This window comes from Argiope bruennichi, chromosome 2 (genome assembly GCF_947563725.1).
Source record: "Argiope bruennichi chromosome 2, qqArgBrue1.1, whole genome shotgun sequence".
In the NCBI taxonomy this organism is placed as follows: Eukaryota; Metazoa; Arthropoda; class Arachnida; order Araneae; family Araneidae; genus Argiope; species Argiope bruennichi.
The window spans coordinates 138,627,576-138,771,754 of record NC_079152.1 but is presented as its reverse complement, the minus strand read 5'-3'; the positions used below and the strand labels follow the sequence as shown (position 1 = coordinate 138,771,754).

General features: G+C 29.8%; 2 protein-coding genes across 3 annotated transcripts in view; one reads left to right on the top strand and one right to left on the bottom strand.

Moving 5' to 3' along the window:
- LOC129957473 (uncharacterized) overlaps positions 1-7,586 on the top strand; it is a 25,450-nt gene extending 17,864 nt beyond the window's left edge. Inside the window, exon 5 of the mRNA XM_056069798.1 lies at positions 1,454-7,586. Within this exon, the coding sequence (XP_055925773.1) occupies positions 1,454-1,661 (208 nt within the window). The 3' untranslated portion in view covers positions 1,662-7,586. The remainder of the gene's footprint in view (positions 1-1,453) is intronic.
- Positions 7,587-59,909: 52,323 nt separating this feature from the next.
- On the bottom strand, positions 59,910-132,673 carry LOC129961672 (homeobox protein orthopedia-like). Of its 2 annotated transcripts, none has more exons than XM_056075200.1 (5): positions 132,471-132,673; positions 120,591-120,898; positions 66,463-66,750; positions 63,600-63,726; positions 59,910-60,028 (listed from the first exon to the last, which is right to left on the bottom strand). In XM_056075200.1, exons 1-4 carry the CDS (start codon positions 132,508-132,510, stop codon positions 63,631-63,633), a joined length of 732 nt encoding a protein of 243 aa, XP_055931175.1. In that variant the 5' UTR covers positions 132,511-132,673; the 3' UTR covers positions 59,910-60,028; positions 63,600-63,630. The 2 variants fall into 2 exon arrangements, with proteins under 2 accessions (XP_055931175.1, XP_055931176.1); XM_056075201.1 differs by having other exon boundaries at positions 120,591-120,883.
- Positions 132,674-144,179: the final 11,506 nt, after the last annotated feature.

The following is a 144,179-nucleotide window of genomic DNA, read 5'->3' as shown; positions in this document are numbered from 1 at the left end:
ATATCTATAAATTGTTCTGAAAGATTCTATACGAAGATTACACTCTACTGGGATACTATATAACACAAGAAGCTCATATGAGGATTAGTTCTTTCAGTGAAGTATTGGTCGCATTATGATATGGCGATAGCGAGAGCTATTACTATATAACACAAAAAGCTCATATGAGGATTAGTTCTTTCTGTGAAGTATTGGTCGCATTATGATATGGCGATAGCGAGAGCTATTACTATATAACACAAGGAACTTATATGAGGATTAGTTCTTTCTGTGAAGTATTGATCGCATTATGATATGGCGATAGCGAGAGCTATTAATTGTGCTGTGATTTATCTAGCGACTAGTTTTCTGCTTGTGTATTATCAGTATCTATAAACGCTGTTCTGTGTTCATATCTTGTCTGTGTTTTTTCAACATTTACTCAGTTTTTCCTTTTTTTTTCAAATAAAACGTCATTTCTTATTATTTAGCATAGTGAAATCTTTTCGCTGTATATCCACTGGACGATTTTCTTAACATTGTTTACAAGGAATAGAAATTATAAATACAGTACACTTCCGAGTATCCGGTTCGTGATTATTCGGCTTGGTTACTATCCGACCTAGTTTTTCTTTTGTCGCAATTAAATGAAAAAGGCAAGGCTTGCATTGGCAACATTGCCAAGGCATTGGAAGCGGCCATCTGCTTCTATCCTCCTTCATGTCGTGTGGAAAATACAAGTTGTGACAGGAAAAGAGCAGCATTCTGCTCGTTGTTCATTCTTTCGTCAATGTGTAACGGACCTCAAATGTTGCTGCTGTTTCTGATTGCAACTGCACAATACGTACAGGATTAGTAAATTGTTCTTGGGAACGATTTTTAAAGTGTTTTTTAAGTGAAGATTTTAAAATATGTGATAACCGAACAAAAGTTGTCGTGAGTATGGAGGAGAAATTACGCGCTATATAGCGACTAGACTCTGTCGTAACAGCAAAAACGACAACTGCTTCTATGATTCACCGGACCGCGTTTGCATTCAGCTTGGCTTGAAATAAATGGAGGGTTTCGTCCTCAATAAGAAGTAAGAAATTACGTATTATGACATTGAGTTTTGATATAAAAAATTTGTCTTCTGGTATTGGTGGGAAAAGAAAAGAGCTCATAGAATTCCGGCCTATCCGGCTTTTTTGTTATCCGGCCTACTCTTCGGCCACATTAGGCCGGATACTCGGGAATGTACTGTATTCTTTTAGAGAACCTTTAAGTAGCTCTTATAAAAGAATTATAAATCTTAAAGAATATAAAATATCTGTGAATAGTATTTTATTCATAGCTGCAATATCTGCAAATAATGTTCAACAGTAAGTAGAGTATCTTCAAATTACGCCTAATCAGTCAGCACGATTATGTAAATGAGGCTTTATTCATAGAATCAGTAGCCATAAATGACGCTTTTACAAATTTATTCTTCCAGGGACATGCATTCAATGATTTGTGTTGCTGACAAGAGCCGAAAGTACTGCGACGAAGTGGGAAACACCTTGGCGAAGCGTCTCGAATTTGGCGTCAAAGACCAATATGAGGAGGTGTGCAGTGGAAGTACGCGCCTCTTCGACCACTTCTGGGTTCTCACACCTGCGGTTCTTGTGGCACTTTTGCTACGAAACAAGATGAAGCTCTAATCGCACAGATCACATCTATCATGGACATAACCTTGGAAATGTGATTTCCGCCACTTTACTCCTCAACCTTGTTACCCAATATTATAAAATCAGTACAAAAATACAGCTCTAATTAAGAATAACTAAAAGGAAATGGCATAATAATTGCTCCAAATGTTCGATAATATGGTATAAATTTCGAAATGGTTTTCATTCAAATTTATAATATACATTTATAAGTAAATGCAATTTCATTCAAATACAGTAAATTTACTAAAGACACACATCAACATAATCAAAAATATAAATTAATTTTATTTGCACCTTTTCTACCACTTTTTGAGAAAACATTTAAATTCCTTCGCTTTTGTCTAATTGATTGGCATCCATCCTATTCATCTTACAACAATTTCAGTTAATTTCTAAGATTCAAATTCTCTCTTTGCATTGCCACTCATCTTTACATCCATTGAGTTCATTTCACGAATACTGTATGTGTTATTTTATTTTATACAAAAAAAAAAAATGTCTTTAAAATTGGAAACTTTATCGGACGCAAATGTTTGCTTACTATAGCATGTTACTGACGCATCTAAACAAAGTTACTCGATTATCAAATTAATTATTTCATCCATATATCTGTAATGCATTTTTAAAATTCATACCATCTTTTCAAAGAGTGCTAGTGAATTTATGTCGGATCTCTTTCCTCCGCAGAAGTTAAAGAGCCCGCGAGAAGTCTCTGTAATTTATTTAGAATAAAGAGACCCCCAAAACATCATTCCCAGGAAAAATGTACTAACACGATTAAAGGTAACAATAGATAAACATTCTAAAAATTTTACTTTTTTCATTGTATTGAAAAACAAGCTTTCATTTTTCTTTTTCAAGTGTTGTTTCATCATTCAAACAAGCATAAGTTATCTTTAATAGATATGTTATCCCCCCCCTTTCTTGACCTGAAAACTATGTACCCTGGCCAAGACCCCCCAAAAATCAAATTTTTACTTTCAGCATTACTTTCACAAGAGCGTTTTATGTTTCAGTACCATAGCGACCGAAACTAAGATTCGTTCATTCTTTTACTATCTCGTACAAGAAGGAAAAGTTAAAATTTTCAGTTCTGAGATTTTTAAGTCAAACTCTTGAGTCCCCACTTCAAGAGTTTGATAAAAACAACTTTTGAACTAAACGCTGTTATTTATCTGGACTTGCTTCATGTTCGTACAGATGAAATTTTAGAAACATTTTAATGTGCTTGAGTTTTGAAATTTTGTATACCTGCTTGTGCACACTAAATATTAATATAATGTTTTAATATTCTCAGAAGTTCATTATTAATTAATCATTAATTAAATTAAATCTCGCTTTCTCACCACTGATGCCACAATGTTGTGCGTTTAGAAAAATGTATTATTTAAAAGAGGACTTAAACAATTTAAAAAACAAATTTCTGCGATGTAATGCATTATTGAAAAAATATTTTAAAAATTACTTTTAAATTTATTGAAATTACGTCTAACGATCTGAGAACACAATAAATCAGGAAGGTATAAGGCAAAGATAGTCTTTTGAAATTTGTTATGTGAATTTTTCACCAAAATTATAGATCTTTATTACATATTTAGGGTATTTATCTTTTAGAGGTTTATTCTTTCGTTTGAATACCCTCATTCAATTACCAAAATGAAATTTGATGCATGACTTCATTACTAGAAATGCGAATCTATATAAAATGTAAACGATATAAGAAATCCATCAAAAGGTTGTCTGTCTGTTTAGAGTATTGTTATGGAAATCCATCGGTGGGTGTATACCGTTAAAGAAGTCCAAAATGCTGGTTAATGGGAAATGATGCTTTATTCCAAAGAATTCTAGGAACTAGGAGTAACCTAGTAACAGAAACACAGCTAAGATTTATAGAAAGAACAACAAAGACAGTAAATAGAAGATGAACCCCTAAATAGAAAACGATATCAAGCAGTTAAAAACGTCACTCTGCGAAGGCTTTATAGGATTTCTCGTGTGATCTCATCTTTTTACATAATCTCCCAAGAAGGCGCGACATTATATTAAATTTTCCAAAAGGATTTCCAGTTGTCGGTTTCTAATAGACATAGAGCCGTAATTCTTGTATTTTCCAAAACCACTCTGTTGACATAATCGCCAAGGTTGCGAAGACCGAAGATGATTCATCTGACATCCATTCGGCATGGATTAAGAATGCCTGTGAATCTCTCTTTCCAGCGATTATTCAGGGAAACTGTATTGCAGATTCTAACAATATATATGAACGTGATAACTCAACAAACTAGATGGGTGAAGTTTATATCTGTATTTATAGGTCATGAGTTTTACGACCATCTCTTATATATATGTTTTGTCTTTTGACTAAATCCATTAAAAGAAAAATTGTACACTTACTTGTCTTTTAGTCGGTATTTGAATCAAAAACTCAAAACACAACGGGTTAATTTAATAAAATGTAAAGTTTTTTCAGTAAAATGCATATCCTTATTAAATATTTTATCCATTTGGTCAATGGCAAGAATTATTATAAGATAAAATGTTAGATTAATATTACTGGGTTAAACATCAAACTCGTTCTATTGCGCCATGAAGAGCACAAAAAAAAAGCCACATTGCAAATGTTCAATTCAAAGAAATTATGCAATTATTTTGATTTTTGAGTTTAGATACTTGGCCTCCTTAGCTATACATAAAGTAGATTTCAGCCAAAAAAAAAAAAAAAAAAAAAAAAAAAAAAAAAAAATCCTAATTCACATTAATTATGCAATCACACTGAAATTAACAATTTATAATCAGAAAATAAAGCAAAAAGAAAATGTCCATTTTCACATTATGAAAAGTTTTAAGTGATTTTAAATGTGAGAAAATATTTTTCAAAACAAAATGTATCAAATGAAATAAAAACCGCTATTGAGGTTTTGTTGGAGATCAATTTAAAAAAGTATATAATATCAAATTACGGGTAATTGAAGAATCTAATTTAGATGTAACTAGCAGTACCCGCACAGCGTTGCCCGTGGCATAACATCTAAGAGGAAAAATTAGCTTTAGACTTAAGTCTAGCCTCCACACGATATCACAGGGGAATGTCATGCGGGATCAAAAAGATATTTAGAAATCCTCAAAAATAACTACAAAACAATTTTTTATAGCACATATTCAGAAATATTTAGGGCTAAGCTTTGATATATAGTCATTTGGCGCCTTGCGAGATAGGCAATTTTTCGGTGGTACTTTGTTTGGGGTTACATGACCGCCATTTTTATATGCTACTGTATTTCGATCTTTCCTGTTCATTTCCCTTGATTTTTTCCTGCCGCACATACTTCTACTTATTTTCCTTATTTTCGATGAAATTTTTTTTGCATGCATTTCATTTTACTGCATTTATTGACTTTTTTTTCTATACTTCTGTTAATTTGTTGCAGCATTCCTTCGAACCTTTAGATTGGAAACGCTATTGCTGCCGTTCGCGCCACATTCAACCATTTCGCTAAAATTTGACGAGAAACTTTTTGGGTGAAAATGATTGCATATAATGCTGTTCCATATTTAGACTGTTAAAATGATTTCAATTTTCCCTTGTAAACAACACATGCTTTTTGATTCATCTTTCCATTTTAAAGCTGGACTAAGCTTTAATACACAATCATTTTACACCTTGCGAAGTTGGCAATTTTTTGGTGTCACTTTTGCTACCGTTACCGTATTGCTGCCGTTTCGCCGCATCCGGCCATTTCGCTAAAATTTGGCTATGAATTATTTTTTGGCGAAAATGACTGTATATCAAAGCTGTTCTTAAAGCTGAACAATATGAACACTGTTCCTATTGAAACCGAGGCATCATTTCTGTAATCCATACATGTATTGAAATTCAGAGCGGTGCACTCCTTTTTGAACCAAATATCAGGAACGTTTGTTCTTTCACTTCTCCTGTGTTTCAAATTTAAATGTCTTTCTCTGTCAGCAGACAGGCGAGATTCATTCTGTCGCTGAAATTCAATTACAGCGCGATTTAAAGAGAGACGGTTACTTCGCTCAGCAGAAGAACTCTCCTTTGAAGAAAGTGTGGGGTAAAAGTGAATTATAGTGTGCCCCCTGCTGCGCCAACAATGCCAAGTCGCCAATAAAGATGGAGGAAAAAATAAACAAGTATTTCCGCGGAACAGTTATGGTTACCATTTCCCGCCATATAATTAGGACTTTTAACTGATAAGTATATATTTTTTTTCCATACTGCCCGGTGCCTTCTACAGATGCCGAAGGCATCGGGCAGAATTTTTTAACTTAAAAAAACATCCTACGGCTTCGCTAGCAGCGGGAGTGGGAACCTAGTAACTTCGCTAGCACATTGAACATAAGGACTGTGTTTATAACAGAAACAGTACATGACCAAAACTAAAGAAGAAAGGAGAAAGAAGCAATCGGAACAATACAAAAAAGCAATACAAACAAAACAGCATTATTATATATATATATATATATATATATATATATATATATTTAACTCCTCCCCCTTCGAAATACTCCCGACATAATAAATTATGAAGGAACCAACAGTTAGAACACCAAAAGAATTACCAGAACTGCGAAGAATTCCATTGCAGCTGTCTTTTAAAGTGAGAATTCAGACAATTTAAGCACATACTGACGATTAAAAATTGCATAAGAATAAATATTTTCTGTTCGTATTCACATTAAAAAAAAGAAAGAAGAAAATAACTTTTAATTATGAGCTTAACTTTTTTTATTTAATAAACTTTTAATTATAATAAAGAACAAAATTAAAATTTTTAATCTATATTTTTTAATATTTTTAATTTAACATTTTTCATAATATAGTTATAGTTTATGTACAACTTAACCATTGCAAAAAGTAGTAAACAAAACAGCACTAGGGTTGCGAGAAGAGCGTTCCGATGGCTTGCAATATTGGCGACAAATTCGGGGGCACACTATTCTTCATTTTATCCAAGTGTGGATATTCTTTCTCTGATATTCGCTAACCTAACGTTTCTTTCCTCTACATTTTCATTATCACGCAACAAACGAAGCGTTTGGGCATTTAATGTGCTCCGGCCAAAGTTGAATTTCCTTCTTTTGGGGATAATGAGATTTGATTCGCTGTTCAAAATCAGACGTAAATAAAGAAATGTATCGCATATGAATACCACAGCTCTTGCTATTTGCACATGCGAAGTTTGAGATTTCCGCTCACACGCGAATTAGTGCAAAGCACAGATACTACTGCTTTACGCATGCGCGAATCGTAGTAGGAAAATAATTAAAATCGCAATTATAAAACTCCTTTTTTATTTTGATATAACTTCAATCTTCTAAAACCTTTCCTAATAAATGCCCTACAAAATGGTACAAATATCTCCAAAATTAGTTAAGTATTTCTCGAGGTTTTAGAGTTTCCACATACAGACGCTTTCAGAAGACTTCATTTTATACTATGTATAGATGTAATCGATGTATTGAGAAATTAAATTTTGCTATCCTTCTTTAAAAATTTTTGTTGTCCTTTTTGGCACTTTGATTAGCTTGAGAAAGATAGATATTTAAATTCACCCTCCCCCTTCCAAGTAAAAATTAAAAGAGAATTGAGCTATTTTATATCACAGTGAATCTTCTATAGACAAATTTAGAAGTATTGAATTCTATGTAACTCTTCTTTATCTAGACTTTCTTCTCCAAAAGTTATTTTGGAAATGAAATCTGCATTTAAAGATTTTTTTAATGTATGAGACCTGAGAATTTTTCAATTAATGGGCATAGTACGTTAATGAATCCAAATAGAACCTTGCACCCAAAGAATGTCGCATGTTCCTAGGAATTTGCCGTATCATATCTTGCGATATCATGCTTGCTTCGTATGTACACTAACTTATTAAAATGGAATTTTCGGAGTGACTTCATCTGTGTTATTTATTTTATCATTTATTTATTTTTTCAGAATCAATATTTAAATACTGTTTAAATTTTATATTAAATATTTGTTGTTTGATTTGCATTTTTCGAGTGGAAATAATCTTTTTTTCTAAGGGTTTATGTTCTATAAATTAATGAAATAAAACTCTCAAAGGAATAAATATTATCTTTCAGCAAACTATAATGCACCTCGGAGATTTTTCTTAGATAATCATTTAGTTGACGAAGGTATATATTATTCTATTCATTTTTTAAAGACAATTTCGAAAAACTTCCCACATGTGATATGCAGTTCCTCAAATACATCTTATTGCTCGTAATTTATAAATGCTAGATTCAATAAAAATATGCCTTTCCATTTAGGAGCAGGACTTCTTTAAAATGGGCAACTACATTATTCACATAAAGAGCCATCTACATATTTATATTTGCAGAAAATTTTTCAGTTGCAATCTCCAGTTTTCCCTGTTTTAAATTATTCTGAATAATGAGAAAATCTCAGCTATAAATTAATAGAAGACAGTAACAGTTAAAATAATCGTAGATTTACAAGAAAAAATATAGGAACAGTTTCAATATATGCATAAGTAGTAAATAGGTAATTATATTGATATTTACCATTATTTAAATTTTTATTTCCGTCTTTAATATGGTATCTCAGCTCTAAGAAAGATAAATGTGTTTGTGAGTGTTTAAGTTCATCTTTAGGGGCTATGAGACATGATTAAATAAGAATTCGAAAGTGGATTGCAAAGACTGGAAAAATGCGAAATAGGAAGTTCCGCAACTTCTTCTTTAGCACAGAGTTTTGAAGACGAATGACATTCACATTTTTTTATTGCACAGAATCCAAGTTGCATCGAAATTGGTGAAAATTGGGTGACGCTGGTGCGAAGTAGGAGAAAGTTAGAGGGACAAATTGTGTAAATCACGCAAAAGTTTGTGAGATATTCAAATACTTCCAGCATGACAGTGTAAGTGTGTTAAAGGATAACTTCCAAAACACTGTCATTTCAAAATGTGTGTTTTTGCTGCGGGTGAAATTCATTTTCAATATTCATGAATTGTTTGAAGAGCGTAACAGAAGCTCGGAGAGACGTCTTATTATTGATTCAAACACTGTAAGGCAATTAATCGCGCAAGATTTTTTATGTGGATTTTAATAAAGAAACTAAAAAAATAGTGTATTGATCTTTAGGTAAAAAAGATTCAGAGAGAAAAAAACATTTATATTTCAAAAAATTTTCATTTTTAAAGGCATTATATTATTAAAAACTTATTAAAGTAATACTTTTTTTAGCAAAAGCAAAGTTTTATATTTTAAAGCTCTAAGACAAATAAATATGAACCCTGACAAGAAACATACTTCAAAAAATAATCACTGATGAAGATTAGATACTCTTTCTTAGGTTTTAAGAAACAGCTTCAAAACGTTCATTAAGAAGAGAAATATTCACGGAATCAAAAATTTGGTACTTTCTCACTCTTTCTGCGTGCTAAAAAGAGAATGAATGACGCATGGATTTGTTTCGTTGTTATTTTCAAAATAGTGATGCAAATACAAAAGAAAAAAAACATTTATGGTTTTTATATGTCGTTTTTTCATCCATCAGCCACAATGCATGATACAGACACTGGTTCTCCACAAAATGGATTGTATTATGCAAAGGTTCGAATATGGTGCTCAAACTGATGTGGTTTCGAAAACTTCAGAGAATTATTGAAAATTTCTGCTGATTACCACCAACTAACATATGTAATTTAAAATTTTACTACTATTCCAGGATTTCCCAGCTCCCAAAAGTGCATGTTCTGCCTCACGTCAGCCGACAGATTTATTTTAGAAATCTGGCTAAAATTTTAATTCCACAACTCTGTTTATCGTTGTTGATGGAAAGCGCTTCCAACGAGAAGGATAAAGCAACAAGTAAGAACTCCTTCTTTCCGTGTTTCACCAAAGAAATGAGCGTCTCGTGTGTCTTTGTGTATCGATGATGTTCTAACATTTTGCGATTAATTTTTGTCCCAAATATTGCATTATTTTCAAGATAGCAGCAATAATGTACTGAATATCGAACCTAAATAGTCCCTAATCCTCCATTACCAAATTATTTTATAGTCAATTTTTCAAATTTATTTTTGAACATTAGTTAAGTTTTGGTAAAAAATAAACCCAGGAAAAAGAATATTTTAAAATTAATTAAAATAATTTATGTAATAATATGTTATTTTTAGTTGCTATCTACTGCCTTTTATGGGAAATTCGTTCTCCCTGTTCAAATATTGTTAGAAAAAAATAGTCATATTTTGAAGATATCAACCGGATTTAAACTGTACTTTAATGTACCGTCGATAAATAAAGGGTTAAATGGTTTCATCACATTATGTGAAGTCATTTTACTATGCTTAAACACACTACTTTTGTGACAGTAGAAATCATCATTATGAAGTTAATGTGCAGAAACAGGGCTTATGTGGGCATCTTGTACATTCTTTATTTTATTTTAAAGCTATAGCCATCCATAATTTTATTTTCACAAAGTTATGAAATTAGATTTTTAAAAGCTTCTTCCCTTCCAAAATAATGCTTAAATGTCATTCATCATTTGCGACCAAATATCAATGTCGATTATTTGTTTACTTGCAAAGATTTAGCTTTGAAAGCGTGAAAAAACCCCATGACGCAACTATGATGAGAAAAACGATGGCTACTGCTATTCAGAATAAAAGTGTATATACTGTCACTGGAGGTGAAATATGTATGCTAAATTCATGTTTATCATGTTAAAGTCATTCAAATGGAAAACATTTCGATAACTTAAAGACATTTTTCTTAAACTATATATTATATTTGTCATATAATTTCCATTTGGTTTTAGTGCTTTATAGAAGGTGATAATGCTACAAATTATCAACTAGCTAAATAAAAAAGGTTACACTTAAGAAACACGATACTGAAATCGAAGGAGCGCATAGCAGGTTTAATGAATCCTTTTCGATTTTGGTAAAGGAAACATTCATTGGTTCAGAAGTAGTATCGTTGAAGGCTGAAACATTCATATGTGTGTGTTTGTGGCACTTATTAAAAGATCTCATCAGCCCTCCGAAAGTAGTTTTAAATAATCAAATAAAAAATTTATTTTTTTTTATCTCTTAAGGGCCTAAAATTTAGAATTAAATAATTTATAATTTTGAAATTTTTTGTTCTCCATTTAACTAATAAGCAAAATCACAATATAAAAAATTCAATTTCTTAAAAATTTTAAATTTAACTTTTTAAAGTTGAGTCGTTTTAAGTCGCTACGGAATCAAAATATTTTTGCCGATTATCAACATTTAAAAAAAATTAACACAAATATATTAGCTTTAATTTTGATTCAACAATTTAAAAAATATTAATTCAATAAAAAATAAAAAAAATATTTGAATGATAATTTTAAAAAATCTAAAATACTTTTTAAAAAAGTCATATTTTTTAAAGTGAATTTTTTTTTCAAATTTACCAAATCAGTATTCAATTGAAATATTTTAAAGAGATACGTTCCAAATTTCACCCCTTAATCTTTATCGGTTTTTGATTTATAGCAGTCTGAATACAAGAAACTTTGAGAAAGAAAATGCATTATGGAGAAAAACAAATGGCTGTAGATTTGGGTGCTACTGGGATGGCGACAAATTTCAGCTATGAAGCACTACTGCTGATTTCCATAATGTTTTGTTTTTATTGACTTTACTGTTGGGTTACCGACCAAAAATGATCAATCTTGGCTTCAAAAAAATCTCCAAAAAATCAAAGGGCACCCAATTGCAAACTTTTAAGAAACGAATTTATAGTTTTGAAGTCAAAATTAATATTAATTAAATGCGTAAATACCTTTTAAAAGCATTAAATAAGTAAGCTATTTTTTAAAAAATTTTTTTGAATTAATTTCATTTTTGGCATTTCTATCTTTTTTCTATAAAATTTAAATTTCTCCGTCTATTTGAATAACGCTTTTTATTAAAGCTGCCTAAGGAAAAATCGCCGTTTCCTTTCGCTTTCTAAATTAAAAAGAATAAACAATATTATACTAGAAATACATTCAACTTGATTTATTCCATCTTAGGATTGAACTAGAAGTTGCCATTGTTTAAAATTCAAATTTACGTTTATTTTATTCCATTCAATGGGCGAATGAAAGAAACCTTTTTAAATAACAACGTTAGTTTTATTTTATTTACTCCTCTTTTCTTATCACGAATTTCGAGAGAAAAATCAAAATAAGAAGTCTTTTCTCAAATATCTACAAATCACTGTTGCCACTAATCTTACTAGACTTTGCTGTTTCTGAACAGCCATTAGCAAAACGAGATAACTAAAAGCATTTCTTAAATACTTCGTTGCCATTCTAAAAATAAATAAATAAAAATATTAATACATTTTCAATACTTTTCGCTTATGACAAATTTGCTGTTTTCCTAACATGCGTACAAATGATTGGCATGGAGACAGGAAACCGAAACCAAACAAATTTAAAGTTGATACCTTTATACCAAAACTGAAACTTGGTATCAGACTTCCGTGATCCTTTCTACCGAACGATTACGCTCCTTTGCTTTTCATTGACTATTGTACGTAGAGCATGACAACAAATTTCTGAGTGCTAGATTTTCAAAATAACAAACCATAAAAATAATTATAACTCTCGTTCTAATTAAGATAGAAACATAATTAAAGGGTTATTTTAAGCAGAAAGAAACAAAAAAATTTTGTTAAATGAAAAATTACAAAATTTGAAGATTTTTGTATCTCAGAGTCACTTAATAAAATTGCTATATCTATCGTGAAGTCGGACGATAGGAACTTCTTTTAAGAATAATTTTGTTTAGAAGGAATATTGAATAGAGTGGACGACAAATCTAATAGCATTAATAAAACTTGTAAAAAATTCTTGGCTAGGGTTTTTTTACAACAAATGTTACAACAGTTTTATATGCCAGTTACTAAGTCTTATTTAATTCTTCAACAGTGATTTTAAAACTGCTGTTGTATACGATTATCAAAAGCTGAATTCAAACAATTAGTGGCAAATATAATGGAAGGCTTATTTTCGCAATGTTATTCTCACATACAATACTGTTTTAGCGCGAAATTCTTAGTTGCATCTAAAAAATAATATAATACACAAAAATTTATATTATAAGAATAAGAATATATAAAATAAATGAGCGAAAAAATCAAAATAAAAAATATATAAAACATCGAATTTCGATTATCAGTAAAAGAGAATGTACGTGTGTTTGCGCTACAGGACAGATTGTTCAAGACTGAGCTACTAAACTTGACATGGATAACATTGGAAAGTGAGAATGTGCGCCTCAGAGTGATGTTTGAGAAATTTTAAATAATGTTTACACCATCTTTAAAACAACCATATTTAAAATTCAAAGAACTGCTTTTAATTACCGTGCGAATATTTTCTGAATTTTGACAATTTTAAAAAATATTTTGATGCAATTTTCAAAAATCGTCGTATTGAATTTTAGAACTTTTCATAAAAATTTAATCATGCGATTTTTTTCCATTGTTTGGTCAATCAGTTAAAGGCAATTTGCAATTTGGAATCGATTATCTAGGACACTTTAGTTTTTAGTAATATCATGATGTCTTAGGAAATTCAGATTCCATTAGGAAAGTATACAACAAACATATCAGGTGTAAAGTTGCAAAAATGATATGAATGATCAGAATTTGGAACTTAAAAATACTTTTTGAGGAGCATCAAAATTCTGCATAAGGGGTTTAATTCAATGAAAACATCACTTATTCTAAACAAACCAGCAAGATAATACAAGATTTCAACCAGATAATACATTTGTTGGAATCAATCACCGACAAATACAATCATTGTTTCCTTTAGCAATTCTTGTGTCAATCTTACGTAGATTTATCGAATTTTATAATATGAAGTCGTCATTCTTAAATTTTAAAATTCCTTACAAAAATGAAGGATGATCCATATGTGCTGTGAACACTAAATATAACCTTACTTGAATCATAACAATAGACATAATTTTCATCAAATAATATAATAGGGAAAACTATCCAGGTTGAGACATGAGTCTTGTTTAATACGACCCAGTCGTTTCTTCGCTCTCCAGACCTTTCTCTCTTTCAGAATATGCACTTGTCTCTCTGAAGTTGATTTCTTCAGAGACAAATATATTTAAAACTAATCGTCTTTGGCGACTAGCTGACTCACAGTAGATATTGGTTATCTTTAATTTCAGTTTAAGTCGTTTAAATATAACTTTATAACCATGATACCGTGACATTCAAGATGTGCTGCTTTAACTGTCCTACATATGCTCTGCTCATCATGTATATAAGATTTTCTAGTGGAAACATCATGGCGCTATTAAAAATGTAAATGTGGGGTCCATCTACCTTATAAATTTCAAGTGGGTGCGTGACGGATAAAAAAGTGAAATTATCCTTCACGTATATCACACTGATATTAAACAAAATTCTTTGACTTTCAACAGATCAGATCAATCAGAAAATGGATGAATAATGAAAACAGTTTGTACTTCAGAGCAAATATTGTAATCTATTGTTGGAAATCAGGCAAAAATATCTATTTCAAAAATTGCCAAAATTAAGGAAAAATTGGAAAGATTATTAAATTGGCATTATTAAAAGGACATTTATTAAAAATTTGAAACTATGTAAAATTTACTTTTGTACTAAAATATTTTCGGATGATATTTTAGAAAAAAAGCAAAATTTCGCTAATTTTTTAATTAGTTAAAATTTTCCAAAACTTACTCCTAAGTATACATTCTCACCTTCCAAAGTATATATGCGCCAAATTTAGTAGCTATAGGCTAAAAGGTCTGGCCTGTAGAGTACTCACACACACATATTAAGCCGTGCTCCGATTTCTTCAGTTCTTGTCTCATATGAACCCCATGAAGGGTCGACTGCCATTTTCCAACCTCCAATCTCGAAAAAACTTTCAAAAATATTTCTTTACTGTGCATCGTCTTGGCGAAAAAATTACAATAGAATTCCCCAGACAAAATCACTTGAAAACATTTCACATTAAAACTTTTATCCCAAGCATATAAATAATGGTATTCTGGTCCTTTCCATCCTAAAATTTCGAAAAAAAAAAATAACACACACAAAAAAACTTTCGTAAAGCATGAAAAATTGGACCAATTTCGCCAATCTGCAGACATCGTTAGCCATCGTCTGATTTTTTTTTTTTTTCAGAAGAGCAAATTCTTCTATTGTGATAAGATGCAATTCATGAAATTTGAATGACATGATTAATAATGTTAATGCAGTAGCCAAATAGTCTTCGCCGGTAATTTATAAAATAAGCTAAACAAATTACATTTTCTTTCTAAAATATTTCTAAATTTTTTATTTCAGATATTTTTATTTAGTCCACTTAGAATCTGTAAAATTTTTAGAAACATTAAAAAGTAATTTCGGCTGAATGATAGGATGTTGTTAGAATGAATTTATGAATCCATGTATTTATTCTTGTATGATTATATACAGGTTACTAAAATTATCTTCTTTTTCTTGTTGTGATCTCATTTCGAGATAAATTTTTGTTCTGTCGTTTCATTGCCTGCGACAGCAAAGCGTCCCGCATCAAATCCATTATTCATTCAAATAAAAATCAGACTGTGATCTATAGATTTAAAAGAATTTAAAAGCTTTTGTATTTCCCTGAGCTACTGATAATGGCAATACAGTTTTATTAAATATTTACTCTCCAAAAACATATCTCCAACATTGTACTGAATATTTAACGTCATCTGCAGAGTCTGAAATGTCCTCGACATTTCTTTGCTGTGTCTGCATTTTGTTTTCAACAATACACCCGGATCCTCAGCTTATAAATTTGATACAAAGCTTCAAATTTTATCCTAAAGGATAAACATATGAGGTTTAAAAAGCGTAATGAATAAGTAAAGTATTTCTGGGGAAGGGGTTGATTAAACTGTTTCTTTTTGATTCATGAATAAATGACAGTAAAATATACTTCAGACAACTATTTTATAGGGGCATTGCTGTCTAACATGTGACACATGCAAAAGTAACACGTGATTTAAATATTGACGACTTTCCCGCCTGAAGATTTTGATATGCTTTCCTGCAGAATTTATTTCTTTTAGAGAGAAAAGCGTGATACAGATATTAGAATTTCATTCCTACTTTACGATGGTAAATAAATGATTTCACATTTTTTTAGACCAATGATGTAAATAATTCATTGGACGTTATAAAAATAGTATCTGATGTATCTCATAATGTAATGATACGAATCAATTTTCTTTAATTTAATATAATTTTAAAAATCAACATTTAGTGCCAATTAAAATCTTAAAATCAATAATACCTTTCTTTCCACTAAAGGGAGAAACAGAAAATTTATTACTTTTAACACATAGTGTAAAATTGTGATTATGGCAATTCCCGTTGTTAGTTTGTCTTGCTTTTCCCAGCTTTTAATATAAAATATTTTGTTCTTTGACAATAAAGGATGCATTTATGCATTTTACATGTGTTTTGTACATACATATTTTAATTACTTTATGGATGATGTCTTTAAACTTTTACAGCAACTAAATTTCAGCCATTGACTAAATATATCATCAGAATTTAAATATTTATCATCTTTATTCACTACTATTCTGAAATTTGAATATTTTATAATAATAATTTATTAAATGCATTCTTTTATTTATTATCTTCATGTAATTAACAAAATCTAGAAATTATTTTATCATATAAAATTTATCTAATTTATTTTACCTTTTTCGAATTGCAAGAGGAGAAGTCAGTGATGGGTCCTTTTCAATGTAAAATTTCTTTTTTACGACAGGCTCGCTTTACCTGCATCATAGATAGATTCATTTTGTTTTTTAATTATATAAAAAATGAACTGGTTAATTAGTCAGTTTTTAAAAAAAAATGCTAAGAAATATATTTTAATGATTATTGTTAGGGGAGACTTGTGTACTTGGGGACACTTTTTTTGCATTGCACAAATACTGAATAATTTGGTGTGATTAAAATTGTGGAATTGATATGCACACATATTATTACTAATTATTTCCAATTGGTATAGTTATAAAAAAATAAAATAATAAATTCTGTTTAATAGAAGATTTTTAAGAAACTCCACAAATGGTCCTAGGTAAAGATCTTATTGCATCTAGGATCAGTAACTGGTATACCTAGGGCCACTGTATGAAAGTCAAATTTCACTCGGTAATGAATAGAAACTAACATATACATATGAATTTTATAAAAGAACAAATTAGATAATACATTTATTTATCGTATAATAAATATTTAAATTGCAATGTGTAAAAATAAAATTCAATATTATAATTTGTAAAATTGATTCCAAATGTCAGCTGCATATATTTTCCCTTTGTAGTACCTATACATTTTTTTGTACAATTTGAATACAATATTGTTATTATTTGGTTTATAAATAATGTTTTTATCATACAGAAATTTTTTTGAATGTGCAATGATTTTAGATATTCGACATTATGTTGTTCCTTTTTATTATTTATTATTTATGTTAGATAAAAATGTTCAGTTTTTCTGCCTTGTGATCTTCTTAACAAAAATTCTTCTTTTTCAATACAATCACTTTTAAGAGCTCACGTAGAACATGTATTTTCAGTGGAATCAGAAGAATCTATAATGTCTGATAATTCTTCCGATTTTTGAATCTGAAACACAGGCTTTTTTCAGGAGTTTTCTTTATCTTTCAGCCATTCTAATTGATCTTTCTTCAATTTCTTTCTTTTCTGGAGTATCTGTCAGAAATCTACATGTCTTCGGTTTTCGACTGTTTCGACAACCAGGCAGTGACAAGATACTAAATGAGGGCATCGCCTTTGTTTTTAGAGAGTACCGCCCAAACAGTATATCAGTTGGAATCTATGCAATTAATTACCTTCCATTTATAAAACATACCTCAACAAAAAACTGATTATTTCAAAATGACTTAGATAATTAAGACCTTTCCTCTATTTATTATGATAAAACTTCCAAAAAATAACAACATAAAATATATGATTGTTGTTGCACCCATGGCTCTAGGCGCAGCACTAAGTGATTTCATACAAAATGTCTTTTACTGAAGGTCCTAAATAGAAATTGGATTTTTAACATTTCAATTAGTATTTAATGTTACAAATAAAATTATGTACTATAATTCAAAGAAGAAAAAATTTCTTTTATCTTCGTGAAACATTATAAGAGATAAGCTGAAGAATTTTATTTCAGATTACCTAAAAACATTTTTCCTTTACAAACTTATAATCTTTCACCTACAAAATTTTATAGTGGTTAGCAAAATAGCAATGAGTGTTGTCAATCATTCACCTCAGCAATGAATCTTAAAATTAAGTATTATTCAATTAAAGAGAGGAGGCCCTACTTATTATTTTTTTAAATCACAGGGTTAAGATTCATTACCTAGGAGTATTATTTTTTCTTTTGCATTTATAACGTGTACAGCTGCATAGTATTTTGTAATGGAAAGATGTTATAACTAGACATTTTTTAGAAGGAGGGGAGGCAAGAAAATTGATTTGGCTTGAAAACAGTTCAAGTGTTCGACACCTAATTTCTTCTTAGATTTATTGTGCAAATGGTACTGACGCCTTTTACATCTGATGGGATAAAAATTCTTAAGGATAATATAAATCTCAGGCGTCTTCCTCATCGTCTGCTTCCAGTTCTTAAAAACTGATTCCACTTTATATAATCCGAGCTTAAAATGCAATAAAAATCTCTCTAGATATAATAGCTCTTTTAGACGATATCTAAAAAAATTTACCTATTTGTGAAGTTAAAAATTGCAAATATTTTTTTTGTGTGAAATATATACAAACATACTACATGAATTATTTATGAAAAACTTTTAAAGTAATTTTTTGGGCAGTTTCAATTTCGATACGGATTATCCTCGCCATTAATAATAATTATTCAGTATGTTTTAATCGTAGGGTTATTATTATCATATTGCGCATTCAAACCTGTTAGATAAAGTTTCTTAGGTATTCTATTATATTATTAAAAAGGACATTTATTTGTATACTGAATCGATTCGCAATTACTCTCAGCCTGTCATCCTTTATTTAATCATCTTTAATCATACAAAATTTTTGATATGGTATAGACTTAAAGAGTAGTTGTATTTCAATAAATAAAAACAAATGAAATAGAAAGAATTTTTTAGACATGTTTCTGTCATCAAAAATAATCAAAGCATTTCCTGAACGCTGTGTAGAGCATGAAAAGCATCTTCAGTACGTCAACGCATAAATTGCTAATTATTTTCTATTTTATAAACGCAACATCGCCTATATGGAACAGCATTTTTTTCCAAATATAATGAAATTAATTGAATGCTTTTGTATCGATAATAATTAAAATTAATGTTTTCACGAAGTACTCTCAGTCGTTGATAAAATATAGAGGAAACAGAGCTGTTTTAAATGGGAGAAAACATGCGGTATATAATTGTGATTTTTGTAATTCATTTTTTTTTTCAATTAATATTTGTAACTCCCTCTGTAAATATTCCTGCGACAAAAGCTCTTATCAGCTTATAACCATTTGAATTATTTACATATGTTATATTTTGCTCGAGAAGAGAAGAAAAACAGACTTTTTGCGTTAGAGCTCAACTAAGGATTTAAGGAGTCACTTTGCTCGAAATGTGTTATTTGTGAATCACAAGAATGGAATCTTACATTCACAACATTTAAATCAAAGATTTTTTTAAAACTATTGTTTAATTAAAGATAAATTCATTTGATTGATTTTAATGTGTGAAATCAAAATGATTTGCCGTAGTTTATTTGGCTTGAACTCTTACAAACAAACAAAAAACAACAACAAAAAAAAACTATTTCTACTTTGCATAGATAGATATTTGGATTTTAATGAAACGATAGTTATGGAGACACCTGCACAGAAACTAAAGATGCATTTTGAATGACCCCGGCAGAATCCCTTCAGCAGCAATGACATTCCGTCATCTCAATCCCGTAGCATTTTTATGCCTCCAGATAAATTCTTGGAAGGCAAACGATAGTACAGTTACAGCCTCTTTAAAGAACATTAAATCAGTAAATCAAAATATGGTATTTTCTCTTTTTAACTTAAAAAGGAAGGACAAGATACTTTTTTTAAAAAAATCTAAATAAATATTTTTTAAAAATAGGGAAGAGTTTCCAAAAATATTTTAAAGTGTGTTTCTGTTGCAAGTATCTTTTAAAGTCAATTCTGATGTGTGTGTGTGTGTTTTAATTTTCAGTCTTTTTGAGATCCATTCTGATTTTTGATAATTAACAAATTGTTTACTGCCTCTTTCAGACTATAATAATAAAGAAAATTTCGATGCATAGCAAATGTAATAGTTTCACTTCAAAAAAGTGTTATTTTGATTTTGATCTTAGTTTAGTTTAGACTTTATTAAATGAAATAAAATCTCTCTTTTTCTAATTTAATGACTGCGCCCTCTTCAGTAACAATTGCAGCATTCGTCTCTCTTTATTATCACTCTAATGAACAGCAATAACGCACGCTTTGAACTTAAAAATTATTAACTAGCATTTAATGGAAAAATTTAATTTTTAATTCTAAAGTCCATAAGATTTCCAAAATATGACGAGACCAAGCGTTGAAATTGTGCAATAGATCCATGTTATTGAGAAAATACCATGAATAATTGCTTAATACGAAACTGAGATGTAATACCTCAGTTGAATAGAAGCTCAGGAGTGGATATTAAATTCAATGCCAATTCTCGGAATTAAAAAAAAACAATTTCGAATCAAATAATGTTTCTACTTTTTTAATTAATCGTGCGATCCATACTAAATGGCACATAAAAATTCACACAAGACACATAAATTCAATTTCACCCTCGGTATCGCTTTTAAAAGTCTTAATTAGAAATATTCAAATTCCTCGGCTATCTATTTCCCCTGACAATATTCTACAACCCTGGGTCACCGAGGGGTGGTATCGAACACTGACAGAGGACGGAGAGAGAAGAATGAAGAGAGAACGTTAGGAACGCAGAAGGCATCGAATGTTAGGGCGTAAGGATTGCGAACTAATATCTAGCTCATTACACATGTAATACACGTGCCTCCTTTGGAAAGCGACAGCAATCAAAGCACGTCCCCTCACCTCTCCCCAGTTAGTTTTCTGGGGGGTGATCAATATTCTTCCCCTCCCAGATAGACCAATCTCTTTTCCCGTCAGAATTATTTTGTTCTATATATGATGGTGGAAGGCTCTTCATTCTGGAATGGACATTCTTCAGACTTTGTGTCGCTTGGGACTAAAGCTGAAAGTCGTAAATAGGAATTCGAATGGAGGTCTTTTAGGATTGTACAAAGTGTAGGGAGTGGAAACGAGGATTTTAGGATCACTTTTATCATATATTTTAAATAAATATCTCAATGGATAAGATTAAAGAAATTAATTTTCTGTGTAATTTGAAATTGAAAAGTGAAAGCACAAGAGCTGCAGTTTAGTAACTATGCAATTAAATCTCGTTTCCAAAAATTCTTTATTCATAAAATCATTTGCTTTTTTATGTAGTTGTATTTAAAAGCTCTATCCAATCAGTGATGATTCTTGTTCTCTACAGATCTTTCTTCTGAAGTCCTTGGAACTTTTTAATACACTTTAATTCAAATTATAACTATCAAATAATATTCTTATTTATTAATTTTTACACTGTGAACATTCTAAACTTATTCTCATATCGGAAATTTCTTTTCATGTTCTTTTATTTTAATTTGTCTTGTTTCTTATTCGTAAAGGTGGTATTTTTTAATCGTTTTTATATTTACTTCCTGGTATCTAAAATTTCTAAATTTAGAACAATTATATATATATTTTTAAAAATTGCATTATTTATTTTTATTTTCATTGTCAGTGGTTTAAATTAATTGGTGTCATATGAATGGTCTCATTTGTTAGTGAATTTGAGAAAACAGTTATTTTGAAATTCTATAATATTTATAATAATGAATTGTAAATTAATGTCAGAAAAATGGAAAACCATAAATGCAAAAAAATGCACTTCATCGTATTCTAATTGGTATAAGCATATTAATAAGTATACTAAATGCTTTTATTAAATTTATTTTCTTTTCCATTTGATCCCGATACATGAATATGGCTTGTGGAAATAAAAGAAAGTAAAAACGTGGGATAAAAATCAGTGTTCAAAATAATCAGTCTCTAAATATTGTTAAGAGTTTGTAATATTGCTTCCTTATGAGGTAAATCTCTTGGCAAGGAAAGTAATTTCACAAACATAGTAATGGCTACTGTATGAATGCTGAATCAATAACCATTCGCTCTTAGCAGCAAATTTGATTGCCGTTAAACGAATTGGCGACAAAATTGAAGGAGCCAAAATTTTTCTTGGTGATGCTCCATTGAGATCGAGTTCCATTGTTTATTCTGATACTCTTTGCACTGTCAAGGAAAGTATAAGAGGCAGAGAGACAGAGTTGAAGTCAGCCAGTCGAGTCGAAAGAGAGAACTCAGTTGATTTGAGCTCAAGTGAGTAGTTGAGCATAATCTTTCCAGCGAGTTCTCCCTGAGCATTTAGTATTATTGTGGTTGTTTAATAGTGGTTTTATACATGTGAATCTTTGATTTCGACAAGTTTTGTTTTGTGTACACTTCATTTGGGTTTTGTTAACTGTGTTTCGTATTTTCATGCAGAATAAAGTGTCGTTATAATTTACTGAACCTGATTGACTTTTCAGGATACACCCGACGGATAGATTTTCAACCTTAAGACTATGCTGGTGAAATAAGGCGAGATGATTAGTCTAAATGTATTATTGGTATAAAAAAGAATATTATTACACTATTTCTGTCGAGGCCGTATTCAGTATGAAAGAGGGAAATGTAGCTTACTTTAAAAATAATGACAGAAGGAATCATCAAAGATTTTGCTAGCCCCAATTGCAAAAATTCACTTAGTAATAGCAGAAGTATCTTCAAATAAGCTTTGCTGCAGAATGAAAAATATACCAGTGATCATTAATCATGGTGCATTCATTTCTTGTTTTTACAGACTTGGACGATCCAGCGAAACATTTAAATGAATTTTTTCGATCATTATTCCATTTTACATAAGATTTCAATTTTTTTATATTTGTTTGCTCTTGTGTAGATTTCTTTTTTGCTTCTTTCGATTCGTACAGCTAGATTTAAGAGTCTGGGTTACAGCAATACAGTGTTAGAAATGAACCTGCTTTCATTCCGATTACTTTCATATTAGGAGAATGTTGCCATATTTGCACAACTCAAGCATTTTTACTTTTTTGTATGCGTAGTATAAGGTATAGTAATCGTCGAAAAATTCGACTTCGAGAATTTGGGGAATCTCCACGTTTCAGACCTCCCTCAGTTCGAAAAACACGTTTTTGAAAAATGTTCATCCGTCTGTCTGTATGTGACAAAGATAACTGAAAAACGATTTGAGCTAGATGGTTGAAATTTAATACACGGTCTTTACACCAAATTTGCAGATTTCTATCCACCATTGAGTAAAATCCATTCCGAGGAAGTTTGTCTGTCCAGCTGTTCGATTATAAGTTAACACGACAATTAGAAAAATGAACAGAACTAGATTGATAACATTAGGTGCATAGATTTAATATCTATAGCGTAAACATCTGTAACATTTTGAGGCAAATCTAGTTTCCGGTTGACTTTCAGTCGGTTTGTATTTCAGAAAAAAATAAATGCGATAAATAAAAACACAATGCCTTAATTATCTCAAATTTGGTATGAAAATTTATGCTGAGAATGAGAATTTACAATGACTATAAATACAGTTTCAATCGGTTGAGAAAAAAAGCACAAATTCAATTTTTGGATACTATTAACACATGCCGGAGTTTCATCGCCAAAAATCTCGCCAAGAATCTCGCCAAGAATCCCACGATAAATTCAGTAAGAATATTAAATTCAGGTCAAAAGTTGATATTTTGTAACTATTGTAAGCTAGTGCCATGTAAAGCACTCTCTGGCTTGACAAGTTTATTAGAGAGTATGCGAAAAAATTTTCGGGATATCACTCCCCCTGGTTTTAATATGCAGTGCAAGAACTTTAAAGAAAATGTAGTCGTTTTTGGAGTTTATTTATCTTCAAAATACTACTATTAAATTTTTTTAATAAATGCGCATTAAAATAGAAAAATAGCTTATTAAAACTACATCATCATTACAATTACAAAGTTTTCAAAATTGGATTACTACCTTCTTCAAGGACAGTTAAAATCAAAATATTTTTTGATTTTAAATTCACATCAGCACGCAATGTATGAACTCAAGTACCATATTTTATGCATTTATCATTTCTTCTTTTCCTACTACATCCTCATTATGAAACAAAACCAAGTAGCCTTAATTTTTCTTCTTTTTGTGTTACAGTTAGTATCTAATGTCTTTGCTTTGAGTGGTTTTCCATTTTCAATTTACGTGGATTGCTACCTATTCCAACTGCTTTCTGGGACATTCCTGTTGTTTTAGATTATAGTCTCCTTGATTTGCTCAGTCAAATTCAGACATTTACTCGCGGTCCAGTTGGAACAGTTTTTAAGCCACTACAGCACAGCGTTTTTCTAACCTTATCTGCAAACAGTTTAATTATGATAGGTACTAGCGAAGCAAAGGTATCCTCTATGGCTGCAATAGCATATTTTGCTGCTCATTTTAAAACAGCGTATTGATTCGTAGTTTTTTAGTAAAATATTTAATTGATTATGTTTGCATGCTCCGTAATTACTATTATTCAGTCCTTTTATTAAAACTTGATTCCGCATATCATACTAATAACATTGCAATCTAAGTTACCAATTCTAAAGCCAAATATCTAATACAATTAAGGTTATAAAATCGGAATAATCTGGCCAACAGCCCAAATTTCTGGAACCTCTCCAAATTTTCAGAAGTAAATTGCTAAATACTCCTTTGCCTTTTATATGTTTTAATTTTTAATGCTTTATTAAAGTCTTGCAATATTACAGTAGGAAATGAAGGAGGGTTAAGATAAAAGATTCATTTATTTTCAAAATGTTACATATTCAAAATAACTTTACATGTATAAATATGAGAGGTATATGAAAATAATTGCATGCCCACTAAGTTTTCTGCACACTCCACAAGTGTTATATATTCGCCCCTTGGATTGCACATTCAGGGAGAATCCCATCATTTTGTATCGTCATTTAGTCAATGGTCCTCACTTTAACATTGATTCGTTCTCTGCACTCGTCTAATGTTTTTGATGGTAGAGGTAGAGGTACATAAACAAGGAATTTTTCTAAGGAAAATGTTATGAGATGTTTAATCGAGTGTCCCGAGGAAATAAAGCGATGCTGTTCGTCACTAATGCGCCTAATTCAGCAGCGCGAAATCATTCAGGTATCGACGAGTTTGACTCTTCTAGTGAAGCATATACTCTATCCTGCTGATAAACAAAATCCTTGGAATCATTAGCCAGTTGTGGAATCAAACATATCTGAAATATTCCCAGGTAATTTTCACCAGTCGCAATCTTCTTGCAGGGAAAAAAATAAGCACCCAGACATCTTTGTATATAAAACTGGAGGGGGGGGAGGGACATTTATTTTCGTTATCAAAATTTAAAATGGATTTTCAATGTCGTAAAACTACACATAGTTATAATTCACATTCCTGGATAAATGGAACTCTTTGTGACTTTTTCTTTTGGGGACACATTAAGTATCTTATTTATATACATCTATTGCCAAAAACATTAGAAGAGTTCAGAAAGCGTATTGATGCTACAATGATGGCACTGATAGGATGACGCAACAAAATATGTGGACCTAGTTCAATTACCACTCGGGTATGCTTCTTAAAGCGTGAGTAAAGAGCATTTGAAGACTGCGCTGAAAACTTGGGGAATTTGAAGTTGCACATATCATTTGTGTTTCTTCGAGTAATGCTTTTGAATATATTGTTACAAACCTGCAATGTTGCTTTCCAGTACGGTTAGTTTAATCACTGGAAAGACCATTTTATGATCAGTGCTGACCGTTTTACGATGGGTGCCGATCGGGTGCCGCGTCAGTGATTTCAGAGCTTGGCGGCGACTTGGCGACGAATTCAGAGACTTTGGTGGCAAAATAGATATTACTGGAAACGTCCAGAATTTTAGCAATCCAGCCAATTGGAATCGAGATACGCCTTATTGGTCCAGAACCTTCTCTGCCCGCCTCCCGGGAACTATAAAAGGGTCTCAAGCTGCCATGATCAACGAAGTAGGAGTTGTGAAATGAATCGTCGAGAGGATAACGAAGCACCGGCGGAATAGTCCAAGAGTTGTGTGGAGATCAAGCGATTGCTGAACTGAGCTGTGAGCCGAGTCCTGTTGTTTATTGTCGAAGCAGCATCGTGCGTGTGTGGAGTAGCCAGTTGTGTAGTAGTGAGTCGGTAGTTGAATACAGCTAAAGGAAGGAGACAGTGGAGAATTCCAGACGTTTGGAGAAGACGTAGAGTGAAGCTACGTGAAATCCCTCCTTCTGCTGAATTCTGTCTGTCCACTTTATGTGCTGTGGTCGATTACTACTTGTCGGCTACTGTTTACTGCTGTGTTATGTCCTGTGTTAGTTTCGTCTGTGTATTTGTGGTCTTTGTATTAGTGTTTCCGAGTTTAATAAACGTCGTCTCGTTCGTTATTGTGGTCTGCTGATTGTTTTCACAAACTACACCCACTACAAGCAAACCCGGGGAATTTACGAACTTAGTAGAGGAATTGAAAGTTCTGTAACAATATATAATGTTTTGAAAATGAATAAATCTTTTATAGTATTCATATAAATACCATGGAATTCATTATGGATAAAAATTAGAAGCGAATTACAGCTTGATAATATTATTTCTAAGTGATAGATTATTTTATAAAGCAACTTGAGTAATGAAATGTTGTTTTTCCTTCTTCGCTGAGTGTATATTATACAGAATTTCCATAATTGAAAGGCCTTTTTTCAAACTAAACCATAGGTGAAATCGGTAATCCAAAATTTATGAAACTGTGTGGAGGATTCCATAAAGGAATGGGAATTTATTTCAGCGAAAATAATTAACATTACGTTGTCGGCAGAGGGCGATGCACTAAGAAAACTTTTAGGAAATATTTGAAGATGTTTGCTGCCACACAGTTAACTGTTATAAACTGAGAATCATTCACGAAAATTTTGTTTTCCATGAATTAGCTGTTTGCAACCTGAACCTCAATACATGCGATGTTTGGCTACGGAGACATTTGAAACGTCTGTACGTAGTGACAATCCAAAAACTTTACCTGATCTTTGACGCCATTTATTGAACATTTCGACGGTAGAACGTAATACAGCTGAAATGTGGAAAAAGAAGTTTTAGTTATCCAGTATTTGAAGCCTTCCCTTCTTAAAAAATACTGTGAAACGAATCTAACAGAAATTCATAATTTTGCTTTCATTCAAAGTATTTGTGCCTTTAATTTCTAGGATTGGAAAGAAGAAAAGTGAATCATTTCTACATGATATTTTTCTTCTGTGAGAGCTTTTAATCCTTTATTCTGATTTTAAGAAAGCGATTAAAAAGGACGTTTGTCTTATTTAGGTGCCTTACACATTAACATATGATTAACTGTATGAGTTGTATTGGTTTGAAAATAAGCTAAAAAATATTCAGAGAGGTGAATTCTTCAAATGTTTGAGTTTGAATCAGTTGGGTTGACATCCCCTTTTAAAAAGGGCTGTTTCAGGACGGCTGTCGCGATTTCAAACCATGGTGAGATAATGAGGAGGGCATATGAGCTGCCATCCCACTTCTCAAAAACCTGCGGGAGGATGCTTGTCTCTCGGAGGAATCATCTTGGGTCAGTCTCGCATACGTGGAATCGGGTCTCTTGAAAGCGACCTCATAACGACACTGCGGCGATGCTTCTGAAACTTGAAATCAATCAGTTTGCAACATAAATTTTTAAAAAGTGCCCTTTAATATTTGGAAAACATGCTTCCTCCATAGGTTTGTCCTCAACACTTTGAGAATTCTGATTTCAACCAACTTCATATAGTTTTTAAAATTCCTCAATCTTAAAATAAAAGAATTCATTTGCTGTTTTCTATAAGCATATTAATAATAAAAAATGTAAATAAAATATTCGGCAGTTAAGATTCAGTTAAGAGACAAGTAAGTAAAGGAAATCTTGTTCGAATTTTTATTTTTTTAAACTTCCGAGTTTGAAAAAATAAACAAACAAAAAAGGGAAAAATGGAAAGGAAACTAAAAACACGGGAAAAAATCTAAACCCTGAAAAAGCAGAGAACAGCCCATTCTTCTCTTCAAAAGCATTTCATTCAATCAATCATTGCCACTTTAATCTAATTCACGCAGTTCTATGCGAAGAAGCCCGAAAAGAAAGTTTAAACTCTAAGAAGAGAGAAATCTGCTCTCTCCGTTGTGAGCGGCGGAAAATTGAGGAAAATATAATCAAGGGCCCGGGTCCGAAAGTGGATAACAGTGTTGTGACTGTCGAGCGGAGTTGAGAAGTTTAGTGTCTGTGAGGGCAGGACACGTAAGAGATACTTTAAAGCCATTAAAAGTGTAACTTTAAAGAGGGTCGGAAAAAGGATGGGACGAGTTAAAATGCGAACAAAGTGGAAACACTCGAAAGTGCTTTTAAAAGGGGGAGTTAAGGAACAGGGTGAAACGGCCTTCCTCTTCTTTAGTGTCAGATGACCTCAGGAGGGAGGAGGGCGCATCACACTCAGAAGAGAGAGCAAGAACTATTTTTATTCGAACAACACTTTTCCCACTGTTTTGTCTGAAATTGATGAACATGAATTAAGCAGCAGGTTTTCTCTGAATCGAACTGAGAAGAAATTCAGACGTTGCTATCTGCTATACTGAACGACAGACTTGACAGAATAAGATTCTACAGTTATATTTTGATACATACAAAATGCTTCACGGATGAATACACACTTTGAATAATTTTTACATAAGCAATTAATGTTATAAAATAAAACTTGATATTCAAACTTATCAATTACCATCACCAAGTAAATGACCAGTCTGGCCGAAATTTTAATATTTATGGCCGGATGTCACCTATAATCAACGAATGAGGAGTACCATAAAAAGAGAACGCGCTTTACAATTTAAATCCTTAGCGACGTTTAAAATTTTATTTGTTGGCATCATCAATAGTGTGAGAAAATAAAGGGTATTGTTTCAAGCGCATAAAATAACTGAAAATTATTTGCATGTATACTAATTAATTAGAATTTTGAAAATATGATACATGTTACTTACGGATTACGTTAAACTTTTTCATAATGCAGTGTGTGCATGCATTTTTGCAGCAACATCTTATTTCTATAGTATAATTGCTGTTTTGCTAGTGTAATTCATTTGTTGGTTCACTTAGAACAGTTGCAGAAATACTGTTAAAATAATTTGTCTGAGGATAAACCAATATTTCAAAAGTAGTCAGTCAAAAGAAGATTTCTTGCCGAAATGAAAAGAGATACTTGCATCCAGTTTCACCAACCTTAAAATGAGGCAGACACGCTTAATGTTTCCGCATTCTTTTCAGTATTTTACAAAATATTGTGTTCAAATGATAAAATATTTTGGGGGAAAAGTTTTTACTTCTCAATACATTCTTATAATATGGCTCTGATTATATCGTCAGAGTTTAATTCATGTATTTTAGCATTATGCTAAAGCAACAGTAGGGTCAATTTGGGATGTGTCCCGCAATTATGAATTTCTATAATTCTTATCAGATAACAAGGGCAGCGTCTGAGCTGCTTCTTTCACTCCAAACTCCCTTTTTACACTAAGGAAGAGATGTTTGGCCCACAATATCAAATTAATGTCTACCAGGCTCACATACACGGTGGACCATTTTAGCAGAATCGGGTTTTGAACATGGAACACTAGCCCCAAAATCGGCAGCTTACTATTAGGCCACTGCGGTCTTTTTCATTCTTAGTGAGGAAATCTATTATATACAGATGAAAACTTATGTGCGAGTTTTCGCAAAATAAATGGCAAAAAGTAGCTATCCGAAATTTGTACATGACATTCTGTTACGTATTTTTAGCTATTTATATTATTTTCAGCTTTTGAAGTTAGTTAATTCTTAAGATATTGCATTAAATAACGAAAACTCAAGATACACTTTGCCTGTTTTTGGTCATTATTTTTGGAAATATTTATTGCCCAAATATTTTAATTACCATAGAGAGCGATAAATAATTTTTAAAGATATTAATTTCATTGTAATATATTTTTCTTTAATTACTCAAGTTCATTTAGAATCTTTCGAAATTTATTTTAAGCATTCATTAAATCTGAATATTTAAATTCTAGCCTATTTGCTTTCCCATCAAACTGGAAATTTATATATTCTGTTGCTAGGTAAAGGTGAGACTTTAAATTACTTGTCCTTTATTTTTTTTTAATATTATTACGAATCTGTAATGTTGCTTCCTAGCCCCATTAGTTCTATCGTAGGAAAGACCGTTTTACGACCAGCTATATTGGAGGCTGCTGATCGGATGCCGAATCAGTGACCCCCAACTTCTGTTTGTCTGCTTGCGTACAAATTGCTGTTTGTTGCTTGTTTATGTTTGTATACCTGTGGTTGTGTATTTGTTGTTTGTGTATTCATGTCTTCGTGTTAATAAAGTCGCCATTTGTTATGGAGGCCTGCTTACTGTTTCACATCATACACCTACTACAAAAGAGCCTTGAATTTTACGGACATAGTGGTGGAAGTTTCTCAACAATATTTATCTTTTAATTTTAAAATACTTTTGACAACATTTTTTTTTACTGATTTTAACTGTATTCTTAAATTTATTTAATGAAAATAAAAGAATTTATTACTTTAAGAAATCTTCTTAAAAGGTTACTAAATGTGCCGAATCTTGTTTACCTTTCAATTACGATTCCTTTAAAATGACTCGTGATTTTGGTGTTTCTCAAAAAGTATCTTTATTAAAATATAATCTCTATCTCTACTAAAGTGTGTGTGTATGTTTGTGTATATGGATGTATGTGTGTTGGCCCTCAACCGGGCAAAACCATTTGACTTATAGCCACTAACTTTGGCCCATATATATATCTTGGAGGGTAGAAATGTATATCTTAGAGTTTGTTTTTTTAAATTTTAATAAATTAAAAACTAAGCTGAATTTCGGTGCTTTTCCCCAAGATAGCTTACAAAAATATTATTGCGCAAAAATGAATTTTATACAATTTCAAGATTTACAAATTTGTCTTTTTAATGGTACTAACTAAATATTCCCGCAAATTTTTCCTGAATTTTGGCAATTTTTTTAAATATATATGTTTTGCCTAATTTCTGACAAAATAGCATATTATTGTCCTGAAATTCAAAAAGTTTCATAGTTATATGAAATATTTAATCGCATAATCCTTTTCCATTGTTGAAAGGTGGTTTGAGCGTTTTGAAGAACAAATAAATTTTTGTCTTTTCAAAAACTTTACGATATGTGCTTTTGTAAAGTAAGATCAAAAATATCTTCACATAATATAGTCATTCTAAATTAATTTGATTCCTTGAACTGGCATTCCATTTTAGAGTTAGATAATAACACTTCGAAGTCGGAAAATTTTATATTTTGAACAGAAAGGGAACGAAACATTAAATGGTAAAATAATTTCAACCTGCATTGCGCACTATTTCAACAACAAAAAGATCGATAAACAAGTATAGGCAAATTGTACTATAAAGTTATGCAGCGTATAAGACGGGCATTCAGTCTCGAATTCATGATTTAGCCGCTAAATCATAGAGCATAAATTGCTTATGTCTTGAAGTCCTTTATGCGTCGCGGAGATAAATTTTGAGAGAAGTTAATTTCTACAGCGAGCATACTTCTCAAGTTTTGCCACGCTGCGTAATACAATACAATTACGCTGTCCAGCATAATACAATTGTTGAGAAACAGCATTAATCGAATTAAAATGCTAATAATATTTATTAAAGTAATATTCTTTTTATCTAAAAGGATTTTTCTTTACAGTATTTTGCTTTGTTTGTATATTTATCGAAGATAATTTTTTTTCTCGAAACTAGTGGAATCAATTAATACTCACGTGATGTTTATACTATAAAAAAAGAAAAGAAAAATAAGATAGCAAAAATTAGTGTAAAAAACATGCACAAACAGGTTTTTTTTTAGCAGTTAACAAAATGAGCGGTCATTAATTAGTGAAATCTCTTATACAAAGCTTTCATTTGCTTTGATTTTCTCAGTTTTACGTTTATTATTATTATTTTACAATTTTCTTATGACTTTACAAGAGGTTTTACTCAAAAATTTTGTCATCTAGAAATGAGTTTTGAAAAGTTCTACTATTTCTCGCAGCTTCAGCTATATCAATTTTCAGCATAACAAATAGTTATATTTTTCAAAAATGAAGTTCGATTATTTTTAAATTTTTATGGTAAAAGGAAACGATTCTACAATCATATTCATTTCAAATTGTTGAAGAATATGAATTTTACTGCATAGTTACAATCTCATGAATTTTTCTTGTACTGTGTGGCAAGTTATATGTATATTAGGATTTACAAAAAAACTAAGTTTCACCTATTCCATGCCATTTACAACAATTTAAGAAGAATGACGAATGAGTTGGAGAATGCTGCTATTATTTCTGTGAATGGATTCGTGAACAGAGAAAAGTAAAGTAAAAATGAAAGAAAATATATAAAACTACATTTCAATATTATTGAGGAGATTTGGGCTAGGAATAAACTTTGGCATTTCTTTCAAGCTACATATTTGCTGCTTTAATTTTGACGAGAAATATTCAACTAAACAAATTCTGCATGCATTATTGCCATTTTTTTTAAAATAGATTTATTTTAGAAACTATTCGCATTGCATAATTCTAAACAAAATAATATTTTTTCTTCGACAAATAATTGGTTTATGGAAAACTGTATTATTTTTCTAATTTGCTGCTCCTCAAAAGAAAGTCCTAAAAACTAAATGAATGGCTGAACTTTTATCTAAAAACATATCAACTCAACGAAATTACTGATAGAAATTTTTCTCTCTGTTAAGAAAGCAAAATTCTAATAAGAATAAATGAAACTTGTTAGAAACAAAATATCCAAATGCATCAAAAGTCAGAGTAAAATGGAACACATTCTTTAGTTGTAGCTGCATAAGAGGAAAGACGATCATTATTAAAAGGAAATTTTTTTCACTTGTTTTTAATTTCGAGCTCATTAGTCAAGGGAAAAAATGTGGATATTTAATCTTTATTTCTGCTATTGCTAAATTATCAGAAATATGTGTAAAAAGTAATCAAAAGTTATCTATAGCTCAGAATGCGTAGCATGATACTAACATGATCTCAGCTTGATATATTATTGCTATAGGAAGAAGTCTGGAATTTTATTCACTTCTTAGAAAATGATTTTTTTAGAATTCTTTAAATTGCTTTTGTTACTGTATGAGTTATTCTATACATCTGGAATTTAATTATGATGCAGATAATTCTGCTTGTTCTTTAATCAATTAAAACTTTTGTCATGTTTTTCTTAAGAGATCAAATTATCTTTTATAAATCAAAATACTTACTTAATTATTTTTTATCAATACCTATGTGTTTTCAACAAATTCAATGGCACCTTTTGTAGAGATACATTAATTTCTTACAACCGTTCTGCACTTTTTTGTCGCCAACTTATCACAGAATATTATAACTGCATTAGTTTTTACATTAAAAACTACAATAAAATGAAATGACGTCTTTGTTTGATTTTCATTCATTATAATTTTTATTTGTTTACGAATTACCTTCGTCTATTTTCATCAAAGAAAAGCAAAGTTTGAATTTATTCAAAGGATAATGAAATCTTGTTTATCTGACTATAAATGTTTGAAAAATCGCAGTAGTTGACTTCATTACTTATAAAACCTTTTCCCAGTGCATTGGAAATTATAATAATAATAATAAAAACTTAATTTGAACAAAATTACATTATTTGCATTGACTGCGTAGAAATGATCAGCATCGCAATATTTTTTAATAAAATGAGGTACTTTTTTTCTTTCTCTCTGAATGAAATGGATGGAAATAGCAGTATTATATTAATATTACTTAATCGTGCGATTTCGCATCACTTCTGACGTCTTAGGTTGTTAGATGTGATGCCCGTTAACCCTCTTGGAGAACTTCATTACAGTGGCCGCTAGCCTTTAAGTGGGTAATGCGTTCGATTCTTGGCAGCGCTGTGTAATTCCTTTTCTTCTGTGCAGCATGATTAATCCTTTCGAGAGTATGAATTTCGAACAATTTTGTCAGTTATTTTTTGTGAAATTTGATATTTATTTATTTTTGCATCTTTTTCGAACCTATTACTACTAGACAATTTTAAAATAACTCATTTTCTAACTTCCGATATCTCATACATACATGTTCCAAATAAAATGAATAAGGAGTTTTTAGAGCAAATTTTTATTAGTATTATAAAAAATACATTTTTAAAAATTTAAGCATTTTCTGATAGTGAAATTTTGCATTATAAACCTTCACTATAAATATTATGAAATTTTGCAAGCAATATTTGTTCGAATTCTTTAAGAGATGTTTTGAACTAAAATAGAATAAATTAAATTAATCAATTAACTAGCAATAAAACTGCACATTTTTGTCGTGAATGCAAACGTGTACAAGATTTAAAAATTCAAGCATATTAGGAAGAGGGAGCATATTACGATTGAAAAATTGCATATTTATAAATATAAGAAACTCAATAAAAATGATTTGAGACCTGTAAATTTACACCGATAGAGCAAATTTCAAATAAAACAGAATATAAATTACTTACAATAATGAATGTACCCATAAGTAGAGTATTTGTAAATAATGTTATCAAAATTAAAGATAAAATTCATGACAGCCCGATTACTTATTTTCAACTTATAAATAATATTCTATGCGCTGACACTATTAATTTCAGTCAATCTCTTTCGATTCTATGTAATCAGCCAAGTTAAAAAAAGCTCGGTATTTCCAAATTGTCCATGCACTGACCGATACCAAAGCTGCTGCAGTTCAACAACAGCAAGTGTCCGTCTTAACAAATAATGTTCCATCCGCAGATTCATCCTTACCCTTATTAGAAATAGATATAGAAGCTTGTTGAAACAGAAGTGAAATATTTCCAATAATTGTTAACCTTCTAGTGGGTGTGGCCTCTGCAATAACGTGAAAGGGCGCGCATATTTCCTAGATATGCGATTATAAAATATGAAATTTTAAGAGGTTAATTATCAAAATTGGATTGTAATTGAATAGACCTGACGCAAATGTTTTTTTTTTCATTTTGTACTTTATAAAAGTTTTTTCACTTCTTCAGAACCTAGTTCTGTTTTTCTTTTCAACACTTTTAGTTTTAATTTCATTTTGTAAAAAAAAGGAAGATGCTAATCGCGCAAGTATTTTTTCCTAAGAGCGCTTGCGAGCTTTCGTAGATGAAATAGTCATTTCATTTCATCATTCATTTCATTTCCAAAATTTCATACATTTCGTTTTTTACTTTTAATGGGATTATTAATTACTTCGTTGACGAATCACATATACGTTTGGTATCCTTATCCACTTCATCATCATTTTATTTTAAACTGGAAGATATAGAATATTCTTAAATTTTTAGAACGAAAAAGATTAAGACTATTAGAATAATGTCTTGGTATCAGCTACTCATAAATATTATCATTGTCCTTTTGCAGGTAATATTCAGTTGGAAAAAAAAATCGTTCACAACAAAAAGGAATTCCATCTTTGTTTTCCGAAATCCCGTAAATCTACCAAATAGTGACTTCATATGAATCTTCAACAATTAATCTCTCTTTATCTTAGCCGGAACGTTTAGAAACTTGGTTCAGTGCTTGAGGGAAAAAAAGAAAGGAGACTCGAGATCCGTTCGTGGAGCAAGCGCTCCACTTTCCTGTTAAATAAATTCCGACAGGGATTGATTTTTTTTTTCATTCTCTGGCTACTTGACTGTGGATGTGATGCATTAAGCCCCTGGCGGCTTCTCTGAAAGCATTTCTATTTCCCCCCTTTTTCATATGATTCCATCAATAGACGGCCATAAACGGCGCCTGACAGGGAGACGCCATCCTCGGCAGATTGAAAAGCCATCTATTCCTTTTGTTTTTCTTGGGAGAGGCTCATATTTTAGGGGGCGATCGAGTCCCGGGCTCCTTTCCCTCGGGTAATTATTGGAGGCTCTAAATTGACCGCCGAAATGCGATGGCAAGACCTCCAGCAATCACCGCCTCTGCTTTAGAAGACGCACCAAATTGGGTCCGGTCGAGGGTTCGGGGGCCGTATACATGCCTTGCCCCTTGCCTTATCCTCTACAGCACGTCGACCGCAGGGAAGTTCAGTTGGTTTTTCGTATAGTTAATTCCTGTGTCTCCCTTAGAATGTGTTGCAATTCGGCTGATTGCAGTAAATTCAATAACAGAATACAAACTTAATTGATTTTTCAGACAATTAATTCAAAAGATACTTTCTATCTTTTTTCTTGCTTCAGGAAATACGGTAATTGTAACATTGTCTATCTTTTTTAAAGGCAAAAAAAAAAAAAAGAAAAAAAGAAAAAAAAAAGCTGTGAATTTCTGATAATTTTGATACGCCTGCCCTTATTGTGACATTTTATTTTCAGTTTTCCTTATAAATAGAATGTTAAAATTAATTTGGCTGTAACAACTATTGACTACAACGTTAATAAATCTATTATTAAATTTAAGATTTGCCGAAATGAAATATTAATTTTCAGACTAAAAAGTTTGCAAAAAAAAATTACTTTATGACATGGTTTTAATTACTCTAAGCTTGTGGTTTTGATAACACTATTTAGCAATCTAAGATAAACCAATCAAATTAATATTAGTCTTAAAAGCAGCACGAAAATTGTAATGAGGAATTTTGATCTGAACTCAAAGGTTCTATTAAAAGCTTTCGGCAACCATCAAAGAAATCAGACCTTAAAAGTCGCTGCTCTGGTTAAACGAAAATTTCTATTATTGCTAGCGGACGCGATGATTAGCGAGTCATTGGACAAAAAGAAATTAAACTAAAGTGTGCTATATAATGCTACCAAACCAGAATATAAATATAAATGAATTTTAATAGAAATTATCATATAGGCATTGAAGCAATTAATTAAGTAGATATAGAAGTTGTTACAAATTTTTCACGCAATAATTGTTTAGGATTGTAACTGTGTTTATCTATTTCTCAGAGAATTAGTTCTAGTATTTGTGAGGGAAAAAATGAATCCATTCTCTTTGCCCACTACACTTTTTTAGATAAATCCAGCAACGCCTTTTTATCATAAGTGATACTTAAGAAAATTTCATTTTCCATTATTATGTTTATAAACTATTAATATGGTTTCTAAAGTAATCACCTCAACTCAAAATATGCGTATGTGTCGTGGCAATAAAGAAAAGCAGGTTGAGAGGAAGTAGTCAATTATGCATAAAACTGACGCAGATATAAAGTCAATGCGTTTTACGTGAAAATGTTAAATGCTGGCTAAAAAAAATTCAGCCAAATCAGAATGTATAAAGAAAAAAAAAGTAGGGAATTAAAAGTATCAATCTTGCAGTGATAAGTTAGACTCTGTCCAATCGGTGGTGCTATTTACGTGGTTCCATATTAAACAGTTAATTACAGAAAGATGTGAATTTAGATTCCATTCTGAACTTGAATACACAGTAGCACAGCACGAAGCAAACGAATAATTACGTGAAAACAAAATGTGAGGGAAAACAACAACTGAGATTACTAATAGAATTTTTTTTTTCTTTTTTACAGTAAATACCTCGATGGAATCTCAAATTACTAAAATATTAACTTAATAAAAGAATGCACCTCCGATATTTCAAACAAATAAACTCTTTGTAGGAATATTATTTCAACATTTCCTTCCACCTCTGCCGCTTCTTTTCGTAACGACTGTAAAGAATCATATCCATGAAATCTTTGAGATAGATCTTTTTTAAAACTTTGATCTTTTGTTTACGCTTCAGAGACAAAGCTGCTTAAACTAATAATCCATTGTTTTTTTACAAAGTATGCAGAACAGAGATCTTATTTGGTGCGGAAATCTATTCGGTTTGTTTATGAACAAAAAATGATTTGAACATATACAAAATCACTGTTCATATCTAAAGTGAGAATAAAATTTTAATCATTTCTAAAAATAGGAAATCTGAACATTGAGATATTCTCTGGATTTATTTCGTTGCTGAGCAAAACTTTGGAAGGTTGTTTACCGAGTTCAAGTGTCGACATCATTTGCACTCGTTCAGAATCAAATGGTGCATACATATTAATGCTTTTGTAGCATGAAAAAGAATATGATATGAGAAACTGTACATAATATTTCAGATTCTTTTTTTAAATTTTGCTTTTCTTTTTTTTTTTAAATACTGAAATGCAGTGTTAAAACGGGCCCGAATATATAACATAATCATAATGTTTATCATAAACACTTTTTTTTCTCTTTATAGATGAATTTTTTTTAAAAAAAAAATTCTTAAATTATGTTACTCTTTTCAATGAATTTATATCGACAAAAATATTTTCGTTTTGCTGGAGAAAAAATAATGCGAGGGAAAGTAAAAGATTCAAACTGGACGCACTTCTTTGAGAAGGAGAAGAGATGAATAAATCAATTGAATTCTCAGATTTCCGTCCTGTTTTAAGGCTGCACTGTGAAAATAGATCTCGTAATTTGTATTTTAGGTTAATATGAAGATTTTACCTACTAGTTGATCATGTTTTTATTCCTCATTGTCTTGATTTTGGAAAAGTGCAGTTTTAGAATTTTTACGCAATATTTTGAAAAAAAAAATATCCCTCTCTAATCTCAAAATTATGCTTCGGAATGAATTCTTTACTGATAATTCCATTCTTTTAAATTTATTCTGTATTCAGCGCATGAAAACATTGCATGCTTCTTAAAATTGCCATTCGCAGTGGCTACACAGAAGAAAATTTTAAATACCCTTCAAAATAATCGCCTTAGTTGTTTCACACACAGATTATATCCTCTTATTTCTGTACAATTATATGCTTAGAGATCGAGAATTTCTGCGTAGTGCAATGTGCTCGACTTTCATACAAGAAGAAGAGGTCTTGATCTAACGCACAGAGGTACATACGCTGATCCCTGGGACATCCGTGGGAGCTCCTGTTTTATGGCTGCGGGCCCCTCGGTCTTCGAGCTTAGCATCGACGGCCGAAGGATTTGTGGGACTCCATTACTGACCAAAGGGGGAGTTGAGAGAAGGCGATTTTGTGACTGCCGCTTTGTGGCCTCCCGAACAGCCCTCACCCTCCTCCCTCTCGTGTGTGACGGAATTTTATTTTAAGCCATTGAACGATGTAGAGCTGATGGATGGTAGTTGAATTTGATGCCATTTCCTTCGTCTTAGGTCTTCAGAAAATCGATCACAGGCTTTCGTCTTAACTCTGGATAATTCTATTATTAAAAAGCAGTGTGATTTGATTTGTTATTTGAATACTGTTTGAGTGATGTTGTTATGTGAAAAATACTTGAAATCCCATACTTTGAGATTTCTTTATCCACATTTCTTACTGAGATTCTTTAATTAATTTGAAATTTTTATTTGGGCTAAATTTTGTTTAGTAATGCAAATAAACTTGAACTTTTTTTTTTTGTTCAAAATACGTTTGTTAAAATTTTTACATACAAGTTTTTACAAATCTCAAAACAGCTGCTTTCAAAATTTCTGTAACTCCAGTTTTATTCTGTGTATTCCTATTTTAAGGCCGTGAAGAAGCTCTGAATTAAGTTTTAAAAATGGAAAAAAAGAAGGAAGCTTCGACCTATACATTTTCTTGTAGAATCTTAAATGTAACTATTGTAGTGCATATATTGTAGTTCACTCAGAATGAAATGCAAGAAATTTGAATGATTATAACAATTTAATGAATATCTTTAGTGCATTCACACGGAAAAGACCTTCAGTTCGCCTATAAATAAACATGATACCACACATTAATCTTTTCTCCCTTTTCTCGAATTCAAAGTATATAAAGAGAAAATATTAAATTGGTAAATTGCTCAATTTTGAATTTTTGAAGCACAGGGTGGTTATAATTAAAGTGACCATACTCAAATTTATGAAAAAAATCTTTTAGCATGACGTATTTAATTGAAACAAAAATGAATACATTATTTAGACCATGGGGGAAAGAAATCTAAAATAAAAATTCATAACTCTAATTTTGAACACCAAATGAAAAAAGGGCTTAAAAGGAACAAAAGCAAATTTCTGAAATACAGAACTTTATTTAATTATATTATCTGTTCAATGTGCATTCCATCTGCGTCCATCGCATGTTCAAAGCGTGCTTTTTTAGCATGTTCAATAGCTGTGAGAAATATTTCTTGAGAAATTGCAGCATTATTCTTGCTTTCAATTCAAATATAGTCCTTATGCTTTCCTCACAGGAATTCCCGCACCCAGAAATCCTCGGGTTTCAGATTTGGAGAACGAAGAGGCCAGGTATTCGGAAGCTACCCGATGTTCTCCAAAGTGAATCCGAGACAGTTCCTCCGTTTGTCTGGCAATATCGGAAGTTGCATGAAACTCAATCGTTTTTCTCTAAAGGCAGGGTGAACGATGTTTTTATGGCACTGATCATTAGCAATAATTTCTGGTTCCTAATTTGCATAACGGTCTTTCTGCATTGCATGAAAAGTATTATCGAGTGAGTAACAATAACAATTGCCGTTTTCTTTTCCCTATGGTCCATATAACGCATAATATAATGAAGTATGCCAAACAGAAAATGTTCTACATAGATCACTTTAATTATGACCACTCAGATCTTGAGACTTCAGAACTCTTCCTTTCTGCCTCTCCTAAAATTTTGAAGTAGAATTCTGCTTGTATTCTATGGGTATAAAGCAATAATTTAAATCCTTATTAATAAAGGTGAGGTATGAAGAAAAATAATAGAAAAAATTCATTTAAATTTAAATTAATTAATTAATTTCAGTATTATAATTACAGTTTCTTTATATAGATAATCTTTTAAGGTCAAACATCTTGTAGTAGTGTATAAAATATAGTGGTGTAAACCTCTTATAAAATTGTGTTTGTGGTTGCTTGAAATACTGATTTCTCCATAATTTCCCTTACCAATGAAGATGAAAAGATGATACACGTAAGTGAATTATTGCCTCGTCTTGACGAAGAACATTTGCATTGAAAGACACCAATATTTACAATTACTTAGATATTACGGTTTAAAAAGTAATTTCCAGCTGATCATTTCGACTGCTTTTTAACTTATGCATGCGACAACTCCTGCAAAGACTGTCAGTAGTTGCATTTTTCTTCTAATCCCCTTCATCCCCAACGCTTATGAAATTAGAGAAAAAAATGAAATCTTCTACTTCCCTTAATCTACGAACAAGCCGAATGATTGTCCAGTAAATGATTGCCATATTAATAAACTAGCTGCCTTTGATCACTAGCTTGTTCGTCAAGATCATTAACTTTTTTGACTGTTAAAAGAAATGCATTTTTTTAATTCACCTTTTTATTTGATCTGATTGAAAAACACGAATAGTTAGTTGAATCAGTTTACTTCAAATTAAGAAGTGTATATTTAAGAAATAGAATTGGAGGCGAAACTCTACTTTTGGAATGAATGAATGTTAAAAATAGGCGATTGAAGGTTTTGATGGATGAGTTTGAATTTCATCCTATCATTTAAAAACATCGTTACATATATTGAAAAAATTAAATTTAAAATATTAAAATTAAGAGGAAAATTAACTGGAAATGAAATTGATATCTTTAAATATATATATATATATATATATATATATATATATATATATATATATATATATATATATATATATATATATATATATATATATATATATATATATATATATATATATATATATATATATATATATATATATATATATATATATATATATATATATATATATATATATATATATATATATATATATATATATATATATATATATATATTAGTCTTATACAAAAACCGTTTTTGTAAGATAATTATTTTGGAAGACCTGGACATCAATTTTCACAGGCAAGGCATATCCTGTTTGCACACGATTAAACCTACTTTTGCTCTTGATTAAACTCACTGTTTGAAAGTTATTTCTTAATTTTTTTTTTTGAAACTTTTTTCCTCTGTTTGAATGGAATTTTCTGCGATACAACGAATCTTCTCCATATATATTATTACAGCTCCATTAATTAGCTAAGTGAAAGGGTGAATTTAATGTAGCTGTGAAAGCGTTCAACAAAGTAGTTCTGGAAATGAAACTCTTACATTTCATTGCTAAGTAATAAGAGCAATTTCTGTGCCACGTACCTTAACGTTACACGTAAAGAGATACATGAATCTTCTTCCTGTAGGAAATAAGCCTAAATTTGCACCATTCTTACGAAATGCTTTATACCGAACTTATTTCAATTTCTAATATTTGGAAAATCGAGCTTCGCTCGGCAGTTTTATTTATTATTATTATTTTTGTAAATTCGCTTTTTTTCGTAGAAAATGTTTAGATACGAATCACATACTGATTGCATATGAATATTTTTGAACCTTACCCACATATGAACTGGTCATTTAAATAAAACAATCACGAATCTACTTAGTTTAACATGTTATTCGAAACAATATGCTATATGACAGTATTTATTTTACAATTTATCTGTCATTACTTATATTTTTATCATGTGAGAACAAGATGTTGTTTTTGTTAGGGGTTTTTGAAGCTCAAAATCTAGTAGGCAATGAATAGTGAAGCTTGAAATCGCGTAGACAGCAAATAAAGCATAAATGGCAATTTTCTTCATCATCTTATAATCGCATATATTTTTTACCTGCTTTTACCAGTATTGCATTATTATTATGTATGCTTCTTTGAAAGCAGACACATTTTTAAAAGGTTGACCTGTTTTTACGAGTATTGCTTTATTATTACATAAGCTTCTTTGACAACAGATGCATTTTTAGAAGGCTGACGTAGACGAGCTCCAAAACTTTGTTTGCCAGCTAGAAAAATTGAAAATGAAAGTTTTAAAAAATTATATATATATATATATATATATATATATATATATATATATATAGGGGTAGAGACCGGTAGAGAAGTCTCGTAATTGTTTCAAACCGGTTTAAATTGGTTGATGACTTAAATTAATTAAGACAAAAAATGACCTTAAAATAATAATGTTCTCACTTGAAATTTGCGATCGTAGATTTCATTTTTTTTTTGTTGTTATTGGAATGTCATGAAAATTATACTTTTTTTCTATTATTGGGCAACGTCATTATGATTTTCATGTTCTTATTTCACTTTATCAGTCTTGGTAGAATCTATCAAGAAAATCCATTAGGTGTTAAGTAATATATCGATATGTAGAGAGATTATACGAGCTATTGTTTCAATTTTTATCAGTATATTTCAATACATTTTACTTGCTGTTAAATGCCCTCACAAAATATTAGTAAAAGGTGCCATGTCATAACACTATTCATATGAGAAATAAGGAAAAGAAGTTAAATAATAAAGAAAATAATGAGCAATTAGATAACAAGAACAATTATGTTCATATATAAATTTATATGTGCGTAATAAATGACTGCTCTCAATTCAAACAGACAGAAAATGTAATGGTTATGTGGCAAAGAGAGTATAGTTCTCGGGCACCAGTCTTAGGGTGATCCAAAGGGACAAAACGTTAGTGTGTATATGTTACAGTTTGAAGAAAAATGCAATGAAAGAGCGGGGAAAAAAATACCATTCCCCGAGCTAAGTTTATTCTTGCAAAGTTACTGATGGTGACTAGGGGTGAAAAGTCATATTATAGCACTGAGTACCTACCACTTACCTCCATTATGCCACTGCAGACAGGTTCATGCATATGTTACCGACAAAGTATGAAATCCTGCATTCTATAAATGCCTAGGCATTGTATATAATGCCTAAAACCAGCCGGCAATGAATGAAACGATTCATATTTCTCACATTTATATACAAATGAGCATTCTAAAGAATGCCAAACGAGAAACCTGAATGAATAGTATGAAATACATTTCCGATTCGTTTTGAATATCGCGAAATATTTGAAATTTCCCACTGCTTCTTAGGGAACTACTATATGAATTCCTATTCCTGACGTCAACAAGGGGCCAGGTGATTCGCGCAATATATTGGCAGTTGTAAGGAATGTGACAGAGGATGGTTTCTACTGAGTTGGAACTTCTAAAGTAATTTTAAAACAAGTATATCCTAGACCACAATTCACTTTATGCCCTAAGAATTTGCTTAGAATGGAAGATATTCCTGACCACGAAATTCCTTTCCGGTCAGTTGCAATTGCTCAGACCAGTGGAAGCGGCCAAGGATATATCAAATGCATGTGTGAAAGAAAGTGCCCAAAAATGAAATGTCTTTCCATGAAAAACATAATAAAATGTAACTCAAAATGTCATATATATATATATATTCAGGTGTTTCTTCAGGAAAGACACCTATATGCACCAACTTAAAAAGAAAAATATTACATATAAATACATAAAAAAATTAAACAAAAAGCATGACTCGAACTGAGGACCCTCAACACACGCGTCATTAGTGTTGTTCTTTCCACTACATTGCACTGCCCACACTTCGAAGTGGTCGTTGATATACATATTCTAATAGTTAGTTATAAATTTTCCTTTTGTTGTGTGAAATCGAGTTTTCTCAGGAAAGACACCGATATAGATAAACTTAAAAAACAAAACCTTGTCTAAATATAAAATTTGGTCCAAATTGTTAGAGCCGTTTCAAAGATACACGAAAGATAAAATTTCCATTTATTACAAAACCGGAGGTATAATTTACGTACAAAGAATAAGTATTAAGAAACACTTCACTCTGCATGGTAACACAAGAGCAGAAGAGACCAACATTTTTCACTTCAGTGGGTTTACAATGAAATTTTAATCGGAATTTCTCTGGTACGTGTAGACTTAGGGAAGGGACATTCAGATATTTTTTTTAAAAATGTTGCAAGCATCAAGGATTTTTATCCCGTTACTTGGAGCTTGAGAATCTGCTGAATTCAGCAGTTTTACAGAGCTAGTATTGAATTATTATTATTATTAATAATAATAATAATAAAGGAATTGGATCAGAAAATAAGAGGGCATTTTAAAATGAAGTTAATATGTGTTAAAATAAGATAAAAATTAGAAAATTAAGATTTAAATTCGATTAAAAGATATTATCGTTTAATCGAATTGCTCGTTTAATATCGTTAAAAATTGCTCATTTAAAGATAAATACGAGTCAGAGGTCAATATTTTCAGAATTTATACGAATTTATTCTGCGGTTGTTGGAATTTCCCAATTTTGTTGCGTTTTAAAATTAAAAAAAAAATTGTAACAAAATTATGCATATTTTTAATAAATTGCGCTAATTTGGGTGTATGTTAGCACTAAGCTCATTAAAAATATTTAAATACTTTTGTTATTCAATTATTATTGATGTATTAAATTGTCTAACATATATTTAATTGAATATGCATGGCTATAGTTGTAATTAAAAATATTTAATGATTTAATATAACACATTTTGAAGTCTACTGAAAGTTTTTTCTGAAAATATCAAATTTAAAAAAATGAAAATCTTCAGCAAAATTCTGCGTAATCCACAAATTTAATATAATTCCAAAATTTTATTGCATTTGAAAAATTACTAATCAAAAATAATATAGATGCTATCGCTATTATATTTAATAATTTCGTTAACTTTTCCTTTATTAAAAACTTACTCCTTTAATTCTGCAGGTGGACTGGAGATTTGTCGTCACTTAATAAATAAAATAAAAATTTATATGTCCAAATCTTCAATTATTTTTTTGGCGGGAGAGGAATAAATCAATGCATGAAGAATTTTTATAATTTTTTTTTCTTTTTGTTATTCACGTTTTTCTTTTCTTCACAAAAAAATTTATTTCGAAGAATATGCATGATTCTTTACTGAAGTCCTTATTCGCGAAATAAAATTGATTGGAAAGGATTAAATATTTGATTAATAGAATTATTGATACAATAAATTATCGTTTTTATGTTTTTTACATATTTTTGACGATGCAACATACTTATAGCCTTTGATTTTTATTTAAAGTATTCGACCGATTTCAAAACAAGGGAGTGATTTTCTGTTTGGTATTTACTAATATTTCAAGTTAACCTAACATTTTTTATATAATTTTTAAAAAATGTTTCAAGCAAATGTAAATTATTAGAAATGAAAACATGAAATCATTTTTAATGTAATAATAAACTAGTAAAAATCTTTTTGCGATATATTTCTTCTTTCTCTTATTTTCTCTAAGTTCCGAAAAATGTCTAAGCAAATAAATTTAAAATTGTTTCAAAAGTTTCAGGAAAACAGAAATACTTTGCTGCTATGCATTACAAATTATCCGAAAGGGGAGGTTGAGAAAGGAATTCTGAATTCCATTTGCTGAGAATCAAATACAAATTTCATCTCTCCAATTTTCAGATAAACGTCAACTACCATTATTACAAATTCCTCCTCCTTCGAAACAGCAGTAATAATGAAAATTTTATAGCGAGAAAGAGGAGGGAAAAACAGACTGGATAATTCTACTCTTATTGAATTCTTCTCTTCATTTGAATCAGAAGAGAGAGAGAGAGAGAAAAAAATTTTTGACCAGGTTTCGCAAGCTTATAACAACCAGAAGTTATTTAATATTAGATTTCCAGCCCTCACCTCAAAAGCGCAAGAAGTCAAAAATAAGAAAAATTCATTTTAAAATGCTTCCACTCCTGAAATGCACACAGTATACGAAAGATTTTTTTTTCCCCTCGTAAATATCTCCTACCCGTTTTAATCTTCGAAGACACTTTCTCTTCTAGCAAATGGCGACCATTCTCCGCTGCGCATAATGGCGGGTTGCTAGGCAACCAGTAGGAGTGGCCTTCAAGCAATCTCCTGCATAATGAACTATCGTCTTCTCATTCAAAATGGCGGGTGCCGAGAAATACGGAAGCATTCTTTTATTGACTGAAAAGATCGAGTTATTTGCCGTACGCGACATCCTTCGTGTAATTTTACTTTATATTTTTGTTTCTTGTTTATTTTTCGTGCACGCCATCGTTATGAAGCTGCCGTCGTCGTTCAGAGATATTTTTGAAAATAAATTTAATAAAGAGGCAGTATATAGAACGTAAACTAATGAAAGTGGCGTTTCATTAAATATAAGTATTTTGGATCTCGTTTATTATCTTTAAGACTTCTAATTTTTCCATTTAAAGTGTGAGGAAAAGGGAGAAAATGTTGCAAGTTGATTATTTACTCTACCACGTCCACAAGAAAAGTTTCGGTGAAATGTATAGCATTGGCGTTGTCTTTTCTTTCTTTTATTGCATTAGGTATATGCGAATTGAGTTTAAAGATTTTTTCCACAATCAGTTTTTTTTTTCGATTTGCTTGAGTAACTCCTACAATATTTTTTTAATTCTCTTAAATATAAAGAAAAAAATGATTAAAGCATTTATCTGAATCACCTGCATTCCTATTCCATAAGCAGTTTACAAAACTCATCATTTTTTAATAGAAAGTATTTTTATATTTCTATCAACTTTCAATACATTTTTAACATCAATATAATATAGAAATCATATGACAAAAGTGATTACAGTTTGCATTTTAAATAAATTTAACAAGTCGACAATAATTGAAGGTTATTCTTGAGAATAAAGCGATTGTATTTAAACAAATAGTAATAATAATAATTATTATTACTATTATTATTAAATAGGAAACTTAAACTGAAGAAGTCGTTAGCGCTTTTTATTTTTTTCACGGATTTTCCGGATATAGTCCAATTTTTCGCCTTTGTCAACCTTTCTTTGTTCAAACTTTAGCGAAAGCATGACGGCAAATCGAGAAAGCGAGGAGAAATAATGAAACAGGGCGCGCGAGAGAGAGCTTCGATCTTATATAGTTTTAGAAGGAATGTGGAAACCTCAGCGTTTTGATTCCGTGGGGAAATTAAAAGGCAGCGCACCGTCGAAGTTGAAGTTACAATGAATACGGAGTTCAAGAGATTTGGAAAGTATTTGAGCTTAGCTAGCCGGAAATTATTACCGACGATTTATTAGTCTGAAATTGATTGTATGTATATATATATATATATATATATCCTTAAATTCTTCGTAATATATTTTTGCTTATTTAGGAATAAAAAAATTTTATTTGCTTTTTTGTGTCTTTGCTTTTTATGTCATTAGTCTCAAGAAAATGTTAATGAATCGTGATAAAATTTTTGATATTTGTCTTAATAATGTATGTTGAAACTGAGAATCATGTCCAGTATTTTATACTGCTTTTCAAGGTCATTGTATATTATTATAGAATTTGTAGCATAGGATGTATTTGTTCTTTGCTAAATACATCCATAGGAAGACTGAAATAAATTCATAGAAATAATTTTCTATATTTTGATTGTGTTAACCATAAATATAGAAAAAACGATTTTTCTCAGAGGTATTTGAAACAAACCTTTATGACATGAAAAAAATTATGAAAAAAAAAAAATGTTAAAAAAAAAAGAAAGAAAAAAAAAGAAATTGTGAGAAAGAATTTTTAAAAAATCCATTTCCTACTGTTAAATAAAGTTTTAAAAATCTGTACATCTTAAAATATACAAAAACTTCGTGAGGGGGAGAGGATGCAAGCGACAGATATCATGTCTACAAGCAAATGTAAGGTTTAATATTCTTCTATAGCTGATAGCCTTTGCAATTCGACGACTTATTTTAAACAAGAAAAAAAATTGTAATATGTAGTGCATTATTCCAATGTTTTCTTAAAGATATTTTCCGTTAAAAAAGATTATTTCTCCGAGATTTCTTAAACAATGAATCTTATTAAAATCGCTCATTTTTTAAATCAGAGTTTTTAAAATTAATCGTTAAGTTTTTATATTTCGAAACTACAGCGGAAATAAATCGTTTTAGAACATCGAAATGGGAATTTTCTCCCCCTCCTCGTTTGTAGTCATTACATATATTCATTCTTCCCAATCGGTAGTTACAAAGTTTTCAGTTGCTATTGCGCTGATTATGAGAGGAGTTTCTTTATGTTTTTAATACGGGAAAGTTCTGTGAATTAAAGTAAATTGAACGTGCATTTACTCCATGATTAAACTAACTGGAGTTTTTTGAAAGTTTTACAATTTTTTTGAGGGGCATGAAAGTTGATTAGAGGAGGTGGAAATTTTGTGTCTTGAATATCGGTCCTTCTCTGATCACTTGAACTCTAAAACGTTCGTAGTTAGAATAAATGGAGGGTGAATTTTGCAGGCTTTGTCGGTTTCTCTTAATTCGAAATGATCGTATGAGATGAGAAATAGATCGATAATTTATTTGATTGCATAATCAGGTTTTGGATGTTCAGGAAAAAAATGCCTTTTTATTAATTAATTAAATATTTAATTAATCTTAGAGCAGTGTTCATAATTACGTGATATTCCCAATTACCTCAGAGATTAGGGGACAAATAATATGATTTCTGATCACATTAAAGAACCTACTTGAAGAGAATATATTTGAAGAGATAAGAAATCATTGCTCATTACTCATCATTGGTCATGGAGTTATTTGTAATCACTTTCAATATTGTGGCAGAAGTCATTAAATGAACCATTATAAAGACAAAAACGATTGAACAGATTACACTTCTACAGATTACATGTTAAAGCCAAAACTTAAATAGTTTTTATTGTACACAAATCAAAACAAGAATTACTAGAAGCATTATCCTGACTAATAAAACCGAAGAATGTGTGTTTTGATATAGACATACTTTGGAAGATGGAAATGTGCGACTCAAATGAATTTTTTTGTGAAATTTAATGAAGAAAAACTAAGCAAAAGTTTGAATTTTCCAAATTCCGAAAATATTATACATAAAATGATTTCTACATCATCTTCAGATTCAAAAAATTATCTTTTCAATGATATCAATTTATTTATCCAGAATTTTAGCAATGGTTTTAAAAATATTTTTTGTATAATTTTTAACAATAGTTGGAAATTATGCGAAGCTTAGCTATAGCCATGAAGCTTAAAGCGTTTTTATTTTTTTTTCACTATACGTTTTATAGCGTTATTCTCTTTCATTATCTAAAACTAAAAAGGAAGATTTTGAAAATTATCTACGCAGTTTACATGAAATTAAAAGACAGTATAAAAATTAAAATACATTACACAGGCACTAAGTTTTTAAGGACATTATAATGGATTTAATTCCATTAGGAAGTTTGACGCATTCAATCAGAGGAACAAGTGCACAATTACAAAAATTACATGATTTTAATATCTGTTATAACTTGATGCTTAAAAATATTTTATTGAAAGAATAATGAGGATTAAGATATCTAGAAGCATCTTCAAATTTAAAAGAATCGATGAGCCGGATAATTATTTATTTAATAGCATTAAGGTGCCTTGAAACTTGGCTCTATTAGGGGGTTCATATGCACGATGAGATGAACAAGTGTAAGACTATTAACATGATATAGTCCTAATGATTATAAATTCTGATGTTTAAAAATATTTTATATTATTTTTTTTATTTATTATTTATTTGAAAACTTCGAGTGTTGCTGACCTCATAAAATGTTCTTGTAGTTTATGAACACTAATTTGATTTTTTTTTAAAAATAATGTGAAATCTGTATTAGTAATCTCAAAAATACAAAGAAGGTATTTTTAGCACTTAACCAGTCAAGTGCGTTTTCTACATCATTCCAAATCTTCATTTTGGTAATGTATAATTTCGATGTGTAATTTTTAAATAAAAATGAAATATTATTCGTTTTTTTTTTTTAATGATTTTTCGGAAAAGTTCTCTATGAAAACATTTGTATTGCGATCGACGTGTTTATGTGTCATCATTTGCACTTTAAATAAAATTGAACATTTAAAAAAAGTGAACATTTTTAATAAGCTTTGATTGCTATTTATAGAAATCCAACTGCTTCATTTAAACCAAACAGAGGGTTTATTTATATTCAAATACTTGATGACCGTTTTTTTAAAAGACTTCTTCTATACATCAAAGAGCTTAAAAATTTGAAAATAAGATATTTGAGAAAAAATGTCAGTTAAGATTTCATTGCTCATAAAAATTCAATCGAAATAATGATTAATAAATTCAACTGAGCTGTTGTTTATGATTGAAATGAATTCTAAAACACAAGCTATTACTAAATTATAAATGTAGCTTTAATTTGAATTTTTGATAGTGATTAAGAACATTTTTCAGATTTTTTAAAAAGAATTTTAAATATAATCGTGTTAAAGTTTACTTTTTGTTGCGTGGAAATTTCAGAACAAATGAAATTATTTTAGGTCTTGTTTGTGAAAGGTGTTAGTCACATGTTTTATAACAAAGCTGATTAAATATTGCAGCTAAAAGTTTTAAAACCTTTCTTCTTGTTAAAAAAATTGACTTCAAAAAACCGTCGTAATATAATACCATTAAATGTGTTTTTGTCCATCTCACACGAGTTTTGATTTATCTTTATTACCTCAGAACCAATGCCTTAACCCTTTCTCGGGTCGTGGGAAGTATGCTTCCCACCAAATTTATCAATCTTTGTATGAATTTATGTAAGTTGGCATAAGTTCTGACAAATTTTTTTTAGTAAAACAGAAACTTAGATGCTTCAGTTCTTTATCTCACACAAAATGATGTGTCTTGATTTGTTACTTAATTATTAATTAACCAAAGTAATTACTTAATCAAATTAAATTTATCTAATAAGCAAATTGAATTCTTTTTCTTATTCTAATTTCACGCCTAAAAATATTTTAACATAAAATGACTAGAAAAAAATGGCCCTTTAAAGGGTTAAAATCAGAATAGAAGGCGTAATTCAGGCTTCAATAAAAATGGGTGATTCCGTTTCGCATGAAGTGTATGGAAGAATATTCTTTATTCTATTGACTGAGACACTGGTGAAGTTGAATATGATTATTCGAGAGAATGTGCTAGTCGCCCCCTTTTTTGTGAATGAAAATTATTGGTGAGGGATTCATCTAAAAACTATGCGCATACGTTTTGCTGAAAAGTCCTCTCAACAGACTCTAAAAATTTATCTGATGGTTATAAAAGCAAATTCATTGCAAGTAAATTTAAAACACACACAAAAACAGCAAACCACATTTCATCTTAAAACACATAACTGTAATGGCATTGCACTAAACCGAGCATTTAAAGGGTGGATTCAAAGATAAATTGATAAACACTGCCTCTAGATAATTTGAGACTAAATAAGACTTCCTAACTACACTTTTGGGGAGTTACTTGATTCTAATCATATATTCCCCATGCATCCTTGCACAAATGCATTGATAGGCTACTTTATAACCTCAAGGACAATAATTTTAATTCTAAAATGTTATTTAATATTACAGAATTATAAAAAAAAATTCAATGTGAAAAAAGTTCTTTTTAGAAATAAAGTTAGATTCTCCAACCGTGTCCAAGGCTTCTTTCCGAAGAAGTTCCTTTGAGCTTTTGAAGAAATCTATAAGAAACGAAACCTTATTTGAAATTTAAAGGTGCATTTTAAGCTACAAATCATATAAAGATATACGTTATCTGTAAAATTTCTTAGTTTCTAAACATTTGCTTCTGAAATTTTTTTTTCTGAATACAAAGTTCGAAAACAGAGCGAGAAAATGAGCCTCTCATTAATAATGAAAAACTAAATTATTTTTACTTGTAGAATTTTAATTAAATGCTTCTTTATGTAGAACTGCAATAAGATGACGTTTTCAAAAGGCTTACAATGCTTAATATTGATTCAGCATGACAGTTTTTGCAACTAACGATCCTAAATTTCGTGCATACCACTTCATCAGAAATCGCTATGTTCAAAAAGAAGAAAAATTTTCAGGTGACTGTACCTTGTGAGGAAACAAAAGGAAGAAGAAGGGATTCATTAAAAGATAACAGGGTTTTTCATGCATTGTGTGTTCATGTGAATTTGGAGAGTAAAAAAAACCCAGTTTTTCCTTTTAATTTTATTTAAGAATTTGGTTACAAATTTGAAAACAAGTTTTCTTAATGACTATTAATAAGTATGCAGTTTACAGTACTTATTATTACTTAAAAGATGAATTGCATTGTTTTGAGAATAAATAAGCTACAAAATTTCCTTTTTTTAATGAATTTTTCTTTTTCTTTCCCAATACATTAAAAATTCTTTTTAATGTTCAAAATAGTCCAAAATTCGGCACTCTTCCACTCATTTCTTGTGAGAAAAGGAATGTTTTATTGCTATTCAAAGCAATATGGCGTAATAAATGAAATTATACTGCTATTTCATAAGACTTTTTTTCTCGATATCTTTTATTTAATTTATTATTGTCAACGCGTCTTAATTTTGCGATTTTTTTACCATCTCTCAGAATTTTTGCATTTTTTTTGTCGAATAATTGGGTTTGTAACTATAATATTTCATGGGTAATATATAATTTTATAGTCGAATAGTACTTGGAATTTTTGAGTACTCTTAAAATGTGTTTATTAAAAATTTTATTAAAATTTTGCGTTTTCATTCATTTTTTTCTTTCTAATTCCTTGTACACGAAAATGAAGTACAGAAATCATAGAGAAAAAAAAAATCGAAGATACTATTTTGTCAATTTTTCAGCTTATTAACTCCTTGAATCAGAAAAACATACCTTTGGAATGACTCCTGTCTGTCTGTGAAAATGATAAATCAAAAATGTTGGAGTTAAGCAGAGGAAGTTCGATATATGATCTTTACACCAAATTTGCAGGTTTCTATCAACGTTTGAGTGAAATTTTTTCAAAGGGTTATTTGTGCTTGTCTCTCTGAGAGCAGGTGAACACAATAACGGAAAAATATAGGAAACTAGACGAATAAAATTTGAGGTATGCTTTTCGAATATAAAGGGTAATCCATACGAAATTTCGAGTCACATCCGTCAGCGGGTTGACAGGTCTGCCGATCTGCGCATTTGCACGCACAAAAGCACGAGAAGGCTACGGCTTAGATCTTGCTACTGAAAGTGGAGATCAGTGACAAAATTTGGTTTTAATTGGTTTGGAAAAAATGTTCAAAATGTATCTTTGGTTTTCTTCACCACAATATGAAGCACTAAACAACGCACATGTTTGGGATTCTGAAAAAAAAAATTCTTGGTTTTTACTGCCTTGTTCTAGGTACATAATTTTTATGGTGGTGGTGGGGTGGAGATAATATTTTTATAAAAAAGTACGCGAGAAAAATTCGCTTCCACTCCGCCCTATTTTTTCCAAATAAATGTAGTTTACATTCAGGCTAATACGGATTCAAGTAAAGATACTAATTCTAATAAAGAAAATATATAAGAAAGGTTTCAATGAAATTCATGAATTGCTCGAGCGCTTTAGTACATTTAGTATAAAGTTATGCAAGAGCTTAAAATAATTTCAATTTAAGGTTTTTAACACTACAGGATTGAAGGTATTCTTTCATATCTTACATGCACAACATAATTTTAAAATATATTTTTATACTCAAATATGTGATATAACATTTTGAGTTCGAAAATAATTTATTAGAGCGGGTATTATAATATTTTGCAAACATTTATGTTGCGGAATACTTAACTGATACTATCAAAATTGATATTAATTGATATTATTGATATTATAAAAAAATATAATTATAGATTATTTTGTTGGAATAGATCACTTTTTATATGGAATGAAATTTTGTTTCTTTATGTCAATTCATGAAATTCGAAATTTAATGTATAATGAATGTGCTAATTCATATCTTACGAATTTTTTTTTTTTGTATTGTAAAACTAAACATTCAATGCTTTTTTTTTTGAAAAAAGCTTTTCCTTTTTTTATTAGCAAGAAAATCTTGTCATAGATTAATATTTACAAAATAATTTAAATCCTTCTCCCTGTGAATATTTAATGGCGTCCTGCGTGTTCACACAACTGACTACAACTGAGTAGAAAACACTTTATTTCGTACAATACAATAACGTGCATTGGTCGATAATATCGATGACATCCAATTTAGCATGAGAAAAATATTTTGTTTAGAACATATCAAATGGTTTCAACTCTAGTTTCAACATCAACAATTACCCAAATAAAAGGACAGGTTTAAGGCAACAATGTACAAAATTAAAATGTCATAATACAATATTAGAAAACAAAGTAAAAAAATTAAATTTATATAGTAAAAAGAATTTACAAAGGAAAGGTTTTCTTCGGTATTTTTTTTCTCACTTAAATTAACATGTTACTAAACTGTGATAGTGTTAGAGTGTAATCTTTAACTCCAAAAACTTTTAACCAGTGTAGATTTTTGAACTGATTCAAGAAACAACATATAAGCTGTGAATGAAAAGATGTACTTGGATTTTTCGACAAGAAGTCATATGATTATAACCTCACATAACCCTTTATTCACGGGTGAATTTAAATGGGAACTTATGCACTACATTCGGGTAAACTAAGACCAGGTAAAGAATTCAAATCAAATTTCTGATCTTAAATAAAATTATGGAATCATCTTAAAAACACAGAATTAAAATACGTATCTTTAGAAAATTATATTGTTAATATTAAAGTGAAGGTTACAATTTTATATCTTAAAATTTATATCTGTTTATGTTTTACAACTCCTACAAACGAATGAATTTTACAGACCATTACACACAAACTTATTTATGTATAGGTCTAAATTAGCTCTTTGAATTGTTAGGAAGTTTTTTTGTTTTAGATTTTAAGAACAGTAATCTTTGAAAATATTGCAATTTTTTGCAAAAAGTGGAATAAAGCTACGATTAAAACGGAAGGAAATGTAATAAGATTCAAGTAATTTTTTTTAAATTACATTTTCTTATTTCACCTCTAACTTATATTGATTTTTTTAAAAATAATTATTAAAAGGAGTAAGAAAAAAAAATTCTTTGTTTATGGGAACACATCATGAAATCAAAGTTTACAGGGCATTTTTTATTGCTTAGAAATAAGTTAAGTCAAAATTATAAAATTATGCTATAACAAAACGAAGATTTCAGGGAGAAAAAGAAAAGGAGAAAGAATTAATACTTATTTCTTTGTATTTTATTTTAATAATGAAAAACGCTAGCAAGAAAAACAATAAAGAAATTTAGTAACTTTACTTTTTTCCCACCTTTGCTAAAAGAGTATTTTTCAATGAATATTCATGATTTTTTTCCCTCAATGTTTCTGAAATTTTAATTATATCTATTGTGCAAGATTTACGCCAATAGTTGAGAATGATATTTATATGAATATGGCGTATTGAATTCAATTTGGGCTAATCATTCTGTTGTTGTTGTTATTGTTCCTTATGGCACTTGCCACGGATAAGCCCGCTGTTCGAAGACAGCCGATTTAAGCCTAAGGGGGAGCGCCTCTTGTTTTTATTGCAGAGCCAACTAGGGCCAAGAGTACGACTTGACAACTCAAGCATCACTCATTCGCTTGCACAACCCCTTTTTACAGGAGGGCTCATTCACACATCTCAGATAGAACACGGAAGAATAACCATGCCCAAACCGGGACGCCCAGATTACGGGGAAGACGCGCTACCCCTATGCCAGGACGCCGGCAATCATTCTGTTAATAAAGATTGTTTCATGATAAAAATGCGTCCTTGTATAATCATTTTTGCAATTATGTCTTCGTTTAAGAGCTTGCTTCAATCTCATGCGTAAAATATGACAAAATAAATAGTGTTTGTGTTCATTGGTTCCTGCCGTAATAAAAATAACTTTAAACTACAGCCTTAAAATAATTGGTTTTATTAAATCTCACATTCATTATAAATGTGAAGGGAGAAACCGAGATCCTTCAGATACACATCATATATTCACAAATATGTGAACAAAAACAATGAATTTAGATATTGACACTCAAAATAATTGCGAATAATATTATATTTTACTGCTAGCTCATAATCTGTGAGGAATTAAGGCAGAAGTATTTACGTTTTATATTTATGTAAAAGATGTTTTTCGGATGAAAGTTGAAATTATTAATCTTCTACTAAAATTAAAAAAAAAAAGAAAAAAAAAAAGATTCTTATATTATAAAACATGGAAAATCTAATTTTTTCTATTACACATTTCCAAATATTTATTTAAACATTTTTGCTTTTTTATTAAATTCATTCAAAATTGTCAACATCTTCGAAATAAAAATAAAAATTTCTATTTAATTATGAGAAGAAAAAGTGTTGGATTGACTAAGCAATTTTAAACAAATACGTGACTATTGTATGACTTACGAGCACATAGCAGTCATTCTCATACATTTAAAAATTGTTTATTTGAAGCTATTGTTTGTCATATTGTTTTATGACAATTTTAGTTAAATATATTACACTCAATAAAGAACTCTTTACAGAAGATGCTTTGTAAGGCTGTGAATTATTAACGAAAATTGCTTCTTTTGTAAATATAGAATATACTTTATTTAATTGGTTTTCAAAGAGAAATGTAGGTAATTGTAATAAGTAGGAAATTATAAATAAATTATCATTTGTAATTATTTATGTGATAATTTTTTATTGTATGTTTACTTGTTTAAGAATGCAAAATAAAATATATAGTATTATTATAAAGATCTGATTGAATGAATAATTCTAAAGAAAAAAATGTGTGAATTAAAAAATGAAAAAACAAACAAACAAACAAAAACCAGACTAGATGACAATATCAACAAATATAAAGATAAAGAAAATTAAGTGTAAAGACTTCAGATTAGAGTAGAAAATATAAAAATAAATTCATGTGTTTTCCGTATTGTATATCTTCCTAAAATCATCAAAAACAATTCCATTTTTAAAATTTATAAAGTGGCCACAAAATTTAAATGTCCTGGTTTAAGTTAGACTTATTTACTTCGAAATATTTCATACGTCAGCAGATATGATATGATATGAAATAAGAGACAATTATGAATAACAAAAGTAATAAAAACAACAATTTTCATCAACAGAATTCGTAAAAATATTACAACAAAATATAAAATGAAAGTAATTATACTAAAAGAACTTTAAAACAATACATTTGATATTTAAAATAGCCCTTCGAAAAAACAAAAGATAACTATCGAACTTTTCAATGATAAGTAATAGTAACTTTATGATAATTTGGGGCTCGGTCATCATTTAGAATTTTACAAACTTTATAATGACAACTCATTTATTTATTAAACAATTTTATATCAATACAAATATTGCACTGTTAAATGCACAAAACTAATTTGTAAACAATATTACCAAATAATACTGAAAAGGAAAAGGTGTATTACAAATGAAGCAATATCTATTGAATTGCCCGTCACATAACAAGAAACGTTTCCTTTCCATTCTGAAAAAAAAAAAAAAAATCTATTTCCCTGTTTCAAAAAAACAGATCAGCTCTCTTCTTGTGTCGTAATGAATCGAAGGATGAAAATATAAAATCAGAATTATACACACATTAATTTAAAATCTCTTCAACAGCTTTCTGTCCGGTCAGTTCTGTACACGTAAAGCTGTCATCTGTCTGTGTTTGCGATTATCTATGTACAAGGGTTCCGCCTCCGCTGCGTTGGAAACAGTCACTTATGAATGAACGAATGTGAGAGAGAAGAGAGTGCAGAGGCAAGCGACGAGACGGAGCGGGGTTCCCATCGGTACGCTGGGTGATCTCATTTCTTTAGTAGTACATGTAAAATATATTTTCATCGGCATCTTGCATTGGGTAAAAAAATGCGTTTCATACCGAAATTTTTTGTATACGAAATTTTTTGTAAGAACTTTGTGCATGTGGATAAACATAAATTTCAAGTAATGCTGAAAAATGTATCGGCATTCTCTTTTTTAGCACTTTCAGAAAACTTATTTTGACCGATAAGCCATTTGCTCACCAGTACGAACTTGTGACTTATGAAGCCAGTTTAGATAATTATTAAATTAAAATGAATTTTCTAATTATCTCGTGCAATTAAATCAACTAGTAAGAATCATTCCGGATGTTTTTAATTAAATAAAGGATTACACAGAACTTAAAGATAAATCAATGTCATCGAAAATCATATTTCGTTTTGATTAAATTAATTTTCGTAGGTTTTTTTGTACAATTGTTAATTTGAGTAATTTTTTTTGTATAATTTTTTCCTAGTGATTAATAAATGAAAAAATAAATATTCTTATAAATACTTTTTATAGTTAGAGAATGAATCATTTACATTATATATTAAAGAAATAAATAATTTCAGTAAAAAAAGCACCTTAAAAACTATTTTAATCTATCATATTTTTTTTAAAAATAAATTCTAAAGAATTATCAGATATCAAGAAGTGACTTTTATCTCTTTTGTAATAAAAATGGATTATTCATTGGATTGAGGCTGTAGGTTTCCAGTTTTTTTAAACGTTTCATTTAATCTGTCCGGATAGATTTTTAAAATCTTCTTAACAATAAACATTCATGATTTCATAATTAAATCTCTTTTCATGCTTAAAATTTTAATTTTTCTAATAACTATTGTAGTATTTAGTCTGGAAATCTTTCCTAATGCAACTGGAAATAATAATCTCTAATTATATTAAAAAAATTTAAAAAATTCTTAACTTCTGTTTTTGAGAAACTTTTTTGTTATCATTTTTACAATCTAAATCTTAGTAAACAAAAAAAGAAATCATAACTTGTAGTTTAGAATCTTTTCCTGTTTCGACTGCAAAAGGGAAATAAAACAACAAACAAAAGAAAAGCAGGTACCGAAATGGAAACCCCGTCGCGAATCAGACAACTGCTTCTCTTGCTTCACCTGAAGACCGACATGGATGCGGTGTGTTCTAGCGCTTTGCGCCTCAGCGAGGCGATGCTGGTGCCGCGCCACACGTCGTTCGTCTCTGCCGGTCCGACGGCGCAGGCGAGTGGCTGCGGCGGCGACGAGGACCCGGAGGATCCGCCGGGCGGGGTGGCCGAGACGGGTGCGAGTCCCGCCGGAGGAACGGAGTTGAGGCTCCCGTACGGCGACTGGTACATAGAGGAGCAGGCGCTCGTCGTTATGGAGGGTAATGAGTTGGTGGGGACCAGCTGAGACGACACCTGCACAGCCATATACTTGAAATGAATGAACGGGGAATTAGAATCTCTCAGCAAATCGAAGCTCTGAGTGCCAGACACGAGGCAATTCCCCTCAGGTGGGAGGGCAAAAATTAAAAAAAAAACCACTTGATTAATTTAATTTGTCTTAAGGGAAGCATATTGGATGGCATACGAAATTTGCAAAGATTGGGGAAAAAGAAAGAATATGTATAAAAACAAGTAGAAGGGGAAAATTTCATTAGAAAATTTATCGGCAATTTCACTTTTGTCGCATAACAATCGTTCTTATTTAAGCTGAAGCTCCCGATATTTTTATATTCAAATGAATTAAGAAATTTGATACTGAACCGGCTAACCCTTGCAAATTTTTCAAATTTCCATGAATCTGTAGGTATCACCAATAAAGTTACACATTTTGTGAATTTTAATTCTTATACTGAAATGAATGTTCAAATAATTCCCAGCCTTTCGGGAAAAGAATGAACCTTGAAAGGACGATAAGAGTAAAGGGTTAAAGTATATGCTATTAAATATTTATTTAAATTACTTTTTTTTCTTCTCCTTGGAAACGCATCTTATCGGATGCTTTGATTTGCAAAAAATGTTTCGCTGCTATAACGCACCATCTCTGGAAACTACAAATGTCGTTTAAGAAATCGTTGTTACATTTACATTTATTAATTAGGGTACACAAAAAGATGGGGGATCTGGCTCCTCCCATCGATGACGGGACGTACTTCCTTCTGGGAGGGTTATATCGTGGCTGGTGTTGGCCCTTAGGACTCAACCACAGTTCCCGCCAGTGTTGCTGTTGTGGCGGTCCGGTCATTCAGTTTTCGTTATCCACGTGTGTGCCTTCGGAGGATCGGAGAGTCAGTGATATGACTTACACCTATCAATTCACGAAAGTCTTGACTGAAATCTTATATTAAAGAGGTTTTACGAAAGTAACTTTTTCAACTATTAATGAATAACAGGGCTCGTCTTTCATACCTTTAGAAAAGATTTTCCATAAAATGTCTGCACATTAAGAATTTTAATTCTTTGCTCCTAGCTGTTTGAGATCATTGTTGTTGCCTCTCACTTTTACCATCATCGTCTGTTCTTATACCAAGTAAATGACTTAGAATTGGTTTAACCGTGCATTAAGGTGCAGCATAGTTCATTTAAGGATAGCCTAAGAAGAGCGGTGCGATTGCCCCACAATACCACCAGTCTGTGAAAACTAAACGGTCAGCATGTGCTTATCGTATCTTCCCGTACACATAGATCATTGAATTCTGAGCGTGTACATATAATTTTGTCAATTAATTATTGCTTATGTAACTTTATATATATTAAGTATTAAAGGATTGGATTTTTCAAATTATTATTATATCTAAATTATTACAAAGCATCGTTGACTGTTATTATCTGTCGCCTGATGAGGCAGACTATATTTTATTTCCTTTGCAATTCTCAATGACGCCACATTTGTTTTATGACGTTTCAGTGTTAGTAGATTTAACGCTTATTGGATTGAAATCTGCCATCAGAAAGCCGATAACTTCTCAATGAACAGATAAATAAATAAAAATATCAGAAATTATACTGTTCTTCTGGAAAGAAATGTTGTAGTAATTTCGTTCTTCTTGTAAAGAAATCAATTTGGGGTATTTAAATTTTAATTGAATAAGATTATTATTCGTAAGGAATAATATCATTTCTTTGCGCTTAATGTTCAATTTCCTTTAGGAAACACGATAAAGAAGTCATTAGAATGATATTGAGAGTTCAATGAATTTTTTTATGCATCATTACTTTTTATAGAATTCTTTTGAATTTTTTCATTACTTTGATATAATCCATTCGCCCAATATTGGTAATCTGTTCTAGCTTGCAAGAAAAAAAGGGTGCACGCGCACATGCAACATGATTCATATTCATTTCTTATTTTTTTCAGAATTAGCTTCAGACTAAGGTTAATTTAATTTCCTTGTGCTTCTTGATCACTTAATAGGCCTCAATAGGAAACAAATTACTGATAACCACCTGAGAGAAACTGCTCAAATTCATCTGGCATTCAAAGCGTCTTATTGATTTGGAAAAAACAAAACAAACTGTAATTCATAAAATGCACTTTATAATAACGAATCATGATGAAAAACGTTTCTCGCTTAAAGAATACATATATAAATTGAACATAATTAAAGTGATGCTGTACTTCATAAATAAATAACACTAAACTAGTCTAAACTACGAATCCTTGAACAGAACTTTGTTAGTTGAAATTGATTTTTAATTATTATTAATAAGTTTCGCAGAACATTTACAGAGTGAATGCGTGCAGGGTTCATGAGTTCAATACTGGCTCAGTTACACTAAAAGATATTTTTATGAAAAGAATTAAATTTATTTTTATATAATTCAGTTAAGTTATAGAGTCTGCAATCACTACAACCAAGATTTAATAATATGATCATTCACTGTTTTTGCAAGTACTCTGTAAAAGTAAAAAAAAAAAAAAAAAAAAAAAAAAAAAAAAACTTTTCTTTTATGTTAGCAATTTAAACTTCGATATAAATAAATTTAATAATAAATTGACTAATAACTACAAAGAGCAGCTTTTTCTTAAACTGCCGATGTTCTCACCATGCATTTAATTTTAGCTGCTCACATCTCTATATTTTTGAGTTACATTTAGGTGAAAAATAAATCAAACTGTGAGATAATTTCCCTTTACGAAACACTGCATTAAATTTGTAGTAAAAAACTATGAAAGTAAGTCTTTGCTTGATGAACAAGATTTAGGAGAGCACGCTACAGCTAAATGCTTTCAAAGAGTTTTTACTTTTAAAATCAATAAGAAAATATATGGATTTTCTTGCCTAAAATTAATATCGAATTAGTATGATTTTACATTTCGATTCCTGAAGTTTTTTTTTGGTGTTAATTAAACTCTTGAAACTCTTTAAAAGCGGAGAATATGAATAAGAAAATTTTAAAACACAAAACCATTATTAGATTTGCATTCTAAAATTTTACGTGATACATTTTAGTGCTCAAAGATGATTTCAATTAGTGGGAGATGCCATTTAATAAACAATGACTTATAACAAAATTAAGACTTAATGATAAGTAAATACAAGTTACAAGACGTATTATAAGAGTATTCGTTTTTGTTATTAGATTTTCCGATAGTTGAGTTAACTTTACTTTGATTTAATTTTCAACTTTACTTTGATAACAATATTTTAAAGAATTAAAAATTTTTCTTCTAATTAAATCTAAGATTAAAGGAAAATCAATTATATTGCGACGCTATTTACGTGTATCCATATAAAATAAATAAAAAAGCATTTTTTGTGAAAATACAATATGAACCCCGCCGAATCAGTTTTTATACGAGGGCTCATTCTTCTCTTAGACACAGTCCCGTTGTGTCAGGTGACGGAGTGCCACCGATTCAGTATCACAATCAAGAAGAATCTTTTTTTAGTGTCAACAGTAAGAACAGGTGAAACGAGAAAGAGTATTTTTACATGGAAAGCAATGACAGAGTAGAGAAAGGGTGGCCCGAGCAGGCCGAAGTGAAGAGGGAATGTACCTTCTGGCATAAGTTCCTGGCTTTCTTCTGTTTAGAAACTCCCGTCCTGCCATCGATCGGTCCACATACCCGCTGTAGTGCCATTCCCACCGCCGAAATGGTTGTAGTTGGATAGGTAATTGGGAGTCTGCAACGATATAGACACAAGTCCAGACATTACGCAACATATATGCAGCCTTCGGGCACAAGCATATAGAGAAATATACATAACAGGCCTTAACAACTACTAAAGAAAACCCTTCCTGGTGGGAGGGAAAACACACAACAGGAGGCTTCGGTGAAAGGAAATCGTTTCAGTTTTTAGCTTTAGAAATTGAACGTTTTGAATCAGTGGTCGTGAAATAAATCCACTCCAGTTGTCCTAATGCAGTGTTTCGCAAAGTTCATTAATAGGCGAATTGGTGTAGAGTTTTACCGAGAGATATTTTAGTATGCAAGTATTAAGTTTTCCATCAATTGTTTTAAGAATACGTCTGGGAAGAAATTTGAATTATATACTTAATTAAAGAATTTTATAGATACCGATTCTTATGGTAAACAATTAAAAAAATAGTTTTTCGCATACTAATATTCTTTACAAATAATCGTTCTCTCGTATTTAGTTCTTCTGTTTCTCAGTCAAGAAAAATAAAATTCTAATAGTAAAAGCAATAAAGTTTCTTTGGAAAGGAAAAAAATCATTCGTTTATAAATTAATTGTTCATAAAAATCACCCTAATTTTTAATACTATGTTAAGTATTAACTTATATGATACCGATCCGTTTTGTCATTTATCTATAAAGCTCTATATAGATAATCATTCATTAAATGCGTAAATGAATGGCAATTTTAATTTTATTAGAAAGATTTTTTTTTGTTGTACTTAAAAATAATGCTTTTATAATTCCAGCATATTTTTTTTTTTTTTTTTACATTTAGCTATAAAGCTCCATATAGATAATCATTCATTAAACGCGTAAATGAATGTCAACATTAATTTTATTAGAAAGATTCTTTTATTGTACTTAAAAATAATTCTTTTATAATTCCAGTATATTTTTTTTACTATTTGACGCATAAGTATTTAAAGCAAACTCATTTATTTAATAAGAATTTTAGAAAGATAAATTAAATGCACAACCGTTGGTAAGTAATATAAATTACCAGATTATATAAAAACAAAATTTCGAATACTTTATAATGAAATTAATGTATCGTATCATGAAATCAAATCAAGCATTATTCATAACTCAGTTTTTTTTTGTGTACATCACATGACCTCTTTAAATTGATTTGTAAAAAATTTCATTCATAGCATACAATATAAGAGATGCAGAAAGGAGAAATCCAGCCAACAGCACTTTCATAAATAATAACAGAAATAGTAATAAAAATTTGAAAATCAATATTGTTTCCAATTTGAAACAAATCAAAAACTTCTTATAAAACCAAAAAATTTCTTTCAAAAATGAATCTTTATAAAATGCATTTGTAAAGACCTTGATATTTAAAAAGAGGACATTTCAGTCACAGACATAAAGACTCTTCTTTAACAATATCTATTGTAAACAAGCAGTGCTCCTTCAGCATTAAGACTGTTTCATTCACTTGAAAATTCTAAGAGAATCTGATTTCTGTGCATCATTTTTTTAGCAAAAGGGAAATTTACGTATGAATTACTTGACCACAAGGAAAATCTTCGTGCCCGCCGATTTGCCAAGGCGAGTTTTCTCTTCAAAAAGTATTTGTCTCAATGAACTCAAAAGGATGAATTTATGAATTTCTACTTCATTTCATGTACTTAATTGGAGTTGAAGAGTAAAGCTTCGTGCTTAAGAAACGAACTATAATAGTCTCGATCGGTATGTCAGCACGCAGTCTCTTATCTTTGGAGTTTCATTTGCTGTATAAGTTTACTCGCAAGAAAGTCTTCATTTTGACTATAGAAACTTTGTATTTTTAACTGCAAAAGCCTGAGAGCAAAGTCTTTACTTGAAAGACTTTACGGAGAAAGAAATACCTATTAAATTACCTATTAAAATGATCATCATAATAGGAATTAATAACATAGGAATAAAAACGTAACGGGAATTAGATGATTCATGCTATTGACGGATTCAGAGAAAATTTAGATATTGCAGCAATAATACATGTTTTTTTCTTTATGTAATTCTGCTCCAATTAAGTATTCGAAATGCTTCGATAAAACGAATATATGATCTCTTCGTATAAGGATGAAATCCATCTACAGAAACAATGCTGAGCTGTACTAAAAAAATATCGAATATTCATTTAAAGCTTGTGTACCGGAGAGAAGAGTTGGATCATAAGTAATCAAATGATCACCTCAAAATGACGTTGAATAACAGTAAGCAGACTCTTCAGTAAAAAGTTTTAATTAAAAATTTCCCACAAAAAACTGCTTTACAAAGTTCTTTTAAAATGTCAAGGGATTTTTTAAAAAAAGAAATATCTTCAGTTGAAATAGTAAAAGAGATTATTACAAAGAAGCTTGATGTTCAAATTACACCGGTTCACTGAAAAAATAATATTGAAGCATAACCAAATAGGAAGTATCTAAAATTCAACCGACAGGAAATCGAAAATTTTTTTGGATTCGTTATATCCATAATTTACTGGTTCATTAGGTAAATAAAAGATAAAACAAAGGACTTATAAAATATTTTTACATGAAAATCTAATTTCCTCGAGAAGAGAAAACTGCAAATCTAAAGTAGCAGCAAAATACTAAATATCCTTTAAAATAACGTCAAAATAGGGGAGAAAAAACTATCAAGTATTCATTGCTGCATGACAAAAGAGAGAGAAAATATTTTATTAAAAGAATCGCCCCCTTTTGTCGGAAAGGGGTGTGCGTAATACCTGATTCATGCCTCCCATGGCTGCCGCGGCCGCTGCTGCGCTGTGCTGTGACAGGGACTGTGCGAGTGCAGGTTGCCTCGACAAGGAAGGTCCCAGGGGAAGACCCGGTGATCCCATCTGGGACATGGGCCACCGCGTGTCGGCCGTGGTCGCGAAGGAACAGAATCCCTCGCCCATGGATCCGAAAGGTGGCAGGGAGTGAGAGGGGAGGAGGGCGCCTGGATTGCGGAAAACGTTGGTCGTTTTCTTGCGTTTTTTCCACTTCGCACGACGATTTTGGAACCAAACCTGTAAAGAAAGCAGTAACATTTATAAATAAGTGTACGTCTAAATGTTCGGAAACATCCGTTTAAACAAGAGATTGGTTGTCATGTATCCCCTCGGAAGTGAATGATTTCCATTTTAGGTTGTTCAGCTATAATTTATTGTATTCATGATTTAATGATGTTGCTATATTTTGTGCTTATAAGTCAGCTTTCATTAAAAGAAAAATTATTATTAATAACCGATTTTTATAGATTTAAACTGCATTTAAACGCTTGTAAAGTAGTTGAAGTGCATTTAATGAACCTCAATTTGCTGATAAGAGTCAGTTACTTTAAATAAAAATAAAGGTGAATGTGTGTGGGATTGGAACTTTAACTGTTAGACCACTTGATATAGAACTACAAACTTGGCAATATATACTTTAGAGGATGGAATGTGTGCCCTATAATGATTTTTTAATTAACTAAAAATTGAGAGAAATTTTGACATTTTTTTGCTAAAAAATACGAAAATATTATACAAATATGAGTTTTACATCATCTTAAAATTCAAGAAATTGTCTTTCCAAGGATACAAATTTTTAGCATATAAATTAAGTTTCTTTTTTTTATTCTATTGTTTAAAAAAATATTTTAAGCATATTTCCAGTGATTTCTTTCATAGAAAGTAAAAATAAAATTTTTAATGCACAAGCACGTTACCATTGACGGGAAAAATTAGTTTTTATCAACTTGAGTCATCATGTTGATGAAAGCTCAGATTAAAAGTTTAAGTTAACTCTTACTGGAAAATAAAACTAGAAAAGTATCATTTTCAATAGATGCCTGTAAGAAATAAAATAAACAGTAAACATGACATTTTCTGAAAAGATGAGCACAACCGAAAAGTTTCTGTAAATTTTAAAAATATTTGTATTATTTATTCAGTCATTCTGTGATATGTAAGGTAAAAATAATTTATATATATATATATATATATATAAGATGTCCTCACTTTTCAGATCCCAAAACTTAATTTTGTAAACAGTTATTATTATAGTACATACGAAAAATGATCTAAATGAAGTAGAGAATACAATTTTATGCAGTTGGAATCAATAAATGTTCTTTGAATTTTAAATTTTTTTACAGACCCTCAGTCCTATGAGTCATATTTAGTAAAATATTTCTGAGACGCTAACATTTTAAATAAGTGTGTTAAAATTCAGCTTTTAACACACTCATTAAAAACTGAATGAATCATGAAAATATGAATTTAGATCATTCCATCGACAGTCTCAAAGAAGTGATAAGTCAATTATCACCTGAAGTGTCCCCAATGCTGAGTAGCCCAAAATCATGATATTGCTGATCGTCTTAAAATAGTGATATTGAAAATTTCATAACTCGGCCAGATTTGATCGCAGAAGATAAAAGCGTTTTTTTTTTTTTTTTTTTTTTTTTTTTAAATTTAAAAGTTGGTGTGTCAAGAACATTTTACTAAATATCATTCCTTATAGCCAAAAGACTGTTTAAAAGGCAGACAGTATAAATTTTTTTATAAGTACATTTATTGACAGAAACAAAAATAAATATTATCATTTACATCATTTAAATCCTTTTGAAAATAAGGATTGAATTTTATGATAAGTCGGACATTTTTATTGGATAACGTTTTGAGATATTGCATAAATTATAAGCTTTAAACCGGCTACTCCGACCCTCTTGAAGGCACACGGAAAAATCTGAATGACCGGACCACCGCAACGGCAACACTAGTGAGAAACTGCGGTTGAGTCCTAGGGGCCCTCACCGGCTACGGTACAACCCTTCCCGTCATTGATGGGAGGAGCCGACCCCCAGCTTTTTCTGTACTCACTCACCAATCACCATGCCTGAAGCTTCTCATATTCAATTACGAGATGCCCCCCCCTCCAGTGGGAGGCATAAATTATAAAAGTTTTTTGTAGTACACATAGGACTTCAATGCTGAATGATACTGTTTTCCCTTACCCAGATTTTTTAAAACCCATGTTTCAGCAAAATTGTTTTTGTACTAATAAAAGTTCAATTCTTCCTCTTTAAATTTTAGGGGAAGTGACAAAAAATTAGAGTGATATATACTACAATGGGCAGAGTGGATTAAGACTTCTATAACAGAGTAAATTAAATGTGACTATCGGAATTTGAGGTTTCAAAATATTTTGCTGACAAGCAATTAAGATACCAAGGTACAGAAATTTCTAATCGAAAATGTTAGAGAGCATCACTCCTGGCGAGCTAGGTGGTCGCCAAGTTGGCTGGTCAATAATAAGGATAGTGTTTGCTTTGACTAGATTAACCTGTTGAAAACCTATTAACCTATTTGGAGTGGTTGATATTTACTTGTTGAAAATAAAACACAAATGAAATATATTTAATTTGTAAAATAATATTATATGCATGGAATTTTTTTTATTCTCGTTGAACTATAACATCTAAAATGTATTTACATAAAAGAGCATGCGTTTTATTCCATTAACGAGTAACAGAATTTGGTGCTCTGAAATGTATTTATTGATAATCGTGCTAATTTTGTTTCAGTACATAATTTTTAGATTTTAACTTAATTTATGATATCTAGGCTTAATTAACTATACAATGAAATTTGGGAAATGTTTCGGATATATCAATTAATGATATCTAGGCTTCTTACAAAATTTCAGTAGAAACTCTTTCATTCTTGTAACTGTCATGCATCTTTATTTAGAACATTTTGAATATGGCGGGATGTATTGCTCGCCAAACCTCCATACTCGCTGAAAAGTCTATGGAATCTCTATCTCCATAATTCTTTAATCGGATATATTCGTATTCATACTCACATAAGCCTTCACCATGTTTACTAGATTTCTATACGTTGGTTAAACCAGTCAAAGTCAGCCCTTGAAAGGTAATTTACTTTTTATACAGTAATGCAAATACGCATGGATCCAGTGAGTACTATGAGGCAATGTATGAGCTTTCAGCTTTCTCTGGCACACATAAGCGTTTATATTAAGCATTCGAAATGATAGGAGAATAAAGAAAAATACAATCGCATTAGTTTTATCAACTCCACTATAACTTCTATGTTCCATATTTATTTTTTTGTAAAATCATTTCACAGTCCTTTATCAATTTCGATGCCGCTATAGGAAAGAGAGAGAAAAAAACATATTTTAGGCACTGTAATATTATAAAATACTCCCAAAAAGGCTTGATATCGCTTTCAAAGTGCCAAAATTCGCTTTCAGTTGTAATAAAAGATGTCTGAAATATTTACAACTTAATTTATTCTTTCCGATGCCTTCGCATATTTAAAAATAATATCATATATGAAAACATTCATTAATACTGAAAAAGATATTTAAATAAATGCCTGCTTTTGATTATACTAAAAAAAAAATAGTAAATGTTGTAGCTATTTCCCCAGAATTATATATTATGTTAATTGCAACAAACAAATAAAAAAAAACATGGCTTCGATTTGATAAGTTAAATATGCTTAAATATGCACGACTTAATAGATTTGAAATAAACTTTAAATATATATTTGGAATAAACAATCCTATCTGTTTGCTAACAATTTTTGTCCTAACATTACTTTTATTTCAAAAACCAAAGTAGTGCCTCAAATATTATCTCATGAAAAACTGATCATTTCCTACTTATCGATTGCACAGATTTCCCAAGCTTCATTTATCAGCAGGTATTCACCTGAATTTCTGAAAGAAATTTTCAATTTGCACTTATATTTTCTTTCAGCAATATTTGAGTAGACTTTGACTTTTGTGCAAAATTTCTTATTCCTGATCATCTTAATTTATATGCATTATCTAGATGTGAAAGTAGTAGGATATTTATATTAGATATTATAATAACTGCATCAATAAACAGATCAAAATTGCGCCATTAAGCAATATATATATATATATATATATATATATATATCCATCAAAAGTATATTTCTGAAAATTAATATTTTAGGGAAATAATAAATGAAATAGTTTCATTAGGAATCAAAATTAATAAAAAATTAATTATCTATTTTATTTTACAATTTTTTCTCATGGATTAAAAACATTTTGATCTGTTATTTTACTTTGAGCGAATTTCTAGAATTTAATAAAAACAAATCTGAAGTAAAAAAAAAATTAATTGAAAATGCTGCTTCATTTTTTTTCTTTCAATTATTCAAGAATTTAAAAGACATTCCTATTAACTGCTGCATAGTATCTTATGAAAATCTAGTTTTTCTATTTTATTATTTATATTAACATTTCTTCATAAAAAAAAGTGAATTTGTTCTAGAATATTCTTAAAAACAAAATCTCGACTGAAAGAAAATTCAGACGTACTAAAAACACGGCGAATGAATCGTCTTTCTCGAAGACAGATGAATTAACTATTCCTAAAATAAAAATATTGAAATCCCTTGGATATATCTTCTCCTGAAATATTTTTGCTGCGAGATGCAAAAGTAACACTAATGTATAATTGACTGGAATTTCATGCGAGATCTGAAACGCAGCGAAATCCCCTTGACACACAAATAAGAATTCTTCAGTTCTATGATCATAAAAATTTCGCAGAAATTCTGTGCATTTTCGCCTTTTTCTATCGCATTAGACTGTGTATTTCCGACGCAAAAGTTTAATTGACAAATATGGTAACATGAATAAGCTTTTTTTTTTTATTTTATATCTCTGAAGCTTTTTCGAATCAACAATGTTTCATTTATCTATCTACAATGGAAAAATCTCCCTTTTTTCCACATTTCTTCTTTCCATTTTCGTGTTTGATTCGAGACTCAAAAAATTAAAGAACGTTGATGCAGCACGTACTGATGTAGCAGAATTTTTCATTCTTAGCTCCCTTTTTTTGATAACGGGTTTTTATTAGTAAGAAGGATTTGTCGGATACATCATATTTTCGACATTTTCTTTTTCTGCTTAAGAAATGTCGAAATTAATTTTATGTTGTTTTTCCTTCTCAGACGTATATTTTGCGACAAAAATATTAATTTCAGTTTTTTTAATTATAAATATTAAATAGTTTTATTCAAGAATTTGTGTCGTATTTCACTTTCAATGTTTTATTTTGAATTATGCATGTTTCTTAGCAGGAGAGGGTTGAAAGCTTTTTCAACTGAAAGGCAACCTGCTGGAATGCTCTAAAAAGGAACAGAATTTCTGTTTTTAAAAATTTAATATTTATGTGTGGAATTACACTAACTGGAACATTTTTTTTTCAATTTTGGGAGCGGCATCCGAAATAGATAGAAATTTATTTTATTGTGTTACTTTTCTTTCAGAGGTCTATTTTCTTACATATAAACTTATTTTAATACCTCGAATCTGTGCAATAATGTACAGAATCAGATTTCATCCATGTTTGAAAGGGAAGTTCCAATTTTCGGAAAGTGATATTACTGAAAATTTATTGAATTCTTATTGATATCACAATTTATATTAGAACCGATTTTACGTTGTTTGCAGTACTTCAGTCAGTTGCAAAAACTTGTTTAGCTACAAAATATATTTTATCATATGCGATTATTTAAAAATAATTTGAAACTTTTCATTTCTTCGAATAAATTACAAAAAAAAAGTATTTTGCTTATATTTTAAAATTTTCTTCTATATGAAATATCGAGGAAGAAATGGAATCATCTACCTCCAGATTTTGACGTATCTCCTCGTTTCAGATCGCCTTTTTTTTTTTTTTTTTTTTGAAAAACACATGTTTTAGCATTACTTACATTTATGAATATGATAATTCAAAAACGTTTTCAACTAGATTTTCGAAATTTGGAATAGGGACTTGCGACCCAATGTGTATATTTCTACCTCATTTTGACGGACTTTCTATACAGAAAAAGTTTTGCCTGTCTTGTTGTTTGAGTACACAATACACATTCAATTGATAACTACGCATCGTAGAGAGCTAGAGTTATAAAAATTGATATACAGGTTTAGCATCTAAAATATCGACAGTTTTTAAATTCTGAACACAATCTGTCAAAGGGCTGTGTGTAGTCGTAATGAGTGATAAACGCAATAATTTAAATCCATTGTAGGTCGGTATGTGATTTTGCGATGACAGCAGTAGTTTTGTGTCAAATTTTGTTTTCAATGGGTTGAAAAAAACAAACATTCAACACATTAAAAATTCTAGACACTGAAAATTGATTTCTGCCGGAAGTCCCTTATTCGCCAATTCTACTCAAAGTATTCGCAGCCTTCACCAAGGTTCACAGTTTTATGTGGGAGAGGGGGCGGCGGGGTAGAAGACCTTTACTGGAGAATATGCGAGGAAGTTTCGGGAAAATCCCTCCCTCCTGTTTTCAATTACTTTCTTCAATCTTGTCATTAAGAAACGAAATGATACTTTAATTTTTGTATTAGAGCTGAGATAAATGAGCTTCGATTTTTATTGGACAAAACATCAGCGAAATGATATATTGTAGAGGATTCTCGGAAAGGAAGCTACTTTTGAAAAGGATTTAATGCGCTTCCCTTGCTTTTTCCACGATTGGATTCGAATCAGAGGACTGTAATCTTTAGTTACTGAAAATGTTTGATAATGAAAAACGAACAGGGTAAGCAATATATGAATGGAAATCTCATACAAATGTGTGATGATGTAAGAATTGGAAATGTATAAAAATGCGTAAATGATGCTATCCGTGAAAATTGCATACTGAAGTAAAAAAGACATTATATAGAAGCTATAATACAAATAGAATGTGTAAAGAAATGTAATCGTGTTCTCAGATGAAAAGAGCAATACCAAACTAAAGACATAAATTATATTATTTAACGATTCTGAGACTATAGTTTTATGTCGTTATTAAAAGAAGTAGAGTTTCATTTAAATTGTTTTAGTAAATTCTGGCTCTCAATGAAATAGTGTTATTCAATAAGTCGCATTTATAAAGATTTTTATTATTGTATTGCATGCGTGCGTAATATTATAACGTAACGTATATATGATAATCGTATAATGTCATACATATATATATATATATATATATATATATATATATATATATATATATATATATATATATATATATATATATATAACATATATATGTAACATAATATAATATTGCATATATGTGCATTTTGATTTGATTCATAACATTTTGCTGTTGAATATTGTCCTTGAAACAAACGGTTGAGCAATAAATCAATTATTTAAGGCAGAAGCAAATAATGATTGTGCCTATTTTATCTGTTTTGAAGACTGTAATAAAACGTGCATTTTCCATCAGTTTGCACAATACAAGACGAAGTTGAATATTATTATAGAGAGAGAGATATTTCAGTTATTTAACACGCAATAAATGTTTCTTTCCTTTAACATTTTTAAGTACATCAGTTACGGAGAAATGCGAATATAAGATATTACAAAGCGGCTACATCTTTATTATTATTTTTCAGCCCTCAGGCTTCTCTACTCTTTGAATTGAAGAGTCTCGTTGTTAATGCTGTTTTCGCGATGCTTTTTGAAATTATTAAAAAGGGGTTTCAAGAAAACGAGATGCTGCTGAAATGGGAGGAGTTTTGAAGTCTGTAATCGCCTTTTTAATGTTAATTTAAATGAAGTTCTAATACCTTGAATTTAAAATAATAAGGGAAAGATATATATATATATATATATATATAATAGTCATGCAACCCTAAATACTGGTCTGGTTTCGTCAATTTTTATTTCATCTGAAAGTTTATGATAATTAAATAAGTTACTAAGAATCGCATGACATCCACCAGACCCCATTCTTAACAGAAATTCGAAAAAGGCTATTTCAAGGTGGATTGTTTATGGGAAAAATCACTATAGAGTCTCTCGAGCACTGTTTTTATTTCATCCGAAAATCTTGGTGTTTAAATACGTGATCGCTGGTCATCTGTTTTCCTCCCCAGCCTTTCATTTTCTTAAGATCTCGCAAAATAAAATCCTCGATCATTGGACTCATTTCACCAATAAACTTCGCCACTTCGCTTGCATAGAGAACTATGCAGAATGTTTTATTTTCATTTTGCAAGAATAGTTTAAAATAATACTTTCACTTAGTATGATTAGATGCAATTCAACAAAGTTGTTTGACCTGTCTAAATGAATGCTATTGACACTATGGTAGAACAGCTGGCCCTGAAGGGGGCTGCTTAAGAATCAAAATATTTTAATAAAACTTTATAGGAAATGCTTTTCAAATGTAAATTGAAAAAGTAATTATTTTTATGCGTCCCTTTAATTTTTTTGTAATTTTCCTCATTTTATTATTTAACTTAACATCGTCAGTTCAGTCCCAGTATGAACCTGTTTTAAGCTTATTAAATTCTTTGACTTGGACTCTTCTACGAATAATTTGAATTCCGTTTCAAATACATTATCAAGCATTTCATTTCTTATGCCTCTTTTTAATTTATTGATACATAACTTTTATTCTTTTCGATATTTAATTCTTAAATCTATTTGTACAATATGCAGTGCCATTTGCAAATGGCGCTGAAATTACGGAAATTAAATTACACTACTATCCTAAAATTGAATTGTATTTATACAGCGCTTCCAATGCTAGCGTATCAAAAATAACTGAAAAGACGATTGCTTATTTTCAGGTTTTAAAATCTCTCAAACAACCGGTATGCCAGGTGTTCGAATACGACGAATAAATTTCTTCTCTTTATCTCAAATAAGCACATTTAAATACACATCTCCCTCTCAGTGTATGCTTTCCCACATTGCCTCCATTAACGAGAAATTTTATATTCCGAAATCGAAAATTCCTTTTCAGCGAGAAGAGACGTATGAATAATAAAATAACTTACCTGATTTCCTCTGTTCTGTGAGAGAGATTTTTTTTTTCACCCCACCTCTGCCACACACATATCGTCCCCCCCCCCTTTTCTTCCGCGGTAATGCTTCAATCGTGATATAGACAGAGAAATGAATATAAAAAGGTAATAAAAGAGCTGCAAACTGTGAGAAGGAGCGGAGATAGGGACCGAGGAGGAAAGAGAGAGAGAGAGGAAAAAAAAAAAGATTATTAACGGGCAGATTATGGTCATTTGGTTGTTGTTATTCATCCGGGGATCGCTTTGCTTTTATGCCTTTTCATAGCAGAAGGGGGAGGGGGATCGAATGTGTGTATATCGACTCTCACAAACGGCAGCAAAAAGATCGCGTAGTGCGCTGGAGAGGGTGATGGGGGTGGAAGAGGCTTTTGGAAACGGGAGTGAGAGGAGAAGGGGGGGGGTGAGAGAAAATCCCCCTCGAGACGCCCGCCGCAGTTTATAAATTACCCACGATGTTGGTTGACAGTGGCTGGCGATTTTCTCGTCTGCCAAGTATACCCACGAGGATCGTTAGCACCGAGCAATCTGGCGATGCGCGCGCATCCGACACCGAAGTCGCATTTGATATTAATGTGGTTTTGCTGTCCCCATTAAAAAGTAATCCGTCCCCGGCGCGACAGCGAACCTCCCCCCCCCCCCACTCTGCATCCCTCCGTACCTTCTTTCTGTTCCATGCTCACCCTCCCTACTTATGCGTAGCATCCTTATTCCCCCACCCCCTACCTTTTTACTCCTGATCTCTCTCTCTCTTACAGAATGTAAGTTTTCGCGGCTGTGATAATGCATTCGCGCGTCGCTGGGGACATGCACGACGCATACGCGGGTGTACGCAGGCATGGCGAAGAGAACATACACGCGCTGCTGCCTGGCATCCTTTTAACTTTTCAGAGTTTGTTTTAGCTAAAGCGCGAAGTAAAAGGAAATTCGGGTTGATGGGGGTGTGGGGCTGAGGGTGGGAGTGGATAATATTTCTTATCGTCGGCGGGAGCTCTTTCGTAATTAACGGCCGCTTCAAAAAGCCGTCAACTGCCAAACGCTGCATAAATGCATCCCGCGCTCGCTCTCCCCTCCCCCTGATGAAGCGGCTTCTTTCCTTGTATCAGAAGAAAAAGAATGCTGCTGGCGAGGAGAGGGGCGGCGGGGATAAAAATTCCATCATCGCTTTTCCTCCTGACCACTTATTTCGGTCGCTCAGAGCTTTTGGAAGAATTCGATTATCCATCATGTGGCCCCGAAACCCTTGAAGAAAGTCGGCTAGCAGCATGGAGATGAGACGTCGTCCTCCTAATTGAATATGACAAGCACCGTTTCGCGGTGAAACACTTTTAATTTCCTTCTCTACTTTCACATCGATCTCGGCTAAAAGCATCAGGATTCGCGCTGATTACGTCTTATTTACCTTTTCAAATAAATCACACTTCTCGATAGCCCCGGCCTGATCGCCGAGTCAGAGATAATCACTCCGGTTCTGGAATTTTTTTCTTTCTTTTTATGTTTAGGCATTTTTGATTTTCTCTTGGCTTAAGCGATCCTGACCTGATCATTGATTATTCAGATAGGAGAGAAGGCTATAATGCGCCTGTCTTCCCATATTAAACAAAGCAATAAAGAATGTCATGTATTTTATTTATTCATTTCTTTTGAACACCGCCGGTGCCAGGTGATTAAAATCACCCGAGTTCATGTTAAGTTTTCTAAAATTGCTTTAAATAGACCGACATTTAAGTGACAGCTAAGACGGTGTGATTAGGCACTTATTCGAGAATTGGAAAAAGTTCGCATTCTGGTATTAAATAATGGAAATGGATGCAAATACTTGCGTGCGCCATCGTGTTAGATCAAAAGCCTTTTCTTTTTCCTTTATATCGGTTGTTGATAATAATAACTGAAAGGAAAAGTGGTCCAGTCGTTGATGACTCAGCATAGCCTATATTTCACCAATTAACTTTCTTTGTTCATTTATTTCTCTCCGTTAATTACTGTCTAATCTTAATATATCATATAATTTTAGTCTGATTTTTTTTATTATTCGAATTAAATATCACATCTTAATAATAAAATTTTTAAATGGTGCAATAAACATTTCAATAAATCAGATTAGTTTTATCAATTTTATCTATAGTAGCCGGTATTGCACGGCATCATTCCGATTGCTCTATTCTCCGGTATTTTCAAAAAGGAAGTAAAGGGGCAGTAAGACACTGTAAGCAGATTTCAGGTGAGCTGCATAAAGTTAGCAAAAGAATTTTCAATTATAATGTGTATTTAATAAATATATAAATATACTATATTTTTTTCTCTAATGTGATATATTTTACAATATTTTGGTTTATAAATTTAGCTTTCGTCATTAAAATATGTTTTTTTAAACGTATTTTAACTTCTACTGATTATTAACGTTGTTTTTTAACTTCTACTGATCTGCAGTTTTCGTAACTTAGAAGTTGTCTGGTATGAGATCGTTTTCTGGTGCTTGAAAAATTATTGAGTACTAATGGAAGAATGGAAGAAATACTGTATTCTATAAGGGGAGAAAACTCTATCATAACTCGTCAGCTACAATCACTAAATAAAAAAAAATAAATGAGGTTTTTATTTCTTATGAAAGCTCATAATTTTCATAGACATCTTATAAATAAAAATAATATATAACATTATATAATTTTAATACTGAACAATAAAATTTGCAGATATCATCCAACCGGAATAATCAGATAGATTTTAGTAATTATTTTCTCAATTCATTTCGCTATTTTGAAAGCATATCTAAACATTCATAAAACTTTATCATTATTACAGAGATAGATAGGAGTCGAAGATAGACATCTCGCGAGAATTCATATTAAACAAACATTTTTGAGATCAGTACAAGGCTACCATGGAAATTCTGTGGAGGTTTTTCTACACATTTCTAATAAAATATTTATTTTGAAGAATATTTTGATAATTTATAATGAAATAGTGTTTTGAGGATTTCTCTCAAATGATATAAACTGTGGAAAGGGGAAGCAGATAATTCATCACACATTTTGAAACCAGTCCAGTGGCTGAGGCAGCAAAATTCGGTCACGAAATCTGAGCATAGAGAATATACAGTGAAGCATTTCCTCTATTTCTGCCGAAAATGAAGTGTGGTGCAGAGTTGGCGACCCTCGATTACATAAATAAGAGTCACAATCACGAGCTTCAATGAGAAATAAAAAATTTTCAAATGTGCCCAATGGTTGGGCCTGGAGATTCCTATCTCAAGAGCCTTTCCCATAGAGAATACGTTATGAAATTGTGTTTTTTACATCTCTGTCAAAAAAGAGAGAGTGGAAGAAGAGAGGAAACCATCGATGACATACCTAAAAATCATGATGGTGCATAAGAAATAAAAACTGACAAAATCAGATGAGGGGTTGTGATTGGTTCATTAGTTTTCCTTATCATTACTTTCTGGAATACGAAGTATTGAAAAAGTATTATAAATGCCAAAAAATTTGAACTCGAGGTTTCAACGATTCTTCACGTTTTTAACAGGCCCTTTCCCCCTGAGTTAAAAAAACAAATTTTTGTCTGATATTTGTATCTATTTGTCGTATATCTGTGGCAAAAATAACTCAAAAATGCTTCGAAATTAGACAGATAAAATTTGGTTACGGCCTTTACACCAAATTTGTAGATTTTTATGAAATGTTGAGCAAAATCCGTTCAGAGGAAATCTGTCTTTCCGCCTATCCAATTATATATATCTTTACACAAAAACTACAAAACGAAGAGAGTTAGATAGATAAAATTCGGTTCACGGATTTAATATCTATAGTGTCGACACCTATCAAAGTTTCAACCAAATCCAAAGAGTCGCTGATCATTTGTCTGTTTGTGTGTACAGAAACATGTAAACACTATAATTAAAACCCCCATGACAAACTGATGTGGTACCATGTGACTACAATTGTAGTTTTGTGTCAAATTTTTGTTTCAATCATTTGGGAAGAACGCATATAAAACCCAAATTCAACTTTCGCATACTTTTAACAGCATGCTAGAGATTAAACGCCAAGAAAAAAAAATCTTCAAGGATCATCACATGATAGATTCAGTCGAAATGCTAAATTCACGCTAAAAGTTAATATTTCATTGCTATTGCAGGCGAATACTATGCAAGGCGTTCTCTAGGATAACATATTTATTAGAGAGTAAGCGAGAAAGTTTTGGGAAGACCACTTCCGCTGGTTTTAAATATATTGATACCAGTTTTTACAATATTTAATATATTTATCATCATATAAATTTATTCTCAAAGCACCGCTCATAAGGTGGGATTCTACGTAAAAGAGAATATCTTTATGGTCATGTTCATCTATAACATAAAATGTAACTGAAGTTATTAAGCATTTCTATAAGAATTATTTTAGAGGGAGAAAAACTTTTATAGAACGTCTTAAATTTAATAAACAAAGTGAACTCAATATCAGTCTTTGAGAAAATACTTTTGTTAAATTGTGGACAGAAACCGGCTATGACAAGTGTACATTTATAATGATTTATTATGTACATTATTTCAACTAACTATAAACAAAATATCGTAATGAAAGTCAAAAACAAATATTTTAAGAAATACTTAAACTCATATTGAATTCAAATTCTGTCATTCGCCAAATATATACACATTAAATACAGGAATAATGATCAACAGATGCATCCATGGGCAAACGAAGAAATATAATGTGCCATTATAATAAAAATATTTTCATATCACATAGAATATTAGAAAAACTTTGGATACACATAATTTTATATAAGCACGTCTTTTACATAAAAATGTCAAAATAATTTTAATTGAACAAATTATAAATTGATTCTCATTATTTTTTAAGTCATGTTGGCTTTGAAGAATATTGCAAAATAACAGAAATCACCCACCCTCATCGAATTATTTCTTTGGCATCGTAAGTTCAGAAATAAAATCAATTCGTGAAAATTTGTAAATAGTTTGAATAAATTCGCCAAAATTTCAGCATTGTGTAACTTTCAGCACAGGTAATGTTTCGATTTTAACTACTTTTTTTGAGGTACCTGTACACCAATATCTATGTAATAGACAATTTGTGCAGCCAAATGTTTTTGATAACATACTATCTAACGTTTTCAGAGAGTAGAGTGTATTATGCCTATCGTTCATGGCTAGGAGTTTTCACGAGAATCCCCAAAGGCGAATGGGCTGTTCATCAAATACATTTTTTTAAAAAAAGAAGATAGAATATGTATGGCCGCAAAAGGATGGATTATAAAAATAAATCAATTTATTTAACATTTTATCTAACCATTTTTAACTAAAAACTAAAGTTTTTTTTTTCAAAGTCATATACCATAGCTCTATTATATGACGAATCTTGTGAGAGCATTCCTTTTTAACTACGAAATATTGTCTAAGATTTAGAGGAGGGATCATGACCTCTCCTGGCATCCATTTCTGGCAATAATATTTTTCTTCAATATTGACTTACGAGTCTGATAGATTTTAATACTTAGTCACAGTTGGTCTTTCATTCCTAGTCGGGTTGATCGAAATCATAATTGCAGTAAGTTATGTAGCATCCATCAGCAACGCTTTTGAACAAAGTGTTTGATGAATTTTATGCAGTCTTTATTTTCAAACATAATATGGCTGTGTCGATAAAGTCGTTGACATTACTGGTGCAGTTTCATTTGCATTCATTTTCTCTGTTTGAATTGTTTAAATTTAAGACATCGAAACAGAAACAACAAAAAAGAAGAGAAAAGAAACCTAACGCATTCATACCTCATTCATCGCTGTAGCTTTGCAATACTTAACACCTGATTGTAGTGTGTAGACTGGATAATGTCCTTTTCAGAAAATTATTATCATTATTTTGGCTTGATACTTTTTAAATTAATCGATGGCCAATATTAAATATTTTTCAAATGTTGTCTCATGAAGTTTGCCAAACCAGACAATTTCCTCCGCCACCCTGAAAAGCTAACAGCTAAAAATGGTTGGTGATTTAAGAATTCCGGAAATCATTTTTTAACTGAAATTTTGAAGAAAAAAATGTGTTTTAATGTAAATGCAAAGATGGAATTTGCTGAAGTTCTAATCAACGATTTGTTATTCATTGCCGAAAACTTAATATGAGTCGAGAAAAAGAGATTTTGATGAAAGAAATAGTATAAAGAATAATAATATAGATTAATCAAAGTAGGTTTCGATGTTAAAGGTACTATTAAATTTTAGATCATGAAAAGGTAGAGTTTCAGCTACAAATTTAAATAAAAAAAATTAGTCTTCTTTTCTCCTGTAATAAATAAGTAACAGATATATACATATATTGGATAATAAAATAATTCTTATTTTTATTTGCATTATTAAATATATATATATATATATATATATATATATATATATATATATATATATATATATATATATATATATATATATATATATATATATTAAAAAATAATGTATAAAATTAAATATTAAATACATAAAGTGAAAAATGAATTTTTCATTAACTGTAGATAAAATACGAATAAAAGACGTTAGAAAGAGCAACAGTTAATAAGTTATGACATATTTTTATGCAACAGTGAAAAATAATGAACGGGTCATTATTAAACATTTGAGTTAAAATCAGTGTTATCGAGAATTCTCTCTTTTAAAGACATGAAGAGAAATGAAAGCATAAAACTACACTGAATACATGAAATTTCAATTAGATGGAGTTTATACAGTTAGAAATAAATTTCAAACAAGACGTAGAATATTTGCGTGTTTAAACCGTTTGAAAGATTTCATTTGATGTATATTTGGTTTATGAATGTATTAGAATAATGTTCCTTTTTATCCTTGTGCTTAAAATCGGTTTCTTTTCTTTTATTTTTTTCATTTGAAATACAAATATGTTAATAGCTGTAAATAAGTTTAAGATACCCGTGAAAAATAATGTAAAGAACCAGCTTTGATTTAAAATTTGAAATAAATGAACTAATAAAAAACACGATAGTTTAATAAAAAAATTAATAACTAATTTTTTCATTTCAAGTAAAATACATCGTAACTTAATTTTTATTTGTTAATCTTTTTTTATTAGTCATATTAATTAAAAATTATGATCCTGTAAGAAATATTACACACTGCTAAACAATTCAATGTCCTACTCTCATGCCAAAATTGAGTATTTATCGCTTGTTCAAACTAACTTTCAGTTTTTGTCTGAGTAATTCAAAGGTAGCGTGGAATTTGAAAAATTTATTTTAGAACTATTAATGCTGAGTCTTAAAAATATATGAAAAATTATCAAAGAAAAATTAGCAATTATGCGTTTAATTTCTTATCATTATCAAATTTCGTTAAAAAAACAAAACAAAAAATCCGTTTGTAGAGTAAAATAACAAAGCAGTAAAATTTATGGAGCTATAAAATACAAAAGATAGAACGGATTTCTTTCAAAAATTCATTCTTTTGAAGAAATCTTTATTCTTTTGATAAAATCTGCACCAACTCGTGATGAGTATCTTTTCACAATAGTAAGACAATTGACCGATTAAAAAAAACATAAAATCAGTTCTGCTGATATATTCTTTTAAAAATTATCTTCTTAAAAAATTATTTATCATAATAAATAAAATTTTCATCAAAGGATATATGAAAAATTTTAAATTTTTGCCCAAAAAATAATTACATCAATTAAATTTAATTGTAATATTCTAAATTTTAAGGATATTTTATTGTTTGTAGAGCACGAAAATATTAATATCTAGAAGAAGCGAATAAATTTTTTTGATTATTAAAATACTTTAATTTTTCGAAATACGGTAACAGCTACCAAAACGAATGCGTAATTGGGTATTGGTAATAAAAATATCAGGTTTACATCAAATTAAAAAAAAAATAACAGAAATCACATACACAATCTTTTCATTTAATAATTTGTATAGTTGAAAATATCATAGTCATGAAATTTCGAGGCATTTTGCAAGAAACTTGAATCCAATTAGGAACACTTATAATTTGAAGTATATGCGTAATTATTCAGTTACTTAGGATTCGAACGATGAAGTCTGTAGGAGCGCTACTTATGTGACGAAAAAAAAAAGCGATAATATGTATTTAAGTACTTGTTCGGAAAACACTAATATTTGAAAAAACTATTTTATTACAAGATTTGTTAGAAATAGATATTAATTTATCTTTGCAATAAAAGATAGACAATTGAGATCCAATATCTTCTACATTGAAATAATTATCACATTTATTACAACTAAGAATAGAAGGACGTGGTGGCCTGGTGGTACGGTTTCAGGTTCGAGACCCAATTCCACCGAAGAAACGTCGTGTAAACCGCCCTGGAGCACATTAAATTCGTCGGAGTCAAACGTCCCCCCGCTTGTGTGGTGTGGAAGCTTGGAGAGGATGGGGAGGAGAAAACTCAGATCTTGGTCTCGTCATCTGACCGCGATTCAAAATTACGAGATCCGTCCCAAAAAATCCCTAATGTTGCTTTAAAACGTCACGTTAATGCAACTAAACTAGAAAGAAGAGTAACTCTAATATGAAGGACTTTATACCAATAAAAAGTATATGTACATCGATTACAGTCTTCTTTGAGGAAAGAAATTCTTAAAAATCAGTATTCTTTTTCCTTAAATTATTACTTTTTTTTCTTAACTTTTCTCTTAAAGATACTTCAAAACCCAGATTTCATCTTTCAGTGGATATCAGAGGTATTCTTTGAAAGATCTGATATTTAGGTTTCGCACCTTTTGCAAGTTTCAAACGCATACTTAATATTCATTTTGGATATTCACAAGCATACAAGTTCTATTTATATCTAATATTATTTACGGAAGCTTGTTTCTGAAAAATTTACTATTATTTTAATTTTGAAATGTAATATTTTGCCACATTAAAAAATTAGGTTTTCTAAATATTTTGTAATTATTACATAACCCCCTTTGACAATGGGCAGATTTTGTCAGAATTACTTTTTGCAAAAGATTTTAATTGAATCTTTTATGCGAAGATTGTTTTTAATAAGAACATGATCAAAGTATTTTTCGCCTTAAATTTATATAAGTTTTGAATTTATATCAAAATTTTATTAAAAGCTTACTTTTAAAAGAAACCTACTCTATAGCAAAAAATAAGGCAAGTATTCGTACCCTGGTTTTAAACTTAGGATAAGAAATTTGTAATAGCAATGAAAAAGATTTTAATTCTATAAAATCGAAGAAATATTTTTTAAAAAATTAATTAGAGAAATAAGGCAGGACATTTGATATTTTTATTAAGATAATGTTTTAAATTTTAAGAAAATATAAAGCATTTGTATAGTTTTTTCGTACTATAATATTTTCGAAAGTTATAAGAAAAAAGTCAAAATTTCAATTATTTTTTAGTTCATAAAACTCTATTTAGAATTTGAAAACTATGCGTCGGAGTTGCAATTTCTAACCACTCAAAGTGATATTGTGATATTTGATAGCTTGAAGATCAACGATTTTCCTGCAGGCCATCAACGCACGAATAGCTCAGCTGTGGCTTTTATTTTATTAGAGGTTATTTTTTAGTCTCTGACGATTCTTCTTTTACTAATACTTTTAAGAATGATATTTATTTGTTTTTGGTATATTAATGCAATTATTATTTAAGGCATTTTAAGAGTTTTATTTAAGCTGCACATCATTATTTTCCCTTTATATGTGTCTCATATTATGCGAAGAAAAATTTCTCTTATACAAATAAGTTTTAGTAATTTCCAATTTCCATAATTTTGAACAACTAAATTCCTTTACCATAAATATGAAAGGATTTTTTTTATTCTTTCAAGGTTTTTCCAACTGTAGAAAATTAATTTTTTAATTACTTAGATAACATGAAATTTATATACTTTGCTTCAGTTTATTTGTTTAAAGATGCCAGACTGGATTGCTGAAATTGAAACATTCGCGTCAATAAATAAATTAATCGAATAAAACGGTTTTAAAAAATAGCAATTATAAGTTGTTGTTTTTTTAAAAATCTCTTTTCATAATTTTAATTGCCCCAATTTACTGACCATAACTAAAAGCACGACATCTTGTCCAGCTTGCTTGGAATTTATTTGCTCATTATTTATCAATCCAACTTTATTTACCATTCTTTGCATTTCTAGAATTTGATTTTCAACTGATCTCAAATTTCAGATCCATAATTTTAAATGAATGAATTCGATGATTATTTGATAATTTCTCAAGATGTATTTATTCATAATGAATTTAAATGGACGAAACCATCAAATTTTAAGAATAACAAAACGCTTCCATTTCAAAATACGTCAACCAGAATAAGAATCTTTCGATCTTAATAAAACAGCAAAAATTAAGAAACGCGGGAAAAATATATTGAGGTATTGAAGCCAAACACTTGCCAAGAAATTTTTTATATAATAAACTCTTCACAGCTGAATATAAATTTTAAATTATCACTTTAAAGGTAATTTTAAATATTACTTTGACGAAATTAATTAGTCTCTAACTGCACATGCATGTATGTTATTCATTCAAATTAATATGTTTACTGTATAAAAACATTAGCACGTTTGTTATCCAAGGTTTGAAATTAAACTCATGCAATCCTCGCATAACTTGAAAAAGTTTAACATTCACCGAAATCGAATGATATATATTCAAACAATGTAAAACAAAAACTTTCCCATGCTTCAATTGACGGCTGAAGGGAAACTGTAAAAAAAGTTTCGAAGCATTAAGAAATGTTTTTTTTATTATCTTTACTATGGTTTTCTTGCTTTATTTAGGGAAAAAAATTTAGAGAGGAAAATATATTTTTTCGTTTGATTATTTTTAATGATTTTTTTCCCTTCTTATCATTTTTATATATAGAATTCATTGTCATTAAAGAAATAGGTAAATTATGGAAACATTATAGATTCAAATAATTTTTACGGCTTTTATAAATCAGAAAATCGTTTTTCCAATGATGAGATTTAGTTGTGCAATTATTCTTTAAATATTAAAAACTTTTAAACATTTAAGGCGTTATATAGATTAAAGTATTTTTTATTTATAATTCACAACAATATTTTGCATTTAATGTAATTAAAGTCTAACAGTTTTTATTAATACTATAAATATTTAATTATATTGTATACATATTTAATTATACATTGCTTTATCTTTAATTATACGTATTTATCCCGTTAATAAATGCTTATTATTGGAGGTTCTGCAACTCTTCCCCCTATTTTTGAAATTTCTTAATAAATTTTTAAGAAATCTTTTAAGAGATTAATTACATAAGAGCACACATAAATTATGTTAAAACATAGTATTTGCCCTTTTTCAATTTTTATCAACCAGGAAACATGCTTCTGGATTTGCTTTGATATTGAAAATTAAATCTTAAGGGAGTAAGATAAGAGACCCAGCATCTAAAATGGTGCCCGTTATTTATTAAAAACTCATGCAGTATTTCGATTTAATTAAATAAAATTCGATCAATATTTTTAGAGAATCCCTGATAAAAACAAACATAAGCGTGTGTTCGCGTGCTCTTTTTATCAGAAAGAACAAAAGTAATCGGTTGTTCAAAAAATTACATTGTTTTTTCACTTTGAAATTTTACTCTCTGAATGACTCTAAGGGAGTTTAAAAAGTTGATTTTTGTTTTGTCTAAAAAGCGAAACTTCTTTCAAACACTTACGAAATTATGAAAAATACCTGGTACAGAGACATTATTCGAATAGTTTTAGGAATATAGTTAATTAATTTAACTAATTTTACTAACTGATATAGGTCTTCTGCACTTTCAATTCGATATTTAAATGTTAGAGGAGATCGTAGACTAATAATTCAGCAAGAATGAACAGAGTTAACGCAAGGTTCCTAAAATCATAAGAATTAAATGCCTGTCACTCTCAGGAGTTTCAAATGTTTTAATCATGGAATTTTGAAAAAGAACATGGTTAACTATTAATAAAAGCGAATGCGTGTGTGCATCCGTTTAACTTAGAGCTATTAAATTCGAACCAAACATACTTTGAAAGTGGCAATGTGGGTCCAAAAGCAATTTTTTTTTTTGAAATTTTATTTAGAAGTGTAGTAAATTGAAAATTACGCAACAGTTTTGTATTTTTTGAAAATAGCATTCATAAATATCATCGCATAAAAATAATTTTCATGTCACTTAAAATTAAATTTTTTTTCCATTTATTTATTTGTAATCAAATTGTAACATTTAAAAAAAAATATTTGTAAGCATTATTTGTTACATTGCCTTTCATTCTTATGTTGAAATTTATAATGTTTTAATTATTTCTACAAATATTTAATTGTGTTTTTCGTCCCTTGCTATAGTGTAAAAAATGAAAATTAGGCTTATTTTTTACATATTTTTTGAAAATGACGTTATGAATTCTGATTTTTTAATTTTATTTCATCTAACTTTTCATAGAATCTATTAACAAGGCCCTGCTATGCCGAAAGATTACAACGGCTCTTCTTTCGTTCACTTCTCAGCACGCTTCAATTCAACTAACATGCCCTTAAACATCCTCATACAATACAAGTAAAAACGCTATACCATTTTTATGTTTGAACTAAATGCATCTTTTATATTAGAAATTAGAAAATGAAATTATCTTCGCTAGACATCATATGTTAGAGAAAATCGACAGTTACGTTTGTATGCAAATGTGTCATACGATTTGACTTATTAGGAAGGCTCATTTACGTATAAAAACATAAAAGACAAATGAAGAAACTTAAATGACTATTGTACCTTTATGTTAAAAAATGCTTTTGAAGAAGGAATTATGAATATCAAGTCGTTCATAAGAGATTTTATGAAGAGACACACAACCGATATTTATGGAAAGCTATTTTGTCACCCGAGGTCATTAATTATTAATGAAAGCTAGCCGCTTTTTCTAGCAAATACTCTGATTATCAATATCGTCTGGTATTAAATAAAATCATAAAATCAGACAAAAAATCCTCTATTTTCTAATGACTGTTCTTAGGAAGGACAGTAAAGTACTTTCTTGTAGCATGTATTGAAAGTACTTCTTTATAGGATAATTATCTTTGAAAACGAAAAATGTAGTATTATTATGATGACGAATCTTGATGTGCATCAAAAACAAAATATTATCAAACAATTTTACAGCCTTTATTTTAAAAAAAAATTTTATAATTTTTTTTCTTTAATTAATGATTGCATTAACCATATAAAACAAAAATGGGGTAAAAAAACCGATACTTTCAATAGTGGGCTAAATATAATATTATTTAATAGTTTCATTTTCGGATAAATAGGAAATATTTCAATTTATTTCAAAATCCAGGGATTTATAATTACGTATTTTATGATGGTATTTTCATTTCAATCGTATTTCTTACTTATTTCAGATGAGGGTGTAAAGGATTCGTCTGATGATGAAGGATGGATTATTTTATTTTGCTTTATTTGTTTTTATTATTTTACTCAATCTTTTCTAATGCAAGAATTATGAATATTAGTTTGAATAGTTTCGATAAACGAAAATTTGTTCACGATGAAATTCTGTTAAATAATCAATCGTATTAATTAAATGTAGAATTCAAAGAAATTCTGGAATAATTCAAATTTTATATTAGGTATGCGTACAATAATAAAAAAGTTTATTTCGGAAACAATTTAAAATTGCTTTACTTAGCTTACTTATAGCTTATCGAAAAAAACTGTCGGTTTCCAAAGCTTATTTTTGGCAGAAAATGACCGTTTTCCCATTTCACAGATATCGTAAAACATTTGAAGATCCAAACAAACGGACACTCGCGCGGAAATGCCTTCTATCCTCCCCCCCTCCCCCGCCCCCTGGAACTCGCCTCACCTTAAAATAAATAGTCGGTCAGAATCGACCAGAATCGTATGTTCCTTTTCACCCGAACACTACAGGAACACGAGGGAAAGCTTTCTCTTTTAGGACAAAAGACTATGCGATTCTTGGCACACATTCTCCGCCCCCCTCCCACAAAACGAATCGATAGGAATCTCTATCACTTCTTCCTTTTTATCTTTCTCTTCTTCTTCGGCACCAGCATTTGGCATTTCATCTCTTTTCTCCACCCCTTAGCAATCCCTACACACACCCTTCCAAGATCGAAATCGATCTCTTTAAGATACTGGATAGGTGTTCCCTGCCTCGCCATTTCTTTTCTTCTCTCGGTTCCTTTTGTCTTCGGCTCCCACCAGGATCCGTGTGCGAATTCCAGTCTGCCGATCGATTTAGACTGTGCTGTTATTGCGCTCTGATGGCGGGGGAGGGAGGGGGCAGAAGAGGCGACATTTGCTGCTGGAGCGCTTTCTTGATGGGCTTTGCTTGAGGATTTTCTGATCGTTCAGGGCCAGGAGGGGAGGAGACGGCTTTGCTTTCGCGCGTTTTCCTCTTTCGCAAAATGATTTAGCGACAATGTTGCTCCTCACTTCCTTTAGACTTTCCAACGAATTCGAAATGAGCCTCCGAGTAAACAGCCAGCAAAAGGGAGTTAAGAGGGGATCTATTACACCCGGTGTCGCGGATGAGTCGGGATTTTGGAAAGGCTGAGAAATCAAATTTGATTATCTTTCTGTTAAGATTTTGTTGTTTTAGGATTTTGATATGATTTTCAATATTAGAATTATTGGTTAATTCTCGGATCATTAAATCTATGAACTTAGTAAATGAGCTTATGTCATTGTCTGGTTAATCATAGTTTCATTTCATTATATTTGTTAATGAAGCTTATGGTATTAGGAGAAGAAAGATCTTTTAAGAAATCACTTTGGAAGCAGAGTAATATTTCGTGAATCAAGAAAATATATTTACTGGTGAATCATCTGTTTACTCTTTTAAATAAATTTCAAATACCTCATCTGATACTAAATCAGAAAAATTAATATTAAATGTTGTTTGATGCAAATACAACTTTATAATAAAAGTAGAATGCAGCAATTTAGCATTCATTAATGTGAGTTTCTTAAGACTTTCTTATTTGCTTGCATTCTTTTTCTTTGCAACTGCACACTATCTTTCAATCATAATCTTTTTTAAACTTTTCAGACCTACTTCTTATTTCTAACTTAAATTGGGCAGGGGGGGGGGGAAGATTTTTCCATAAAATTCAAGTTAAAGGATTCATCTAAGATTTAAGCATTCTTTTAATAGTTTTAAAGTAGAATTATTAAAAAAATAGCACAAAATATCAGATAAAGACTGAAAATGTCATTCATATGTCGAATACTTCGCAATGTATGAATCTGTTGAAGAAATTAAACTTTATTTTCTTCAATAAACATCTGAGTATATTTTAGGATTACAAAATGTATGAAAATAACAATAATAAACGTTGCATTGACATTAAGCAAAAAATATGAAGAAAAATTATATGTCGAATTTTTTATATATTTGGCATTATATCTCTAATTTTACATACTGCGATATATATTAGAAGGCTATAATTCAAGCACTTTTTAAAATTTAAATTTGAGCATGAATGGTGATTCTAAATCAATAGAATTCCAAAAGTAAAATCTGAACTGCTTGTTGTTTTCTACATACAAAAAGCCTTAAATAGTAAAAATGCAATTAAAGAGCTTTATAAACATCTGATATGGTTTTCAATTCAATTTTTAAGCTTAACGTTACCGACAGAAAAGTAAAAATCAAATGACAAATAATAATATTGTCACAAAGGGCTATTTTTCATATGAAATATAAAATTTTACTTTAGTGAAAATGTTTTATCCTTACTGAATATTAAAAATATTGATTTCATTATGAAAAGCCAGCCTACAGAATTTTAGCATTTGGAACCTTTGAATTTCAGTAGATGGTATTCCATTATTATAAAATATTATTTAAGCTTTTTTTATTCTAAATAATGCATAATGGTATTATGATTTGACGCTTGCTAAGTAAAGTATGATATCTGAAGTAAAACAAAAAGTACATTAGTATCTCGCCTGATACTAATCTTCATAAGCAATGTAGGTAACTGTCTGAAACTAAAACACTTTGATGGAAATTATTCTGATGTGCTTTAATTAATCATTAAAAATTGATGCGCAAATGGCAAAAGTAAAATATCTATTCATGTCAAATTAATCTAAACTAAGAATTATGAAACTAATATTTCATGCCTTGATAATATTTTTTTTAAAAATGAAAGCGGTCGAAATGCTTTTTCTCTATTTTAAGCTACTGTAACTCTACTGAACTCTATTATGCTTAGAAAACAAAAAAATCAAAATTGAAGACACAAAATTAAATAATTACAATCAAATTCTAATAATTTGCCACTGTCTGTACCGGAACGTTCATGAGAAATAGAGTAAGAATGATATTTTAATTTTCGTTATAAAATAGTTTCCAGTTTTCTGCTAAATATTCAGAAAACAAGGAAGCATCTGTTATAAGAAATAGCAGAAATAAGATTTATACTTTAAAAAATATTCTAATTTTTAATTAAATAAAAATTTCTGGAAACAGTTGGATACAAATCTTGAAATAAATACATTTCGTTACATTCTGTTTTTTAAAGTCATTGATTAATGTATTTTTAAGCTAACAAGTGGAGGGCACGAGTTTCAAAATTCAGTTCGGGATGGGATTTAGTATAATGGTAATATACATTTAGAATTTTCACTCACAAAAATATTAAAGCGCAATGGCCAGTCAATTTCGAGAAAATGGACCTCAAACTTTCTATATAGCTTATATACTAACAATGTGCCGATGCTGGCGACGCTTGAATAGTATAGTAGTTAAGACACTGGCATAGCAAACAGAAGATTCGCGTTCAATCCTAGGCTAGCATTTTGCGCTTTCTTTTCTAATTTATTTGAAATTAATTTAACAATTTACAAACTGTTTTAATTAATCTGTTTTCCATTTTTTATGCAAATTCTTGGATTATAATTTCATTTTTACAAGAAAAATAATTATAAGTATGGATGCAAATTTTGAAATATTCAGAATTACTTAAAATAAATTAACATTTTAAAGATGGTTTAAATTAATATGGCACAAATTTTTATATGCATTGTCTGTAATTAAAATATTAAATGAATTTTCTCTTAATACCTGAATTAAAATTTCTTGAAAAAATTTAAGATATGATAACGTTTTTCTTTTAAAAAATGTATTTAAATAAAATTACAGACAGTTTTAATTAATGTTTAACTCTTTTCTTATCAATCAAAAATGAATGTTTTAAAAATAAATCTCCCTCAAAAATGAATATTCATTCACTTAATACTTGAATTATAATTTTATTTTTAAGAAGGAAAAAGTAATTGCAAAGATAACTTAAATGATGATAAATGAATGTTAATTAAATTACATATTGACATCATAAAGATAATTCATTAATTTTTTTTATTACATATAAGAGACAGAATGGTAATTATCGTAAAAACATTTCAAACAAGATAGATACATTTTGACATCTTGCAAAATTCATAAATAATGATTATCCACAGGAATCAATAAAAATGAGAGGCAAGAATCCTAAATCGAAGTATACAGTGTGACAAATGTTGTTCGTATACGCCAGATTTTCAGTTTCGATAAGGCTTGATATCGACCAACTGATTGTTATGAATCCAAGGATACTGATTCAACTGTTCTTCTTCCAATGCTGGAATCGTTTTGTTTTCGAAACAGTCGAATTATCAAACACTTTTAATTGGAAAGAATTATTTTCAATCTGTTTACATCGGTTTTATTTAAACATTGGTTAGAAACGACTGACTCTACTTAACCGCGAAGATAGGCAATTTTACTCATAATATGAAACTATCCAGCAAAAGGAGCAAAATCTTCTATAATTCAATTCGGTAGAAAACTGACTCTAAGAACTTATAAAAAGAGTCATTTTGTTAGCATATAACCGGAATTTGGACGTAAACAATTGCTTCGTTTTTGTATTTGTTCTCAAAGCTAAGTGGTAAAATAATTCACGCTACCGAAAATATTACAAATTCATTTCAATTAGAACAAAGTTTATCAATAAAATTATTTTAATTCATATCATAATATATATTTTTATTTAAGAACTAATGAACAAGTTTTGTTTTGCTAGTTTTGATTGCCTTAAGTTTTTCAATTGATTTTAAGCATATTAATTATAATTGATTGGAAAATTCAGTGACTTTAAGTAATAAATTGTTGATATTTCACAGAATAATATACTCATGTTGAATTATGTGTTTGTAAAAATAAATACTTTCATTAACAGAATCGCCAATTTATATTGCAGCTAAGATAATTTTAAGAAAGTAAATGCTAACTGAATCTGCATTCAGCAAGAAAATAGATATAAAAAAAGACTATGATCTCGTTTATAGAAATACAATGAAATTTCAGAGGACTTAATGACATTAAATTTATCTCAGTGGTAGCAAATTATTATAAATATAAATATTAATTATGGCAAATATAATTACATAATTGCTGATCAACAGGGAAAATTTAATTAATAAAATAACAAGTTTGATCGCTTTTTTTTAATCTTTCGTCAGAAATTTATTATTTGTTACAATTTAACTTCTAATTATGCAACAAGTGTCTATAAGAAATTGCAGTTTCTGTTAATCTTTTAAAACATTTTTTTTTCAAATTATTGCACACTGTAATGTACTTAGGATTGATATGGATTTTTGAGGAGAAATATTTTAGATTAAATAGATGAAATCAACTTAATAGACAACAACAGTTTTGTTAAATAAGTTGCTAATATTTTTCTTTCTCATTTTTAAAAATGAAATACGTTACTCGTAAAAATGGTATTTGCTGTAACTTATATACTTAAGTGTCCAAGTTCGTAAAGGAATGAGTCCCAAATATAATCAAATGAAAAGTATGAAAGAAGGGTTGCACTTTGGAATAAATAATTGTTAAATTTGGATCCCTCATGCGTTTGAAGATCAACGAAAAAACATAAAAAAATTGCAGATTAAATTCAAGTCCCATTTAACAACACCCATAGAACAATAAAAAATGTACAGTATGTCCGCTTATTTAGGAGAGCAAAATATTTGCAAGTATATGGCCTACGGTAAACAAAACAATTTTTAACGAATAATCTTTTAAAAAATTGCAGAATACAATTAAGAATATAAATAACATAGAAAATAATTCTGAATTTACTTTCTTAATGTTGATTTGCTTTTAATTATCCAAAGTTAATTATTGATGTTAAATCACATTATTCTATGTGAATTCTTCGTGAAGATCGAATGCGCCGTCACAGGAGTTCTTGCGAAAGTAGTGGCATTTTTGCTATTTCTGATGCAATTAAGAGATCGCTGCTTTAATCAGAGAGGGCAAAATAGATTACAGTGACCATTCAGAAAATTGATTAATCTGGCTTCATACTTCCCATGACCTATGAACAGGTTCATGCTACTACTTTTGTAGTAGCAAAAAGAGCTGGTGTAAATAAGTATTTTAGTAATCAACAGATGATGAAATTGACGTGAATGATTTCGTGTTTAACAAATTGGCTGTTGCTAATTATAATAATAAAATTTTTATTACTTGGTGGCTACCAAATAATGTATTAATACTACATGTTAGCCTCATCTTTTAACCACTTGATTCATGAGGAATATTAGTTGTGTTTAATTTCAATTCAATATCTTATCCATAGCTTGTTGCACAAGTTTCTCTCAGTAAAAATTTTTAATCAATTAAGCATGAAAGGCGTTAAATTTGTGTGTTTTTAATAGCCCTACACATCAGTTCCTTGTTCCCATTACTTTCCTGAACCAAGTGCTTGACGGTATAGAGTGATTAAAAACGTAACTGTTCGGTTAACGTGCAATGTTTTTTCTAATTGCATGTTGTCTTTCTTACTATAATTACACTTTCTTTATGTTTATTCACATTTCACATGCAAACTGCTTGGAAAATAAGCTGACTTTTTCTCCCTTAGTTTTCAACAACGGTAATTACGTGATTATTATTTGATGGAACAATCCAAACAGTTTGAATTTCATCGCAAGAATGAAAAATTAGATGATTGTATAAAAAATGTTTCAAAAACTTTCTTTGTAAATGTTTCAAAAACTGTAACTAAACATGTACTATTAAATGCTAATTACTTAAATTTCAGATTATGTCTAAATCATTTTTGTATAACGTTAATTTTGGAAATTATCGAGGAAAACGTCAAAATCTGCCTGAGTATTAATTAATTAAAATTAAAATTAAAAAAAATCACACCGATGCGCATATTTCAACCCTTCAAAGTATATTTGTTTAAAAGTTGGTAGCTTTAGGTTAGATTATCTTACCTATAGAAAGCCAAAGCATGCATTTACATAATTTTCTTTATTGCTAGCAGATGTTACATTAAATATAATAACATTTTGTATAATTCAATCATATTTATTACGCCGGAGGTCACATTTGCTATTCAGGTTTTAAAATAGATCACACTAAGTTTAAGACACAGTTCTCAATGACCTGTCGTCGATGTGTTAAAAACAATAAATTTAATTTTTCATTTTCCGAAGAAAAATCCAATGAGTTCCTTGTAGAGTATAAGTGGTCATCTGAAGGAATACATTATGCACAACATCTTTAAAATCATTAATTTAAACATTGGACTCTCTTCTTTGGAAACATAAAAGTTACAGCAGAAAATAACTTGCGTGATAAAAAGAATCCTGCTTTTTTTTTTTTTACTTTATTTAAATCAACAATATCAAAGAAAATGCATAACGCATGCTTTTTTTTAATGTTTTTCTAAAAGATGAAATACAATCTTCAGAATCAAATACAATCTTCCTCCCTTTTACTTTATTCTCATCGAAACGTGGCAGAGCAGTCACCAGAAAAAGAAAAAAAAAAAAAAAAAAAAAATGCAGCGGATAAACAGTACTGAGAGTAGCTGGTGCAACTGAACCGTGACCAAGTCCCGGCACATGTCTTACATAAATATTAACACGCTCGTCCCTTTTTTCAGGGCTGTGCGTGATCCATGGTAGGTAGGAGATGATATTCGGGGCTTTCCCGCAGGGGGATCAGAATCGGAGGGGTGGACGCGGGATTGTGACACCTCATTAGACGCCTTGAAAGCGCTGACAAATGGATGTGATTAGGCGAGATGCAGACCGTGGTTTACCTCCGCCACTGACTTGCGATTACTTAATGCAGCCTACACGCACCTTGCCTATCTGCATGCCGCCCCACATTAGACAAAGGGACCGTCCACAATTCGTGAGCGCAGCGCAATTAGCCCTCGAATGCGCATCTATTTTTTCTAAAACAAAGTTTTTCAAGTAAGCGCAAATGGTAATTAATTCGTACATATGCGATAGCAATTATGTATCTCCATAGGTAATTTTATGCATATATACTTATATAGTTAACTTACTTATTATGTATATATAAAGGGATGCGTTTTTAGGCCCCATGCACTATTATTAAATTTATGGAAAGAGTTAAATTTCCCCGGAATATAAATCCCCAATGTAACGAATTAAAGTTGAACTGAAATTGTTCGGACTGAAAATAGTTCAAAACAAATATCATGAAAGGAATGGGATGGAAAATATTTGAAGCAACTTTCAACGACAGCTTGTTGTTTTATAAGCGGCTGTTAGAAAAGAACATTTAATACATTATATTGAGTGAATTCACCAACTAAGATGTTATTCATTAAACGTGAATTATAACTATGCTTGTTTTTTGATGTAAAGGATGCTTGTAAAGGAGAGTTAGATCTACGGAAAAAAATGAATATAAAGGGAATAATAGTAATATTTTTAATTCTTTTAAAGGAGGAAACACTTTTGCTTTGTTTTACCCCCATTTAATGGCTAGAAACAAAATTTTAAATTATAAGTTCAAATGCATTAATATATTTAGTTAAAAGATAAAAATATATTTCGACAAAACTCCTTTTTATGGTAGGAAGTGGACTAAAAAAAAAGCAAAAGAATATTTTGGAGTCTCAAAGACACAATTATATTAATCCTCTTTTGATAATATAAATTTGAAATTATTTGCCTATCAATTTACAGAGAAGTTGAATGAAGACTATTAAAAGAAAATGATACAAATTTTTTTCAAAAAAAAAATTATTTGCTCACAATTCAAAATTTCTAAACGCAATCAAACCCTTCATTTCTAATCTTCTATTGGTGAAAATTTTAATTTTTTTTCTTACGTCAGAAAATTTCCGATTCGTTGACAAACCAAAATGTGTAAACCGCACTCCTTTATAGAAGTTCCTTAAATTTTTTGAAATACGCTTATTGTAACATGTATGTCTTTATTTGACTTAAACAAGTAGAATAATCGAATATTTATAGTCATGAACATTTCGTATGGGCTATTTTAAAAGTAGTAGCATCATGTATAATTTGAATATATTTGTGGAAATTTTAAATAATGTTATTAATTATTTTTCTTCCAAAATGCGATAATTTTAACACTATGCGCAATTTTAATGCAATGATTTTAAGTTGTTGATAAAACTGAGATGGCAGCTTTTTACAAGTTGGAAAAATTACAGAAAATGCAAACTGTAATAAGGTTCTCGCCGAAGTGATTTCTTCAAATGCCGAATTTCATACACGTATCATCAAGTTACGCTTAATGAGAAGAAGCATCGAAGATAGAAAAAAAATTATTGGACTAATTATTAGAGCACTACTTTCCAAATTTCCAATATACAAATGCAACAGTTTATAATTAGAATAAATCATCACTAAATTGGCAGAACTTTGAATATCACAGCAGAACGCCAGTATGATAACGCATTCCATTGAAGTGGAATGGATACAGCGATTAATAAATTATCCCTATAACGAGTGTCACTTATAACTGAAGAGAGCGTCTGATGCAGGTGGAACTTAATACTTTCTTCAGTGATATCACGATGTATTTCTAAGTGTATCATGAAACATTCTATGAAAGCATCATTAAATAATTGTGAAAATTTGAACGTTATCCTGTATTATTGGTGATAAAATTTTGGCGAAATTCCTTGAAGTTTTTCAGTACAAAACTATTGATTTATACAATATTTTAACTAAGGTAAATGTAAGAATTTGCATCCAATAGAATTTTATGGAGATGTTTATTTTAGTTATATTAAAAAATTTCAGTTACTCTTTGTTGACACTAAAATATTTGTAAATCGTTATTACAAAAATTATTGCACAAAATAGTTTTGAAGAATTGCTTAAAAATCGTTATCTAAAACTGAAAAAAAAAATTTTTTTTAGAAAATAAAATAATTTACTATACTATGCACTGAAAGGTTTTCAGCAAGTTATAATCTCTTTTAGATGTAGCTGGTGTTAAAAGTAAGAGAAAGGGAAGGCGCGGGATGAACACTCTGAATAATTCAATGTATTTAATTTTTTTAAATACTTCCATACACTGCTACAACCAAGATCCACTTCTCAAAATTCAATTCCATTCAAATAATAAATATTAAAAAAACTCTCTTAATGAAATGATTGTTTATCGCTTTGCAAGATATAATCGTAATTATATTATAATAAATGCATTCTAAAGATTTGAACTCTTGGGAGAAGAAATGAAGCGCCTTCACTTCGTATGACATGCAGTGAGATGCGGTAAAGTGACGTCATTTGAGAAAAAGGCTTCAAACTAAAGTGCGTGTGCATCGACGGCCAACCGGAAAATCGGCCTTGCATGGCAAAAGAAGGATTTAGAATCCTATTTATGAAATACTTTGAATGGCGAAAGCAAAACTTTTAGAAAATGATAAAACAGTTGCCAAAGCCCAAACGTGGAAAAAAACTACTCTAAAATGGCAAATTGGGCAACTCCAAATTTATTTGTAGTTGGAAATGAAATATTTAAACGAGCAATAGTAGATAAAAAGAACTTTCGAAATGCAGTCATCAATTGCATATACGCACAGAAAAAAAAATGCGAAGTGAATTATATCTGTTATTGAAAAAAAAAAACCCAATCTTTACATTATAAAACATTCGAATGAAGAGACTATATTGTATGCACATTAACATTTTAGGGTTGTATAAACATTTTTATAGCCTTCATGTCAATGACTTACCAGTGAGAACTTCTGTGTCATATAGAGATAATTTACAAACTTTTGCTAAGTTTAGATTGCTGATGACGAAAAAGTTGAGAGTTGAGCTAAATTCATAACATTCTCAGATATAAGGGAAATATTTTTGTAATCACTTGCTTGGTATCTCAGAAGTTATCTCAAAATTTTACGTTATCTACGCATTTTGGATTATCATGAAGAATAAAAAAATGTTTTGTTTCAATTATAAATTTAATCAATAAGTTTTCCTACAGATCTAATTTTACCCTCAATAAAAATTAAGATTATTTAAGATTTATCATTTAAATTAAATAGAAAGAGAAATTAACCAGATCTTTATAAGCAAAATGGTAATCATTTTTAAAGAAGTTTGTATTCCAGTGGCTTTACAAATAGCTCAATCTTCTATAAAATTATAAATAAAAAAATCAAAGTAAAGTTTAAGAGGGTAGAATACCTCATTTGATTTGTGAATTTCATCTAACTGTAACTCCTTCCCAAAAAAAACCAGATTTATTCTGATTTGTTCAATCAACATTATAACAAGTGGAAAAATGTAAGACAATTTTCATAAGATAATCTAAAAAAAAAAAAAAATCACATCTCTCATAAATTTAATAGCGATAAAATGAAAAAAAAAATATGAACATTTCAAATTGCACAGAATCCATATTGACTTTCTTTTGCTTATTTGTTTACATTTTACTTGTTGCATGATAAATTATTTTCCTAAATTTTTTAAAGAAAATGTGTCGAGTGGGTTAGAATCCGAATCCCTAGTGAAAATTTCTATGAAAAAATAGTCATAAAAATAGGAAATTTCAAACTATAAACTTGATCCATTCACCTTTGAGTTTTTAAAAAATTAATTACATAGCAATGATAGAGAGCATACAAAAATGCGTTTTAAAACAGGAGCAAATAGCCATTAAAGAAAACAGGAGAAAATATCATTGCTTTATAAAGCTATTAAAATTAGCCAAAACAAGTACTAAAATAAAATTTGTACTAATGTAAAACTTGTTTTTTATTTCAGAAGGCTACAAACATGTCTTTTGTGGAATAATATACTCCGAAATTATTGAGAAGACATTTTGTTTAATTTTTAATTAAAATCAAATTAAATGTTGGAAACTCTTTTTTTAGTGAGTATCTATAACCCAAGAAGTGACTACTTACCATTTTCGGTAGTTCCAGTTTCAAATACGATCCCTGCAGAGTATTTTCAATCTCTTTACCCCACGTGCGTGCTGATTTATACAATGTACAAATAATATGCCAAACTGTAAACATTATCTTGTTAAAATGTTCTTAATTTTATTTTGCCACCTGCCATCATTATTTTATTTCCCCTATTTCAGTAAAAATGCATAAAAAATTAAAACTGAAATCAAATGAAAAATCAAATATTATTTAAAATTATATACTTTATTGCCATTTTGCAACATGTTATTATTACAATCAAAGTCTGCTCTATGAACAGTGGGCCTAATTGGAAACAATTTCAGAAAGTCCTGTCTTCCGGGTTTTCACTTAAGTCTGTTTGTATGTGAAGTAAAGTTAATAAAATTTCTTTTAAAAACTCTCTTTTAAAAAGGCCTAACAGTAAACCTATTTTTTTATTTTAATCATAAAATTTCAAATCATCAAAACTGCTACAAGGAGAAAATTAATTTTCTCGATATTAAAAAAAAAGTCGAAATTTAAATTAACACTAATTATGATCATTATTATACTCACAACTTTCAAATAAAAAGGTTTGTCTTATTTTTGTTCTATTATTTTAAAAAATAGCATTTTAATTGTAAACATTGACTGAAGTTATTTAAATCTGCCTACATTTTTTTTAAACTTTTGTGAATCGATCAAAATGAATCATGATTTTTTTCTAGCCAATTATTAATACATCAAAACAAATGTAAGATTTAGAAAAGTAGTGAAGATTGGTTTATTTCAAGCTGATGAGGCCACTATAAAATTGGAGTTAATACAAGAATATGAGTAAAGAAAAACTGTATATAAAAACAAATACCGAAGGAGAAAACAAATTTTGAATTAAAATTGCAAAATTGGAAAGATTTATTCTTAATATTTAACAGTTTGAATAAATAATATATAATAAATAAATAAACAGGACCGAATTTTATTCTTATAACTTTAAGCTTGTATAATTCTTGTATATATAAAAAATTATTTTGTGTGTCTAACTCTAATAACGGCTCTAACTATTTGGATCAAATTTTATACTTAGATAAGGTTTCGGTTTTTAAGTTTATCTATGTAAATGTCCTTCTTGAAAAAAAATTGCGATTTCTCACAAAAATACATTTTTTGATAACTAACTATTACAGCTTTTTCTGTCTGCTCTCATGCTGACAATGTCATGGAACGTAAATTTTTGTTGCACCTGTATTGTTGTCATAGGATGATAACCTACTAGTAGCTTAAAATATTGTGAGAAAGCTCTATATGACATTATCCGAATACGAATACGTTCGGTTCACAACAAATAGCAACAATGCAATTATTGTGTTGACCAATGAACTTGTCATACAAGTAACATTACCTTTTCTAAATATTTTCTCCTAAAAAACATAATTTTACAAAAAAAAAAAAAAAAAAAAAAAAAAAGTGTCGAGCGAAGCTTGGATTTCCAGGTTTTAGGTTTCCAGGTTTTCCATTGTAATAATAATAATTTAATCCATGTATTTCAAAGCAACCTTAACATAGAAATCCTTAAATAATGCATAGCATTCTTTTTCAGTGCTATTCTATTTCATGGATTGAAAAAAATGAATTCTTCTGTTTTCCGCTCTCTTTATCAATTGGTAAGCAATTGGGAGATTTTTTCAATCAGAAATTTAGGAACTTCTGTGAAGCAAAGGCAAATGCTCTTTTTCTGCCTTAAATTTATTACTATCTTCGTACTTCCAATCTTTTTTTCACAAATGTTGCAACCGAAGTTATCGTGAAAACAGAAATAGGATTCTAGCTGTTCAATTTTTCAGCATAAGAATAGAAATGTTTTTATATAGTTTTATCAGCGGTTGAGTTTCAATATTTTTGAATATAGCTGTCAAGATTTTGATAGAAGGAAGCTGATATTTTACTTAAGAGAAAGAACGTTCCGAAAAGGGAGAAGTACATACCTTTTTCTAGCAATAAACATACAAAAGAACACATAAACATAAAAGAAAATGAAAAGATGATACAGAAGAATGCTAAAATTCTTGTTTAATCTTTTTTGTTTAAACTAAACAAAAAAGAATTTGAATTTTTGAAAAAGTTTTGAATTTTAATTGTATCTTTTCTAAATATCTAATGTTTATGAAAATAGACAAAGCTTATTCTTAAAAAAGAAAAAAAAAGAATAAAGTCTCAAAAAAATTTTCTAGATGTTAAATGGTGTTCATATCACATGCAAATGTTTTTGACTGCTCTTCACATTCTTGAGACAATTTTAATAGTTTGATTACTACCATGAAAATACTTTACCTATTTTAAGAGGCTAAAACTTCAAAATTATTTTAGCAAAGCAAAGATGTTTCAATGTTTAAGTCTAATTAGCTGAACATTTTTGTTTATCTTGTCAATTTCTGAAACAAATAAACAAACGAACAAAATGGTAACTTAAAATACCTATAGTAAAACTTGAGAGCAAGAAAGCAACTCATGCATACAAATAGAACAGACGAAAGTGTGAAATGCCCAAATCTTAAGTGTTATTCCTCTGACTGTATTAACTGCTGCATGCTGTGTAATAAATGCATTGACTGTAATAACTGCATAATTAAAATAAAATGCTTACTTTTAACAACCTTATAAACTTCACATAGAGTTAATAGTTCCTCCTCCAATGTGTAAGGAATAAACAACTTTCATTTTTATATGAAATTAATTTTTAAACTTTTCATTTACAAATTTTTTTGGAATTTATATTATGATGAAATTTATATTTTCTTCGAATTTTATATAAGAAAAGAATTACATAAAAAATTAAATTCCTTAAATGCATTTAATGAACTTAATTCAAGATGAATTTAAATAATCATATATCTTTTCTGCTATGGAAAACAATTTTAGTATAATTCATGAATGTTATAAAAAAATATCATAAATAAATGGATGTCCAACATCCACATTGACAATTCACATTTTTTTTTATTATTACTGCTTAATTTTTCTATTGAATTATTGAATTTTTTTTATTCTGAGAATGTAAATAAAATATAATGTTAATGATTTTTAAAATCTCATGAAGTGAATAATAAAGATTTATACTAGTTGAGAGTAGGTAATCATCTTTCTGAATTAAAGGCACAATTACATTCGTATGTTTACACATTTCCTATAAGTTTCAGAACGAAGCTGTCTCTAAAAATCCAGACCAATATTGCTAAAAGCTTGAGAGTTGAAAACTGTCAGTTTTCTTTTGTGGCTGTCGGGCAAGAAAGGAAAATATTTATTTTAAACAGGATGTTCCCTTGATGGGGGGTGGGAAGGTAGAATGTTAGTACCTCGCCTTTCTCCCCACATTGAAACCTTTATAGCTCACCACCTTTATAGCTCAATCTGCTGTTCCTATTATTTTCATTCATTGTTTTATAACAGCAGGAAAAATTCATCAGGACTTTCACGTCTAAAAATTCCGGTCTGTAAAAAAGTATTGAAAAACATGAAAAAAAAAAAAAAAAAAAAAAAAGAACAATGTTGGAAATTAAAACAATACTTTATTTCAATATGAAAAATTTTCTTTACATTGTTTGTTGTTTTTTCTACACTCTTTGCCATGGATCCTTATTGGAAACAACAGGCTCAATTTGCTAAAGGTCAGACTTGATTTCAAATGTCAAAACATAATAAAATGAAAGCGCTTTAAACTGTTGCTGGGCTAGTAAATAAAGAATTTAAAAGCTGTCTAGCTAATGTAAGGGATTCATAGACTTCTCCTTAGCATTGACAAACATAAAAGTAAAGCAGTTATAAGTTTCATTAAGAAGTACGAGCAGGAATTTTTTTTTGCCTGCTCTAGAAAAGAGTTTCAGATAATTATTTGCTCATAATTTTTGTTTGCATTATAATATTATGTTGTGCTACAAGTTCAATATGTCTGTATTGCTGTTTTTGAGCAGCACCACAGAGGAGAAAGAATCAGAATGATACAAATATACTTTGTTTTATTATTTATAAATGTTAATTGAAAAAAAAACCCTATCCCTTTTGCTTACTTTGAAACGAGACTGGAGGAGTTGCTTAAACTATGGAGTCTCTCATCGGAGGTATACTGTTTGGGCAGTGAAATGTCAGAAATGTTTAGTCCGTTTGGAAAAAAGTTTGGGGCTCCATTGGTACGGCGCAAATCAAGGCTGTTTAAAGTGGAATATAAAACATGTGAATGGAGATTATTCATTAAAACTCAGTCAAAAAGTATTCATTCGATGCTTTTCTAGGAAATGTAGTATCAGTATACAAATCGTTCATTATGTTTATTGTAATGAAAAATATCAAAATATTGATTCGGAATTTGGAAAAGAAAGTTACTGTCATCTATCATTTAAAGGTATTGTGTATTTTGTCTAGACAATACAGGATTTATATTACAATACATGAATCGGAAATACAATTAATCACTGAACAAAACGAGAAAGTCTAGAAAAGATGCGCTGATATCAGATTCGAAGAAAAGTCACGAAAAGCATGAAAGAAATAATAATTTTCGTGAATCATATTAATTATGAGCTATTTTGAAAATTTAAAATACTTTAAAATGTATTCGCCTTTAGCATTTAAAAAATGCAAAACTTAAAATATCTTTGAAAATACATTCTTTCATTTCAGAATGTGAACTGCTGTACTTACAGGCACTAATGAAAAATACTTTTAAAATAAAATTTTTGGATTCCGTTGAAAAAGAGAGAGAGAGAGAAATTTTTTTAAAGACATAATAATAATTTTCCAAATTTTATTTTCTTTATAAATAATGAAATTTCCACTCTCTTTTTCTTATTTTTATAGAATGAAATGAATCTGCAACTGGATACTAGATAAGCACGAATTTATCATTTAAAAATAAAAAATATAAATACATGAAAACATTATTTTTAATTTAATAATTCTTTATTTCTTAATATTTTCGGAATAAAACTACTCTAACTCTTGAATTTTTAATCGAAAAAATTTATGGGTTTTTAACCAGTCAATTTGATTTAAAAGTTTTCACTTATCAACTATAAAAGAAACATCAAAAGCAAGAAAGATAAAACAATGTTAGTTGTTTTTATGACTCAAACTGAAAAGTTATATGGGTTCCTTTTTTAAAATTAATTTGCCGTTAATTAACCTTTATTATTACATATTAATAGATAAAATTAATCATGCTATCCATAAGTATAAATGAATGAATATTATGCACTTTACGACAACAGCAACAAAAAACGTGTCTGTTAAAGTAGCAAAATTATTTAAATTTAATCATGATGCTTTTGTAATAAAATGCAGAATTTCTTAGCAAAAAAAAATTTTTTTTTGTTTGCACAAACATGTGGAATAATTTATCATTTGCGAGGAAGCGATTAAACGAATGCAGCTAGTAAAGAAGAGAAAAAAAATATTTGGAAGAAGTTTAAGAGAAAAATATTACAATTTTTGCTGCATTTTTTTTTTGTTGAGATTTTCGAATTTTCTCGTTAAATTTAGTGGATAGATCTGGAATGCAAAGTGTTCCTCAAGATGACTTGTATTTATTAAGGAATGCCTTACCTTCTGAGAATTTTTTGGGAAGCTCTTGTTTTCCTTTTTCGGCAATTTCTCTTTAACAAATTTGTATTTGTAAATAAAATTGCCGAAATATAAAAGAAGGTATTCTGTTTGATAAATTTCTTCAGAAAACGAAACAACTTCATAAAAAAATGTGTGGCTAAAAGCGAAGTACTAGTGATCATGTGATGCATTATATGTGATATATTTAATGACAGTCTTCTGTCTCTTCCCATGGTCGCCCAATACTAAATACAAAAGCATGGCATTTTCTCGGCAAAACTTTCATCCCGAAATTCCCATTCTCGCCCTCTTCCTCCCCCCCCCACCTCGAGAAGGAATAAGAAGTCAGGAATTGATTAAAAAGAGAAGAGAACTGTAACCAACCGAAGCGCTTTCACAATCTTCTCGAAATTATTCCACCACTGGGAAAGAAGCGGGAATAAAAGAACTTTTTCTGTTACTAAAACTTCTCTTCCACAGTCGAGGGATTGGAAGAAAAATGAGTTTTGCAGCGTTTTTTTCCCCCCTCCTTCTTGGCTGCTTCCTTTTTCTCTCTCTTCTACAAATACAAAAATAAAAGAAATAAAAAAATCCTCTTCTTTCTCCTTCCTTCCTTTTTTCTTTCCTTCCATCAAGTTTGTTTTCTTACTTCGGTTCCACTTTTATTTTATTTGTTATTATACACTTTTTCCCACCTTTTATTGAGGACGTTAATTTTTCTTCATTAAGGCTCTAAATCCCCAGTCGATAATGCAGCGTGCGTGCCAGGAGAGAAAGACGAAATGATTTTTCGTCGCATCTCGCCGAAATTGAAGATTCAAAAAACGAAGGAGACGCTCCTTCGCACTTCGGCCAGAGATTGTTAATGAGTTCCGAAGCGAAAAAGATGCTTTGTCTTGCAAACAAAATGCCGAGGTGCTGGTACAAGTTTTTAATGCAACGCAAACTAATGCAAAGCAGACAGTCATTAAATTTACTAGATACAAGTCAGTGCAAAAGTGTTTTAACTATTTTTGGCGCAAAAATCTATTTTGAAAATAGCCCAGAGCCTTTTTCTTTTATTTTGCTTCTTACTTTTTAAAAATTAAAGTTTATTTAACACAACGTAATGTTTTAAAACTTGTTAAAAATCTAAATCAATCGAATATATTTAAACTTTTTTAAGAGAAAAAAAAATGACACGCATATTTTTTTTCTTCTACAGTCTTATGAAGTGAAATAATTACACAAATATAGAACTTTTAAATTCTTCCAAACTCAAGGCTGTCGCCATATAAATACCAATCTTCATTCCATAATTGCCTAAATATTAACTTTTCCTTAAAAATATGCTTGTGAACTGTTAAAAGCCTTTCAAAATGTTCCAAGCATGCACTTGTTTGCATTTAAATCGTTTTATAAAATACTTTTTGACTAATAAAGATAAAAAGTTGCAAGAATGGTCATCAAGATCGTACAAATTTTTTAAAATACAGTGACAACTTATCTGAATAATTTAAGATAGTTACAAATAAACTGATCATGTATACGACAGTACGTTTTTTTTAGATTTATATAAAAGATTTTTTCAAATACTTAATTTATATACATAAAAAGATTCACCAAATGAATCTGAGGGTCGATAAATGTATTATATTGTTATTAAAAAGAATATATGATATAATAATATCATAAATTATATTATCATATCGTTTATCATATTACTGATAAAAAATAAGATATGGATTTTTATTCAATACACTTTGCTGACATTCCTTCTAAATTGTCGGACTTAGTGCCTTTAGGATATTGCGAAGAGCAATGGATAATTTTATTCCTAGAGCCATTAACGTGTTGAAAGCTTTGGAAGAGGAATGGAAACAGCTAACTCGATATATTTGACCAAATTTCTTATAATCAAGGGCATTAAGACGTACAGCGATAATTGAAAGTAAGAGCAATCGGATAGAATATTCAAAATTAAAAATTTTATGTAAAATTTCAATTTGTTATATGTCGTATTTTTTAAAAAGCATGCGAACATTCTTGGAGTCCAATAAAGAGTAAGTTTCAATTGGTGTCAAATATCGCTTTCATGTTCGTTTATTTAAGAAACGGATTTTCATAAAAGGAGAAAGATGCGATTTTTCGATTTTTCACAATATGAATCTGAAAGTATTTTTTAATTATGAAAACCATTTTAACAGTTTTCTAAAATAAAATAATAATATAAATATCTACTAATATGGGATTGAAATTTTCTACATGCTCTGATTATTTTGATTTTCGAAGAAAAGTAAGTCAATGCGTAACCGAAGAGTACAATTATCAGTTATACATTTCAAACATTAAACATCTGATAACTAAATATACATCCCATAAAAGCTACATTTCAGATATCTTTGTCGAATTAGAAAAGAAAGAGATATCGTAATGTCACATTTAAAAAGTATCCATGAGTTAACTTATGCCATTCTTAAAAGAACTCTTCAGTTGGTTTAAAATTTATCTGCTAATCTTAATTAAAAACTGACTGCAAATAAGTAAATAATCAGAATGTATTTTATATTCAGTGATGCCGCCAAGCAATTCTCCCCAAGGAAAAAAAGTTAAAACAAAGAAAAAAATTCTATCCTTTTTTAATAATTCAGAAATATTTTAAGTGAAATTAAACCTATTTAAATAGTATTTAAGCGACAAAGAGATTTAACCAATAACATTAATATATTTTAAATATCAAACGTAAGATACAAATAATTAATCGATATAAATTTGATAATAATAAAAATTTATTCATCATTCCGAGTATATCTTTTTGTATTTAATGTTGAAAATCTATTGTAATTGACTAATGAATGAGAATGATAAAAAGATACAATCAATATTACGGTGAATAATTTACTAACAAACATCCATATTTTTTAAAGTTTGAAATATAAAATTTTCAATTGCATGTTTTCCTCTGTTTTAAACATTATATCTTTTACAATGTTTTGTTTTATTTTTTAATAATAATTATCAAAAGAAGCAAGACTTTTCTCTGTCGTCTTGCACTTACTGAGAAATGGTAAAAAATTAATGGAGGTGCAAAAAATATTTAAAAAAAAACGAAATATAAATTAAAAGCCCTAACATCTGGAAAATTTTAGAATTCGTTTCTTGTAATTTATATTGTAAATACTTATATAAAAATATACTGTGAAACGATACATTAATGATGCAACTTTAAAATGCAAACTGTTCATAATTTATTAGTAGCTTCATTATTTTGCATTTTTTTCCCGTTTTAATTTCTGATTTTGAGCGAAATTATAAGCATGATTTTGTTTAAACTTTCGATTGCAATTTTTTTAAGCATCTCAGTTACTTTCATTTTTATTAAGTAACATAAAATTGAAAGGATATTTAAAATTTTCTACCGATTAACATTAATGATGTTCATTACACTATCTTTGATCTTCAACAAAAATAAGAAACAAATTTTGAAAGCGACAATCTTTCAATCAATTATATGACGGTTTCTTTGCAATTTCACGCATTTCAGTGCAAATGGAGAGGCATTGGTAAGTAATAAGTTTTCTATATGAAACGAGTTGAAATGAATAGGAATAAAACATGCTTTTAATGTATTTATTACGAAAAATAAACGGAAAATAAAATTTTCAATATATATATATGCTATTATTGATAATAACAGGTAAAAGAAATATTCGAGAGTGAGGTTTGTCAAACCCCTCCCTTTTTTTTAGAAAATTCTACTAGAAATTTTTTAGACACATTATTGTAGGTATTCCTTTGACAAAAAGTTTTAGAAATCAGAAAAGAAATGAATGTAAGGTGAGTGCAGTTGGATCAAGTGTACAGAATAATTTGTTTTCAAGATTGAAATGAGGGCTTCAATGTCGTTAATCTGCAAGAACATCAAATCAGTTATCGAAAACCAATGTCTAATTTATTGGTAGATTCTGTAGTGTGCATCTGTATTAATGATATATTTTATTATTTGGATGTCCAAACCTTTCTTATTATATATAAAACATATCATGATTGATCTTCTTCCACCATGGATTTGGACTCCTACTGATTTTGGTAATCTTTCCCATGTAAACTTGTCAAAAGCCTCGTGGGGATTGTTGCTCCATTAGAACAACAAAATTTATATTTGACACATATATATTACTGGTGAATATATGTATTTGGAATTTTTTTTATATATATTAGCATTGCTTTGCCTATCGATTACCAGTGTATAGAAGTTTAAGAACAAAAACAAAAATCATTTTGTTTTGTTTCCTGATTCCAACATTTTGAAATAAAACAGTATAAGCGGCGTCATAAAAATTATTCTTTAATTATTAAAAATGTTCATCGAGTGGTGGAATAAATAGTGAAGAATTAAAAAAAAAGTACTGTTTTTCTTGTTAGATTTAAGGGAAAATAATTTTTTAACACATTTCTTTAAATTTATTCGAACAATTTTAAATAAAGGAAAGTTTATAAATTTCTTGTAATAAAATATTTTTGTTTGAATCTGTTTAGCAAACTGATAAGTGTTGCAATTCCATACAGTAAGACAAAGTGTGTCTTTATTTAGATGCAAAATATTATAAAGCAAACAAAGCCTTCTGAATATTTTTGAGAAACTGTGCAAAGGTCTGTGATTTGACAAATAGACTGTTCTTCTAATTCTGCTCTTTTAATATTCATCCTTGCAATAAGATTGACAGTTAAAGCAATCTGTCCAATTTTCGATACATCGTGCCTCTTCCAGAAATTTCTGAACATCCGTACGTTTGCTTTCCGACAGAATTGGACAATTTATTGGACAAAATTGGACAGCGATGTCTTTTATCATAAAATTTCGTTTCAGTCTTATACCATTTCTTCATTTAGTACATGCTATTATGATAAAGATATATTATTTTTATCACAATTTTCCCCTTTAATGGCTATAAAATGGGAAATGGGACTATTATCATACAGTGCCCGAAAAAATTATAAGGGCACACGAAAAATCGCCAAATCTAGAAGCCTTGTTTACAGAATCGTATGCAAATTTTTGCAGCAAAAATAGAAGTAAGACTAAATTATTTTATGTGTAAAGTAATTAAAATTTTCAATTTTAAATCTGCTAAAATTTAAATTTTGATTTTTAAACCTAAATGAAAACGGAAAAAAGTATAAGGACATTGCTTTTTCTCCAGTAATTATTTAAAAATTTGCATGTTTGAAAGCATAAAATGACAATTCCGAGTTAAAAGATTCATTTGCGAAAAGAATTTCCCACTCGGCGACTTTCAGTGTGAATTTTTAAACGATGCCCAATGAACTCAACTTTCTGACTCTGAAAAAGGAAAAATTGTTGCTTTTCGAGAATTTGGATTAAGTGGATGGGAAATTTCAAAAAGAATCAAGAGATCTAAAACGGTGGTTTATAATTTTCTAAAAAATCCTGGGATGTATGGTATGAAAAAGCGAACTGGGAGACCAGAAATTCTCACCCATCGACAAAAAAGAATGATTGTAAGAAGAGCTTGCGAGAAAAGAGAAACCGCAAATGAAGTTAGACAAAATTTGAGTTTACCATGCTCAACAAGGACTGTTCAAAATGTTTTGAGTAAACATCCTCAAGTTTCTTATGGGAAATTAGTGTCAGGCCCCCCTCTTACAAATCATCATAAGAAAAGAAGAGTTTACTTTGCCAAAAAATACATTTCTCTTGGTCAAAAGTGGGCTGATGTAATTTTTTCGGACGAAAAAAAAGTTCAATTTTGATGCCCTGATGGTTTTCGTTATTTTTGGTATGATCTGCGAAAGACCAAGGAAGTGTTTTCCAGGCGTCAATATGGTGGTGGCTCGGTTATGGTATGGGGCGCTTTTGCGGCAAATGGAACCACTCCAATTGTATTTATCAACCGTAAAATGAATTCGGACAGGTATGTTGATATGTTAGGAGAAAGTTTGTTACCTGAAGCGCCACTAATTACTTCAGGGGACTATATTTTTCAGCAGGATAATGCTTCGATACACGTTTCTACGAGTGCAAAACTCTGGTTTGAAGTTAATTCTGTAAATTTACTTGATTGGCCGGCGAGAAGTCCCGATCTTAATCCAATCGAAAACTTATGGAGGCTTCTAGCCCGAGAAGTTTATAAAAACGGCGCACAGTATCAATGTACACAACATCTTGTGGTCGCTATCAAAGACGCTTGGGAAAAAATATCTGTGGACATTTTAAAAGATCTTTCAGGATCTATGACCTCTCGGCTTATTCAAGTGATTAAAAAAAAAGGTAGTTTTCTTGATTATTGAAACATTTTTTAAGTATTTTGCAACATGCCCTTATAATTTTTTCCGCATTTCCTTTAATGTTAAATTTTGTAAAATCAATATTTTGAAGCTAAATTATGTTTTTTATGTGGTATAAGTGTTATCACAAAATTATGCAGCAGAAGTAAGAAATATAAAAAGTTCATTTAGGTAAAAAGGAAATAAAGCATATTTACATGTTGTCCTTATACTTCTTTCGCGTACTGTATACTGTACTCTTTTACCGTATATAATAGGAGCTTCAATTAGTTACTCAAATGAAAACTCTCAGAATTTTTCTGTCTTGTAAGCCTCAACATTTTGTTTAGTATTATTTCTTGTATTTCCTTCCTTTCGAAAAGTAATTTAGATAAGTATTCTTAAATGTATGTTATTATAATGAAGAACTCAATAATAAGTATACAAACACGCTAAAGATGAAGAAGTAAAAAAACCACTGTTTCCAAACATTATGCGTTTATTATATCTCAAAACAACTAACGAACAAACTTAAATTTGTTGAAATTCTCTGACATTAATACTTTTTGCAATATATGCATACATACATACATGTATATATATACATTTGCGTAAAAAATGAAATAAAATTATATTAAAATAAGCAATTTGTGCTTGTGTGTGTGTGTGTGTGTTGGCCCTCCACAGGAAAGACCGTTCGATCTACAGCTACCAAATTTGGTATATGCATAGCTTGGAGGTCAGGAATGTGCACCTGGGGTCCCTGTATTGAATTTTTAATTAGAATTTTAATTATTAATCAAAAACTAACTTTCCCGCCAAAAAATATTTTCTTTTCTCCACCGCCAAATGAGTAAGGCTTCAGTTTTTTCCCCACGCTAAAGAGGTTAGGCTTAACCTCTTTTCGGACGATTATTTCAAACGATTCTGTTTATTTTCTTGGTGTTTGGCGCTTATGAAATTAAACATTGTTAATTAATCGATCTTTCAGATTCATTCTGAAGTACTTTTGAATTAAAATAAAACAGAACAAAGGAAATTAAAAATTTCTAATCTGCGTAGCGTTACCCCAACTGGCGTAGAAAATTCACGCATTTGCGTTACCATAATTGGCGTTGAAAATTCACGCATGCGCATTGTGCTCTGATTGTTGACAACTCTATTTTAAACGGATACGGACTTGGTTTTAACGGCTTAACATGTTTTCGACCGATTATTTCAAACGATTCTTTTTATTTTCTTAGTGTTTGATGCATTTAAAACTAAACATTGTTAATTAATCTATCTGTTCATGATGAATCTGAGAAAATTTTGTTGAAAACTTCTTGAGATATTACATAAATTAAGAAAGATATTCTTTAGTGCCCATAAGGTTTAAATACTCAGCGACTCTGTTTTCAGTACTCATATTTTTTTTAAAAAGCTTCGTTTCAGTAAAAAATGTTTTTATATTAATTGCAGATTAATCATTTCCACTTTAATTTAAAGCATAAATTCTACGGGAGCTAACAGAAAATTAGCGATACATATTACGTTATGGTTACGTTACGTTTATATTATGAGTGAATGGTATGACTATCAAAATTTGAAGCTTTAAAATATTTTGATGAAAATACGAGTTACATAAAATACTTAATTATTAAAATTTTAACGAGCATTAAGATGGGTGAACAGGCTGGTTGCCAAAGGCGGCTAGTATATAATAAGAGTTAAATTCTTTGCAAGATATATGAATGTACATTAGGACGAATTCGAACGACTTTTTATTTCTCCTGAATTTTCGCTTTATACAATGCTGAAATTTTGCTTAAAATTCAGACTTGTTTCGATTAATTGAATGCCAAAAGTAAATTTATTGAATTTAATTATCATTGCTGAATTTTTTTTTTGTGAGTTAAATATATCTTTGTGACTCATTTACAATGACTTGCGCCCTTGGAGCAAATAAAATTTTGGGTCGAAACTAATTCATTTCAGGGAGGGAATTCACCTTATTCAATGGTATTAACATAAAATAATAATTAAAAAAATATTTTAAAAAACTGGGCACATGTTACACCGTTTTAATGTAAATTAGACTGTTTATTTAAAAAGTTAATTCTACAGTTGTCGTATAACACATTTTATTAAAATCGTTAGTTCATTTATTTAAAGTACTAATTTGAAAATTATTTATAATTTTTAATCTTTGTAATTCTAATAAGTAAAACAATTCAGTATTTGTTTATTCACCAACTAATGTCATGCTTATTTTTATTTTTTATGTTTACTTTTTGTGACAACTGATTATTAAAATTGAATCTTAATCGCCCTTTTTAGTTCAAATGTTCTTTTAATGTATTCATTTTTGAAATAATTAATATTTTAATACAAATTTCTGGATAAAATAATTTTTTATTATGGTTCACCAACTTAGAATTTAACCAAATTTCAATGTAATCTAGCTTTTATTGCTAACATAAAGTTTTATGCCTTTATTATTTAAAAGAAATAAAAGTATTCAATTATTTTACAAAAATCATCGTAAATAAAAATTATATAAAACAAATATTAACAATTGTATAAAATTATTTTAAACAAAAATTATTATTATCAATACATGAAACAAATAACATTTTTGCTGTCATTTTCAGAATTTATTATCAAAATTGTGCAGATATCTATTAATATGATCAAACAGAGTACAGTTGTAAGTAAGCATCAGCTTAATTTTTCTTTAATTTAAACTGCCTGCTTATTTAAACAAAGATAGAGACAAAAGAAATAATACATTTTTGAACAAACCTTATTTACCCTTCCTTCTTGTACATCACTTTAGTACGAGGCTCATGCGATTAAATTGATCTTAATAAAAATATCAGAATATTGGATATGAAAATATCGAAATAAAAAGTATTTATATGATTAATTTGTTAAAATTACGTCATCGACTTTCAAGAACATCAAATAAGAAGGAAGAGAGAGTGAAAGAGAAAGAGAATTCCAGATGCATCGATAATGTTTTAAGAAAACGTATCTTTTAAATAGAAGCAATCAGTAAAATATTGAATATTGAAAAGTCATGCGTTCGATCCTCTTCGCCAAGTTTAAAAATTATCGTGTAAAGTCGCATGGTTGGAACAATAATAGCGAAAACTTCTTACTAAGAGATCTCGTGAAATCCCTTCCCTTTCAATGGCGCTGTTTGATTTAATTGTTTCAGTAGTACTATTTTTATATTTTTCTATTATATAATTATTTTTCAGTTCTGATGTAGCATTTTCCCTACTGAAAATAGATTTGCTTTATCAACAAATTCATTGAGTTGTGTCTTCTTTTTGAAGTAGGTATATTTTTTTAAAGATCGATAGTGAAAAAAACTGTAAAATTTATTACTGAATTTTAAATAGCTTATTTTTTCTTCTTTTTGAATTTGCAATTTTTGTAACATTTCATGATATATTCGTTCTCTGAGTGTACTTGTATTACAGCATCGTTGTAGCATTTAAAATCTGAAGTTCACTGATTGAAGAAACCTCGTCATCAAAGAATTTTCAATATTCATTAACTACATTTGCTAGGCTTAAATCGTTCCATTAGTGCATTGTCACGAGCAACGATACAAGCTTATAGCAAAATCAATAAGATCCATGCTCACTTCAGATAGAGACCGCCATTGCAAATTCTCGAGGAAACTGCGCCGGCTATTTCGAACTTGTGCATTCATCGCAAATAAGATACCATCGAAGAGAAAAACAGTTTTGTAGAATAATGAGTAATTATTTAGAGTAGATGACAATTCGATCACTAAGCAACTAAGATGAAAAATTAAACTGAGCCGAAATCAAATACTAAATAATTTCGATAATCTTACAAGAGTATAGAAAATTTTCTCCCAGACTTTATATTTAACATAAGAATGATACTTACAATCTGTGGTTAAAGAGGATTTAGCCCATTTGTTATGCCAGAAACGATGTCAAATACCATTGAATTGTTTGAATTGAAGTGGTTTCAAGTGAGACCCATCATATGCTCCTCTTTTATTTAATTTTAGAATCCATCAAGCGTTTTGAAAAAGGAAAACAGATTTGATGCCAGAGTGCAGCATAAGACAATGCGCAATTAAAAGGCATATACGGTTTCGTCATTTGGAATGGGGTGAGAAATGCTTCTTTTATTTTGTCGCCTTATCTCGAAATATTCTCAGTTCACATGGCACAGTTACTTTCGAATATACGCATGAATATACTTTATCTTTCATTCATGTAATTATTTACTGAAAATCACAAAAGGAACTTGAAAATATCATAACCAAATTAATTTCAACTTTTAGAAACATTAAATGTGACCATTAAAAAAATTATAAAAAGCAGAATATTTTCCTTCTGTTTACGCCATGCCACAAAAGAACCTCAGGACTAACCGAAAAGTGTTTCATAATGCTGCATTCGCCCAACACGCCCAGCTCAAATGGAGCCTGAACCCACCCTGTCAGCGCTACCCTACTCGTTTCCGGAATAAATTTCATTAAACCCCCACCTGTCAAAGCCCTAAGTTTATTAGCTAACAAAGTGTTCATCGCGGGTCCATCGAACATTAAGGATTTAAATCACCGCTTCCATGGCAACATCAAACACCCCCATCTATGGATCGGGGGGAGAGGTTTCACTGGGGATAGGTATTCATTACTCTCTCAGCCTCGGTCTCCTCGGTGTCCGAAGTCTCCAGTTTTGTGACGAGTCGGTTGTTCCCTAATGGGCAGTCCGTGTTCCTCCTCCGTATCCTGTCATCTGCGTTACGAACTGCAGAAAAGAATTCCTGGAGGACATTCTGTCCTTTTGGTGGAACCCCGATCTCCTCTTCGGACAGGGAAACGGACTTCCTTCTTTGAACATTATTATTTTTGTTAGCTCCCTTCACCGATTCAAATACTTTTTTTTTTCAAATAAAAGCACAATAGAAGGCGGGAAAGAGAGAAAAGCGGTGCCTTAACAACTTTTTGACTCACACTCCCAACGTTACAAAGTTTACTAATGGAGAACGCATGTTTTTACGGTTTTTAAGGGACTCTTAGGTGGTTAGGGGATAATAAACGAGTTGTGTTTAGTTGTTTTCGAGTAGTGGAAAGAGGTGGAAGGTTTGGCCTCGGTGAATGGATAAAGATACATCTTTGTCTGTGTATGTATGTGTTTCTTTTTATGATTTGTTTCGCAAATTAGATGATAAAAAAAAAAGAGGAAAAGTACGGTTTGAGAGAAATCACGAACACTGTTTTATTTTGGATAAGTCTATTATTCATTCAATATTTCATTTAGTGAGAAACACTGTTTCATTATTTATCCATTCATTATTAAATCGCTTTTCGTTAAACCAATATGTGAATTAAATTTCTTTTGTCATTTCACTGCAAACTGTTAAAATAATTCATAACGATGCAATGTTATTCAAAATAAATCGAAATAATTTACCTCATCAAAAATCGAATAACAGAAAGACTAAAATGCAATCAATACAATCATGAGTGATGAATTCAAGTAAAATTTACTATAACGGTTACCACACTTCTGACTGCACTCAGCTGCACCTTTGACATAATATTGAAAGATTATTACAGTTTCATTAAGGTTATGAGATGCGATTGTCATTTATTTCATTCCCTTAATATTTAAGCACTTTTAAAATCCATTTTGATAATTTACTTTTTAAAAATTAACTTTCATTTTCAGTTAATTGTAAAAGTGTGCATTTAAACGAAAAAAGAACTGTTGTTTAACTCTTTGCACACCGAAATGTAATAAGAAACATAATTATATCTAAGCGAGTGTAAAAATCACTTTTAGTGTTTAGGAAGCTCAAAGATGATTAGACTTCTTGAAATTTCTGAAAATTAATGTCAGAGGTTTTGATATTATTCGGTTTTTATAATAATTATTATTTATTAAGAATGTGAGAAAAATGCATCTTTAGTGAACGGCGAGTCAGACTCTGCACAGGAGTGGAAAGGGTTAAGACCTTCCATTATTCATCATATAATTTGCGAGAGCCTCCCCCACCCCCACCTCGGAAAATCCTCCAGTTAATGGATAAACTATAGAATTTAAAATGAATTCTCTTCTTCTTTCCATCCATTTTCTCATTGCAAATTCTTCTTTTACGAATATTTTGTTGACGAAAATAAGATTTTTTATTTTTTGTTAATAAAAAATTGGTTTAACAAGAACGTATCGAAAGTACAAATAATTTAATGTAAAAGAATTGACGAGATTATATGACTTTTTATTAGTTATATTTCATGACACGGCTTTTTTCGAAGTTTATTCAAAGGTAAATTCAATACCTTCCATGTATAGGCAATAGATTAGCTGTTGACATTACACATTCTTTAACTTTTTATTTACTTCTTCATACGAATGTTTTCAGTTTTATTTCTAAAAATTATATTAAATAATAGGACATACTCTGAATAATCTTTAGTACAAAATACTAAATGATCGATCAAATGCACTGCTTAACTATTTGAAAACAGAATTAAATAAAAAGAATTCCATTTTTACAGAAACATTATTTTACAGAATTTATTTTACTTTCCGACAGAAAGCTTCCTTTCTGCTGATCAACGAAGCTCTAGATGAAGCATATTATATTAAATTGAACATTATTCAGGAGAATCAAAATCGTAGCTAAGTGTAAACGTTAGTAAGGAATGTATTCCAGTTTCGATTTGATGAAATCTTTTATATGAAATTCTAATTAAAGAAAGTAATATTTTTCTAATCAGATGCTTAGTATGATTATTAAAAATAAGGTATTTTTATATAAATTTAGGTTTTCTTGAGAAGGTGGTACTTTTTATTTAGAAAGATATATTAAGTACATTCCTGATATTGATAAAAATATTCGATGAATATAAGTCATTGATGGCCTCTTAAATAAGCCACAGATACATATCATTATGTAAGGTTAGGAAGTCTCTAAATTTAAAATCTGTTTTAGGCAGTTTATGTTTTAAATAAAATTTACATTTTTACCGGTTTTTAATCGTTAGTCTCTTTATTATTTCTTCCTGTCATCATAAATCGAGTAAATTTTTTAATCACTGAAGCTTTCAATAATATAATGAACATACAAGCTAGAGTACTAACTGTAGAATTTTTTTATTTTAATTATTTTCTACTTATTAATAATATCTATCTTTTGTCAAGGCTTCTATCAGGTGGTATCAGTGAAATGGAAGTAAGATTCAATTTATTTAAGTAGTAGATGATTCCGAAAACATCGCAACAAGATGTGGTCGTTGAGTGCAAAAATCCTTTAATACATCAGGAAATGAGGTTACAAAATTCCTTCTTTAAAAATATACAAGCCAAATTAAATAAAAACTGTCTAAAAAAGTAACAATTAAAAAAATCGTTTCCCTAAGGAATCATAATTTGAAAATATTTTATATTTTTTTTTCAATGATAGCTGCAGAATCATTCATTTAATAGAAAATAAGAAACGATTTTCTTACAATCTTTTCTGATGCATTTCTCACCAATGCAGCTCAATAAAAGCCTGAAATAATCATTATCTTTCATTGTAGAAAATTAAAGATAAAAAAAAATGACAAAGCAATAACACGCTTTGGATCAAATTGCTTATTACTACTGCATACACAAGTTCATTTGTTTAAGAATTTCTTCAACAGAAAATTTCTTTCTTTAACATTCTAACAATCAAGGACAAGAAAACCCTACTGATCAATTGGACAAATAATTTTGATTTTAAACCATGTTCCGGATCATTTGAATCTGAAGTGCTAATTTCACGACATATTGAAGAACATGGTCCCTCCCCCTTTTTTTCAATAGAGTATCTAAAAAAGAAAAGAAAATACGAAGAGAGAGAAATATCTTACTTGCACCCTGGATTCTGTGAGTCCTATGCGCATGGCCAGCTCTTCCCTCATAAAAATGTCTGGATAGTGCGTTTTGGAGAAGCTCCTCTCGAGCTCCTGGAGCTGTGCGGGCGTGAATCTCGTCCGGTGCCTCTTCTGTTTGACGGGTTTGTCGTTGCTGGTCCCCTCGTTGGGCCCGGGCCCATGGACCGGGGGGTTCGTGGACCCGTGCAGCCCGTCCAGGACCTGCAGCGTCCCGCTCCCCGCCTCGCCCCCGCCGTTGCTTTTGATCAGGCCGGAATCGTCTTTCGAGCCTAGGAAAGAGAAGGCTGAAATTGATTATAGACGTTTGTCGAAGTCCAACCAAAGCAGAAACAGCCAGCATCTGAGACTGCTCAAAGAAAAAAAAACACAATTTGTGCAGAACTTCACTTCTGTGAGATATCAGTCGGGTTACCTATTTCCTCAGAGTTAATCAACGGCAGGCACCATTTGTTTTCAGTACTTTAATTATGCTTGTTCATGTGTCTTCTTTTATTAACAAAAATGTACCATCCTATTAAGTTATTTAAATTATTTTAAATTAAAGAAGTCTCATGACTACATTTTACATGAAAACATAAATAAATATTTCATTTGCTTGGAAAACCTCTGTCAAATTCAAATTCGAAATTTTAACAGAAATTATTGTTTACGAATTTCACAGTATAAAGACATTCATGAATTATTTTTCAAGTTCTTATTAGAAGACCTTTTAGAAAAACAGAAACCTATATTTTTCTTAGATTTCCTCCACTCTTCGAAATAATACCGTTTTTTTATTTGAGTTACATGATACTTAGGAGGAGGATGTTTGATGATACTTAGGAGGAGGAGGAATTTATCAAACGTTGATACCAATTTACCTTGTGAGAGATGTTAATAGTTATAATTATTGATTTGGAAAGTTAAAACTAATGATGCGAATTATATATTAGTTGAGCAAACCCCTTGGGCTTCCCGAATGTATTTTTATTATGCAGCGATTTTAGGATAATAACGCTGATTTTCGCTTTCCAGTTGTCTGGACACCCACGAGCTGCCTTTCTCAATTTTCTATTACTGACTACTTTAGTTATGTTTCTAAATCTTTGGAAAGATAGCTGTACATGTTTGCTCAAGAAAGAAGAAACAGTTTTTTTTGTGGTTAAGATGATATTAAAAAATTAATTAGCATTTGTTTATTATGTAAGCATTTTTGAAAAATGTTATCTTAAAAAATTTTACAAAACCAGATTATTTTTTAAGTAATCAAGTGCTAAAATTAATTAAAGACTATTTAAAGGAATTGATTATAATCAAATTAGTTGATTAGAGTCAAAAAGTGCTCTAATGAAGATGAAAACATTATGCATAGTATATTTTTGATATATAAGAAGAATATTGCTTTTTTATTTGTTATTGGGTTCTGATTGGGATATATGTTTCATGATGATGTTTCAATTAAGGCTAGTCATCAAATTTCTTAATATTATATATTTTCAAAATTATTTCTCAATTTTCCACAATATGATAAATAAATTTAATTCCTAAATAAGCGTCTCTTAAATTCATACAGGCTTGTGATTATCTAAAATATATGTTGAAATCAAATTTTTTTATTAAGTTTTAAAGACAAGGTTAATTATTTACTTTTCTTCATTAATCCCTGCGTTAATAAGCTCTTTTAACTTTCTTCAATTTTTTTTCCTACCCTTTTAACGGTATATTGAAGTAAAAAGGTTCAAATAGACAAATAAATAACTCCATAAATCTATCCGAATGTTAAAAAAGAAACCCACTGTAAATTGCAAGGGATTTAAAGACATGAATCACACTTACACATAAATTCATTGTATGTTTCAAAACACAATAGACTCTTTCTTATCTCTGATTTAAAAATTATTTTGTTATCTATGAAGCACACAATAATACAATATTGCCACATGAAACGAGACACGGCTTTTAGAATCGTGTTGGATTTTAGATCTCCTGATTCGAAAAATATATCATTTGTGCAATTTTGTCAGTCAACGTATATGTGAGCGATTATTGGTTCCTATTTTATTCCAAATTAATTAAATTTTGAGACATTATTTTCCATTCATATTTGCAAATATAGCAGTTTGAATGTCAATCTATCAAATAAATTACAAAGTTTTATAAATTGTTTTCAATTTTGAAAATGAAATACTTTTTAAATGTCGAGACTATTACATTTTTAATGAACTTTTATTAGAAAATTGATAAAGTATTTGGAATAAAATAGCAGTAGATTTTCAATCCAATGCATTTTTATAACTACCAAATATTACATAAGAAATGCAAATTTCATATCCTTATAATAGAATTTTTTATTAAGATAGCAATTTTTAAGCAAATCTGAAACTTAAAAAGACATCTTGAAATAAAATTGTCAGCAATTCACTTAATTTAATTCAAAACCTGAAAAAAGTAGTAAGAAAAGAATTAGTTATTAAATACGATTTATTTAAGAATCCTTATGAAGCTAAAATTAAATGAAGATCAGATTAATGAAAAGTCTATTCCAAAAAGAATTTGACTAATTCATGGTTAGTTTGTACACATCATACATGCCATTCTAATTTAAATTTAAAATCCACTCAGCTTTTTTTTCTTTTTCAGTCACATCCTAAGTAAGCTCACAGTTTGACATTGTATGACACTAGAAACTATGTTCCTCAAATGCTTTGACATCTCGTAAACAGAAAATACCCATCTCCTAATAAATCCTCGTTATTATTCATTATTGATTCATACGGATAATAATTGTCAATAAGAATATTTGATACTTAACAATAAGTTTTAAATTTTGCCGAAACCATTTTCATACCGTTTATACAGTACGGAATAACAATTTTACAGCCGTTCAGCCATTTGGAGTTCTCTAGCATACTTAATTTTAAAAGAGAAAAAAAAATTGTTGAAAAACGAACATTTTTTAGAATTTACCAATTTGTTAATATTATTAAATTTGTCGATTGTTATTAAATTCATAAACTGTTATCATTTCAGTAAAAAATGCGCCTGTTATGTAAATGAAGCATAAATAATGACGAGAGAGAAAAATAACATCAAAGAATGATTGTAAATCAGTAAATTCCTATTTGTTATTCAATTTTACTTAATGATATTATCATTTAATTGCAGAATGAAATAGCTCAAAAATAAAGTTTAAAAATAGGAAATATTTGTTAATTATAAATAATGTCGATAGTTGTTTTATTAATTTGTAATCAGTTAATTTAAAGCTGTTAATTTATTAAACCTTCTGCAAAATGCTTGTTTTATGACATTTTAAAAATAATTATTCAGAACACAAATAAAGAAAGCTGAAGAATGTAAAATGTGTCATTTTTTTATTTATATCTGGAGGGAAAGAAATTTATCTTTTAAGAGAAAACATTCCAAAATTCATGATTTTCATTGAAGAAACTAGATTTTTTAATAAAATTAGAAGCTTAAAAATTTTTTAAAATATTTTCAAGTTATTTTATTCATTTTTATACAGAAAGAAAACTTTTAGACAAAAACCAAAGCAATCCAAATGATTTTAAATGATTTAAAAAATTGTAATCACAAAGAACTTTAACTAAGAAAATTTCTAAAAACTAAAGAAATTTAAAAACAGTAAACAAAATTACATCTTATTAAATTTCTATAAAAAATTAATAATGCTTAATATTATATATATTTCACGCTTTTTATTTTATTTTTAAGATCTTCCTGATTTTTTCAAAATTTAAATTCGAAGAGCTGTCTTTCTTCTTCCGCCTTAAAAATGGATCAACACAATTCATGCAATGGATGCATCCCACCTATTTCAATGCTGGAAAAATAAACTACAGCATAGCTGTCTTTACTATATTATCTCAAACGTTTACTCAAAACATGCCAGCCGTGAAAAGTATTCGAGTTTTTGTTATATTATAGGAAAATGCAAAAATATACAAATATTTTTTCCCTTAATATATATGTTTTTACTAAAAAATTAAAAAGAGATTTCACATAATATTCCTTAATGTTTGAATGATAGGCAATCTATGAATTCAAGAATTGCATTCTATGCCTCATGTTTTTCTGCAGTGTGCAGTTCAATATATCATAAAAACTGTCTCATATTTCCAATCAAAGTGCCAAATTTTTTAAAAATTTAAACTTTAAGTCGCTCATAAAATGCATTCGGCTTATTTGAAATATTAAATAACTGAATTTGAAGTTTATTTGTTGGATAAGATCATTAAAGCAAAAAATAAATTATTTTCTGTCTTTGGGCATCACGTGTTTAGAACATACTTTAATTTTGTGTTTTTCATATTTCCAACTGAATTTCATTAATAAAGTATTTTTCAAAGGCTCATTTTTTAAAAACTTTTTATGTGATGGTTGATATTCAACGAATAAAATGTCCTGGAAAAATCAATAAAATAGTTAAAAATGCATTTTTTTTCTTTCTAATTCTCTGAGATGCAAAATAAACTGTAATTATAAGTCGTAATTTCATATATCTGCAATATCTTTTAAATTTCTTCCTCTAAATTTAAATTGCCTATCTTCGGTAAATTTTATTATTTACAAATTATGTTTCAATGATGCTGTTGGAATATTATGTAGACTCTTCTGCTTGGGCTATTTAGACCTCTCCACTTTTTCTTTTTTATGCCTACTCTTTTTTTTTTTCCTTTGGCTGTTTTTAGCTTCTAGTACACAAAATTATGAAGAAAAAAAATTAAATAGCTAGTCCTTTAACAGCTATTTAAATTCTATATTTTTAAATTTTATTTATGAGCTTTTACCGGTGTAACGCCACTTTTGGCACACACCTAATCATCATCAGAATACATCAGAATATCGGCAATATGATATGCAATGAAAAGCATCATAGATAATTTTTTTAATTCAAACCATCTTATTTGAAGAATTACTGATTTGACTGTGCAGTGAAAAAAAATCTTCATACATACTAGGTATAAGCATTACGAAGTTAATGCTTACAAAAAAATTTAGTTCATATATTTTATACTATTTTGCATTTTTAATTTAACAAATCTTTCAAAATATTTCCATTACTTACAGTCATATTAAGAGAAGGAGTCATATTAATCTATTAAATAATTTAACACTGTTGACATTTTTCATAATAGAAAAATATGTAATAAATATTATAGATGTGATAAATATGTAATAAATATTATTGGACGACTTTGAAGAGGAGAACTGAATTAAAAATTAACATGGTGGATTTTTCTAATATAAGAATTAAAGAATTTTTTTTTCTTTAACAATAACACCGAAATATGGAAAAGTCTTTTTTTCTTCATGTTTTTCGCCAAATTAATTTTTTTAGTTTTTTCGCCAAGTTGAGACTGAATTAAATAAAAATTATGTTTTGAAATTTGGATTTTAAAAGAGCCCATAATTTATTTATTTCTCTTTGAGCTATTTGATAAAATTTCAAATTTTGATTTATAGTATGAAATGGATATCTGAAACATAGCTATGCTTATACAAGATTAAAAAAAGGCGAATAAAAATAACAAAAAATGATGCATTTAACATATAATATTTTGATTTATGAGACTAGAAACGAGGCACACAATTAAAAGTTATTACTTCGATAGGTTCGTGAAATTAGATGAAATTTTGAAAGAAATAACTATTTAAATAATCATTTGCATCTTTTCTGAGGATTATTTTACAATGATTTTTTTCATTTCTTGAAACGAAATTTTTGAAATGATGGTTCCTAGTAGTAATAATTACAATAATATAATAATTATTAAATTGTCATTAATACTAAGAAACAAAGCTACATGGCGAAAAAGAAACAGGAATAGTAATAAAGAACCCCTCCGATATAAACTGAAAATAAACTGCGAAGTAGAAAATTTGATGAAATTATGGAGTAAAATGTATACAATTTGTAAATCAGAAATATTTCAGTAATTATTTCAGTCGTTTTCGCCTATTTATTTTGATTATCAAATTTTACTTATTCGGAATTTTTTAGCATCTCATCTAGTAAAGCTTATACTCATTTTAGCGTCGCCGAACTGCGATTTAACCTTTTTCTTTTATTAATACTATTATTCCGTTCAGGTTTTATTGTTTAGTTGTCATTATTTTGAATTTTTTTAGCGTCATTAGTTTTGCAATCATTGGGTAATAATTATTTTTTCTTTATTTAATCTTAACTGTTTTAACAATTTGAAACCTAACATTGCACTTTTCTAAATTATAGTCTATTCATTTGAATTTGATATTTTATGTAATGCATACATCAGAAATTAGTTTGTTAAATTTGACTAAATCTAAAATTTATAAAAAATAATAAATAAATAAGCATGAATAAAAGAATCTGATCCATTGTTATTCATTAGATTGATTAGGAATAGATCAGATTAGGAATAATTATAAATCTATGAATAAGACTTGTGAAGATTTTGTTTTGAAATCATACTACTAAATAGCATTAAAAGTGGTAATTACTTTTACTGAGTAATCTTCACAATAAGATTTCTAAGTTTAAACTGCATAAGAAGAAAAAAACTATTAATCAAAAAGATATAAAAATGTCTTCTTCACATTTTAGAGACACGTACTATTCGGTCAAGTACAAAAAGTACCACGAGAAGTTTTATTTGAAATTTAAAAAATTTAGTATGTTAATTTTAAATTGCTTTGTGTTTAATATCTTGCAATTTCAACAATCGGTCCGAATGCTATAACGTTCTATAATAAAGATACTTTCTGTTCTGATTTTTCGATAAATTCTCCAAAAAATTAAAATAAACAAACAAAAGAAGAAACTAAGGTTTCAGATTGATTAGAATATTTCAGAGTGATGAAACTATAAAGAAATTTGCATGGATTCATTCCTTATTAAGACAAAAAGAAATTTTTGAAGCACATGCTCGACCGATTTTAAAAGTTAATTGCAAACATAGCGTACAGCTTTATTGCGTTTTTGAAGGCATGCACATAGTTGTTTGCTGAAGAACTGATATTGATACTTGTTCTTTTTTTTTAAATCTAGAAATTTTCTTTTCTTTTACCTGTTTGTTTTCAAAAATCAAGAATTTCAGTGCAGGTGATTTTTATTCTGTGCTTTACTTAAGTCATTGTATTTTATAGCGAGAAAACAGGCTGCATTTATTTAATCAAGGCTATGAAGAAAAAAACCGCTCATCTCCCCGATGCATCTGCGATAACTTTTGTTTTCAAATTACTTCGAAACGTTTGTTAAGGTGAAGAATAATTTAAATGATATTCTAACTTTTAACTTAAAAGAATAAGCATTAAAAAAATTTAAACTACTTCAATTTCCCTAGAAAAGGGAGTATTGTAAAGAGACTGTTTAGATGTGATACACACATCAGAAGAAACAGTTGAAGATAGATCATAACTATCCCTTAAATCCATTTAATTGCATCCAAAACTCTGACGCTTTAAACGCAGAGAAAATCCGTCATCTAAAATAGCAACTATATGTATATGATCAATGGAATCCTAAAGCCAATCTTAGTCATTCTGTTTCTTTACTCTCTCATAACTTTCGAGATTTTTATTACTTTAAGGATATCAAAATTTTAGATACCTTTTTAAAGATTTCTTTATTTTATCATTAAAAAAAGGGAGTAAATCTACGTATTTCATGTTCCTTCCCTTTGAAATGGGTGGCAAAAAATTTTAAATTTAAAAAAGTGACAAACATTGTCATTGCCTTTAATTTTTTCTGCCGACATATTCTCTAAATAGTGAGTAAACCAACCAATTTAACATAGTATCATAATTTTTAAAGATATTGATAAAAGGTTCATAAGGCAAAAATGAGGACATTCAAATGAAAATGCATAATTTTTAACAAAAGATCACTGAAATGTTTACTTCATGAAAAATAAACCTTTATTATAAAAGCATGATCACATATTAAAAAAAATACTAATAAATGATTGATTTCTACTTTTCATAGAATATTTTTCCTGAAAATATTAAAAATGTTACCATTTTATGAATGAATGAAAAATGATACATCCCCAATTTGATAAATTAAAAACAAAACAAAAATTTGAGAATAAGATGCTTATTATTAATAAGGTTTCAACAGCAACAAATTACATTAAAGGAAATTATTATAATTAATAAAATAAAACAAAATACTTTGAAAAATCAAATCATTGCATCGCAATAAGAATCTGGTTTGTAAAGTTCACATAGAAAGAGTTTCCTTGAGATTTAAATCGAATTTTCTGAATTGGTTCATTTCTTAAGTTTTACCCTTATTGTTTTTGTATATTCTAATGATGATTAAGTTTTAAAAACTTAGTCTAACGTCCTTAGAATTCAAATGTATTATAAAAAGAAATTTTTTTACAGAATTTATAAGGTAAATTTATAAAATTTTATTTATATATATATATATATTATTATGTTAAATATTGATTTTAACGAATGAAAAAATGTATAAAAAATTCTAGTGAAGAATTAGAATCGGTGGATTATTATCAATTTGTTGCTCATTTAAGCATTTCTCGAAGCCGATCCATTGTGGTATTGTATTTATTTGTATTGATATAACATTTTTGAACTGGAATAAACAGTGGCTGCGAAGTTACTTTTTCACCATATTTTAATCTGAAATGTAAAGGGCATTTTCTATTTCGGAATATACATTTTTTATATTATTATTTTTGTCTCACAAATGGGTAAACATCAAGCGAAGATGCAATAGTTGCAGAGTATTTGCTTTCATTGATTAATTTGATGTATTTTTCATTCGATTTATACATTAGCTTTATATCAGAAACAATTTTACACATAATGTACTAATAAAAATATTTACAAGACTAATAGAAAAACACACACGCAAAGTAGGCATGAATTCAAACTGCTTCGAAAGGCATGAATGCAAAGATTTGCACCTCTCTTTAAGGACATTACTGATTATTTTCTTAATTTCACCAGTAAAATAATTTATGTCATTTATCCATATTTATAAAACTATGAATGTGTTGGTTAAAAGCCTAAATGACTTGAAATAAAGAGTAGAATAACTACATTTTTATTAAATTACACTCCTTATGATTCGAAAAGACACAAAACATTATGATAATTTTTTTTCCTAAGTCATAACATATGGTAACATCTTAATTACAATCACAAGAAAAAACAAGAACTTTTCTTTGTCCCCCTATTAGATTTAGTTAACAATTAAGTGATGTTTGATGGATACACTTTTATGCATGAAAATCGTTTCAAATATAATGAGCGAGACGAAAGGTATTCCAGTATCATCTCTTAATTTTGTTAGAAAAAATTTGTCATTCCTTCAATTTTATACACAGACAGTCGTTTTTTTTTTTTTTTTTAATTCAATTTCAGTAAAAGGAAAGCAGAACTACAAAATTAGGTATTTTTCGAAAATCTATTTCAGTAAATTTTGATTAAAAATTTATTCTTGCAGATCTGATAGGATTATTTTCGTTGTTAGAGTAATAGTTACTCGATTTATCAGATCTTACGTTTCTACAATTATGTTTTTACAAATAGTTACTACCAACAAATATTTGAACATTCAAATAAATTATCAAAAAAAAAAAAAAAAAAGATTTCACTCTTCATTTGCGAAAAATTTATTTTCTTAATAAAATTAATTAAAATTATTTTCTTTATAAGATTGAAATCGAATGAAATAAGAGTGATTTTTCCTTTTTTACTTCGGTATTTCCATAATACAATTACTTATTAAATGTAACGAGAATCTTATATAAAAAAGTTTTGTTATTCAACTCATTTTTTTACAATTCATTACCAGTTCTAAAAAGTAAACAATAGGGAAGAATAAAAAGTATCTTTGACATTTTAATAATTTTACTCGTTTTCTTGATTGCAGATATTTTTCTTTTTACCTTTCTTTTGTATTCAAAATAAAAGACAATTTATGACATTTTTGAATTATCTTTACATTGATATTAACTTTCAAATTACATGAAGAATGCTTTGTGTGATATTAATCATTTATCATTATTTGTTATAACATAAAATCAAATTAAAATAGCTTAATAAGTTGTTTTAAAATAAAGTTATTAGCAGGCAATGAAATAATAAAAATGATATCTTGAATTTATATTTTTTAATTATGCATGTACATATTATCTAATTGACTTTTACTATATTCAAAACACAATGCAACTTAAGCAACTAAATTTCAAACTTTTTAAATAAATTTCCATGAAGTTCATGATAAATAAATCTGTGAGATTTACTATAAACTAAACTAAACGAATATATTCTAAAGGAAATCACTCTGTAATACATTGAGAATTTCAAATTAATTATATTATAAGAAGATAAAACCAAATGTTTTCCATTATTATTTCTAAATCAATGTCATTTTTTTTTCAAAAGAAAAAAACAGGTTTTTCTCATTAAAATGGAATTTTCTGGTGCATTTATCATCGTTGCATTGAAGGAAGTAAAGAGTTTCTGATTGGAATGAAAATAAGTAATCATCTTTAAAAGGTTAGACATGGTTAATTTTTATTAGAAATGATTAATTATTATTTTTTATACAAAAAAAGAATTGAATATATAAACAAGAATTCCTTTGAGTAAATGAAAAAAAGTTAGTACAAATAATGTAATAATACTTTTAAATCGATTATAGTGAGTTAAATTACATGAATTAATAATTTTTTAATTTTAAATTAGTGTGTTTATCCCTAAAATGATGAAAACAGATTAAAATCATTTTTTAAATAGATGATCAGAACAATAATGTTTTGGTGGAATAATATAATATCTTTGTTTTCTAATCTTTAAAATGAGCTGCGATTGATTTTTCTTTTACTTTCTAATACAAACAACGAACCAAAAGAGGTTTTTATCTAAAAAATTATCATTAAATATGATATAAAAGATAATTAAGAGTTATTTATATAAATTAACAGTTTTAAATGAAAAGCAATTAAAATTTATATACATACATATATATATGACTATCTATGCATCAATTAAATATTACTCTCTAAAAAGTAGTCATATTTATAGCAAAAAAGTGCTTTACATGTATATTTAAGTGGTTGGTTTTTAATTTCCTGGAAACTTCTATTGACAGGATAATAGTGTGCCATTTAATTCAAGAGTCAATGGAGAGAAATGCCGAAGAAAAGGAAGCCAGCCATCATACCTTCTATGGTAGGATATATTTCTGATACTTAATTTATAATACAAGTATTATATGATCGATCATTTCAGCTTTTCTTGCGATTTCTAATATAATGAATCTAATATTGTGTTGAACAAAATATTTCAATGAAACATTGAGGATCTCTTAAAATGGATTCTTCGGCAATATGAAATGTTTTGATCCCTGCTTCGTGTTCGGCATTATCTTCGATGGATCAGTGGGAAGTGATGATAAAGACATTACCTTTTGTCGCTCGAAATTAATGGATGGGGGTCGTGCTGGACTGGCAGATTTTTCCGACGAGTGCGGCAGAGGAAAGAAAAAGAAGAGGCCGCGCGAGCAGAAGGAGCGGGCAGTGCTGAAGTCCGAGTGGCACAGCGGCGGGCGTGTGTCAGAGGTGTTGTTTATTTGGTGCAAAGAAAAGAGCAGCGCGTGCCAGAACGAAAGAGAGCAACTGCGCAGTGCCCGCCGTGGCAAATTGCGTTCAGGGGAAGAGAGCGAGAGAATAGGCTCGGAGGCAAACTAGTTAATCCCGTTTCACAAATTTAATCAAGGAGCAAACCTATCAAATCAGAAGGGGCTAATGAAAGGGCGAAATAACTCAATTAATTGTGTTCCGCCGCCAATGAGGAGTGAGGGAGGGGTAGGCGAGGGGAGTGAGGAGCGGTGCTTACCTAAGGGAGCCGTGCCTCCACCGTGGAGGTTGTTCAACATCCTGACGGCAGGGTCTTCGGGATTGTTGCCGCCACTGTAGAAGTAGGCGAACGGGACTGGACTTCGGTGGGCCACTCTGTCTCCTCGCGTCTCTCTAATCGGCCGAACGAACCTTCTCCTACTCTATCCTGGTTCTATCAATTCCCCCTTCCAATTTCGAACGGGAGAATGGCGAATGGGGCCCCCCGTTTAAAACGTTCCAATATACTGCGTTGAGAACGTTCTCCTTTTGTTCTAGGGCGTACGGCGGGCCGCTCCGACCAATCAGAGCGCGTCGCGGGCGCTTGTCAACTATTGTCACTGTGTGCCGCTCGTTTCGTTCTCTCCGTCTTCGATCGCACCGCCTCCGCCCCCTTTAAATCTTTCTCCCACCCCCCTCACTTTTACAATGCCTTTTCGCTCGCTCCCGTCTTGTTGTGTGGGGAGAAGTATGCGTGGATAAATGGATACGCCTTCGACCGAACGTGATTTGGAGATCTTTGCCTTACTTTTTTTATGATTGGTGGGGTGGAGGGAAGACTATCGCTGCCTCCTTCTTAAGCTTATCCCCCCCCCCACCTCTCCCGGAAATGGCACGATTTGGATCTCGGTTGTCTTTCAAAACAATTCTCTCACTCTCTTTTGTCTTCACGCTTAAGAGTTAGAAGATGATTAGTTAATTAAAGAATTTAGATGCTGATGTGTTTTTGTTAGTACTCTTATTACTTTTTTTTTTTATTGTTATTCTGAAAGAAGCCGATATATTCTAATGTTTATTCAACATCTTTCAATACATTCAGCATTTATCTCTATATGCAAGCAACTTTCGAAATATTTCTAACCTCAGATATTTTTTCGCAACTCGACATTGTGTTTTCAAAGTGGTTCCTTTGAAGTTCCTCAGAAGGTTGTGAAACTTTTAAATAATACATCAAGATTGCTAGAAAATGAAAACTGTTGCGGACAAACTGTCAAGGACAAATGCAAAATTTATAAACAAGGAAACCAATTACGGTTGGTTTCTATATTTGGCTTCGATGCTGGATTTCGACAACTGTCTTTCAGAAATTCTTATAAAATTGTTTTTCATTTCTTAAACTAAGCATTAGATTAAATTCTTTAAGCATTAAATCAAAGAATTATTCTATTTGAGTACTTAATTTCCTGACCATTACTCTGAATTTTGAGTTTCAATAAGTTCGTTTTTTTTATTCTGAAAAATATATATTTAGACGCAATAAATTTTAATAATTTCTTAGATAAAAATATAATGATAGAGAAACATGTTATCTTCAAAAGAAATAAATTATACTTAATAAAATAAATAATGAATTAAAAAAATTTTAAAAACTGAAATATAAGAATTTTTGGTAATAACAAAACAATACTGAAAATGAATTCATTAACATATTTCTTTAAAAAATAATGCTCAAATAATTCTTTTTTAACAGATTATTTAACATCTGAATCCCTTATTCTTTAAAATGAAATTTTGTACAGATGCGAAATTTTTTTAACGGAGGATATTTTTTTAAAAAGTTGTATATAAATAATGCATAAAGAAGGTCGACTATTAATAATTCACTTTTAATATTTTTAATATCATTAATCTCCCTAAATAACTAATTGAGTTAAGCAATTCGAACATTGAATTCAAATGATTAGATAAATAATTTGACTAATATATAATAATCTAATTATTAATTATTATATTAATTAATGAATATATATATATATATATATACACAGAACGAAGAAAGCCAGGGATGTATATCTATAGTAAAGTGACTATCCAGAATTTATCGAGACAGGTTACAGTGTCTCTTCCAGCGAAATAAGGGAGTTACAAAAAATAAGTCAAAAATTAGAGGGGATCGACCCTATAATAAAGTAACATACATATTAAAAATACAAGAAAAAGCTTCTTGGAGTTTGTTATCTGTAAAATTGCAGAGATATTTGCGATTAAAATTATGAACTTTCTATGGCTTGAAAAAGAGTTTGTCCTAAAATTGAAAAATATATTCTCTAGTATTATCACACATTCTTTTTCAAAATTATGCAACGACGAAGTGAAATTAAAGAAACAAAGAAAGTAAACAAAAAGTGATAAGTCAACCAATTGATTCTCTGACCAGTCACGAAGGCACACGGATTTAAACCATAAGGCTGAATGACCGGATCGCCGCAACAGCAACACTGGCGGGAACTGTGGTTGAGTCCTAGGGGCCATCATCGGCCATGGTACAACCCTCCCCGAAGGAAGTACTTCCCGTCATCGATGGGAGGAGTCAGATCCCCCTCCTATTTGTGTACCCTCAAGGGTGGCGAGATCCAACCACCATGGCGGAAGCATCTCATCCTCATTTCGATGTGCCCAATCTCTTTTATTATTTAATTAATTCTTTTATTTTAATTATTTTAAGATCGAAATTGAACTATTTTGCTTTTTGTAAATTTCTTCTTAGAATTAAAAATAATTAGTTCTTGGAAATTTAAATTAAAATTTCACCGAAAATTAAAAAATGAAATATTTGCCTTTTTTTTAATAAATGAAACATTATCTTTTCGCAAATACAAAATTCCTCAAAATCATATACAAAAAATTTAATTTTGTTCATTTCTGCCAGTAAATTTAAAAACAATACTCCTTAAATTATATAAGAATTACACACCTGAACAATAAATTTTGTTTCTTTAAACAGAGAACTTTTACTATTATATTATCAATGAATAAAAAGTAATAGCCTGAACTTAATATTAGACTCCGCTGGATATTAGATTTCCGCTGGAATAAAGACAACTATTCTTAAAAAATTGTCATTAAATACAATGATACTTCTTAATGGATTTCTATAATTTTTTTATTGCAACTACATGCATTATCTATCTATCTATCTATATCTATCTATCTATCTATCTATCTATATATATATATATATATATATATATATATATATATATAGAGAGAGAGAGAGAGAGAGAGAGAGAGCAAGCACGTAAAGCGTCAGAATTTTGCAGACTTTTAATTTTTGAACGTATTTAAGAACCGACAAAACGTGCATCGAATAAAAAATAATTAGTATCATTTTTCGCTAAATTTTAGCGAAAAAAATATATTGAAGAGTTATTCAGTGTCGTTGATTTAATTGGAAATGACCCACTGTTAACGAATGAATAGTCTAAAGTGAAGCATAAAAAGCGAAAATTTAAATTTATGCAAATGCTCCGACAAGTATTATATGCTTCGACGCAAAGAATCACGCAACTTTAAAAAAAGTTTTTCGTGCTAATCAAAGATTGAAAATAATCTTTTTACAGAAAGATTAAGCATTTAAAAAAGTAATAATAAAGGAAACGTATAAATGCTTCATTTCTTCAAAAGTTTCTGAATTAGCTGAATATTGTTCGAAAGTTTAACGATACCAGTGCATCAATTTTCATCGATAGATGTCCACTCTAATACTTGGGCAATATCCAATTCTTAACTTCTTAATCCAGTAAGAAAGAGTTTTATGAAAAATGATTTTTGTGCTGTTTGATCACTAAAAGCATTACCGATAAAAGTCAAGCAATCTAATTTTTTATAGTCTTTTTGATCGATTCATTATATTTAGTAAGATGATTGCACACTACTATTTTAAACGACGTTTTTTTAAAACTTTTTTGGGGCCGAAAATATTGAAATTTTAATTAGTTTAAATCGTTTGCTTAGGAAGGCTTTGGGAAAGTCAACATGGTTTAAAACTAATAAATGCGCTCTTTTGATTATGTTTCAAGTGGAAATATTTAAACTCCTAAAAAAAAAACTTTTAATGGTTATTTATTTTAAAGTTTACTGTGCGCAAAAATACATTATAAATAAACATTTGACGTTCTTTGGGCTAATTAACGTCACCCAGTCGCTGCTCTGATGCACTGTTGGCGGCGATGCAAGTTGGGACATGCAAGAAATGTTAGCAAACAATAAACACGTGAATTGTGTACTAAATTTAGATAACGTAATAAAACAGCTGAGTTGGCTCTTCATAATTAAAACAAAACCTTTAATGTAATAATTTGATGGCTAATAAGTAAGATATTAAATTATACTTGGTCATACAGGATCGCCTTCCACTTTAAATTTTTCCAGTCACTTTATTTTTATGTTATTATTGTTTAACTTATCGCAAAAAAAAAGGGGGGGAAGCCGCTTAATTTTAACATTGCGCAACAAAAAATTGACGATTTCGTCTTTTTTCTGCCACTTCCTTTTTTTTTTTTCTTTTTTTTTGCATTTATATGTAATTTTTTGGCTGACAGTGGATACTTCATTATTCCCTTATTCGGGTCTTTAAAAATCTTTTACAGCCAAACTTCCTACAACATCAAGTACTTAGTCAGGAAACACCATTATCGATAAGAAGCTGAAAATTAACATTGCTTTTTTCAAAGCAGTTGCAGTCAACAATGCAGTTAATAGGTAAATATATGATCTTGAAGCTGCGAAAACACAGATCATACATTTGTTATAGACGATGCCAAAAGCGGAAGAACTACTTCTCGCATTGCAGTTCCTAAATAAGAAGACGTAGAAGATGCTAACGAATCTCCTGGTGAGTATGAGACGAAGCAAAATGAAAAATCAGGACTTTTGAAATATGCTTTTTCAATTAAACTAAAAAATGTATATTTTTGATATAAAACCATTGTCTGAAAAAATGACCTTGGAAAAAACGAAATAGTCACGGAAAAAAATCTGGAAAAGTTGTATGCGATGAGCAAATATCTGATTCATTTGAACAATGAAGACTGAAACACAAAAAGTGGAGTGATAACATATCAAGGGGTGTGTGTGAAGACAAGAGTCACCAAATGAAAAAAAAAAAAAATCTGTTAATGAATAATTGAAATTGGGCTTCTGTAAAGAAACTAAAAAGACCAAACTTTTCAGCATCCATGATGTGATCTCAAACTCCTAGCGAAAGTGCAGAACAGTCAGTTCCCGCTTGTGATGAGATCTATAATCATTATTAATCAAACACTAGATAAAATATTACACATGGTAGCACGAAGGCTGCTCAAACTTTGAAATACCGTACTTTAAATTAGTTTCTTTTACTATGATTTGCCTTACTTAATGTTATCAGACAAAAAATGTTATCAGCTTAATGTTATCAGACAAAAAAATGTTATCAGCTTAATGTTATCAGACAAAATTATATTTTGGCATCATTTTTTAAATAAAATATAACTCTGAATATATATTAAAATAAAAATTTATCCAATTAGGTACAATAAATAAAAAGTTCATCCTAATAATATATACAGAGGAAAGCAACTGCCTACAGAAAAGAAATTTCTTAAAAAAAGATTAGCTGCTAACGTCTTCATCCGCTGCTCTCTCCTTCGAAAAAACAAAGAAAAGAATGTAAACAATAAATAATGACCCAATTCCGGCCAGTCCTGTATTTTATGATAAGGAGCTATTGTAACACCGCTTAGACTCTAGTTTGAAGAACATTCTTTAAGAACTTTTTGCCTAAATATAACAAAATGTTTTTAAAAAATTATATGAATATAAAAAAATAATACGTTTTTACAAAAAAAAATTGCAACTTGATGTCTAACTATATTAGATGGAATTTTAATGCAACATCCATGAATGCTTCTGTTCCTTTCTTTTTTTTAATTTCATTTAGATAAAAATATCCTCCCATAAATGGGTGAAGAAAAAGTTTCTGAAAGTTTTAACTAAAAGAAAAATTAAATCATTATATCACGCATCAGTCATTATTCATAAATAAAAGAAATCTATCAAAATTATATTCATTTAAATCAAGCGCATTCGCTCGAATATAGTAAAACCACCACAAATAGAAATCTACAATAGATTCCCATCTCTAAAAAATATTGTAAAAATACATAAGAATTACTTGGAATATAATAAACAGAGTGAGGCATTGCCAGAGCTCTCGATCACAATGAACCAAAGGAAATGTCCCATTCCTCGTTTTCATTTTCTAATCATTAAACTCATTCTTGCAAAGAGACCAGAGGCTGTAAACAACTGAGGTCCGGGCAATGCAGCCGACGAGCACGTGCAGAGCAGCATTTAATGAGAATCAAACTGTGCGGCTCCCCCCCCTCCTCCCAAAGATTAAATCCGTTTACGGGGTCCAATTTTATGAACAGGAGGAGGCAGGAAGATCAATATGTCCCTTGTACCAGTCACGTGTTGAGATGGTAATCGCTTTTTGATCTGTTGGTGGGATGGACGGGAAGCCGGGCACGGTTATTGACAGAGTTGTAATAAGTAATAATTGTAATGGAGTTCATTTTTTTGTCATTTGATCTTTGAGAATATTAGTATCAATGAAACTATATGAAATAAATACGAAAGAAAAGATTTAAAGGGTCATAAAAATGTACAGAATAGGTTACATGAAACAATAATAATAAAAATTTGATAAATTATTAATAAATTATTACTTTAATGGTCGTTTCATTCATTTTTTGGCATTTGAAAAATGGTCTCTTAAAACAACAAACGGCTCTTACTAAAATGCTATGTGGGTTTTTCTAAATGAAGTGTTAAACTATTCCTGAATTTTAATGAATTCAGCAGTGTTCTAACAACTAAATTTACTGTTCGTTAGAACTATTTATCTATTTAGATGCAAAGAAGTCAATTTCCATCACGATTTCCATTCATTTACCAAGAAGAAAATATTACAAATTTGTTAATCATTAATTCGTTAATTTTTTTAGGAATATTATAGTTTTTCAGTTGCATGATCATGGCAGCTAATTTAAAACTGACACATAATTTAATTGTTGAAGGCTATTTTGTTTGTTACCAAAAGCTTAAGAATTTTCGCAAATTAAAAAAAAATCAGCATAAATGATTTAAATTTATTTCTTTGAAGGAAATACACGTCCCAGTATCTTAGTTTAATAATTGATTTAAATAGAATGAAATATTTTCATAGAAGCTAGGTAGTTATTTAATTGCTTAAGTCTCGAAAATTTAAAAAATTCTTTCCCATAAGTTAAAAATTTATTGATTCTGTATCAGTAAAGATATTTAAAGGTATTAGCACTTAATCAAAGATAGAATTATGTAACAGAGAAGGTCGATACTTGAGTTATCGAAATCACTTCCGCAGTAGGCGATTTTTTAAATTTCTATCTCATAAAAATACTGTTATCCTTTTTTTTCCTACAATGCATAGTTATCTGGAATCAGGACCCAAGTTAAATGTAATGAATTTTTTTAAAAATTATATTTAAAGGAAGAAATATAATTTGACATTTATCTCATATCGTCAAAGGAACATAAATAGAAAGAATGAATTCACAGGCGCAAACTGGGGAAAGATGAAAAAATATCCCTTTAAATCTTCATGCACTGAACAAATGCTGGCTTACTTCATTGACCTGATTATTGAAAAATAGCGCATTAATGATGCAACTAACCCTCTGTGTCGCAACAGACACGACACATTCTTTTAATTGCATTAAAAAGATGATCTGATACTAACCATTAAGCCTAATAAACACTTTCCAATTCTTGAAAATTCTTCAAAAATTGATAATTGCTTCCCACATTGTTCTATTATTTGCCTTCGTCCTTAATTGCTGTTTTCAAACAAAAATAGCTGTTTTAAAATACTTTACCATAAAAAAGATTGAAAAAAATACAGCTGCTACATTAGATGCCCAAAATTCTAGACTTCATCAAAATTTTTAATTTAAGTTGATGCTTCTCTTTCATACCTAGGAACCTTTTCTTCAAATATGTGTGCTTCCATTTATATTTCGAATTCGTGAAAGGGGTATTGGAAATAAACTGTTCGCTCGTGTCTCTTCTCAAGTGAGAAATAGTAACATTTACTTTATTCATTTATTCTTGCCAAGCTGCTTATGAGGATTTGGGATTTTATTACAACTTCTTACGTCGCCGCTGACTGAAATCTGTAGAAGTATGTTATTCAGTTAAAAAGAGATCTCAACGCTCATGGTGTAACTCCGTGCCAGTATGTTTTTATCCATTTTAACCCCTTGTTCGGAAAAGTTTTCATTTCCTTCTTTAAAACAAAGGATTTTTAAGATCACAGATTTTAGTTGGGTAGAATTTTGTAATTAAAAGGCTGCCCATAATAACCATATTCAAAAATGTCATCATATTTTCCCCAAAAATAGAAATAAATTTGAAAATTTTCCCCATTATTTGTAAGTTTCTTATTTAATAATTATTCTTTAAGAGTTCCTATCCTTTATTTAATTAGGAACGATCATCAAATAAATGAAATGTGCATTCTGTGTACATACATTATTTTATTTTTAATTTCTATGTTTGCTTAGACTTTCGAATTATTTTGCTTTCCTGTAGAATAGAATACTATTACAAATAAGCCTTTTTTCGTAAAAAGAGTAAGGTTTGAGAAACCGGAATTTTTTTTACCTTTATCAATCCGTCTGCAACCTTTCTCGAATGAAATAGGACTAACTTAAGGATTTCATAATGGAATTTGCTTAATGTAATTGGTGCAGATACATGATTAGTTCATTTAATCAAACCCTGAGGCATTCCATTCCATGCAAAGCATCACAAAGAAATTGAAATGCTGAGTTGTTCCAAAATTTAGTTGTTGCTTCATAAGTAGCCGGTTGTATCATTTAGGAAATTAGTTTCTTTTCGTAGGACAAATGACTCTTTCTAAAGATACAGATTAAAATAATAAAATATAATTTCATAAATAGGCAGTTGCTCTTGATTTAGTACTGTGTTTCGTATGTTTTAATAAATAAAAGAAGCAAGAAATGATAAGTGATAACAATTATTAACAAAACAGGAATAGTAATACTTGAATTCCTTTTAGTTATTTTCTTGAAATATAACTTTTGGAAATAAAATAATCTGTACAAAATGAATGAAATTTATGCTTATAATCCATATGTCTATGTATAAATCTATGATAAGATATAAAAATTAAATATTAAGATATTATAGGTATTTTTTTAAAAGCTTGTTTAGAGAGAAATCGTTGCACTCAATATGGGCCATATCATAGCCAATTCCAACAGAGGATTAATGCTTGACAGAAATTCTCAAAAAGCGCAGGAAAATAAAAAGCACAAAATTTTATCGAAACAGGAAATAATAATAGTGATATTTCGGCATCAACTCTTTAACAGCTGTTAAATGCAAATTTCGATGGATTCAACAATGCAGAAATCGCTTCTAACACTGTACGTACAAATGAATGACCCACGTTATTTTCTAGATATTCTTGTTTTATGAACTGTTTTCATTAACGCGGGAAGAAAGATGTTTACGGTTTATAGTATCGATAAAACTTTTTTTAAATTTTATGTGTACAGTTTATAAATGCAATTTTCTATATGATCAACCAATAGCTCTTTGTCTTTATATGCATGACATATTCGTTCTCAGATCTGAGAACGAATTACTGACTTTTTGGCCTAGATGCACACTTACTTTATTTGCAAAGCACAACTTTACGAAGACTGTTCTATGTTGAATTGTATATTAATTACATAAATAGGATATTTTAGTGCTATTATTCATTTAAGAAAATTACGAAAGATTTCAATTAAATTTTTCTTAGAAATACAAAACCGTCTTGGCTTGCTTCGAAGCTAATATTATATATCACTTTAATTTAGACATTATTACTCAACAAAATATGTAGTTAATGCAAATCAATTTGGCTTATATGTAATTAATGCTATTCAATTACAGCTTACAGTAACTCTCAAAATCATTTAGACGACAAAAAAAAATGATGTTTCGCAATTCTGTGATACTTTTGCTCAGAATAAATATTTTAGCACAATGACTTACAAATTTTCGACAAAAATGGGTTGATAAGACATTTTTATTAATGTTCTGTTAATTTCGAGACTGCGAATTAAATCTTTTGTCCATTTTTTCAGAAAATAGTGTTAAGTAAAAAATTCTCCAAAAATAAAATATTTATTTATTTATTTTTACAAATAAATGGAGTATAGAATATATTTTTGGAACTGATAACATTTTCAAGCAACTGACGTCGTTTAATTGAAGATAAAGGCGCAAAATACTTTTTTCATTACTACTTCTATTTAGGTTTTGTTCCTCCGGCGTCCTGGCATAGGGGTCTTCCCCGTGTTCTGGGCGTCCTGGGTTCGAGTCCCGGTACGGGCATGGTTGTTCTTCCTCCGTTCTATCTGTGAGATGTGTGAATGTGCCCCCCCCCCTGTAAAAAGGGGTTGTGCAAGCGAATGAGATGTGTGCGTAGCTAAGGCGTACTCTTGGCCCTAGTTGGCGCTACTAAAAACAAGAGACGCTCCCTTGGCTTAAAATCGCCGACTTCGTCAGCGAGCTTGTGCATGGCAAGTGCCATTATAAACAACAACAGGTTTTATTCCTTTTTTGCGCTCAAATCTGTGAAAAATTTGTAATTGTGGAATTCTTTAAATATGAACACTTAGGAAATTTCCATTTAAAATTAAATAAAAGTATTAGCACAAGGATTTCTTATTTAACTAAGACAAATCACTGTTTGTAAAATGAGCTCATATTTTAATATTCCTTCAAGATAAGAATTTAAAAAATTTACAATGTCAAGTTTAAGACCAGCTTTTGATGACTAAAAACTTTTAGTTATAATTCTTTTTGAACACCCTGTAAATAATAAATAATTTGTTTACTTGAAATTTGTTTGAAAGTAAAAAAAAAAAAAAAAAATAACTAGTTAAAAATAAAATACATTATGCTGAATACAGTGCTAAATACAATAGGTTAAAAATAGAGTGCCAGTTTAAATGAAAAAAGTACTTTGCACACATTTATGCTATCTATTTTCTCATACCATCATATGACTTCTTTCTACAAATTAGATTATTATTTTGAAAATTTATAAAATAATATAGCCTTTTCTGTTGAAGATGGTCTTTTAAATATTTACCTTTTAAAGTATTTTTTTTCAATTATTTCGTCAGATTTATTTATTTGAAATTGCAAAATTGAAATACGGATGTCTAATGAAGGCTCAGTTTTTATTTTTGGAGTCTCGCGGAGGAGATTAGAATGCTCTGTGGCATAACACAGAATGCTGGCAGCTTATGATGGGGCTTTCTGGCTAGTGACCTCTTGTAATTTCTTAGGAATAATAATCGCTGACCTGCATTTACTACACAAGTACAGGAAATACCAAATTTGCATTTTGTATATCTTTTTTTTATATAGATTAAAAACAAAAATTTAGCACAAAGCTTCAGTTGTAATCACAAGATCGCATATTAAATTTCATTTATTTCAAACATTTCATTTAGAAATATGTGAAAGTAAAGACTGAAAGATGGGCAGATTTGGTTCAACGTTTGATAAGGAACTACACATTAAATTCTAAAACTGCAGGCTAAATTTCATTTACCTGAATTGTTAAGTTTTTTGAATTATGGCGTTTACATGCACACAAAAGTACCGACATGCAAACGGCCAACTTCTTGAACGGATTTGGTTCAAAATTCTTTATTAAATAAATTATGCAGCTAAATAAAAACTTTATCTACAGTTGCGATCTTTGATGAAATTTTTAGTGAATAACTGACATGTGGGTTAATAGACAAGTTCAGAAAACTGAATATGCCTTTTGGACGCATTTCTTCTGAACGATTGAACCCTATATTTGACATAGAAG

What these genes read in the sequence shown, in the direction of transcription:
- LOC129961672 (XM_056075200.1), bottom strand. Translation starts at nt 132,510, where the DNA reads ATGTTGAACAACCTCCACGGTGGAGGCACGGCTCCCTTAG. An exon ending in TGGAGGCACGGCTCCCTTAG is followed by an intron (nt 120,899 to 132,470) that starts GTAAGCACCGCT and finishes AATCAATTTCAG; the next exon opens with CCTTCTCTTTCCTAGGCTCG. An exon ending in TCACAGAATCCAGGGTGCAA is followed by an intron (nt 66,751 to 120,590) that starts GTAAGATATTTC and finishes CTTTCTTTACAG; the next exon opens with GTTTGGTTCCAAAATCGTCG.